Here is a 121,896-nt window from a genome sequence, read left to right on the forward strand (position 1 = left end):
AATGTGGTGCAATAAATAAGAAAGTGGTAAAATGGCGCAACTGCAATAAAATAAGGATATTGAGAGCGATGACGTAGTAAAATTGTAAAAAACGGTAGCAGCCGTACTGTATCAAAGGAGTTTTGTAGAATAATTTAATCTTTCGCGAGAACGATGCTTACTTTTGTAGCAACAAAACAACAAAAATAATTTGAAACTATTTACACAATGAAATAAAGAAATGAATTATAACTCGCTATTATTTTGTTCGCTAAAGTAATTAAAAGCCAGTTTTTTCAACTTATCTCATGATCTTCGCACAGAATGCCCTGGATCTGTCAGAGTACCCGCATGTTCGAAGGTCTGGCCCTTGTTACGTCTCAACACGGCCACAGGCTTTAATTAGACGTTTGCCACGAGGTAATCCTTGCCAATCCATCAGCGCCTACCAAGAAGTCAGCGCAGCGTTCACACCGACTACTGACGGGTCCACAAAAGGCACACACCCCCACCACTACCTGAAAGTCTGAACTAATGATGAAAAGGGCCAATGTAAAATGCTGCTGAATTCCGGCGCCCACCATATATTCCCAGGTTGCTATCCTGTCCCCTATTCTATACGTCGGGTGAGCGGAGGCTTCGGAGCGTCGCGATAGCATGGGCTTGGTATCGCAGCCGATTCGACGATAGTGACTGGCTGCGGTACAGTCCTCAGATTCCCCAGTCAACTCGCCTAAGGAAAACGACGGTATGAAAAGCGGAGGCTTTTCGTGCAATGGAGTCGAGGGTCCTGCTGGGAACTAAAACGTTTAACTTGCTCCTGCATGGAGTGGGTTTCCGTAACTGGAGCCGTGTAACTAAGCCAATAAACCCTCCTCCCTTCATTCCTACTTCTGGATGTATTCGTAGATGGGTTTGGTGGATTCATTTCCCTAACGCCAACCTCAAATCGCAACACCATATAGTCTCATTAGTGAACGGGCCTGCGGCTTCAAGCCCGAGCCCCGTCCAAGCCCGAAGGCATCGGGCCTAGGCCCGGTCCGGGCAACGCCTCCTAGATAGCACAAGAGCTGTGCACTTTGATCTATGGCGTCATGCTACCTTGCTAGACTGCTATACAATCTGATGGGGAGGAAACCGAGTAAGCCCAACGCCTCCTAAATAGCACAACGCCTGAGCACTCTGATCCATGAAGTCGCGCTGCCTTGCCAGACTGCCATAGAATATAATGGGGGTGCTCCCGAGTAAATCATGGTGAATCTGGCGTAACCCTATCGTCACGCCAGGCTTGACGGTGGAAATTTTGGTCCAAGTAGCATGACGTCATAAAGCAAAATGCACAGGCTTGCTATCTACAGGAGGCGTTGGCGAGCCGTGGTGATTTGGACGTCACCGCTTTCGTCACACTGATCTTGGCAGTGAAAATTTTGGTCCAAGTAGCATGACGTCATAAAGCAGAATGCACAGGCCTGCTATCTAGGAGGCGTTGCCCGGGCCCGCCAAAGATTTCTTTACCCGGCCCGGCCCCGCCCGGGTCTTCGAGTCAGCCCGGGCCCATGCTGTGCTCTGTTCTGGGCTGCATGAAATAAATTAATTCTTCTGGATATTACTGGTTGCTATATATTGTGAGTTGAGAGTTCCGCACGAAATAGCTTTGGCCCAGACAGTTAGAGAAAATCAATGTCTATACAAAGCACCCGAACATTCCTGTAGGTGTTTTTGTGCTCATGCAAGTCATAAATAGATAAGCATGCAGCCACCAATTGACATAATTTGCTACTGTTGTACACTTTTCGATATTTTGTCGACATACGTATATGACGTCTCCAAATAGCACCGCTTGCTCCATCTCTACATCTATACGATCTATACAGTTGAAGAACACAATACGAGTTAGAGTTACATATAAGACAGCACACATAAAACATAAGCCACTCCAGACAAAAGATCGAAAATTAGCATGCTGCACACACAACACAGGATTGTACCTGGTATACTTATAATTATGCGTAAAACACACAACGCATGATGTAATAAATGACAGTAGAATAACACACGAATAATATGACGTGACACAAAACACGAAGGATGATATACAAGCAGAGTGGCAACATTGCAACTGAAAGAATGACATAATATTTCAAATGCCTCCCGAGTGTACAGTACTTTGCTTCGGTCACAATTGCATTGAAGGATGGTAGAGAGAGAGAGAGAGAGAGCAAAGAGAGGAAAGGCAGGGAGGTTAACCAGACGAGCGTCCGGTTTGCTACCCTACAGTGGGGACAGGAAAACGGGGAACAGGAGAAGGAAATCGGGATAGAGACAACAGTGTATGTGCACGTAGCAAATCATCTTGAAATCAGTCAAGCGCAAATGCTGAGCGACATTCTTAATGCAAGAAGTACGCGACTTTCACGTTTAATTTGCGGAGGGTTTCCCAAAGATCCATTAGCTTCGGTAGGCTAGAGACCAGCACCTGCCCTAGAGCCTCACGTTCCGCACGCCGGAGTGCAGTGATCCAAAGCACTCCGCGTTAAAGCGTAAAAAGCTTGTCAGTATTTTGTTCCGGGGAAACGTCTAGCCAAAAGCAGCAAGCTCCGCAGAGGCAGCCATACGAAGCAAGGCACAGCGGCACGTTCCTCGTCGTGCATTTCCCAGCCATCTGCATGCAGCACGTGCTTATCGGACACGCATCTCGATTGTACTTTCTCGCGCTTTTAAAGTGTGCCGCAAGCGGCTTCCCACAGACGTGATGGTCGCGAATAAGCCGCGCCGTTCTGTCCTAAATGGAGTGTCGATTGTTCTTTAAGTGGCCAGCGTCATTAAGATGACGTCAAATGACGACAGAGAGCTCCGTCACGGCTGTGATAGCAAGGCAAGCAAACAGACCGGCGATAGCGGTGTCCTTTAGTCTGATCACGTATATTAGGCTTCTGTCCACACCCGTGCCCGTGTGAACGGCCCTTTGCGCGGGCGCTGAAACGCGAGGAACGTATGTAAACAGGCAAACACGAAAGTCACTGTGTACGCACGCGTGGCGGCTTTTAGTGCTACAGAAAGGGAGAAAAGAAAATGGAGAGAGAGACACAATGCGCCTTCACCAGACCACACACATTACGGAAGATCTCGAGACAACGCAAGCTATTCACCGCGGGCATCCTACGGTCTCGCGGTGCTGCCTACTGGCAGCGTTTTACGACCTATTCGACGTGAAATACTGGTTTATTGTTTTGTATACTGTGTAATATATGCGCGACGCGGCTTCTGGTTATGCATACTTCGCGGTGTGCCTGGTTGCCTATATCACGGCTCCTTGTGTGTGCGCACCTCCAGCTGAGTAGGGCAAGGTGGGACATTGTTTACCCGTGGCGGGCAACCAGCGCGTATGCAAATATGGAAATGAGGAAAACGAAATTAGACGTCTACGTCAGCGGGCAAGGAACAAATGTCGCAGGCACGATGACTAAGAGACAAAGCGAAGGTCACTCAGCAAGCCACTTCTGAAATAAACATGTGACTGAAACTAAATGACATAGCGGATAGAAGCGCTATACTCGTGTGCACTATAGCTGTTGTTTTTCTTTCTTGTTTCTGCGTCTTTTCGTTGTGAGTGGTCGTGCTAAATTAAGCAAGTTAAGCAACTGCATAACCGCAATAAATTCCGCCATCAACGTCCAAAAGAATACATCAAAGCACTTTTATTTCCAATACTCACCGATAATTGGAATATCCGTTAGTTGATCGTTTTCACTGTCGTAATACACGACGTTTTCACCAGTGAACACTGACCATACACCACAAATATAGATATTCACACACGCACACCGACGGAGGCACACAGCGGCGCTGTTTTCGCCACCTGCAAGAGAAAAGAAATAAGAACAAGAGCAAGTCAGTTAACAAGGGTTATAGGTCACATTTTCCCCATTATGTCTAACACCCTATATTATCCATCAAAAAGAGAAAAAAAGGAGGAAAGCTTGAGTGGCTGCGGTGTGAGCCAGTTTCTGTTTCGTTCCTCAGGAAGTGCAAGTGTCATGACGTCATGACGCAGAAGGTGGTCACGTGAGAGCGCGATATCGCAACCTTTTGGCACTCGCTCCTCTCTCTTGATACAGGCTGTTTGCTGCTACTTCTTGAGCGGCGCCATGTGGCAACCTATAACCGAGCGCCGAGCGAGCTGGAGCAAGTGCTAAAACGTCGTGATGTCCTGCTCCCACGTGACCACCTTCTGCGTCATGACGTCATGATGCATACACCTTCTGGGCAGCGAACCAAGCTGTATCTAGGAAAGCTACTACAGTAAATCATTTGGGACACTTTCAGGCTTGCTAGTATTCTTTTTTCTAGGGCCTGGTGGTCCAGAACCTGCATGTAGCGCAAACAATCAAAAGTCGAAATAGTCATGTCAGTACTCCGCTGAACTAAATTCACATGTGGCATATTTACATTGCAATGTTTGCTTAAAACACTTCGGAAGGATATTTTCAACAAATAACAGCGTACACACGCATTTATTATCACGATTGCAATAATTTTTATCCTCTAGCATTTATATGGTAGCAGTTTATCTTCAAGATAGATTCTATTGGACATATTGCATTATCATATTTTAAGACCCGGAGATCTTCGGTCTGATGTCGTTTGCTAACACTAGAGTAAATATTTTGTAGCAGCTCGCATGGGACACAATTGTCTGCCGTGCTATATTTCAAGTTTATTAGTGTTAATGTATAAGCAGTAAACAGGTCAAATAGGATACGTTTTCAGGAGGAGACGCGAAAGTAAATACTGTGAGGAGGCCTTCCCTATGAATTACAAAGAGGAAATTTGCAGTCAGTACAACAATGAACATGAGGTTCGAAAAATAATCTGGTATTACAAACAATACGATTTAGATATAGGTAGTGCTAGAAGCTAAGTTATACGTTGTAGAGTACTGCAAGAAATACTTTTTCAAGGAACATCTAAAACTGTTTAACCTCAACAGTTTAAATGAGACCCCGAGTTTTTCCAGTGACTTAGTTATTTCCCGTAAGTCTGTAGCAACTTCTCGGAATAGAAAGTTACTTGAAAAACCAATCCTTGGCATATTTTTGTGAGCCAATCGATAATTGTTTCGAAACATAAAGAAATATGGACAGTGAATATCGCCCTAAAGAATATCGAGGTCTCATTGCTGCTCATTCGAAATAGATTATTCTGCTCGCTCACTTATAGATTGCAATACGGAAGATATTCCATTTGTAGCTGGAACGTACAGTCTTCGTCAAAACTAAAAGGGCTACGTTGCCTGGGACGACCAGGCTGACTAAAAACAATTTAAAGGCAATGCTTTTGTATGCCAAAAGTTCCAGGGTGCTGGGGAATGAAAAAAAAAAAAAAGTACAGTACTCCTCATCCAGAGGTATGTAGCGTCAGGGTCGGCACGGGAACCGCACCGGAAAGCCGAACTACATATGTGGAAAAGGCACGTATACGTTTGACAAAGGCTTTATGCATTAGTGAGCACGTGGATCATAAAATAACGTACGACTTCTTACTGGTGATTCATTTTTATTGAACGGCAGCTACAGTTTCGTCGAATGCTGCTGTTCTACCGTGTATCATGAACTGTTGGCCATTCATGAGCTCGTAACAAATAGATCGACCTAAATAGTGAAAACCAGTTTTAAAATAAGAAGTAGCTTTCACGTTTAATGTTTCGCTAGGGAAAAGATGCAGAACTATATCTTAATGAACGCATTTATGAGTCTGGCAAACGTAGCTCAGGTGCTCGATCTGGGACAAAGGCAGTTTGGGAAAGTGTACTTATGGGTGTGAAGTTAAGGAGTGACTAGCCTGAAGACTAGAAACTATGGTTCGTAGACAATGCATTTCAAATGGTGGAATATTTTTCATATCTGCGTGAAACGGGCCTCATGCCTACGTGTAATTCCCTTCTGACAGTATGTCATGTGGCAATCCAGGCGAATAATAAAAAAGAGGCAGCGTAGCCACCGCCTATTATAATTAGCGTTTTTTAACGTGTTTTAAGGCGAAGCGTTCTTTGCTGTCTTATTTCTTTCCTACCTTATTTGAGCCACAGTCATATTCCGAATGTTAGACTCGTTTATAAAAATAGCATTGGTTAAATTAATGTATTCTAATTAAATCATAGTCTTTGGCACACTTTCTAGTAGAAAACAGGGCTCGAACCACGAGCAATGATTGACTATTCAGCTTTGAAGATTTCATTGTTGTCATCCTAAAACAAAAACTGCGACAAACAAGCGAAGTAAGAACAGCTTAAGTAGGTCGCCCTGACAAGATCAGCTTTGCAAAATCTTCGCTGCGAAGGTTGTACCCAATTTAATATTGCAAATCCGCCCTCAAATTTTTTACTACAGCTCGCTGCTGTTATTGTGCTCCATTTTTTGTAGTTCTTACAACTAGTAAAACATTCAGATTGAAATAAATCTAAATTCTTGAACGTATGGCCCCCTTTCCCCACACCCCGGCTAAATTGTTCTTAACGGCGCACAGCCGCTCCGTGTGGAGCTGCGTTCGAAGTTCAGGCCGCCTCCGCAAGTGGCGCGCCTGCATAACTTTCCTCTCGCTCGTTCTCCTTTCCCGTTGCAGTTCAGGAGTTCCCCGCTGCCACATCCAGCGCTGTTGCGGCGCCTCCCGCCGCAGAGTGCTGACATTACCGGCATGCGTGGACGCGGGAGATTCAACGCTGCCTTACCAGCGATTGGCGCCACCACTCGCACGATCGAGGATAAACCCCCTTGAGCAAGACAGAACGTCCATAGTTTACAGCTGTTGAAACATTGCGAGCAAGCATTAGATGGTAAGGTACGCATGCGAGCCCTACTTGTTTCTTCAATATGCATTATTTAATTCAGTGTACACCACCAAATGAGTTTATTTATTTCTTTCTTAAACTGCCACGCTCACTATGCGGCTTTCTTCGTTTGGAACGTGTGCATTTTCATAGCTCGAGACAGCTCACACAGCTTGAATCGCCCTGCACTGTTAAAGGGGCCCTGTAACAGTGAGTTCAAATTAAGATCGAGTTTATTTTCCTTGAAATTGTGCAAGGAGCGGGCAGTTTCAAAAAGCTGCACCAGGCAGTGGCTTGAGTAGGTTGATTGCCCCTATTTTGGGTGGCAGCATGTAAAAGCACCCGTGTGGAAGCTTTAAAAAATGTTAACATATGTGTGAATCTATTTACATAAATTCATGCCCTAATATGCATTCTCTTGAGAAAGTGCAGTTCTCTTCAGCTAGTAAAGAGGAATGTCTAAAAACGTGAGCATATGAAAAAAATATCTGTAAGTTTGCTCGAAGGCCATGCTTGCGCTAGCATGAGTCTGCGATAATTTATTAGCTGTAATTTATCTTCCGTATCTGATTGTTCTCGGTGCCAACAAGCGGTTCCCATAGTAAAATATGTACAATGTAAATTTCGCAAACATTTTTAAACACGAAAGCAAGTTCAAGGGAAGCTTCGCAAGCTTCGTTGTAACGATTAATTGAATTTTAATCAGGTGCATTTTGAATGAGTGGCTCAATCACTAGTCACGGCGTCAAATGTTGTGGTTAGAATGCATGCCATTGCATTTCCTGGTACGACTGAATAACGAACGGTACGTCCCATTCATCCGAATGACATCCCAACGCAGGAAGACTCATTGCGGCAAAAAAATAAAATAATAATAATTGTTGCCTAAGGGCATGTGTCTATGACACTGCAATAAACTATCATCAATATTTTGTTGTGCAGCTGCTGCTCTATGTCGCTGGAGAAAGTTATAGCTACTCGTCATTAAGTATGACTCCCAGTGTTGCAATCATTGACGACCATCCCGGGGTACTTCTGAGACCCATAGCTTACAGGGCCCGTCACCAGGCCACATAGAACATTTCTGTTATACGCTGGAAGTTTTTACGTACCCTCAAGGGAGCGTTCTACAGGAAGCACTTTTCAGATTGGTTCATTAATAGCCGAGATAGAAATATTTCAGTGCCGCGAACCAATGATTTCAAAAGGCGAGCTTCACCGCCCAACATTGACATGCCTTCCACCTGCCCCGTCTAGCCTCAGTAAGCAAAATTCCTTCCCGGCGTCCTCTCACACCGGAGCTTGAGAATCACATGACGCACACGTCATGGGCCCCACTTTCTTTCTTTTTCTTCCTTTTTCTATCTCTTTTTTTTTTCTTCTAGCGGCGCACTTTCGTTGACGGTGTCGCGCCCGAGCCGTTGCGTTTGTTTGTTTCGCGCAGCGCACGATTTTGCACGCTGTGCACGAGAGTACCCGACTGGTGGTATAAGTCACTGCTATACACGAACACCGAGGCAGACGCAAGCGGATCACAAAGCATGGTCGCGCGCTGAAACACGGTGGAAAATGACACATATGTAGTTTCGGTGTCCGCGCGCGCGATTTCACGACGTGGGAACAAGCAGACGAAACGGACGTTCATGTCTCCTGCTGCGGTGCGAAGTAAAACAAGAACACGCAGACATTCGGTTTGTGTGCTTTATTATTTATCTAAACTTTAATTCATCTATTGAAGTAGCAGATTACACAGATAACAGGTGCTGCCTTGAATAATTGTTGAGGTCACGCGTCACTATGAGCGACGTCACGGCACAGACGGGGTCGTATACGCGCACTTGCGCACATGCGTCAACCCTCCAGTTTGGAGCGCGGCACCCGCTAGGAGAAGGGCAAACGGCCTCCAGTTGGAAATTTCAGCTCTTTCCGCGGCGCTTGGCGATGTAATACTTAGGAGACACGATCGTTACACGCGTTGTATGCACTGCGCTTCTCCGCTCAACATGGCCAGACCTGGTGCGGGGCCCTTTAAGAGTACTTAGCTAGCACGTCTGCCTTCTATAGGCACGCCACTATTTGACATTTCTTATCAGTGTCTGATGAGATAGTCGATGCTTTAATGTGGGTCTAGCTTGTGGTTATATGTGCTACACCAAGCTATATTGTCTTGAACACGCAGGCCTTTCCCGTGATTCCTTTAACAACTTGACATGGCGTGAACCATTTCCACGAGGAGACTCCTTGCGATTAGAATTATGTGAATTGATTCCGCGGTATCTCACCTTATGACGGCTGCGCATTGCGTGAACATTTGGCAATGAAAAGTGTCAAACTTGTCTCAGGTGGCACGGTTGTTTGACTAACGCTAAAACCAGCGTCCTTCCGTATTGAGAATAGGAGCAGCTTGAGTGATGCTACACTACTCATGTAAATCCGACTGAAAATTTTAATCATTGTATCTTTTTGTGACAGGTAGGCTGCATCCTGCCAAGTTGTCTCGTCAAAAGCGCTGCATGTTTTGCCTGTCTACGCTTGTCACGTGGCCCATGTCGAGACTATGATCAGTGAGGGTAAGCTTTTCCCGATTGAGAGTTTCCTCTCGCTCTTCCTAATTCAGTCTTTACAGCATGTCTCTTGTTATCTCTGTCTTCGGTGCGAGCAGGAGGCCTAACCCTTCTCGTTGACTGTGGTTATTGCGTTTGTGTGTCTGGCACTACGGAGACGTTGACGCGTGTACAAGTTGCCGATCATTCGTGTCTTTTGGCCAAACGCAAAAAGAGGAGAAGTACAAACTAACGTTTCTCTCGTAAGTCCCGGGCTATCACTCCGTCAGCTCAGCATCCATCACCCATTGTCTCAGCACCTTACTCTAGCGTTACACATATCGTAGTAGGCCGAATTAGGTCCGCTGTAGCACCGATATTTCTGTCAGAGATGTTAATTTGCCCCCTCCCGTTTAACCAAGCCCTATCCAAGCACACAAATTATCTTATCCAATCACGCCATGCAACCACCCTCCGACCTTGACTGCGGTTGCCTTCTTTTGGTACTCAGTCTGTCACCTTAATAGACACCACAGATTGTGTACCCTACGCGATACGTCACCTTCGTAACTCCACTTACTGTAACTGAGAATACCATCCGCTTGCTTTTGATTTCTATATGTAGCATATATAATGCCATAGTCAGTGGGGGAATATGGCATAGGCTCTAGGAATAGCAGAGGAGAATTATTAGTAGAGTTTGCAGAACAGAATAATATGCGTATAATGAATACCTTTTTCCGCAAGCGGGTTAGCCGAAAGTGGACGTGGAGGAGCCCGAATGGTGAGACTAGAAATGAAATCGACTTCATACTCTGCGCGAACCCTGGCATCATTCAAGATGTAGACGTGCTCGGCAAGGTACGCTGCAGTGACCACAGGATGGTAAGAACTCGAATTAGCCTAGACTTGAGGAGGGAACGAAAGAAACTGGTACACAAGAAGTCAATCAATGAGTTAGCGGTAAGAGGGAAACTAGAGGAATTCCGGATCAAACTACAGAACAGGTATTCGGCTTTAACTCAGGAAGAGGACCTTAGTGTTGAAGCAATGAACGACAATCTCATGGGCATCATTAAGGAGTGCGCAATAGAAGTCGGTGGTAACGCCGTTAGACAGGAAACCAGTAAGCTATCGCAGGAGACGAAAGATCTGATCAAGAAACGCCAATGTATGAAAGCCTCTAATCCTACAGCTAGAATAGAACTGGCAGAACTTTCTAAGTTAATCAACAAGCGTAAGACAGCGGACATCAGGAACTATAATATGGATAGAATTGAACAGGCTCTCAGGAACGGAGGAAGCATAAAAACAGTGAAGAAGAAACTAGGAATAGGCAAGAATCAGATGTGTGCGTTAAGAGACAAAGCCGGCAATATCGTTACTAATATGGACGAGATAGTTCAAGTGGCTGAGGAGTTCTATAGAGATTTATACAGTACCAGTGGCACCCACGACGATAGTGGAAGAGAGAATAGCCTAGAGGAATTCGAAATCCCACAGGTAACGCCAGAAGAAGTAAAGAAAGCCTTAGGAGCTATGCAAAGGGGGAAGGCAGGTGGGGAGGATCAGGTAACAGCAGATTTGTTGAAGGATGGTGGTCAGATTGTTCTAGAGAAACTGGCCACCCTGTATACGCAATGCCTCATAACCTCGAGCGTACCGGAATCTTGGAAGAACGCTAACATAATCCTAATCCATAAGAAAGGGGACGCCAAAGACTTGAAAAATTATAGACCGATCAGCTTACTGTCCGTTGCCTACAAAGTATTTACTAAGGTAATCGCAAATAGAATCAGGAACACCTTAGACTTCTGTCAACCAAAGGACCAGGCAGGATTCCGTAAAGGCTACTCAACAATAGACCATATTCACACTATCAATCAAGTGATAGAGAAATGTGCAGAATATAACCAACCCTTATATATAGCTTTCATTGATTACGAGAAAGCGTTTGATTCAGTCGAAACCTCAGCAGTCATGGAGGCATTACGGAATCAGGGTGTAGATGAGCCATATGTAAAAATACTGGAAGATATCTATAGCGGCTCCACAGCCACCGTAGTCCTCCACAAAGAAAGCAACAAAATCCCTATAAAGAAAGGCGTCAGACAGGGAGATACGATATCTCCAGTGCTATTCACAGCATGTTTACAGGAGGTATTCAGAGGCCTGGAGTGGGAAGAATTGGGGATAAAAGTTGATGGAGAATACCTTAGCAACTTGCCATTCGCTGATGATATTGCCTTGCTTAGGAACTCAGGAGACCAATTGCAATGCATGCTCACTGACCTGGAGAGGCAAAGCAGAAGGGTGGGTCTGAAAATTAATCTGCAGAAAACTAAAGTACTGTTTAACAGTCTCGGAAGAGAACAGCAGTTTACGATAGGTAGCGAAACACTGGAAGTGGTAAGGGAATACATCTACTTAGGGCAGGTAGCGACCACGGATCCGGATCATGAGACTGAAATAACCAGAAGAATAAGAATGGGTTGGGGTGCGTTTGGCAGGCATTCTCAAATCATGAACAGTAGGTTGCCACTATCCCTCAAAAGGAAGGTGTACAACAGCTGTGTGTTACCAGTACTCACATATGGGGCAGAAACCTGGAGGCTTACGAAAAGGGTTCTGCTGAAATTGAGAACGACGCAACGAGCTATGGAAAGAAGAATGATGGGTGTAACGTTAAGGGATAAGAAAAGAGCAGATTGGGTGAGGCAACAAACGCGGGTAAACGACATCTTAGTTGAAATCAAGAAAAAGAAATGGGCATGGGCCGGACATGTAATGACGAGGGAACATAACCGATGGTCACTAAGAGCTACGGACTGGATTCCAAGAGAAGGGAAGCGTAGCAGGGGGCGGCAGAAAGTTAGGTGGGCAGATGACATTAAGACGTTTGCAGGGACAACATGGCCACAATTAGTACATGACCGGGGTAGTTGGAGAAGTATGGGGGAGGCCTTTGCCCTGCAGTGGGCGTAACTAGGCTGATGATGATGATGATGATGATGATGATTCTTTACCCTTTACCGTCACTTCTACCACTTTTCTTTGTAAAGCTCATTTGCTAGAGGAGCGTTTATTCCGTATGCGCTGCACCATACTTCCATATTATATGGAGGCAGTTTTAAGTCATGCGATCCAGAAAGAAAAATGCTGACAGATGCGAAATTGAATCGTCAATATAACGGAGTTGCATCACAAAGGATATTTTTAATCATGTGGCGTTAAGAGAAGAATAGGTGGAGTTCAAATCCAGGCTCGAACGACGGCTTCATATGACTAACAAAAGACGGATCTCGAAATATCTTTTTCTTGCTGGCTGCAGGAGCTATAAGCATTTGAAGTGGCAGGAAAACGTCCTATCCGCCATGTGTTGTACATCACCTATATGCGATATGCGTAGGGGTTTTACGGTTATGAGCGGTAGGTTTAGTGTTGAGACCAACCTAAAGCGTTGTTAGAGTACTAGACAAATTATTCCCCTCAATTTACAGGCTAAGGTCATGCAGCTTTCGTCGTGAAGAAGTGTTTATCGCTCGGATTCTGCAGACTAGCTTAAAGAAGTGACACCTTGGAGCTATGAGATGAAGCTTCCATGAAAACGATAGCGATGAAACTGAATCTTCTGAAAGGAGGTAGGACTCTAAATGAGAGAAGTTGAAGGCAGATTAAAGCGTCACAGTGCTACTGCCCACTTAAGGATAAAGTGCCTCCGTACGTCAATGTTATACGTCCCATCGCAGATGACGTGATGGAGTGCACCGTAATAACTTTTATGTGCTGCCTTAATTTGTGTATAAATCTTGGCAATGAGGCGCATGGAAATTCCTCTCCCATTAAAATGCAGTGTAGATTGTAGGGTATGTACGCGCAAGAGGCCGTCTGCAGTGATAGTTCCAAGCAGACCGCAGTTCCACGCGTGCCGACGACATGCAGTATATCAGCTGCCGGTTTTTCACTGCTTGTGCCACTTTTACATTTCATGCTATAGTTAGCCATTTGTGACTGCGGGAAAAAAGAAATCATTGAAGCCTAATATTTGCTTATCAGTAGCCCCGTTATTGTATGGTGTAGTGTGCACTGTTCATACAAGAAAAAAAAGAAAGGCACTTATATTTAAAAGTTAGCTCCACGGCTAACGATATATCTTTTAAAGCAGACCAATTGTAACCCAACCTGCCTCAGTGGATAGGCCATACGAATCATTTACTCTGCTTTGGGAACGTGATGCTGACCGTGGCGCTGACAACGACGTTATTGACGCAATATAACTTATTAGTACACGTCCTCCAAGCTTCGGCTCCTTGTTTCTAGCCGAGAATCTTGGAGGCCGCTTGTGGACAGGCTTGTGGACACGGATGCAGTCATGCTCAGCCACCTTCTCAACTCGATGTGCATAAAGTACCTGGTGATTCAACGGACCTCGCCCGAAATATTACTTACCAGAAACTAATGTTTTCATTGTAGAAACATACGCAGAACGGATCCAGACAGGCAACGCGTTTTAATTGTCCTGACAGGCGACAGTATCTGAACATGTAAGCATGAGGACTCTGCTTCAAATAGGCGTTGAGGAATTAAACAGTTGTTCAGCAGAGCAGACTAAGGCAATTCAGATAGTGCGATAATCAGGGCGTATGGGCATCAGTCGGGCATTTAGACCATATATGCACCCTTAAATTTTGCAGAGCAGCTGCACGTAATCCTGTGGCATGCACATTGGCTGCCTAACACTAGTTGCACAATTGGTGAAGTGCTTAAAACAAGTGGTATGAAAAGTCGCATGAAAAACAAAGAAAGAAAAAAAGGAGATGTGGACGCCTACGAAGTCATTATTTTTGTTATTACCAAAATCAACTGGTTGAGAAACAGGTGGCAAAAAAAAGAAGAACAGATCACCCAAAAAATTTTTAAAATAAGAATACATAGGCCGGGAGCAGATACACGCGCAGGTCGCTGGCATGTTTTTTTGTTCGGGTCTTTGTAATAAATTGCACTCTCATTTCGTGCATTGAAGAAAGACGATGCTTAACTGGCAGCATAATACTGAGGCAGCCGTGTATTAACCTGAAACTCCTTCAGCCTGAATAAATTTCTAAACAAGGCCATTCGTATTAGCGTAAATACCAGACAACAAAGAAACAAAAAGCCGTTTTGTTGAATTTATGTAACCATCAGGAAACTTCCGCTGGACGAAACCGGATGGTTTGTTGGTTGACGTCACGAGCGAGGGAAAGGTAGTGGCGTAGAATCACTTGGCTGTACATACCTTTATACACGTCGGCGGACGCGGCATTTCGGTCACGGTTATTATGCGGCTTTTCGTCACTGTCGAGGCCACTGCAAGGTGGCGGAACGAACGAGGTACGCCCTTTCGCCGGGAGGGCGGGGTAACCACGACGCGCGGGGAAGCAGCTTTTTTAATGCGCCTTCCTTATCGCGACGCACTCTCCTATGTCGCCATGATGTCTTCTGCGCGACACCCTGAAGCCGAATTACCGCCGGAAGGAGTATGCGTGAAAGCGTGCGTCCAAGAATTATGCGGCAGGAAAGACAAGCAAAAAGAAGGTCGTCGAGGTTTTTTTGGAAAAGGCAGCTTGGGGGCTTCTGGAGAAAACCTAGCCGCGTGTCTTCGCTACCAGGGTAACTGCTGACAGACTGTATAGTACTTCCAAGATTGCATGTTGAGACTTGCGGGGGCATCTCAGGGGCTGTGGTGTTCAGCGCGAAGTCGAGGGTTTGGTTTCCGCCATGGGCGGCTTAAATATGGTGAGAGTCGAATGAACATTTTTTTTTGTATATACATGAAATGTCAACGGATTTATGGTGGTTGAAAATTCGCACGCAGGCCTCACCTTGTGTTGTATGGTATTCCAGGAGTAACATTGTGGGAAAACTCGCCAATTAATCAAATAATTTTTGAAAATTGCCAGTAAAAACGGCCAAGGTCGAATAACTGATCAGCCGCTGCACTTCCCCCGACTAAGTGTGAATGCAGCTCGCGTAATGAAAAAAGAAATATGTTGCGTAGTGAATAAATACGCGGGCTGTGCCTATACGGAATATTTACAGAAATATTTAGGAATATTTAGGGGGCCGTCTGCATTCGTTTTCTTTTTCTGGTTTTGCTATAGAAGTGTTTGGTCGTGATGTGGCTCTAGTCTTGTCTATTATACGCTAATGAATGTGACACTTAATTTTGTCTTCGTTGTTTGAGAACGGCATCAGCTCCCTGTTATTATCGCATGGTCTTGGGAAACGAATGTGAAAATTTAAGGGGGCAGTTTAGGCAGAATTTTAGTAAATGACTTCCATTTTTTAAAAATATAACGCATATATCAACGTCTAGCCTTTATCGCTACATTTTATCCTCAACCCGAAAGAGCAACTGTGCCGACTAGTTTGGTTTTAAAGTCGAGAACCTTTAACGTTAACGTAAACTATGTACTTGTGGATTCCGAAACTATGCAGTATGCAGATACCGTATTCAGTGCTGCAGCAAAAGCGAGCGAATCCGCGCAGTAAGATCTCACTGAACCTGCATTGCAGTTTGTTTCAAGCTCATGTGGCTTCACAAGAAAATCGTAAATAGTGACACAATAGGATGGCACTTATTGTCATAAAAAGAGACTCTTGTTCTTGTCGCTATATATGGATAGATAATGGTTATGTAGATGATGTTGGTATATGCAAATAAGTAATGAAAGAAAGTTTTCCGAGGGTTATTTTAATTATATAATCTATAGCCAACCTTTCTTTCTTCGGAAGCGTGTGATCAGTTCGATAATGCGCTGCTCATAGAGCGCTACCGTCTTGCGAAAAACGCGAGGTCGACGATGTGGCAAGTTGCAGTTTAGCATTTGCACTCTTCCTTATATTGTGTCCACATTTGAAATTAGGAAATACTGCTGATTTCATTACAATTTTATTTGCTTCATTGCGTGTCGGCTTCAGATATTGTTGTTACAAACAAACGTGAAAAAAAAAATCGAGCCTCTGCAAATTGTGTCGTCTTGCATCAACGTGTGCCGTGCTCCGCTCGCTGTATTGTCGTTGCCGTGCGTTATACAAATTGGCGGTGGCATAGAAGCGACGAAGAGACGAGTGCGTTTCTTATTATTCCTCACAAACATTGACCGCAGCAAAGGCATTTTGATCATAATGCTTCCTTGTTTCATTGCAGAGGAATGTCAGCGAACGTGGCATCTGTCAGCCGGTCATGGAGGACTGCGAGATATGCTAGTCCTACACGACATATCCCGGTAAGCGTTCCCATCATTCACCCATGAAATCCAGCGTCGCGCCGTGTGTGTGTGATGTGAACACACAGACATGACACTGCAGTCGACTGTGTGCACACACGTGAACACTCACACGCGCCCATATAGAAACGCATTCATAAGCGAACGCCAAGCACGTATAGATCGATTGCGGCTCGATAAGACTCACATTCGCACACTCACATGACAGTGAGGCTATAGCTTCTACGTCACTCATAAGCGCCTGCAAAGGGCGTGAAAAATGCGCGCTTCGTCATTTCAGTTCAGGTTTACGTTGAACTTAAATGTTTCTTCTCGCTTTTCTACGCGCGCCTGCACTTCTTTCAAGTTGTATATATACTTCCAGGCAATCATGAGTGCCATATGCTGTCAAGGAAATTATAACCGCCTATGTACTTAAATTACTTTGAAAAGGCAAATAACAAGCGATGAAATCCTCTCTAGAGTGTCGTCTATGGTACGTTTTCTTGATCTCGTCATTCGTTTGCTTATTGCACTGGTATATTCTGTAATATGCGCTTTGAATATTGCATTTTGTTGTTTCGCTGCGACATGCACAGACCATAACATATCTACAAAAAGTATCTATCTGCGAAAGACCCGTACTGCACGCGCACGGCAACATAGAGCGCGCATGACAACATATACGTATACTCGCTTGATTAGGATCGTGAAGTGCTGCTTGTATAATGCAAATGATTTATGCACTCTCTGTGCATCTTCTAAATATATATATATATATATATATATATATATATATATATATATATATATATATATATATATATATATATATATATATATATATATATATATATATATATTGTGAAGTATTTCTTATAGTGACTCCTCGCGGTGAAAAGTAAGTTCTGCTGCAATTTGACAAAAAAACATATATGGTCATAGGTCGAGAAGGTATGCTGTGGATTGCGAAATTAGTTGCCTGCTTTCATGCATGAATCACTTCACACATGACTTGCCTGACTCTGTACGCGCCAGTAAAACGCATGAAACACGAAAGTGCTTTCTTAAAGAAAGAAAAACGAGGGAGGGCATATTGATAATCGTTATTCTTTTATGATCAATGATATAATATTTAAAGGACACAATTATAGGAATAATGACTTCAGCTGTGTTTAAGTCATGTAAGTAAAGTCATGCCGCTGGAACCCCGAATCTACCAGTCACTCCGCGACCCTGCTCTTGCCATGCGAGAGAGCGCGTAAAAAACAAAAGAGGGGTCGGTGAGGCTTTACCTTGAAGTTTGACCATCAGCTCTCACATACTATTTTATTTGGGTCAGGCATCAAGTGCTCTTGAGTGTTAATTAATAAATAATCGTATTATACAGCATCGCAAGATAGAAAAATTCTCAACCTGGCAAGTCTTGCGTTTTCTTTTCTGCGGTAAACGTTTACGTCTCTAAGACGTCGAGTGTTCTCGCTTTGAGCACAACATGCAAGGAGTTTGGCCTCAATTTTATCTCCTAATAAGCTGCCTATTTTCGCTGAAGACACGCGGGCACATGAAGTGTTGTAATAATACTGTATTAGTATAAAATGATGTAGTGTCTTCCTTCTCTGTCGCTTTCACGCGCTAGAAGTCAAACCAAGGCACGCATTTTTTTTATTTTTTTGTGTGTGAGAAGGTACCTTTGTTAGCCAATGTATTGTACATCGGCTTACGAGACGTTTGCAGTGACGCCAGATCAACATTTTATGTCTCGCAAACTCAGTCGCAAATAACGGATGTAGCGGAGTCGCATTGTGGTGGCATTTTTGATGGATGCCTGCAAATGGAACGTGAAAATGCTCCTACACAGGCTAGTGTACCTAGAGCCTACACTTGTAAGACCAGCTTAGGATAGCGTGCACAACAATGATGGACTAAAATTAGCCCAAGAGTGAGAAATAATTGCTGCGAATGTATTAAATACGAAGTGATTGGTACCGGTGCCAATTCCTCCAGATAGACTATGATGATAGTGACCTGCTTACTCGCGAAGGAATGCATCATATTTGACTTCATCTGCACTTCATTTTGTGGAAGCAAGCAAAGCGATGTTTAAATGTTAATTGTAAGAGCTGTAGTTACTGCTTTATTAGATAGTTTCTTGCATCAGTCGAAGGTCAACAAATTGAATCACTCAACTTGTTTACATATAGATGGGGAAAAGCAGACAAAGAAAGAAAACGATGAGCGCCACTTTTTTTTTTATGAACTTGCCGCTCGAATTGCTCTCTTTCTTTCTCTCTTCAAAGAGCGTCATAAAAAGAAAACTCATTTTCAATCGCATATGCGGCGAAGTATTCAAGCAAAGTTTTCAAGCAATTGCACCATGGTCTCTTATTGTCGCGTGCTATCTTTGACTACATTACAAAAATTATTTCATTGTCTTGAATTTCAGGCGTCATAACTATCTGTCAACGTTGAGACTTCAGAAGAGTGATAGAAATTTACAGGTAAAGGCCATTTCGTTCTTCTTGACCATTTCACCCAAAAGCCTAAGACCAAGTCCCCCATATATGAAACAGAAATTGTTACGACTACGCCAATGCACGCGTCAAGAGATGACTTCAAGGACATTTGGAGAAAGTAACGAGAACAACGTGTTGAAGAAATTGGCGATCGGCTGGCTCATGGCTTCACAAGGAGGAGGAACGAAAGATTGAGGTAGTACTAGGCTGCTCTTTTACTGAAATGCGGCATCAGTGCAAGGCATGCAAACTATGGCTATAAATTTCAAAAAGAGAAACGCCTGTTCCGTCTAATCACCATCATCATCGCCACTGACGCCACGACCACCACAACCATCATCATTATAGTTGATGTTTACTGCAGGACGAAGGCTCTTCCGAGGGATCTGCAATTACCTCTCTATCGCGCCTGCTGAGACCATCCTATGCCACATTCCTCGTAACGGATTGTCATTGTCAGTCAATTTACACTTTGCCATTAACTGCTTCATCGAGTACAATTATTACATTGCTTGGGGCTCTTTGGCCGTGATTAGCCCTTGCGCCATAAAACCCCTCACATCATCATCATCATAATCATCATTGCAGTCGTCATCGCCATCATCATCCACCTAACGGGCCATAGATGAACTTTGTTCTAAAAACAGCGCACCAGCGGACGGAGCAGGGCAAGAACTAACGAACACTAGTGCTAACTTCCAACTGGAGGTGTGTTAATAAGGGCATATATATATATATATATATATATAGACACATTCAACACGTCCTCCGTCCGCTGTTGCACTGTTCTTAGAATGGATTACCAACTGGCCCGGTATATTTTCAAAAGTACGTTTTTTTTTTTGTTAATCGCGCAGTCATATTTTCATTATTAGAATAGAAAATGAAGGACAAAGTACCATATTTTTTTTAAATTTCGCGCCCTAACCCCAGCGCCTTTTCACGTTAGTGTGACGTCACGGAATACAATTCCTTTTTCATTTTTTTTTTATTTGGGCTGTTGAGAGTTAATAAAGGTTTTCTAAGCTTGATAAGTTCAATCTTTGGCTCATTTAGCATAGAATATATTCCATCTTTACTGATAAAAAATTGAGCAGACGCCATCAAATTTCATTACGTCACGGCGAGCAGGAGTGGGAACTTGAAGATCCGGCGTCGCCGTCGGTCTTTTGTTCTTGCGTCTCTTCTGGCTCAACAAGCCGGTTCTCACTGTGAGTGTATCTTTGTTGTTGTTGTTGTTGTTGTAAAAAGACAATTTATTCATGCATCTCGAATTTTTTTTTTTTTTTGTGTCCACTTAGCTTACTATTCGCTTGTGTACTTTCGCGTGAAAGATAACTAAAATCGACACAAGAACCTGATTTCTTTACAAGACAACTTTCCTGCCTTACATCTACAGTAGTGCGGATGATAATGATGATTGTCATCCTAATCATAGGGAGGCGGTGGAGTTTACGAACGTCTACGTTCTCGTGCTGCGTTATAATATTTAAAGATTTCCGTTTCCCTCGCTGCATTTCCTGGCGCTGCTACTATATACGTCACGAATGGAATAACTGCATGTAATAACTAGCACCTCTACAAGCAGGCTTACCTTAGCTCGGAAACAAACCCTAAAATATCCCCCACAAATTTGCACAAAGTAAGCTGGCCTCATTTTCTTTTTTGTTTGGGTGACTTGTAAAATGTCTACCAACATACAAGAATCAAGTAAGAGTGAAACGTTAATCGGTCAGTTGGAAGAACAGTGATTCACTACAAACCGTCATAAATTTTCTAAATGTGTTAATGTGGCACAGAACCGGCCGCACTTTGTCAACGGGCACTGCTGAACACAATTTCGCAGGTTCGATTCCAAACAGTGGCGTATGTATTTGAATAGGGTAGTAATCTACAGACGTCCATGTCTTTATATTTATATGAGGGTCAAAGAACTCAAGGCTCTACAAACTTATTCCGGTTCACTTGCTTTAGCGCACCGGCCAACCCTTTGAGTCTTAATGCACGTGTAATTATTACATCTGAGAACATTCACGAAGATTTCATTCACGAAGGTTTCACTGACGTAGTATATTCTTAAGCCTTTACTCCAGGTTTCCGCTATTTGTACTTATATTTGTACTTGTATTTTTCTTGCATATCGTGTCTGGTTCGCCACACCTCATTGAATATGACGGAGGTTCTTGGGCCTATAGTCGAGTGTTGCTGTCAGCGCTGTCGGCTTTGACGAAGTACATACACATTACACGTGTCAACAAACTCATAAAAATTACAACGTCGACGCACCTATTCTCGTATTTTCTTTTTCAATTGTATATACGCACTTAATTCCCAGATTTCGCGTGGCAGTATGCAGTGACAAAAGGCGAGCGAGTTCTGCATTGCGACAATTCACTGTTGAATAAAATGCCATTAACACTTCCAATCTTTATAGTCAGTGTTTCGATAAATTTAATTCAGATTGTAATACGAATCATGACTTCCCCGCGTGGTTTTTTCATCCGAAATGACCGTACTTGTAGAAGAGAACTGCTATGTTTCGGAGTGCATCCGACTGTCTTGATGTATAGATAATGGCCCAACAGTGCCTGTAAAACGTTTAATGCTTTAGGATCGGCGGGACGCCTCCGGATAACTGACACGTTTTGGCCACTTCTATGTTTGAGGTGCCTAACCTTGAGCAAGGCAATGTGCTGTATTCGATATTGAAGTGGACAGTTGGGCGAGTTGGTATACATTCATAATGGGAACAGCGCGAACAAGGCAGGTGTGGGTCAGCGCTCGTCCTGTGACCTTTCATTCCGTCGTCGTCTTGTTCGCGCTGTTCCCATTATGAATGCTGTATTCGAGTTTAACCCCTGAAAACTATGACTAAGTATTTTTATTCAATGTAGATGTGTGTGTGTTTTATTGATCCAATGTAGATGGAGGCGATGAACAATCGTTGCCCTACGGTCAAGTTTAAGCGTACATCGGGCCTCCTTGATAAAATCACGCCTTATCTATATCTACATAAGCCCATAAATATTATAAACAAGATAGTGTTCACGATAAAAAAATCAACTGAAAACAACCAATAAACAGCTAGAACACAATAAAATAACCATGTTTGTTGTCAGGACACCTCACTTGCCATGTGCCTGGACTGAACACACTTATACAGCACGGATGGCGTCACTAAAGCCTAAACGTCGGCGCATCGTACAAAAATATTGCAGTAGCAGTTCCTTGTTGTAAGCTTTCCAATACTTTCTGTAAGTTTATTGCAGTGTCACGACGTGCTTGAAGAGTACAGGTTACTGTACTTTTGTTCCAGCTAGGCCTAGCATGCTTAAAATATGACAATTCTCGATGAAATTGACACTTAACAGCACCTTGCTATCATCACCATTCAATACTTTAATTATTGTATAGAGTATTGCAGTTGCGCACTTTTCTTCTTTTACCCCCTTTTTTTGTCATAATTATTTCGCTCTTAAGATAAATTGGCCCATGCAGATCAGTCAGCGACCGCGCATGGGTGCATAAGCAGTTTTGCAACGATAACGCGTAGTGTATCGTTTCCTGGCGCTATAACATGACGCATAGTAATCATACAGCAATGTCCTCGTTTCTTAATAGGGCCTGTGATTTTGTTTCTGCAAAAAAAAAAAAAGCTAGGGGGTGGAGCGGGGGGGGGGGGGGGGGGGGAATGTTGCTGCGTGCAGGAGTGAAGCATCTGGAAAGTTCATGCACGTTGCTTTTTAAAGGTAAATATATTTGCAATGCTGACAGTTCAATGACCTCTTATAATTGCCTGTCATATAGTGCTATACAAGCAATTTGAAACTATGTCAGGCAATTTGGATGTCTCTACTTCAAGGATTAAAGAACCAATTACAGTCAGTTCATGATAGAAAATAAGTGATCCATAGTAACGACGTTTAGCTAAAAGGGACTCAAACGCAGGGCGTACATCATAAAAACGATCTAGTTCCATGTACTGACACGCGAAACACTCCACGAATGTTACTGCTTTAATCTTTGCCATTGCTAGCTACGGTTATTCAACTCGTATTTTTCCCTTAGTGCAAAGAGCGAAAAGATAAGCTAGATTGAGGCAAACTTCTGCAACCTCATTTTCGCTGCACAGAATATGAGAGATGTGACGGGTTATGAAACATGGAAAATAAACGAAATGTATGCAAGCGAAAAGAATAAATCTAAGATAAAAATGCAGTTTAGCTGCCTTTTTCTGTCAAGGTTTTATGTGGACGTACACGTTTGCGAAATCCCTAAATTTTGACGGCAACGCCTTAGCACGTGATCTGACATATTGGTGCCTCAGTTTTGTTAACCATTCAGTGAACTGCATTGACACGCCCGGGACGAGCGTTCGACATGTGCAAGACAGGGGCAGTGACCAGTGCTGCTATATGTCATGTGCGCCGACTTAAAAGCACAAATATATTTCGCCATTAACTCGGAAGCGATAAGTTATCGGGTGAAATCACAGCGCCCACCAGCCATTGACTATACGTATAGCCATCAAACAAAATCACAGGTAGTTCGCAGGTGTGTCGTATTTCACGCAATGTTTTCCATCCCTCGCAGTGCGGCTCTGAAGCTCTGTGCTATTCCAGCTTTCAACTTTTTATTTTAAGCCTTGCAAAATTTTTTATACGAAGTCTATAGACAGTCTATAGACGTCTATAGACTGTCTATAGAATTTCTATAAAAACTTTTGTAAGGGAAGGTTCAACCTTTATTAGCAAGAGTTTTTTAAGCCATAAGCTCTCATAAGAAATTAGCGCTCGTTAGCGCTCATTTAGCCCAACGCTAATTTTAATCATTAAATTTTCAATGCCGTAATAGCCACGTGGCAATAATCGGACACATAGCTTCGCACTCGTACCCCAGGTCGGCAAGCAACAAGAGGCTACGTAGTTTAAACCAATTGTTTGTAATTTGAAGCGCCTCTTTCTGTCGTTTTGGACTTGTCCAGCAGGCATTAGAAGCGTGCAAAGATGCAGATGACATATAACTGCGAGCACCTTATTCGAATGCGAACTTCTCTTCAAAAAAAGAAAGAACAAACACCTTACTTCCGCGGCTGAATGCTCAAGAAAACACCAAGCCCTCTATTTAGCACGTATCTTTATGCATGTCTCAGAACCATATTGTAAGGACCTGAGGCGTAGCTGTTTATTGTTTTTCTTTTTGCGTAATACCATATTTCGATTTCACTGAAATAGTATCTTTTTCTCATTCTTTATTTTTTATTATGTTTAGTTTTTAATAAAGATACGTCATCGTGCTCACTCAGTCCCTATATATGTAAGTTAGTGCTCATGTACTCGTAGATAACACTGAGAAAGAATTAGCCTCTTATGTTTCTGTGTATTTGTAATAATGTGTCACAGGGGGGGGGGGGAATGATATATTTGGGACATTTATCATAGAACCGCATGAATACTTTTACTTCAAGCGCAAAGTACATGCGCTGAAGCATTTGTTCTGTAGCTGCCAGGAACATCTGAAGTATATGAGCAATTACGGAATGAAATTAGGATGTCGGACGTCTGGAAAGCGAGATGTATCGTCGTTCGTGAAGTGACCTTAGCGGAATCCTATCAGGGAAGAAGCAAGTGGATAGACGATTAAGAAGCGAAAAAAAAAATCCGATGGAAAAAAATCACGTGCTTCATTTCCAATAACCTCATATGAACATATCGGGATCCCATACAAAAATCCCTATGTTCGCATTTAATCATGAGACCTTCTCCGCATTATATGCGAGAGCATATAGGTTTTTTTATATAGAATGTTGATATACTGAATATGGGGATCATGTGAGACATTACCGCCGTGATAGTATATGGAAACACACGAGTCCCTAGCAATGTTCAACTAATTTATGTTTGAATAATGTGGCACGTGCCCCATATGAGTAAGGGAACATACGTTTCTTTTTAATATCGAATGTCCATATACTGCATATGGGACATTCCCCAAATGCTATATGGGAATGTACGGATTTATATACGGTGCTTCAGCAAACACTTAATTTTTTTTTTAATTGCCTGTAGCAGGTTGCACTATTCTAGTCCATGAGCTGGTCTTCTCGAAGAGGCGGACATTACTCGTACAAAAAAATGAAATACATAATCGACTAATTAACAATTCACTAATTAAATTGTTAACTAATTGCCTTATGGTACATATTGAAATTTGCTCACTCTAGCGGGTGAAACTGAAAGCCATATCCACTTTAAAAGTATTGTGTGGATTACGCCATTTACGAGATATGCGCCGTCAACCTTTCGGTAAATATGCGCTGTCGTTTCATTTACTATCTTAACAAAACATCGTTTTATGCATCGAAGAACAAAGTAACTGGAACGACAATGCGTTTTTCCGCAAAGTTCGGGAATTAATATCTCGAAACTGGTGTCATCCTGAGAATTGGTTGCAAGTGAATTCGCTATGTGAACTCCCCGGCTAGACTTTGTAAATTGCAATATGTGCCATAATGCAAATAGGTAAAAACTTAATTAATGAATTGTCGATTAATTGATTGTGCATTTCAATATTTTGTGCAGTAATGTCCGCCTCTTCGCGGAGACCAGCTCATAGACTAGAATTGGGATATCTGCTACAGGCACTTAAAAAACACTTTTTTTTTTGTGTTCACTGAAGCACCCGGTTTATGGGATCGTATATAAGGGGTGTCCTAACTATCACGCACCAAGATTTAAAAATATGCAAACGCCACGTAGCTGGACAGAACCAAGGTAATGTTGTTTGCTGTCGCTTGGAGTTACTGAGATTACTTTTTTTTTTGCATTCCGCCTAGATCATAATTAGGCTTAGCTAATTAATTAATGAACTTCTCGAATATTATAATTGCATAAAAAGTGTCAAAGAGAAAATTGCAGAGCAACATGAAAAATTCCTGATACAGCTTTCTGTTGCTCAATACGTGCTAGATAAATGTGTGTTATCAACCATGAAAGAAACTCGCGAATACACTCAAAATTGCCGCGCGACTGACCGTTGGTTTTCCTTGCGTGTATTCGCGGGTTTCTTTCACACTCAGAAAAACACATTTGTGTAACACGTATCAAGCAACAGAAAGTCGTATCAGGAGTTTCTCGTGTTGCTCTGCAATTTGCTCGCTGACACTTTTAATCTAATTATAATATTCGAGAAGTTTATTAATTAATTAAGGCTAATTATGTAATTCGGCGCAATGCAAAAAACATCTGAATATCTCCAAGCGACGACGAACAACATTACTTTGGTTCTGTCCAGCTACGTCGCATTTGCATATTTTCAAGTCGTCGTGCATGACAGTTGGGACAATCTGTATATGTTTATGTTCACATGAAATTGTTGGATATGAGGCACACGAGTTTTCTTTCTTTAATTTTTTTTTTGTCTTTTTTATAGGGAAGAAAGGGGACGAGGCAAGAGCAGGAATGAGGCATATGGAACCCTGTCTTTTGTGCTGTCCTTGTCTGTGTGCTGATTTGTTTTGTTTGCGATGTTGAATGATACGTTTCTAGTAGCCAGCCCAACAAATCGCGATACGGCAACGATAAATTTTAGAGTCCAGAAAAAGAAACAAAATACAGGTGGAATAGAACTAGAGAAGTTTTAGTCTGCTTCATCTCCTTCCCTTCATTCTAGCTGCCTTTTCCTGACTTGTAGATGAGAACAGTGGCTCCTGCAATCAATCTTTTGAACGTGTATTCAAGGCTTCCGTCATGAAACGTCTCGTTGCATGTAAACATTTAAGGTAGGCGCACTTAAAAATTTTTACATAGGATTATGTTTTTGTTCGTTCTTTCTTTCTGCAAAGCCTCCGTAGCCTCTTCAGTACTTTCACGTAAATAATTTTAGCTTCAATTGTGTGCTTTCGCTACAAGGCTCCGTTTTCAACATTCTCTTCTCTCTCTCTTTTTTTTTCTTTTTGTTGTTGCTGACGAGTATTTTGTGTCAATACCAACATAGCCAAAACCACTAATTTCAACCTTTCAAAATTCCTTGTTGCTCTCTACTCACTCGCTGGCGTACTATCAACCTATACATACTCGCCGTAAAAGAAAAGCTCTCATTCGCGACTTTTAATTTACTGTTATTTGGCCCATTTTGACTTTGTTCACATCGTACGCAGTCTTAAGGAAACAAAGTGTACAGGCAGAAAGAGCGCGAGCCATGTATTACGAAACTCGCCGTTGCGTTTGTGCAAAGTTGGAACAAGGCTTATAGATTTGCTGCTGCAAGTGTCCCCCTTCAATGTCTGCAAGTCCAGTGGTCATGCTCAGTGCAAGGAAGAACAAAACAAAGTTGGATATTTGCTTTTGTTACTCTATCAACCTAACCATCACTGCAGGCGTTAAACACAGTTTAAGATGAGAAAACCTTTGGAATGTTCCTGAGTTGTCATTCGCTTCACGTTTTGAAAGTTCCAGCAATCGATCTCCCTTTGTTCGTGTTGTGTGGGCTAAAGACATGCAACCCTGGGATCACAATGCAATGAAGCACTTCCATAGTCATTCAAGGGGGGAATAATACATTCAGAATAAGCCCGCTTATTGAATCTAGATAATACAGAGTTGGAAGATGTGAGAACGCATGAGGTTGATGAAAGGCACATAGGAACGACTTGCGTTGCATTGTAAGAGTCAAGTAAAGGAAACTGCATAGCATGCGACCCGTTTTAGACATTTGTTGTCTTGTAATGTAGCCTTTATCAATTCCACTTTTCTTATTCAATTAACATAAATATAATTAGTCGCACTCATATCGGCTTCCTACGGTAACTTGCAACCTTATCGCTTCAGTACACAGCTCGTCACGCTAAACGTATACAAGCCTTCGCGTTTTTGCGTTTTAGTGAACCATCGCTATCGACACTGTGGTTGGTGTAGAGAGAGATAAAAGCCACAAGGGAAAGGCAGGAAGGTTAACCAAGCTGCAGCCCGGTAGTCTACCCTGCACTGGGGAAGGGGGAAAGGGGATTGAAAGAGGAGAAGGAAGAAAGATGTTGTTTGTGTGAGAATACTGAGGTGTTTAGGGGGTACATTATTTACACCTTTCGTACGAATTACCTCACAGGCAAACTGCACGCGCTTATAGCTTGGCTGTAGGGCAGCAGATGGCGACCAACGATTGCAAGCTGTGCAGATTTGGTCCCCAAATGTTATGTGCGTTGGCGCGTACGTCGGCTGCACGGGAGAAGCATTTATTTACAAATAATATTTGAGCGGATGACCTACGCCACGAGTTCAACACAGATGTTCAACACACAATTCAACACAGATTCAACAGAGGTACGGTAGTTCGTGAGCTTCAGAAGCGGGCTGATTGTTTCCATGTTGAAGGAAACAAAAAAATATATGCTTGGCATTTATGAAATTCATTCCTAACTCGATCACTGTCAGGGGTGTTTGTCGTTTTTCTATTTCGACCGCGCATAATAGCCGTTATTTCCAGATGCGCATGGTACGAGAATATCGTTCTCTGGTCTATATATATATCTAACGCCATCATCATTTAAACAAGGATGCCGCGAACGTTCTTATCATGCTTTCAGACTTGACAAATGTGTTTCAGTCATATCACTGACTACAAGGGACCTAAAAAACTATATATATATACATATATATATATATATATATATATATATATATATATAGCACCCGCAGATGTTTTTTTCTTTAGGATAGCAAAAACAACGCCGAGTTGTTTGTTGAAGAACGCGAAAAACACTGCACTTTCGAGTAAATACACATACTTGAATACACACGCGTGCACATGCGCACGTACGCACATACACATGCATTTACAACACAAACGCGCGGCGCTATATATACAGGGCGTTCTTTTTTCTGCTTTAACATATTTGCTACATGCGCTAAGTTGCTCAGCTTAGTTATTTTGCAAATCGTGGTAAATACATTTTATGTCATTTTCACATTGCAGACTGAAGATAACACTGTTGCAACATTACGATGTTATTGTTCTTTATACAATTAACGACGACATTTACTGTCACGCGGTAAGTGGGAATAGAATTTCTCACTGCGAGAACGGTTGCGCTTCAGTTGTCCGCAATATGTGTTGCGTACCTGGTAATGTTCGCATTTTTATACTAAAGTGCGATTTTCAGACCTTGTTTACAGCTGGAGCAATCACACCAATAATTTTAGATTTTTCTGTTTGTCCACAACTGACTTCTAAAGAATACAAATACAGTCGGAGAGCAATTTTTCGGAGCCTTAGTTCTTGGGGGCCAGCTCGGTTTGTTTTGTTTGTTATTTGTTTCAGGTGGGCCTAAAATGAAGTTGTGCTGTAACTTGGACTTGTGTCGCGGGCTACAGCACTACGTAGTTGAGGATCTGGCAGATTAACAAAATGTCGCTCTGCTGAACCTGAGGCGCAGACACCATGCAACAGCCTCGACCAAGCACCAGTAATCACTCGGTTATTCGGACCTACATAACCGCAGTACCGCCGCCCAACCAGAGGTATACAGTATATGACGTCAACCGAAATTTCGGCCGTACTTATTATTATTGTTCGATAGACTTCTAGAATATTTACATTTGTGGCGCTGACAATTTTTATCTAGTGTACAACAGAGAACTTGTTGACAATGGTGATTCAGCTGAAAGCTTGTAATGTTTTAAATAAACAGTTGGCATATGCCTAATAGGTTCTTTGAGTATATTTCGCTTTTTAGTTGTCTTTCCTTGTGTGTGTGTTTGTGTTGCTATTACTAATATCTTTTCCACATTGACGTGGACAGTTCTGCTGTTGACTGTATACCCCAATTCTTAGGCAGGCCACAAACCAGAACTGTAAATGCAATAACACGTCAAAACCTTCGTAATTTCGTATACCCAAAAGAAAAAGTGAATTGAATTTATTTTATTGAAAAGAAAGAGCATTTTGCATTTCTTTTCTCGTGTGACGAAATCAAAATGGCGAACGAAACAAACAGGTATAAAACGGATCTAGGCTCATATATTTCTGCGGTACTATCCCGACGTTCCTAAATTCACGAAAAAGAAAGCCCCGATTGTTCCCTGCGAGTGTTCTCAGCATGAGCCCTCCGCGGTTGAATTTCACTGTTCGTCCCCCTATAGGCTTTATTGCTTGCCAAGGCTCCGGGAAAGAAAAACAAGCAGCTAGAACAGCGTGTGCAACCAGGGACTTCAAAGCTTGGAACCAAATCAGGCTTGCTTGTTATAAGGATCGGTGCGCCATAGAATTCCATTCCCCGCTTAAACGACTTCTGAAGGGCACACAATAACCCGCGCTTTCACGTGCGTATAGGAGAAGACCGAAAAACAAAAAAAAACGTCCGGTATTTTTCACTTCGCCTGCATATAGAAGAGAAATAATGCCCGCTCGAATCCTTTCCCGATGCGAAATGCTAATTCCGTTCATTTGTGCACACGCTTTCTCTCTTCATCGTGACGTAAGCGTCAGCGCAAGCAAAATAAAAGAAGCGGAGAGAAAGGAGAGAGAGTACGAACGAGTTGTAACAAGTGCAGTGAAACACGAGCAAATCTGCGAAAAGGTTAACCCGGAAAAGGAGAAAGCTCCTCGCCGCCACAACTCAAGTGGCAGCCAGGCGCGCCAGTAAAGAACGGTGACGGACAGTTGTTTGGTCTCCCGGTTAAGCGGCCGTATCGACTTAGGCCTGCGACGCGAAACAAGGCTGCGAACGGGATCGACAGCAGGTACTGCGTGCGTGCGTAAATCAGGCGCCGCTTCAAGGCGATCAATTTGCGCGCGTACGCGCGTCAACCGACACAGATTGGCGGAGGAGAAGGGGCGGAGAGAGGGGGGGGGGGGGGCTGTTGGTTACTCGAAAGGAAACTCGAGCGCTGAGCCCTGTTTCGGCTAGCAGCTGCTAAAGCGCGATCGGTGGCGCCGATGGCAACGCGCCGATCATTTCTCGCGCATTAGGCGCGTCAGAATAAAGACTAATGAGGCATTCAGCGAGGTGTTGGCTCTCTCTCGCCACCCTGCCTTCCTTCCTCTTCCTCATTTTGCGTATATGCATACTTTGTTGGATCCTTTCGGGGCTGCGCGGTATCCTAGGCGGCGAAGGGTGGGTGAGAGATCGAGAGGCGAGAAGGCGTTGGATCTAGACCCCGAGCAGAAGGCACATATATACACGCGGCTGGCATGACGAAGAGCGCGTAATTAACGACCGACGCGCGCGGAAGGCAGCAAGCAGAGCGGCAGCCGAGCGACGGAACGGGCATCACCGTCACGTGATTCCCTAAGCCGCGGGGGCGCCCGACGGAACGAGCGCCGAGCGCTCGCTCGCGCGCGCGCGTGTGTGTGTCGCACTTGTTTCACGTCCGGCGTGAATGGGCGGCCCATTGGCTGCCGTGGAAAGCGGGACCTGGCCGGTTTCTGCCATTGGCGTGCCTTGTTTACCCTCGCAGCACAGCTGATGTCTGCGAGGAGGCGGCGAGGGTAACCGTCGCCGCGAGGGGGGGCTCCTCTCTGCGAGCACGCCGGAGGCAGCGACGGCGGCAAGCGACGGGGGCTGTTGCAGGCGGCTGGCTTTTTTTTCTAGCGTGCGCGCGTGTGCGTGCGTGCGTGGTGTGGGGCTGCCGGTCGCCGAGAAACGACGAGGACCAAGACGAGTGCACGAGGAGACGCTGCGAGGAAGAAAGGTGTCCGACAATACTGCGCGCTGCCCAACATAATGAGAGATGAGCGTCAATTTTATGGACGGTCTTCTGGGGAGTAGCGTCGCCAAGCCGCCGGACGCCGCGACAGTGGCCGCGACGGTCGCTTCCGCCGTGACGGCCGCCCCGGTGCCGTTCCGTCCGTACCAGACGACGACTGTGACGCGCGCCTCCTCGGACATGTACCCGTTCGTGCACGCGGCAGCGCCGCCGGCGACGTCGACGGCGTCGCCGCTGGGCTACTTCACGTCCGTGGATCTGGCCAAGTCCGACGCGATGGCAGCGGCGGCGGCGGGATACGCGGCCGCGGCTCTGGGGCTGGGGCCGCACGCCGCCGCAGCGGCGGCCGCCAGCGGAGCGGCGACGTCGCCGGCCGCGACGGCGTCGTTGATGGCCTCCCAACAGTTCCTGGCCGCGGCCGAGCTCGCCTACCCGCTGCCCCGGCTCGGCATGATGAGGCCGGAGGACGCCCTGAACGACGTGCCCCGCTACCCGTGGATGGCGCTTGCAGGTGAGGCGTGTTGAAGGAGAAGTCCCGGCTGTCACACGGGACACCCTCTGGTGACTCGCCGCGCGCGGTGCGTGCGCTGCCGAGATTCAAGGGTGCTTGCTTCTGCGTCGAATGCACATGAGTGACAGCGAAAAGGGGCGACAAGGCAGTGCCGTCGAAGCACACAGACGCGTTATGCTTGACTCGAAGGAGCGCACATGTTCCGAAACCAAAGCACGGCCTTTTTCGTCTCGCACGTTCTATGGCTCTAATTGAAGGGATGAAAACACACCAGTAACAGGAAGCTACGTGCCTTTGCAGATGTCACTGGCAGATGTTCAATTGTAACTCGTAAATGAAGAGTCCGGTAGCGGCCTTGGCTTCAGCATAAGTAACGTACCAGCGATATAATATAACAACATAGGTCATCAAGAGGAAATCGTCATGTAGACTTCTGCGGGCGTGACGACCCATGCCTCTTACGTATACTTACAAATGTGTCATGGCAATGTTGAATTGCAGCGACCAGTTCATGTCACCACAGATGGACGTCTATCGCGACAACTGCTTAGTACCTGGATATATCTCTGCACAATTAGCAATTAGCAATGTGTGCGGTTCTGTATAGCGCTTTTAGCCTCAAGGAGTTCGTCTCGCATGTTATTTCGATCCCAACGGGCGCATCCTTAACACACACACACACAAAAAAAATGTACTTTTCTGCCAATAGCGCGCACATGAAGTTCCGCGATCGCAGATGAAGCAAGTTCAACGTCAGTACAAGCGTGTCGATCTTATTGACGTCAGTGACATATACAGTTCTGACAAAGACGTCTCGCAGATTTTCTCGAAAAACAACCGTATCCATGTTTCCGGCTGGTATAGTTTCAGATATTGGCGTACCAAGGTATGAGCCATTTAAAGCTCTAACCCGCCTGTGAAACACATAAAAAGGTCCTGTTATTCATTGTTTAACGGAGTGAGCACGCTTTGACAAACGCTGTCTGTTTATATTATTGGTGCATAGTGTGGCAAAAGCGTTGTTGCCATTTCTCATTCACCCACTGCGTGAGCATCGGATCCGTCACCAACGTTCATCGCATGCATTCGTCGCCTCCGCAATCGACAGCACGTGAACTGGCGCCCATCATTATGTGAGTCTCTATCTTTGGAGGTATACCTACATATAGAGAGGCTGCTTCACAGTGTGACTGCCGCGTCTTTGTGAGGTGTCTAGCGCGTTATGTGGGTTCAGGGACACAGGTGCGACCTTATTGCAATTTAGGAAACGGCCTGAAATGCGCAAAGACGAGTGAAGGACGCGAAAAGCATTCTGTGTTCACCGTTTCATGAACGTACAGCTTCGTTTCGTAAGTTTGAAAGCTACTTCCCAAGTGAGAGCTATCGTCTGGCCCACTCTTGAAGCCATCCCCAGCAGCACTGTGTTTGCGACATTGAAGGCATAGAGGAATATTATCTATATAAAGCTCATAAGCAGAGCTAGTCTATTTATGTCAGCAGTGGAATGGCAATTCCTAGAAATGGGTGTGCAAAAAAAGGTTTTGGATGTAGTTATAGAAACTGAATTGAGGCCTCCTGTGCATGATAACAAGAATAACTTGATTATTTAACAATGACAACGCGCCAAACTTCCAAACTTATGAATACAAAATCCCTTTATATATTATCAATAAACGAATGATCGAAATAAAACGTATGACTGTTAAGTCACTGTGTACGTGTTTCCGGTTGGAGCAGCAGCGCCGCCTGAGTCTGAAATGGGTGCGCCAGTGCCTGGATATGTCGCACCGAGAAAAAAAAAAAAAAAAACGTCGAGTTTACGTGTGCGTGGTTGCCTTCTAAGGCTTCGATGAGTCCTGCTCTGTGGCTATGGCGGTATCGCAAAATTGAATACGAACTTTTCGATGGTGGCGCAGAGTCAGATATATATATATATGTAGCTAGGTATCAAAACTTCACAAGCACCAAAAGTGCCTGAATATGTGCTCCAGCATGTATCCTGGCGACAGGTGCATGTGATGCGGCTGTGGTTTCGAAAGAGTTGGAAAATGCTGCCCCTAGAAGGCCTGGCGACCAATTGCAGTAAGCTACTTGCATTTGCTTATGTTCTTCCCGCATTTATATATATATATATATATATATATATATATATATATATATATATATGTGTGTGTGTGTGTGTGTGTGTGTGTGTGTGTGTGTGTGTGTGTGTGTGTGTGTGTGTGTGTGTGTAGATGGTATTATGGAAGTTTGTTTACACACTGACCTAAGCTGAACATTACCACCCCAGGGACCTTTTTTGTTGTTGTTGACATTATGTATCAGAAGAGATTGGCGCCTTTAGGTGGCGCCAGCGACTACTCGTATCTTGGCAAAGAAAAGATATTGTCAGATTGTCAGATAGTTTGTTACAATATTAGGCGCAAAAAGTATCACAACAACAGTTGAGTCAGTAATATCACAAGGTTGTGTACATGGGTCCAGGGACCCACAGAAGGTGATCATGCTACGGTTACATACGTAAACACATGTGTTTCGTATTGCCCGAGAACACATAAAGAAGTTCAGTTTCACTGACGAGTGTGCAAACGGTAAATACGCCCGTACATAACATACTACATAAACTTTTTTACAAACTATGTATCGCGTGATGCCTTTCACGTATACGATCTCCAATCGGTGGAATGAACCTCACTTGTCACGCCCGTGTGAATGCGACCTGAAATTTTTGGCCATGTCAAACGTTTAATTGCAGTCGTTATTGTGAATCTGTAACGAAGCAAATTCCCCCTTATGCCTGTCGCGAAGCCCGTTTTGTTTATTTTTTCTGTAGCAACTGCAACACGTATCCATATAAAATTTCGTGCGTTTATTCATACTTGAGATACCAGTATATAGTGGCTAGTGGACGTTAATAAATTGCCTCGATTTTATAAAATGGTTTAAAACTAGCTATTTCGCCTTATGACAACAGGAGCGATTAATGCGTGACAAACAAAAATTAAAACACGTCAAAGGCTTAGTTAGTGGAAAGCCAGGTCACCGTTGGCTTTCACAGCCGAAGCTAGAATACTCCAGAATCTCGCTATCATTAACATTAACTTACTATAACTGTAGTTTTTTTTCCTTTAATGTGCGAACATTTATTATTTACCACTCCTTCCTGTAATGTACTCGGGCCTTGGAAGTATGCTAAATAAATGAATAGATACATTTTTTTAATGCACTCTTTTCTTTTCATCTTCTTTTTCTCTTTTGTTGTTGTTGTTCTTGCTCTCAACAAAATAGTTGCAATATCTCACTCGTATAACATAAGGACAACAAATATCATGATAACCTGGGGCAGTAACCATCTATAGCTCGATGTTGTGTTGCAGTGTGATAGCTAAGCTTCAAGGGCAAAAATAAGATAAGGTCCGTGAAAAGTGCTTCGCACAACGCGTTTTCTCAAACTATATATACATAGCGACTATGCAGAAGGATTTGCGAGTCCAGCTCGGATTCGTGCGTTGACAAATTGTCTCGGTGACGTCATACGTAGAGGTTATGATCGGTGCGCACTGAAGTCAAATACAATTTCCTCAGAGTGTAGCGGTGACTTCAACTGTTTCTTCTTTAGAAATTCCAACGCGCTGATGACGCACCCGTAAGTGCGTTTAAGTGTTCTACCAGTGACGTTTAAATGAAACCCTAAAATGCAAATTGGCCCCATATCTGCGTACTTCACTGCAAATGACGTGGAAGCACGTAAATGTGGTGCTGCTACGTCAGTGCATGGCGGGCAAGAAAAAAAAAGTATTTTTACATTGCCATCGGTGCAGGGGCCACATGTGCACTGTTTTGGAACATTTGCATTCGAATACGGTTCTGTGCCGATGAAAATTCTTGACTCGACATCGACATATCTGACTTGAACCAAAGGTGCTTACACGCACTGCAGACTGAACCGATGTCATCATTTAGGAAAGGTTTTTTTGAAAATACTTATCAACCGACGCGAACGAACGGATATATGTTGACCTGGAGCCGAATTAACAAAGCTTTACGTTCGTAAGCGCTCTTAGACACTGGTAGACCGCCTTCGCTAATAATGTGTCCAGCATCAGGATTGGTCGGATTTTCTTCTTACGAATGATTATGGCTCTTGTTTATTTTGTAAATACTGGCCCTGATTGTTGTTGTGGTGCGTGCAGCGCGTATAAGCTTCCCTTGTTCGATCTACGTTGATTACTCCATGTGTGTTTATTCCACTAAAACCGTGGTTGCTTCAGCGCCTATTAAGTGCTTGTGTGTACGCGTCTCTGCTTCCTTGCTGATGATGTGTTAGTATGGCTTACGCCAAGAACCATACTGTATACAGGCCATCATATATGCTGTAAAGGGTTGCTTTGGATTGATTTTCGCCATCCTGCTTCCTTTAGCGTTCACAAAATATCTACGGACGCCGATGCCCGGTTGAAGTTGAAACTTGAAGTGTGTTTGCCCTTAATTTAATTAGGAGGAGAGGGGGGGAGGCGAGGACAATGGAAAGAAAAGCGGTATAAACAGCTTGACGAGCGCATAGGCCTCCACATGCTCGAATCCTCAGCCGCTTGCTAAGCGCACAGAACGCCACACAAAAGGTGACCCACCTCGATGTCTCGCTTCATGTCCACACCTGACGTCATCGGCGGTTGTCGCACGTTGGCTGGCCAGTTCGCTCCAAGATAAGCGCTCGAAGCTTCCTCACAGAAACGTAAACTCCCTGCAGTAATGCGTTGCGTAATTAGATGCGCGCGCATAACAGCTCGAAATGCGCAATAAAAGTGCCGGTAGCGTGGCCTGACATGCGCGGCGATCTGCACATGCGCACAACCGGCCAGCAATTGTTTTCGTGCGCGTGAGCCAACAGCGCAAGCCGCTTACTAAAGCTTCTCGTTTCGTTCGTAATTTACAGCCCTTTGTTCCGCCTGTAGTTACGTGCCTGGGCGCGCACAGAGAAGCGTAAAAAAAAGTTTCTTTGTCTTAGATCGCTTTAAGTTAGATGCTTGTACGTAATTCCAGACACATAAAATGTGTCGGCCGTATCGCTTGGTGAGCGCCATACAAGTCTTAAAGGTTTATAGCAGGCTCCTTCCCCTGTGCAGGTTCGCTTGGCGCGAACCGAAAAAAAGTGTGGCTTTAAGCTCTGCATCGCAGACCACGTTACTTTTTATAAGCACGGCTCCTTATCTAGAAATCAGCCGCAAGGTTGCCGAATTTCCGTTGCAAGGATATTGGTGGGTAATTAAAGGAAAGCGGCGTAATGTATTCGGTTTTCTAATTTGTCTTTCGTTCCCGTGACAGACAGTTTTGGGAAGAAAAAAGAATTGCACTGCCTTTGCTGGCTATACTGACAGCGCTGCCTGCTTCTAACGACGGTGGCGGCCCCTATATGCATATTTTAGCACTCCGGAGTGACAAAGCGAGAAAGAAATGGGCGGCAGCTGACAGCGAGACAAAAATAGTGACTCGAGCGTGCATAGCAGCATTTCATCCTTATCAGATCATAACGATGCTCGGAGTATGCAGAACACACGTGAGCTTTTTATAACTTTTATTTTATTTAATTTCATTTTCCCACCTGCTGCGAAGCTGACCGCTTTGTTTTCGGCTAGAGAAATTCTCACAGCTCGTGCGGAGGTTGGTGACCTTTCGTGACTTATCGTTGCTGCCATGTCACCACGGCACCGCCGGCTAACATCGCGGAGAACGATCAATGAACTCCGGTGATGACTTTGCGCGTATCAAATAACCCGAGTGTCGTGTGACGCAGAAGTGCTGTAGGTAAAAAAAAAAAAAAAAAACGAGAAAGAAACTTTCAAACAGAACGTCCGTTAATTTGCTGCAAATGTATGAGCATGGGGATAAAGGTTTAATGAAACGCACTGGTTTGACACCCGTTGTTATGGCCGTTGACTCGGCATTTCTATTGCTTACCTCCCAGAGTTGCCATTTAAATGTCGCTACATCGTGAACCGCTTGTTTTCCTTTCGGTCGCAGTAACATATAATCTTTGGCCGGGAAACTCGAAATAGGAAACATTTCTTTTGTTTTCTTTTTTGCCTCAGCTTAGTGAACTAATTGTGTTGGATGAGTATAACGGTGTAAAACCAACCAAGATATAACTCGTACAACGCAGTGGACGCAACTTCACCTGCCTTCTGTAACATGTCAATTTTGCATTTGTGCACTTTATCAATAATAACATCGATAACACTGAAACTTGTATGTCACTCCGTGTGCGCGTGCGTGCGTTTTTTCGTGTGGATTTTGTTCTAACAAAGCCTAATAAAAAAATTTTCTCTTATCATTACTTGCACGTCGTAGATTTTCTCAACTCTATATGAAGCTCCCACATCAGATGTGAGGTTAAAACACGTAATTGCCGTACGATGTACAACATATCTTTAAAACAACTTCTCTCATTCACTTAACTTCTTGGCTGTCTTGCCCACAGTGCTTCGTGAACAGCGATGTTATATAAAAAAAATATTATACATTAAGTAGTATCTCTCACCACCTATGTAAGCGTAGCCAGACCATACCAATAATATATCTAGGGCATCTTAGTCCTCCGTTATCACGTTTTTAAATGCTGCGGAACAGCAATGAAAAATGAAAAAAAAGGGGGGGAGGGTCGTCGGTGTAGAGTTCAAGGCTGGTTAATTATTAATTACCAGCCAGAGTAGCCCAGTGGCTATGACGTTGCTCTGCAGAACTCGAGGTCGCGAGATCGAATCGCTGCCGCGGCAGCCGCTTTTCGATGAGGGCGAAAGGAAATAACGCTCGCACTTAGATTTAGGTGCACGTTAAGGAACCGCAGGGGGTCAAAGTTAATTTGGAGTGCCCCACTGCGGCGTGCCTGGCAATCAGGGCGTAGTTCCAGTGCGCAAAAACCCAGAACTATATTTTTTTTCATTTAAGGGTGGATAATTGGACATTGCTTTTAATGCATGTAGAGATTAAGCTTTCCCTCAGATAGTATTACATAGTTCCGCTCTTCTTTAACTTATTTTTCTTTAACTACTGTACGTGGTAAAGCATGCCGTCATATTTGTTATCTTGAAGAAAAAAACGTGCCATTACGGAAAATAGCGCAAACATATTATTCGTTTTTTTTTTTGCTTGCTTATCACTTGAACCTGGACCACATATGCAGCCTCGTAGGATAAGTCATATATTACGAAAATGATCAATTTATTGAATATCTTCACCGCGCTTGAGTCGTATGGTGCAGAGTGCGGTCTATACACTACTTGCAGCATCTGTCATGTTAATCCAGACCATGCTGTATTTGATGACGTAATCTGAACATTTGGCATCAAGCAGACTGCACAGCATTCAAGGGTTATGGAACAAACAACGTTCGAAGCGCTACTAAATTGCACTTTTAGTTGACAGCATTGAAGTATATGTACAAGCAAAACATTAAAAAAATGTGACGAATGTAAGAAGTTTCGCTGTCAGTCGCACCCAAGTTTGCGTTCGGGGCGACGTCACAACGGCTGCATGTATACACAAGGTTCCCTCTTGAGATGGCAGCCGAAGGCGTGCTGACGCACATGTTATTGAGAAACATGCGAATGTAAACAAACTGCGTCATCGTATTTCGCGTTGACGATATTTTTATGCTTTACTTGCGCAGCGGTCGGCTTTTTTAATTGCATTTTTCGGTCTGCATAGAGAGAGAGAGAGAGAGAGAGAAAGAGAGATGCGAAAGAAATGAGAAAAACAGGGTAGTTATCCAGAACGGCAAATCCTGTTCACTACCCTACACTGGAAAATGGAGTGTGAGAAGTAGAAACAAGATTAGAAGAAAGCAGAGAGAAACAGGGAGCACAGACACGCGATCAGAGCCGGTGACGACCACCGCACACTGTGACACCAACGAATCACGGGAAGAACAATGAACACCAGTGCAGGATACGACCGTTTCTACAAGTCCGTTGTCCTTGAAATGTGCACAGCTGTGTCTTCGTCGCCCTTATGCACGCTACGCGATGGCTTGTGAGGTCGGCATTCAAAAGTCGATTGCTCCGACAGCGGTCTTTGCTCAACGCGAGATAGCGCGATCGTCTCTGTAAGCGAGGATGCATAGTTCGGTAAAGCACTTGGCATCGTTGCTTGTTTGGTCAGTCCGAACATATATTTGCGAACCAGGAGCGAAGTATACTTGTAGTGGTGGTGTTGGCGGTGAGTTGTAGCAACAAGCGGGTTTAATCTGGCGATCAAGGATTGCTCCTCTCGAGCACCTCTTATAGAATCACTGTGGTGTCTCACCACGTGTATATGCTTCACGTGTCTGCATAACGTCGCTTTTCCTTTGGTGAGGCGCGCATGCGACAGCAGATAATAGTTTACCAGCAAGCGTGCAGTCAAATTTGCCGTTTGCTTTATAGAACGATGCGCACTCACCCGTCGCAGTGGGTTAGAGGATGTATGATGTATAGCGCTGCTAAGCTAAGCACGAGGTCGCCGCATTTCGATGGGGGCGAAATACAAAAAGCCCGTGTCCCGTACATCGGGGGCACCTTAAAGATCACTCGGTGGTCAAACTCAATCCGGATGCCCTCTTCTACAACGTGCCTCATAATCGAATCGTGGCTTTGGCGCGTCCTACCCCAGAATTTAATTCAATTCAGTTCAATTCAACGATGCGGACTGAAGAATGTGATAACGTTTCGACAGTTTACTATAAAAAAAAAGGTGGGCGTAAGCGCAACATGTTATATTGATGTAGTTTGAATAAAAACCCAGCTTGCTTTGTCTCTACCTGTATATATGGAGGGCGGTGTGTGTCAATAAAGCATTTGAAAGTTGGCGCTATGTATGGCTGTGTAGGTCTGGCTTGTAACCCGCCTTTTCCGCGCTGTTCTTACAGTTGTAATGGATCAGTAACCTGTTCGAGTTCGTTTTTTTTTTTTTTTACCCGTGAACGGCTCAGTCCTGTAATCGTGTCCTTAGACCGTACGCGGCACAATCTGAGCATTGCTATATGCGAACAGGCGCGTCACTCGACTTCGCATGTGCGTAGCTGTCGCAGGCTCACGACACCTACTGAAATGAGAGCAGCATCCAATCTGGCTCTATTGCCCTCGATATAATCGACTGTTTGGCACGTGCGCACATGTCATGAGAGGTTGAAATGGTGATGGATTAGTTGTCGGATGGAAATGTGGGAATGCTTTCTTGTTTTCATTTTGATGTGATGGACCGTGCCATTCGAACATTCTGGAGTAAACGTTTAAACGAATATATCCACGCTTCATTTTTCTGGCTGACGTGCTATCACTATTTCATGTTGACAAGTGGAACGTCTCGACATTCATCAGCTGGAGGCGCAACAGCTTGCAGCTGAACTGGATGGGTTTCGTAGATTTTAATGGGGCACTGAAGGAAAATATTAGGCGAGTTATATAGATACATTATGCGTATTATTGTTTTCTGTGGGCCCATGTACGACAGTACATGGGCCCACAATAGCCACCGAACGTCCCGCTACCGCGCCTCATTTTGAATCGCCCGCGCAAAAACGAGGAAGCAGACGTGCCCCACGTGACCTCACTCTCTGTCCCGCCCTGTAAATCGGCCAGTGCTGACGTCGTGTGAGGGGTACACTGTCCAAAACAGGTGACGCCACACCATTTTTTTCTTTGGTTCCCCTTGTTTTCTCGCTACGAATGACGAATTCCTTATTCAAGAAGCTTCGTCTCTCAATTTATCTTTACGCAAAATATTTCAGCACCCCTTTCACCACACACAGACGAAAGAAAGTAGTTTTGTCTTTGATGAACGGGGCCGACGAATGGCACCACGACACTGATGATACGACAGATTGCGATCATTTCAAGTCTGAAGAATGCAGGTGCACACCGCGCCATCTATCGCTCTAAACTGAACGTCACACATTGAACTTCGTGAGGCATGCGGAACGCGTGCGCGTTTTCCGGCACAGCAGAAAACATATTTCGAACATTTGACAATACGTGTCACCCGAGTGCTGGAACTTGAAAGAGCCAGAAATACAAGTCTTCTGACGCGCTTGTTTTAAGGGTTTCCTCCATCATACCTAAATATGTGGCTACGTGCCTCAGCCTGCCTGTTTGACGACGTCAAAAAAGAAATGACTGACGTAACAAGGTAATCTGCATGGGCGTCATCGCTCCTTCCATGAGCGTTCGTTCAACTCTTTTCTAATATATGAGGCGCCGAAGTGCATTCGATCATCCCGTTCGTAATGTGAGAGGCGTTGTTTAGTGGTCGGCACTTCACATTTCAAGCTGCGCATTACCGAGGACAAGTGCGTGTGATGAGCTCCTTAGAGATTACTCTTCTACTCCATTTAGTTTCCTCTTCAAAAAAAAAAAGAAGAAAAAGAAAACCTCATACACATAATGAGGAAATTCGCAGTTTAGAGCGCACCTGGATCGCGTATACGTGACACCTGCGGGGGACGGAAAACAAAACGCCTCCGCGCTACAGCTTCACATTTAATTGCGGGTTTCCCATTAGGGAGCTTTTAAAATTGCCTATACATCCACTACGACTTACAGACAGACATCGAGCGTCCGATGCGTGGCGATATATATCGCCGGCTCAGCGTGCTTATAGTGAGTGGGGTTCTTTGGCAAGGACGTATATACGCCCTGAACACAGACTGTAATCGAAAGGCGCAAATGGATCTCTGAAAGGCTGGGCGTCGTATCTTTTTTACTTCGAGGACTCTCTCTCTCTCTCTCGCTCGTCATTAACTGTTTTTCAACACCGCCTTGAGTTTTTTTTTTACGAACGTGGGTGGAGCGGAACGCGATCCTTATCAGTATTTCTATCTCCCCCCCCCCCCGCCCTCTTTTTTTTGAGAGCAAGTAGAGCGCTAAATAAAAGCTGTGGCGTTGTTGCGGAGAACCACGAGAACGCACCGCCTTACGCGCATAAATGCTTGCGCAAGAAAGGAGGTTGGCATTAATGGCGTTCGTTAAGGATAAAACCAGCGTGTGTGAGAGTTATACGATGGCGTGTCAATCTATCGACGATTAAAAAAAAGTCTGTTCAGTCACTACGTCTCGAGGAAAAATGACGTACATGTGTCGGACGTCGCGATTTGAATCAGTAAGATTTGAGATTTAGGCTGCGAGAACTGGTTTTTTTTTTTTAAAGCAAATTTCAGGGCACAGTGGTGATTGGTAGTGCCGTTGAGGAAGTGCGAACAGTTGCCCAGTTGAGACGAAAAATGAAGTGGCCACTTTCAAATGTGAATTTAGTACAAGATAGTTTCCGATGGCAGAAAAGCTTGTAAAATGCACGCATTATACATTCTTTTGTCTTGAAATGGGGGAAATCGCTGCAATAGTTAATGCGTTTATTATTCGTTGTGACTTAACGCACAGCTGTTCCATAAATGTAACTGTATTTAGGGATAATTAAAATGCTGGCGCGTCGAGTTTGTTGGCATATTGTTTGCAAGCGTTAACGGATGTTGTGGTATGCAAAACACGCTTGTTTTCCGTTGATTTATTTGTAATTTTATCTAGCACTTTGGTTTCTCTGTGTTTCACTGGTATTTGCACATTGCTAGTGAATGCAGATCAAATTCATTGTCGCAAATAAAGTATAGTTTTCATGAGCATGATTTCTTGTTGCGAAGAAGCATTATCAAAAAAACTTTCTTGCACTTGCCGTAAAGCTGCTTGATGTTCTCTTTTAACTAAGGGTTTCATTGAGGCTCCCCTACTTATACATTCAAATTTTTGTCATGCTCGCGTTACGTTAGCAAATGTTTTGTTGCGCGTTTGATTAAGACGATGACCTAAGACATTGCAACCGCATCGTGTGGCCCAACTTCGGGGAGTATAAAATGGATCTACACAGAACTCTTTTTGGCTCATTATATTAGCGACGCACTCCAGTGAACTTATTAGGCATGAAATCATAATTAGCGCCGATATATGAGATGCGTTGAAGACAAGGCTCTGCAAACTCAAATAAGTCAGCCCCTTGATTTGACTGTCAGTTCCTCAGAAGTCAGTCAGTTAGTCTTGTTCTTCATAGGTCAGGTATATTATGAATTCATCGCCGAAATTTTTCTCTTCTAAATGACGAATGTGATCGGGCATGTTCTGATGCTTTCACTGCAGCAGGAGAAAACGTTTATTTACAGCGCTTTTACGCTTGAATCTGCGTACGTCAGCGATGCTCAGTTGGAGAACGTCAGAGAGAGAGAGAGAGAGAGAGAGAGAGAGAGAGGCCTATGTGGTGTCTGACAATGGGGACAGGAAGGGGCATGCAAATTAACGAACACTTGAGCTATACAGGCATATTTCCTATGTGCCTTCGCATCCAAGCCTGTGTTAGGTGAAATGCAAAGTGAGATTCGGGTAACCTACAAATAATCCAAATACCGGTTAGGTTTTCTTAAGGCGAACGTCTGTATACCGCTAAGAAAGAGCAAAAGAAGCATTTTTTCAGAGAAAGACGAAAAAAATAAGAACATTAAGGTGGCACGTTTTGTCCTTCATTTTCAGATATTCCTCGATAAGAGAACACAACGCCAGCAAACGTGTTATCTGCGGTATATACGTACTTACATACGCAGTCTGCGAGAACCTAAAGTTGAAGAAATCTTCAAGCAATATCGAAGAGACAAGCGGGGGAAGAAACACAGTGTAGGATCACGGTTGTGAATCTCCTCCGCCGCTGCATGGATGCAGAAGTTAATATTTCGCCACTGATATGACACAGACCTCCCGTCGACTACTTATCCGTTGGACCGTTTTTCGCGAACGTTTGGCGTATATTTCTCTTCTTTTTTGTCCCTTTTCTATGTTCTCTCTTAACTTTCTCTTTCTCTTTTGCATTGAACGCTAGCCGCCCATAGTCTCCGGCAAGAGTCGCGTCGGAAACCTCGGCTCACAGCGTCACAAGCCGACGAAGCGGCGCGCCTTCTCACTCCCCTTTTTCGCACGGCACTCATACCCCTTTCCCACCCACCACCTCCAGCCACGGCACCCGCGCTGCACGCAGAAACGGGCTGGGCGTTTTCAAGTGACTCATTACGGGCGCTCTATACTAATACGCAGAAAGACAAACGCCTATATCGCCTGCTCCCACCTCCCCGCGCCGTGCAAAGAACTTCGCTGCCGCCACTACCGCAGCCACTTGAGAAACACCTTCGCTCTTTATTGGGCGGCGATTTATATGCCCCCGCTCGGCGCGGCGCGCTAGCTGGGGAACTGGGAACGCGTTAGGAGCTCCGATGCCGTAAATCAGGAGCTTTGACTTAAACCCTCTCGCCCGCCCACCCTCCCCCACCTCAAACGTCCCTTCGAGCAGCTTCTCTGAGCTCTGTTTTCACGGTGACCTTGAAATTCCTGGGCCCGGCTCGATCTCCCCGAGCGTTCTGTGCTCTACACTACGTAAATACACAGACATCGCGCACTATGCGCTCCGCGGGCCACCACATGCCGAGAAACAACCCCGAACGCCTTTGTCCCGTGACGCCGTTTCTTTCTTTTCTTTTCCTTTTTTTTTTTTTTTGTAGGGGAACGACGAGCTGCTTGTGGTGCGTACGCGTACGCACTTACGTTCGAGTTCGTGCATACGTGCGTGCGTATCGTGCGTGCGTGCGGAGGAGCTACGCTCCGAGCGCAGCGGTCTCACTGCACGCTTCAGGGACTCGCGTCTACGACCACCGAAAATCCATTGTCCCTTAGCTCGTACAGTTGCGTCGCTAATGTCCTCTCCATTTGCGGCGATCTCAATTGCGGCGCGTTGGCACACAGCCGAAGCCAAGTGCTACGCAGACGCGACGCGGTATGGCTTCTCCGCCCCAAAGTGTGTACAGTCGACATGAAAAAAAAAAAAAAAAAGTGCAAGCAAGGGATTGAGTTATTCCTCTTTTTTTTCTTTTCCTTTTTTTTTTTTTTTTGGTAACTGTGAAGTACAGGCATTTTGTTGGATGCACGAACGGCTAGCTTAATGCGTCGTGCCACATCGCGTTCCTGTTGGATCGAGGTGCGGCAAACAGAACCCTGCACACTGCTTGTTATACTTGTACATGCGCGCGCCGTTCGGCGCACTTTTTCTTGGCAGATAAATCTCTTTCGGCTTCCCTCGCCTGGCTGCGATGTTGTTTTATGTGCAAGCTACGACAAGTGGCAAGTGTGATTTAAGTTTGATATGCGATTCGAATTCTACGTCTAAACTGTGTCCCCCCCGGGCCGCGACCCCCTCGAGCTACTGCTCTCCTATTGTGGCTTCACGTATCGCGCGACGCGTCATACCTCGCGGCGCTGATTGTGCGGCGTGTTTCTATTTTTGGCCGCATGCTTCGATTGCGCCCCCGCAGCAGTCTCGTTTAATTTGTCCCCATTCGAGGTTTTAAAAATGCTCCATTGTTGTGTCGAACGTATCCGGCGTCGTCGCGGGCTGTATTTATGACTCGAGATAAGCCCGACTGCGGCGTACGCAGTTGGAGTCGAAGCGATCCTAAATTTTGCATCCACGCTTCGTGGCGCTCGTACCGTATATGGGTACGAGCACGTGCTGAATAATAATAATAAAAAAAAACAAGGAAACTATGTTGAAGGCAAGTTCTTGTAGCGTTCTCTTCTTTTCTCATATTTGTTTCTATTCAGTCGACCCTCGAGCAGGAATGCTACCTTCTTGTTAACACACCAATATATATATATATATATATATATATATATATATATATATATATATATATATATTGGTGTGTTAACAAGACGGAAGTATTCCTGCTTCCTGTTAAAAAAGCAAAATAAGAAAAAAGAAAGTCGCGCCACAGCTGATGCAAGTCTGTACTGTTGACTTACTAACGAGTACTTCAGAGGTCAGTTGCCTCCCGGGTGACAAAATAATCGCGTCCATAATTTCGAACAAGCTGCTGGACGCTCACAGTTATAGCCAGCGCAGTAAATCGCTCGTTATGGTTATGTACATTTCACTGGAGTGTTCAGCCGCACTAAACATTCCCAACGATGCGCAGCAGTGACGAGAGTCAGGAATGTCTTTTCTTTCTTTTTCGGGTTATAGCCAGAGCTCGGGCGCATGGCTTACGCAATGCATGCACTAAGGAGAATCGAGCGTGTTATTATAGTTCTCGTGTAGCTCTGCCTCTCACTTCATCTCAAGCAGAGCAGCTCACATGCATGTAACCGTCTTGTTTTGTGCACCTGTGTGTGCGTGTGTGTGTGTGTGCGTGCGTGTGCGTGCGTGTGTGTGTGTGCGTGTGTGTGTGTGTGTGTGTGTGTGTGTGTTTGTAACCTCGGTGATGCCTTGTGTCTATCTCCCGCATAGCAGCTGTTATAGCACCGTAATGGCCGCCTCGTGAGGAATTTCAGCTCTCAGCGCTCGCACGTCGTCTTTTACCTGAAGCTTCTTAACCCTTCATTCTTGCAGTTATTCATGAGAATTATTTGTTAACCTATGGCATGGTGTCTACTAAAAGCCGTATTTATCACTAGAGAGACGAACAAAGAGAGAGAGAGAGATAACACAATACACAAGCAAGGACAAGGGCGATAACTTCCAACGTTTTTTTATTCAGGACACAACGCAATCACGAAGGTTTTCCACCGGGACGTGAGGACATGTCCTTAGTAGAACGTGTTGCGAGTGAGCATAAAGTACACACATGCAACCGCTATTCCTGTAGTGCCTTTGAGCAGGCGCCCACGTTGACTCACGACATTCCAGGATATTGAGGCCACGTTGGCTGGCGCATCTATACAGTTTTCCTCTTATTTGGACACCGGTGTAGATGCTACTGTGTTCTTAAGTTGTCGCCGACCATATAGAGGTTCCTTTCTCGTCGTGATGTCCATTATCGCCATGAGCTTTAATCGAAATGTATTTTTTTTTCTGTTATTGTAAGAGCGCGTTTCTCTCTGCGCTTACCTTTATCGTCGTAATCACCCTCTATTGATATTGTGTCACATATATATATACACAAAATGACGAAAAGATATCTCTGTGGCGCAGTTCGTGCCAGCGTAACTTTTTACTAAGAAACAAACCGGGTTAGATGCTTTCCCAGATCGAAATTATTTTCCAAAATATTTCGCGTACGAATTTAATTTTGTTGTCAAAGCAATGATGACGATAAAGATGGTGACCTGAATTATATAGGAAAAGTACTACGGCGATGGCTTCGACTTGCGAGCTTACGCGTACACTCCCGTATCGAACAGCTTCGAGTTCGGTCATTTTAATATGCAGTGGTGTGCCTCCATTGGACTAGAGGAAGGCGCGTCAGAGGTCATACAGCTCACGTAACAGTTGTGTAGAACGCTTGAATGGTGTGCTCCGAATATTTCAGTGGCACATTTCAGTCAATGAAAGCTTTCTTTTTTTTCCTCCTCCTGTCTTGTTGCTTTGCTAAACACGTCTCGTATTTGCGCGGAAAGTGAAACGCATCAAACCATGCAGTAAAGATGGATCGCCAACGCCGTGCCCGTGAAGCTTCTCAAACGCTCTTGACAAGTGTGAGAAGAGCTGTAGTGTCGTGCCAAGTCTGCGACACAGCTACCGGGTTTCGTAAACGTATTTTTAGCGACCCCGTGAGACTGGCTGCATGCATCTAAGGGCTTTAGCATCTCTTTTCCCGCCATTACTTGTACATACCACGAAACGCACCGCGAAGCGTACAACGAAGCGTGAACAGTCATGCGAGTAAGACTGTACCGCACCGTATGCGCACTTTTTATTGTTCGTTGAGTCACGAGTGTGTATGCCTCGATAGTAACGGCCTCTGTTGAGAATCAATATGCGGTCGCAACATTCGCGTATATAGTTCGAACTCGCGAACCTTATCCGGCTTGGTCGTTAATCCGAACGAAAGCAGGACGCGAGTGCGTCTGTGATGCCACGACTTCGAAGCCGTGTGCACTATACACGCGCACGTACGCTCGCACAATGCTGCGCATGACTGCGCGTCCGACACCGGGCGCGTTTACGCTATGCCGAAGCGACACATACGAAAACACTTAATCCTCCATCCCCACCTCCTCCTCCTCCTTCTCACCCTCTTTCATCCCACTGCCGTTTTGCTCTCGAGGCACCAACGTTCACACCAGCAACATTTGCAGGGAGGCACGGAGCATCGAACCTGTCTTTCGCCCCTCGCCCCCCGCGCGAGGAATTATTCTGCGTGGCCCGAGATTGCAGCGGAAGATTAACTGCAAAACATAAGAGAGGCAAGCCGAGATTTCCTAAGCCCACCCCATTTCAATTGCGCGGTAAATACGCGCCTAATTCCTTTCTTTAATGAAAAAAAGAAGGAAAAAAAGCAAAAGGTCCTCCTCTCCCTCGTTTATCTTTTTTATGAACCTGCCCGCGCGTGTATATTCAGACCCCATCCAACTTCGGTGGCTAATCTCGTCTATCGATTGCGAACCGCAGATCTATATACAAACACACATGCCGATCTCTATACTTCTTTACGACTCCTCTTATTGCCGCTACCTTGAGGCTGTGTATACGCTCTATATAAGTCCCGCTCTCTCTCTCTCTCTCTCTCTCTCCTCGTACTCGAGGTTTTTCCAAAGCCTCTTCTTTCTCTCTCTCTCTCTCTTCGCAGCCTGGAGCGGTTTCCAGGAGCCGCTTTCCCGCTTTCCTTTTACCCTCTCACCCCGCTTTCAAGAGCCGTATAAACTCGAGCGATACAGCTAGCGTACGACGGTATCGGCTACGCTGATCGCGGGCGCAGTCGACGTCGTCGTTGTGTAACCCGCGTGCTGCTGCCGCGGCCCGACGATAGCGCGACGACGGGAAAGGAGGAAGGATGGCATGCCCTCGCATAAAAAAAAAAGGATAAATGGCCACCGGGAAAGCTAATGTGACTCTTTGTAAGGTAATCACGGACCCCGACACGTTAAGGGCGCCGAGATCGGCCCGCGTGGCGCGGCAGCAGGACTATACCTTACGGGCCGGTATGTGTTCGTATATAATACTGCACAGGCTGTCGTCCTATGCGCCCTCGCGAAAAGCGCGCGGATCTTGTACAGCGGTGAAGACGCGATACGCACGCAGTCACACGCGCGGCCACTTTGTCGATGCCGTGTCGATGGCGCTCCAGGTGTGTGCACGCTGCTCTTTTATATCGTCCGCAAACGAGCGATAGAGCACGCATTACAATCGTTATGCGGTCGAGTGCGAGGATAACTGGAACGGCGTCGTTTCTTCTTCCCCCCCCCCCACCTTTTTTTTTTTTTTTTGCGGTTTCCTCGGTTCGTTATTGTTGCTACTCTTTTCTCGGTCGCCCGTGCGTGCGCGTCGACGTTGGAGAGTCGTTGGCGCGTCGTTGGCGCGAGTGCCGTGAGATACGCAGCACCACTGGGTGACCTCGCAATTTTTTTTTTTTTATTTCTCTCTCATGCGCGGCGGCGTCTTCTTTAGCAGCTCGGTCACGTGCCCTGTACGGCGACGCGCGTATTGTACGAATAAACTGGCCTCCTGTGCGCCCCGGCAGGCGGAAATGGAAAACCTTATTTTACGTCCTTAATGGGTGTCTTGGCTCTCCTGCGCGGCACTTTAATTGCCGGTGACGATGGCGGCATAAAAAGACTGGTTTCATTATATTTTTTTTTCATCAACGCGAAGAAATGCGTCCGCCTTCGTTTGTTTCACTGTGGCGACAAAACGTGAGAGACCACGCTTGCTAATAATTATATTCTCGGGTTTCGCGTGCCGAAACCATGCAGTCTGATTATGAGGCACGCCGTAATGGGGGAATTCTGGGTTAATTTTCACCACCTGGGGGCTCTTTATGAAGTGCCGCCCATATCTGAGTACTCGGGCGTTTTTCGCATTTCGCCCCGCATCGAAATGCTGCCGCTGTGGTCGGGATCGAACCCGCGACCTTGAGCTGCAGAAGCACAACGCCATAGCCACTGCATAAGCTTCCGCTGCGGGTGATTATGCATTCTTGCCTGATCTGCTTGATCTTGGTTGTCTTGCGGCTTCTTTCACGCATACGCATATACGTTAAGACGATGCGCGTATACGGCTTAACGCTGAGGGCTACGCGGAATCTTCTCGTAAGCGCTTAAGGCGATTTCTATTCTTGTGGTCGATGCAGCTATTTCTGCGCTTCTATCTGCGTTTACATCCTACACCCGTATTATACACGAGGTTTCTACGGTGTGCCGTCCGCGAACGTGTCCGGAATACAGCTTTCCCACGCTGCGGGCGATCTTATACGGCATACGTTAAGTTGAGTTAAATGTCGTTGCTTACTGTGATTTTATTTCTCTCTCGCTCACTCTTTACTTTTTGTTAGTATGATACAGAGCGGTGTCGGTGTGTACCAGAACCAATGAAGCCATGTGATCCACCATGGTGATTCCTGGTGCGCTCGTGCACCGAGATTTGTATACACACTTTAACATAAACACACGCAGATAACATTAATTTGGAGCTCTGCATGCGTGAAGGCATCTTTCATGGCTTCTGTGTTATTTCATGATGTTTAACTCTCTTCCATCAATCAATCAATCAATCAATCAATCAATCAATCAATCAATCAATCAATCAATCAATCAATCAATCAATCAATCAGTCAATCAATCAATCAATCAATCAATCAATCAATCAATCAATCAATCAATCAATCAATCGTGCAAGCAAGCAGAAGGCATGTGGAGTTTATAGATGTATGAAGTAAGCTGACTTAACCACTGTGATACCTTTTTTCTCTCGGTGACAAAATAGACGGCTTCGAGCAAAACTTCAAAATTTTGCATGCGCAGACATATGATTGGCGGTGAAATCGTATACAGACTATTAAGGTTTCTTCACCCTATGCATGTTTTCACTCTTATGTTACAGGATATCCTTAGCTGCGTCCTTGCAGCAGCATTAAACACCGATGACACACAGAGGAACAACGCTATCTGTGCAATAGCGACGTCTTCCAGCTCACAAAGCCGTCGCCAAGCTGTTAACTGTAGTGTGGGCAAACTGACATATGTGTGGCTGCTTGTGTTTTTCGCTTGCGATGTGCCTACTTGGCGTTACGACAATGAAAACAAGTTTTTCGTGAGCATGCATGCAATGCCAGTCGCTGGTGAAATCCGATGCGGCGAATCCGTGAAGTTTTCAAGAAATGCTAGGATGAATGCAAAACTGTTTATAACAGTGGCTCGTAATTTAAGATCACCGCAGAATACATCACGTTGATTGTTATTTTGGCCGTGATCACTCATACGCGCTTCCAGTGTTGCTATTCGGAAATAGTTCATATCGTAGATGTGGATGCAGTATCAGCAAAGCCTTACACAACCCAGGCTTCCAGGCACTAAGAACATTACTGGTGCAGCGATATTGTTTTCCACAAATACGTATGCTAGCGCTGTAGTTGCTTGACTGGATTGTGTCACCTATTTGCAGCCGCTAAAGATAAAAACCTTTGTGTTTCGACTTACCTGGCTGTGGTCATTTACATCAAAAAGAGCTCAGTAATGGTTTGCTCACAAAACGCACTCTATAAGAAAGATCCGCCGGTGTGTCATCGTAAAGGGGTAGGCGCCGTGAGATTCCGTTGTTCTGTCACGTCTCGTGTGACCTGTATGCGTGGCGCCTCACCGCGTTTCTCTGTAAAGCCGGCTCTTTTACTGAATAACCTCCACATGTATCAGTTTTCTTCCGCATCCCTCGAATTTCGCTTTGATGGCGATAGAGATAGCTCGCGAAGTGACGGTAAAGAGTGGCACTATATCATCTCTAACATGGTGAAGTATTCTCGCCAAACGATATTTTCGTTCAGTCAGCGAACGAGGCTGTTTTATTTGGGGAAAAAGAGGGTTGTCAACTTTATTTGCGACACGAAGGGCAAATATTCTTCTTGCTTGGTTGTCGCGCTGAAATCTCGGCGCCGATATGTCGAAATATCTTCTTGTATGTTGGACGTCTTGGCGCAGGCAAAGCCGTCGAAACTCGCCAGGTTGGCCCTTCATTTCATTTGGAAATGTTTTGTAGTCCTTGCTTACCGGCCAACGATACTAGACCCGAGACGTCTGGTATCCAATCCATGACGTCAGAGCGAATTGGCGCTGGAACTAATTCGCGGCCGGGTAGCCGCTTGTCTTTCGCTGTTGCGTCTTTCCCAGCTTGCCAAGCCTTCCACCACGTCGAGAACGGCTGTTTCGTTATTGTAGAATAGTAACTTAGTCGTAAAGCCTACGTTATTCTTTCTTTTTTCTTTAGTGTTCGTCAAAGGGCAATTTCTCCAGTATTCGTTGTGTCTGTCATAGGCATCACCAACATTTCTTATCGCCAGTAGCCAACTTAAAAAGAAAACCCTGTTTCTTCTCACTCCGAGTTAGTTACTGCCTTTGAAGTCGTCGTCGTCTACGTCGTCGTCGTCTACGTCGTCGTCGTCATTATCACAATCATTACTGTCATCAAAATGATCACCACCACCACTATCATCATCATCATCATCATAAGCATAAGTATATGCGCAACATTCTTCACGCCTCTCTCGATGCGAGCACGCTTGCAGGCGCGCCCGAAACAGAGCGTCTACGAAGCTCCACTATACGATAACGAACATTGCACTCACTGTGTTAACAAAAGCTGCGGTTCATGCAGGAAGCTGGAGTGTTGTATATGGTGACGACGCTGTCGGATAAAGCACGTGATTAGCTTCAGCCGCAATCCAGCAATCAGTGCGAGTCGCAGGCAGTAATAATGCAGTGGTCATGTCAGTAATGCACTCGAGCTGGCGCAGCATGCAAATCAAATCAAATCATTTATTTCTGTCTCACTTTTTTTTTTACAGGCGCGCTTTCTACTTTATTTGGTCACGTTAATTAAGATCGCCGAGACGTAGGTAGGGTTAACGAAGGCGTAAGAAAATCCATCATATTCCGCCTACCCGCGAGCATACTGAACGCGTAACGGTGCTCTGAGCGATTTCCAATTATAAAGTTGGGACGTCGGGAGGAGTTGGTGGGCTGGTGTATTATGCCTTTAACAACTCCGTGATTTGCATATCAGTGTTAATGGACATTCTCATCAAAGTACCTATGTAACGTGTAGCGAAAAGAATATCAAAGCTTAAGCGTTGTTAGTTAAGTCGATGATGTTAACTTGAAGTTCGCATCGTCCCATCTCATCGCATCTCTTTTTTTTTTTTTTGCGTTATCACTTTCACGCTGTATTCCCAATAACAGCGATACAAAAATAAAATGAAAACGTTGCGCAATTATATATGCTATAGATACTTTTGATGCACTGTTATCGCTGAAGCTTCTAGCACGTGGTGCATTTTCACGTTTTTGTTCCGTAACTTCTGCTTCTGAATATACAGTACAATGCAGCGATTTTAATGTTGCAATTTTCTTTTCATTATATTTTTTTGTATTTTGAGAAGGTTGGTTGTTCCGACGCAGATGTTTCTTGCCGCTCTTAATTTGTGCGCTAAAGAAGAAAAAGAAACTTGATAGTGCCCGCACGTTTAATATACGGGATGTTTCATTTTATACAGCGTTAACAGAATTTTTTGAAATCACCCGTGGCATATAGGAGGTCCCGATACAGTCTTTGACTATGGAACCTCCTTATGTATACTACGCACATGTCATTTTCTGTATTTTTATCAATAAATAAAATTGTCATTAAAAAAAATTCTACTTCTTGAGCTAGAATACTCTCAGAGGCAGAGCATAGTTGCACGAAAAGCCAAAATGAATATTCGACAAGTGAAAGAGTTCTCGTTCCTCAACTTTCAGATAAATTACATTACGGCGTATATTGCGATTTACGAATTAGAGCCGGTGAATTATAAAGCCATGTCCACTTAGAACCATTTCTGACAAGGACACCAGATTCGAGATATGTGTTGTCAAAGTTGGCGAAGAAATCCATTGGTGTCCCAGTAAATTTTTGAGTTTCAAGGCAAAAAACGGCGTTTCGCTAAAAAAAAATGTAAATAGGAGAACAGCGTGTTTTTACCCCAAGCTTGACTTCGCCTATCTTAAAACTGGTGCTACTTTTATAATTTCCTCTAAATTGATGTGCCTCGCAAAATCATCGGCTTCAAGTCGTGTATTGCAATATGAGCGCTGACGTAATTAAATAAAAAGTTTACTAGCGGAATTTTGTTAAATGAAAATTATGCATACTGATTTACAGTGTAAGTACTGTCGGCGTCTTCGAGTATGTTTGAAAAAGCAGATTTCTGCTATAGGCGAAAGGCAATTAAGTAAAAACAATCTGTTAGCGTTAACGTAACACACCCGATATATATAATATATATACTGGCAACAGTGATATGAGTAACGTGATGAAGTAAACTGATTGCTTGAATTGCGCACGGCATGCCGCTTGCTTTCCCGCAATTGAAATATTCGGGGGCTATAGTTGCGTCTACTTCCCTGGAAGACACTCGTCACGGGCCTGGCTTTGTATATTCTTGAGCCAGAATAATTGAAAGAATAGACTGTATATGCTGTCGGCGTCGCCATAAGGGATGACACCGAGCGGAGTACATAATGGCGCGATATTTTACGGTGCTTTAATAAGTGCTTCTTTGACCTCTAGTCACGAGAGCGTTCCCTTCCGTGAGGGATGCTTTCAGAGCAACGTATTTTTCACGTCATATATATATAGCACATGATGCGCGAAACTTACCTTGAAAAGCCGCATCAACACTTTGCGTGGTGATATACAGCCTGCTCACGCAGATGGCGACGACTGTTTGCAGTTTTCTTCTTTCTTCTTTTTCTCGCTCTTATTTATTTTTTTTTTATTCGCAAGACCGAGTGCGCCATATGGTTTCGCGCACCTGCGTTTGGCTGTTCTTCGCGCGTATGCGCCTATATTCATTGTGCGGATGTCACACGTTCGTGAGCTCCTCTGCGCACAACTCTGTCGGCAATTCTGCCTCGCACGTCTGAACTCGCCAATTTCCCGGTGTCAATGAAGATTTCCGCGCGCGCGCGCGCGCGCTCGCTTAAAGCGTCAACCACATGAGGCGTATTCCGGGCGTATTTCTCGCGTGTCGCCACCCGGGCGCGTACGTCAGCGCGCCTCTTTTCGGCGCTGTACGGGCGCGCAAACTTCGCTGGCATCGCGGTCTATAAGCGTATACGTCATGAGGTTTACGCGATTGGAGCTGCAACGCCGTATTGGGCTGAGGTGGACCCGCCTGTGCCTGGATGGGCCGCACCGAAGTTACGTCGAACGTGCGTGTGTGTGGTTGCCTTCTTCGACGAGTCCTGTTCTGCGGCTATGGCGGTATCGCAAAAAGAGTGCGAGCTATGCCACAGAAGCGTTTCGGTGGTGGCGTAGCTTGATATATATATGACCCGCCGTGGTTGCTCAGTGGCTATGGTGTTGGGCTGCTGATCACGAGGTCGCGGTATCGAATCCCGGCCACGGCGGCCGCATTTTGATGGGGGCGAAATGCGAAAACACCCGTGTACTTAGATTTAGGTGCACGTTAAAGAACCCAAGGTGGTCGAAGTTTCCGGAGTCCTCCACTACGGCGTGCCTCATAATCAGAAAGTGGTTTTGGCACGTAAAACACCATAATTTTCTTTTCATATATATATATATATATATATATATATATATATATATATATATATATATATATATATATATATATATATATATATATATATATATATATATATATGCCACTCAATAAATAATTCACTTCCAATTCTGTGCGTGGTGATAAAGCACTGTGAAAGGATTGAAAGAAGCAGGCTATGAATGTTTTGTATATAGGAATTAATAATAAGCTACTAAATGTAAAAGAAATCTGGAGGCGGAAGGTGTTGTTCTACCCACTTTCATTTTCTAAGTGGCCGGTTGGCTCAATTATTGTGCAGCATTTCTACCGTACTGCAAGTGCAGTGGTCGAAACTTTAATAATAGTAATCATAATAGGGAAATAATAATAATAATAATAAACTTCAACTGAAACTCAATACTGCGCAATTGAATATATTAGACGCAGTGCCCGCAAGCGATAACAGTAGTGATAGCGTCTATAGTGCATATTAACGGTAAAAAAGTGGTGTCGGGACGGCCATTTAGCTAGTAAAACCGAGGACCGAAGATGTTTTGGATTTAGAATACCTGCAGGCTCGAAGGGAAGAAAAACGGATTCGAAAATGGCAAAGGGCAACATATATTATAAAAGCATGAAATTAGGAAATCGGCACGCACAATATTTATTCGGTTGACGGAGGACACGCGTCATATAACTCTGGTATTCGTCCCACATGTGGATCTATATTTCATGATGACGACTACGGTTGCTTGCACTGACCTTTAGCGCGCGCTCCCTCGGAAGCCATTCTCCTAAAGGAACAAACACCACGTTGGCACATTGTATGCCGCACTGTATATTGTACCGGCGTTATCGGCAGGAAAACTTTTATTGGATATCGCCCAACAGCGCGTGCAGCCCATGCTCGAAACCCAGCCGCTGCCGTCGGCAGCTAGATGCCTGAATGGCGCAAGGAACGAAGTTGCAGGGCGTAAGACCCACGTTGAGACACACGTTGAGAATGCGTATACACGCATTCGCCACGGGGTGGTGGCGGCGGCGGCTCGCCTTGAAGGGTGCGCGCACTTCACCTCACGGTGCTGCTGTCATCGGAACCGTTTTGTGCTCCTCGCGGCCCTCCGAGGCACCACACATGGTCTCCAGAAAGTATCCGCGGAGACGATGGACCCCGGAATATGGGGAAGGACGCCCTTCCGGTGTTTATGGAAGGCGGCAACCCCGCGCCGACGCACGGATGCAGCTCCCTTAACGAACGGCACCGCAAAAGGCCGCTCGCCCGAAGAGATGCGCGCTCGGGGTGCGCGCTTGCTCTTGCCAAAACTGGAAGAGGAAAACCTGACGAGCGCCATTCATTACAGACGCCCTTCGACCGCGGCGTATATATACTGAAGCCTGCTGCTCCTTGCGGGTCCGATGCCTCTTCCCATCTTTTCTCCCTCGTTATTTGTTTATTTACTCTCGTCTCCTTTATGTGTGCGGGGTGGGTGGAGTGAGGAAACATATAAAGTTCGTCGATGCATCGCTCCATCCGCGGAAGGCTTTCCGTAACGAAGCCGGCTGGTTGGATGACGTCCGCCGCGGTGTTGGAGCCGGTGTACTTTGCTTCGCGAAGGAACTCTCTTCGGGATTCTGGTATAAGCGGCGGGAACGTCGCGGGGGCCTGCAGGGAGGGTCCGGCACTGGGCGAAGGGGAAGGGAGTGGTGGGTTGGCGTTCGTGGGCGAGAAGCAATCTGAGACTCCGCGATGCCAGGAGTGAGAGCCTTGCAGCGCACCAGAGTCGCACACGGGGCTCGTCCGGAGCCGTCCGTGACTGCGCGTCGCCGTCATTTGATACCGCGATGAGGCTTCGCAGCTGTCTTTCTTCCCTTGCCCCCCACCCCCTGTCGCCGCCGCTGTCCCGTCTTTCAGTCACGTCGTTCTCGCGCTGGCGTCCGCGGAGGGAAGGCCTCCTTCGGCGATGGCCTCCAGAGTGCAGTTATGTGCGCGGCCACGGTCGTTCGTCCTTCCCACTGCCACAGAGCCGAAGGGGCAAGGGAGGGGTGGAGGGGGAGGGTAGGGCGAGCCCAGGGCTATAAGAATGTCTTTTTCGGCACGCCTGTGCCTTCTCTGCCCATTTCTGTCTCGGCAGCAGACTGCCATCCTCGTGCGTTCGTCCTTTGCGACGGGCCAGAAGCGGCACCAGCAGAGCGGTACTGATGACGGAGCGAGCAGCCAGCTCTCAGCCGCAGCTGCCTCGTTCGATGTACGTGCCCAGCCATCGAGGTGCGCGGCACGCCTATGGAGAGAGAGAGAGATAGATGGCGAAGCGGGGAAGGGAGGGAGGCATTCGCGCGGAGCTGCCTTCGTGAGCTGTTTATGAGCGGCGAAATGCCTCGTGAGTCTTTCCGCTGGCCGGCTCGAACATGGCTTCCGCGTGCGTGGGATCGCGCGAGCGGCGCGGCTGCCAGAGCTTCTAGCTGCATTCGGAGGCGAACCGGTGGATGCGCCCCCTCTTCCTGCTAGTTATCTTAAAATTTATAACGAGGTGAAAAAGAAAACGCTTGCCGTCTGAAGGAAGAGTTTCTCTTGCCCGCCGCATAAACTGTCTGAGAAATGCGATGGCAAGTTATATATAGTTATACGTTTCTTCTTCTTCTTCGTCGTCTTCACTTTTTTGTTTACCCGCTGCTCATCACTAACTCAAACCGTTAGTGCAGGTGTGCCCTTGCTTTTTTTACATGCTACAGTTTTGTTTGTCTGTCTTTTCAGTCGCTTTTGGTATCGCGACGTTCTGTTAGACACCGAGCATCAATTTCTGGGAGCCATATCTGCTCCTTGAAGGAAGTAGTCGCTGCTTTTCAGGAGTGCTCCTCAGTGACTATATAGAGCAATTATCTTGTAATGAAGCGTTGGTCGATGTCGTTCCAAGTCGACGGGGTAGACGTGTGGTTCTCAAAGAACTTCTCCTCGCAGCACTCACTTAAGAACGTTATTCTAATGCACCGCTAAGCCAAGTGCGGGAGGTGGGGGGGGGGGGGGGGGGGGGGGGGTGGAGGCAGGCCGTCAGCTCTGCGAAATCCTGCGGTGCCTGAAGCGAAGGGACATTTAAGCCGTAGAGTTCCCTTTAAAAATCACTAAAGATAATTGCGACGCTAGTATCTGTGTGAACTGCAAGTGCTAGTTGAGCCCGCATGGGAATGATGGGCAGTAGATGGATTCGATGAACTGACTATACATTATTACATTACTTATATTATTATGTTATTAATTTAGTCACATGACAGTACATGGCTTAACTTCATCCTTATGACTTCAAACGACCTTGTGATTTTCAAATTTATCACACTAAGCAAGATATTGCGTTATCAGTGCAATAATTCGCAACAATTCCGCAAACGTGCACAGCGCTTAATTGCCCTGCTGGCTTTAGAAAACTATGAGGGCTTGGAAATATTAGAAAGATAAAGCGTAATAAATTACGTCACAAGAACGCGTGAGCATAAAGGTTAGGCAAATGCCCATAATTGATGTGTTAGCGGAACAACGACTATAACTCATTCTAGTAATCTTTTTTGGGACACTCTTTTGTTTAACAATATATAGGTAATGTATAGGTTAGGCATAAAAAAGCGAAATCACATGCACTGTCGTGGTTTTATAAATAGTGCGCCACGCTGAAGCGTATGTGCTAGTGTCGCGTACTGCAAAAAAAAGAAAGAAAGAAAGGACAGTGCTCGCTTTACGTTAAAAAATTTTCTCCAGGAATGGCGTAAAAAAGCAACGAGCTAGCTAACCATTTCTTTTCCCGTTTCACTGAGGGACGCAAAGTGGTCTTTCTGCAAACTGAGCAAAATAAAATTGCCAGCTTCGCCTTCCGATTCTCGGCTCTCGCGGACGCAAGGAAGAACTTCAACTTGAGTGGTTTTGTTATTTTTCTTTCGTCTCTCTCTCTCACTCTCTCTCTCTCTCTCTCTCTCTCTCTTTTTTTTGTTTTTAGTTGTGCCCAACTCGTTCGTTGCGCACCCTCAAACACGCAACAAATATTTGCCTGAGCAGGTGCGCAGGTGGCGCATTATCGCGAGTGCTAAAAGGCGTACGCATTATCCACATTTGTCTGTATGCAGGTATACATCAACGGCACAGATTGTACAGCCTGTGCGTGTGCGTGCGTGTGCGCCTCAGCCGTGAGAGCTTCATTTCTTCCTCGTTCGGCTCGCTATCAAAAACGCTGTTTGCATATACATCTGACGTCAGATAATGGTAGCTGGAGCGAGGGGAGCGAGGGGGTGGGGTTCCGGTTGGTATCAAATGTAGGACACCGCGGATGGCCGCGGTACATACAGCTATACTCGCCGACGACGAAGACCAACAGCCTCGCCACTTCTTCGCCCGTTCTAGAAGGCGGTGTCGAAGGGCCAGGACGACGCAGTTTGCGGCGCAATAACAGCCTCGTCGAACATAGCTGATCGCTGTTCGACAAGGCATACACGACGACGCTATTACCATCGCGCACGCTCGTTGGATTGCCCGACGCCGTCCGCACGAGAGCCGCGGCGGTGGCGCGTGCGCCGAATCAATAACGTATACCGGCCGAGGTAAAAACGGGAATTCGCTTCGAGCCATGCGCGGAGGAGGGGTATGTAGGGCCGCGCGCATAGCCACCCCCCCCCCCCCACCCCCGCGACTGGTGAATGTGCGTGGGAGCGAAGAAGGAGCATGCACTGAAGAAGAATTAAGGAGGAGAAGCCTCGTTACAAATCAGCCAGCCCTTCGTCGGCCTTTCTCGTTTTATACCAGATCGCGCGAGACGAGTTGTGTGGAGCGGTGAGGAGAAGTTACACCTGGGAGACGGTGAGGCATGGCCCCTACAAAGAACCTTGAGGACCTGTCCAGACCGTCGCTTCACGTCGCCACGCCGCTGCGACCGACGACGAAACGGCGCGGAGTGTGAGAGTGCGTGTACTTGTGAAGTTTATTACTCGCCCGCGCCAACTGGCCTGCCTCTCTCTCTCCCTCTCTCTCTCTCTCTCTCTACCTAGCCTTTCAGTGCGAAGAAGGAGAGCGGGAAAATGGAGAGAAACGGTTGAAAAGCCAGACTGGCCGAGGACGAGGCGGAAGCGTCGCACAGGACGAGAGACATTCGAATAAAAGAGAGTGGAGGGCGCCTTAGGCCAACGTATCAATGGGGACGCCATCTGCATATAGCACGTGAGGAGCTACCGCGCGCTCACCGCGGCCGCACAGCTGAGACGTTTTCCTCGCCGTCAGGATGGTAAAGTGCGAGAGCGATAACGTTTCTTTATGTCCCCCTCTACCCCCCCCCCCTCCCACCCCCACCCACCGGGGCTGCTGCGTCTCCGCAAACGTCTCCGTTTACGCGCGCCGCCGTCGTTCGTCATGACGTAGTGCGCGCGCGCTCGTGTTGCCAGGCCTGCGCTTCGTTCGTTAACCGTGTCTCCGCGAAGTCGCTGCATTTGGCGGAGCGTTGGAAACCGGAGGTCGATCGATTAGTTCGCCTACACATATTCCGCTGCAGCCCCTCTGTTCGTGCCGTTGAGCAAATTGGTTCTTTTCCACGCGAAAAAAAAAAAAGAAGAAAAGCAAAAGAAAGCACGAGCAACGGTCAACCGTTGGTTTCGTATGCGGACATATTGGGGAGAGATCTCTTACGCCTGTCTGCGTGCATGTGTAAAGACGAAAAGGTGGTCGTACGGAACGAATATGTGTTGTATACGCGCATTCGATCTCGGTGTATATTTGCGCCCATAAAGGGCCATTCACGGCGCGATAGACCGATGAAGGCTTTTCAAAGTGAAATGAACGCGCAGATTTATACAGACCGCGGAGAGGGCGCTTCGTCGATTGATCTTCTCCCTCGTGACCGAATTTCGTCGAAATATCTCTGAAAAGGCGTGCCAGGTTCTTGGAATTCTGTTCGCGGTTGCAAAGCGCTGTCTTCGATTCGCAGCTGCTCTGAATATCGTAGCGCGTTATAATGTATGCATACAGCGGCACCAACTGGAGGTTTTATATCAACGAGCTCAATTTTCGCGCTCCCCATTAATGCGTATATACGCTATTTTGTCGGGGCCGCTCAACGGCAAATATGGAGCACGTTTGAACGGCTGTCGTGCTTTCGAAGTGCGTGTCTCTCGCCGGGTAATAAAAAAGCCCGGCATGTGTAGGTCTTTTCAGCTCGCTCGCTCTAGGTTGAGTTTCTTCGCCATAAAGAATATCGGGCGAATCTCGTCTCTGTGGTGGGAAGGTGCTATATTGAACGTCGTGGTTCGGGAACGCATGCAAAAAGGTGTGATGAAGAAAGACTTCAAGCGATCATTGGAGCAGTATAATGACTGCCGTATAATACCGCAATAATTGCTGCGGAAGACACTCACTCGAAAATTGAATACCTCAATGTAGTACACATAATGAACTGTTCATTTCCTTTTATGTGATATCGATTATATATGGACTCAATTTACAAGCTATTGTTGACGAAGAGACAAATTAGAAGCGCGCCTGCATGTGTCGACTTTGCTGTCTATACAAGCGACGACGGTTCGGAGAATGCTCCCCGTTTGTGAAGTAGCCTTTCTTTCTTTCTTTCTTTCTTTCTTTCTTTCTTTCTTGGACAGTACGGTGAAGCGGCAAAACGACGCCTCAGTGCGAGTATAAAGTGCAGACACAACTGCCATAAAGATGAAACATGCGATGTCTCTTTAATAACACAAGTAGATTAGGCACTTTCCTATGTATTGAAAGCACGAGAGATTGAAATCAGGTGCGCGCAGCATCGATCAATATGCATATGGCGTTACTCTGGATTCTTGTTCTCTTCTAGTGGCTACGTGTACTGCATTGCCTGTACATCTCAGCGCATAGTCTGTAGCTGATACCAATTCGTTCCGTTGTCGCGCTAGTTTCGTCCCCGTATCCGTCCACATAACCGACACGGGTTGGGCCTCTCTTGAAGTTAGAGAAGCGGAATGCGAAATTAGGTTTGAAATAAAAGACTCAGAAACATGGATGAAAGGAAATAGACGGCTAAGCACAAATATGGGCACCTCAGAAGTGTGAAGACGGAATCGAGGAAGAGGTCAAGAAAGTTGGCAACCAGGTGTAGGTTGGTTTCCAACCGTGTTAGCCTGACAGACTTGGCCGTCAGTATAGCTTCACTTGGGCGTCTCTTTCCGGGTCCTAAATACCTGTCACGGCGAGTCAGTCTATCTGGTCTCTCGCAAAGATATGAAATACGAATGGGGCATAAAATTCATATATATATATATCTGTGTTTTTACGTATTTACCCTGAAAACCCATTCCCGCATTACATACTCGTGGCAGGAGAGAGAGATGGGGGGGGGCAGGAATTGATATGAAGAAGCGTGAACAAGGAGACTACAAGGAAGCCTGATTCACACTCTAACTGATTACGCGTGCCATAATCATGACCAGCTTTCGAGCACTTTAGAAAACCAACACAGTTTGGGTCTAGACCGTAATGTCGTCCCAGACGACCAAAATGGACCCGTAAGGTACATTTTAAGTACACCGAGATGACATGAAAATTCTGGACGCCGTACCAACATGGCAACCGATCACATGATGTTACACCTTCATCGGCTTGTTCAAAAAAATTAAAAGCTGCTTTCCCCATTGTTTTCGGCATCTAACCGTGATATCCAAACAAATAAATACAACGGTTTTCTTCTTTAGTATATCATACACGCCAGATAGGAAATAAAAACCGACTTAAAAAGCAATTATATTTCTTAGCTGACTCTGGGTCTTCATGGAGAAAGAGAAGTCAAAAAGAAAAAGCAGGGAGGTTGACAAAGCCGAGCCCCGTTGGCTACCCTGCACTGGGGAAGGGAGAAACGGGGTCTTCATAATATACTGTGATGCTTTTGGACACGGTACACACATCGGAAGATGAAAGAGGTGCAATTGTGAAGCGCTTTAAACGCCCATTTACTGCCTGAAGTTATGTAGTTTGCAAAAAAAAAAAAAGAAAAGTCCCCACGTAGACGTTTTTACATAGTTTCCATGTATAGTTCTATTGCTTTAGAAAGTGGGTTGGGTGACCGAGACCTCAAGCTCACTAGCGAAGCAACGTCGCGTCTCCGAAGCCGCAGACACGGGGCACGAGTTCTCGTGCCATCCGATCTAAACGAGCAGTCGTACTATGAGATTGCATCCGACAAGTTTTCAACCGGTTCCAACGCGCTTCCAACAGCTCGACATGGGCCGTCTTTGCCACGCACCGCACGTCGTATCGGATGCCACGTTATAGCGGGTCTCCTTTTCGAGCTTTAAGACTGGAGAACTAACCCCCCCCCCACGGAGGGAGGAATTCTGAAACGCTGGTCCAAACCGTTATCGGGACAGAGGGCTTTGAAAGCGTTCTGGCAACATCGAGACACTAAAGGAAAACATTATCGTTATCTGTTATCTTATGGTCATTTTGTTTACACGCATTGCTGTGTTTCTGTGTTTCATTATTCTCAATGAAAATTCTCTTCATAGACACTGTATAAATTTTAAAAACTTTTTTCTGGTATGCTATACTCGAGTTCGCTGCTTATAAATAATCTATTAATGTACCGTGTATGGTTCTGCTGTCTGCCAGGCTCTGTCGCTCAAGCCTTCAAAGGCTTTAAAAATTATGGGGTTTTACGTGCCAAAACCACTTTCTGATTATGAGGCACACCCTAGGGGAGGACTCCGGAAATTTCGACCACCTGGGGTTCTTTAACGTGCGCCTAAAGCTAAGTACACGGGTGTTTTTGCATTTTGCCTCCATCGAAATGCGGCCGCCGTGGCCAGGATTCGATCCCGCGACATCGTGCTCAGTAGCCCAACACCATAGCCACTGAGCAACCACGGCGGGAGATCAAAGGCTTTGGTAGGCCTGTGTGAATGCACTGATTTCATTATTCGCAATAAAGGTATTATTATTATTATTATTATTATTATTATTATTATTATTATTATTATTATTATTATTATTATTATTTCGAGCTATAGATTGATAGATTAGGAATTCTGTAATAACGAATCGGCAATTAGTAGCGAGAAACAGAGCTTTTCTAAGCGAAATAATGACGAAAATGGAAAATCTGAGTGGCGTCACCTGTTATGGATTGTGGGAGCTCTCATGTGACGTCAGCACTGGCTGATTCTCAGAGAGCGGCGGAGAGGGAAGTCGCGTGGTGATTAGCTCAACTCGTCCACATTGGCGCGGGCAATTCAGATTCAGCAGCAGCGCGACCTTCAGTGGCAATTATCTGCGCAACAAAGCCGCATATTAGCACAGAAAACTATGACAGACTTCTAGACGAACAGTCTGTCGATCTAACTCAGCTCAACATCTTCTTTCTGTGGCCATTTAAAGACCTATGAACTAGGCTGCAAAGGTCGTTTCGCGTGTGCTCGCATTATCAAAGTTCTTTTTTTTTAATATTTACTTTGCTTCTCTCAGCTCTCAGTCACTTTACTCCCTCATCAGGACAGGTTAGCCAGTCGGGCTTTATACCGGCTAATCACCTGTATTTATCTCAATCTCCTCTCTCTCTTCTTGAGCCCCGATAGCTATCACTCTATAGATTAACGATTGGATTTTGGTGCCGAACAACGCTTTTAGGGTAAGCAGGAATTTTATCGAGGCTTCGTGCCCTCAATAAAGCGAGACATGGTAAGGAGTCAGATCGTGCTGAAGTGTTCAGAGCAAAAATTAAGGAAAGATTATCTGCTTCGTGAAAACCCGCACGTGTCTGTGTCGGTGTCTCATATTGAAAGGGTGCATGCGAGGTTTCGGAAAGGCTTGATATTAATCGCATGTTTCTTGCGCATTTTTCCCGCCAGCGCGCAAGGATGTTATCGCGTTTCGCTTATACGGTTCGAGACAAGTTTGTCGCGTTGCCGGCATTCTATAGAGTGTTATGTAGGTTATGGCCCCGTCGCGATGACCTTCGGTTCATTACGAAAGTGAAACGGCGCCCTATAAGTAGGGCTGATACATGAACCTCACTATTTGATACGACGACCACCGAGCACATTCGTCGCTGTCACCGACGCCGACTCGTTTCATCGTCCCAACTTGGGCCACATCGTTCACTGGATTTGCATATTCACGTTTGCCATGTCCCTCCTTTGCCAGCGTGCCCAGCAGCCGTCCCAGTTAGTTCACAATAGGCGCAAAGTGTCTGGAGCCGCTTGATATTCATTGATAATGCCTTGGAGCACTGTCCATCGTCTGCCTAAGCGTGCAGTGCTTTTTCGCCCAATACTGTATGTAGTTTCAGATAAGCAACTCACCAAAATCGAACGGAAACCACTCAAAAGCCAGAAGACGGCATATTACGCAATTCAATGGAAGTCCTGCGTTCAAGGTGAAAATTCTGGGAATCGGTACTAGTGGGATGCGAGCATGGGCTTCTGCATGCGACGAGATGGTTGACGGCCAGATTTGCTACACACGAGTCGATAATGTTCGAACGAGTAAGCGTTCCATGCTTACGCCTCTCTATCAGAAATACACCAACACTTTCGCTTTTTTCTTGTTAACGGAATCTATAGTTGAACGCAACCTTAATTGGAATAATCAAAAGGGGAAAAGGCCATCAGTGTGGAGGAAGGATCAATTCACCGTTGACCGGGAGGCGTATATATACCAAGAGCTTCCACGTGAGCAGTGTGGGGCTGTACGGTACAGCCATTATCCAGTTCCCAATTTCCCGCCCCTTTTCACCTATTTCTTGGGTACTTACGGTTGCTTGTCGTCTTGTTTGAAACCCACGAAAGCGTTGTTGCAGTACCTCAAGTCGACAGGTGTTGGCGACTGTGTGTAGACTCGATACGAACCTCTAAAGGTGCGCGAAACTGTGCTCCCTCTATGTCCTCTCTCTCTTTTCATCCCTGTACCCCTTCCCCCAGTGCAGGGTAGTAAACCGGACGCGCCTCTGTTTAACCTCCCTGCTCTTCCTCTCTTCCATTTCTGTCTCTCTCTCTCTTTCTCTTTCCTCAATGCTTTTCGGCAGTGGGCGAACAAGAGAAGCTTCAGCCTGTAGCCAACGTTTCGAAAGGGGGCGAAGGGGGTTAGGTTATCTTTGTCGTGGCAGGTCTTATCGCAACATTGGCTCGTAGCTGGCGCTTCGCTCGTTCTCCCGCTGCTGATCAATTCGTCGCAGTGTTCTTGCCACCCCTCCCTTTTGTTTACATTTGCTTGTGTGTGTTAGATAGCGCTGCTCGTGGCAACGGCGGCGTATATATCTGCAACATCCGTTTTTTTTTCAAAGGCGCGTGGAACTTGTTCTTAAAGAGGAAGTAGGTCGCCAAGCAAAACCATATGCTGCAGACGATTGTGATGAGACCATCGCAGTCGAAGTCCCCGCAGTGCAATGTGCAAGGAGGAAAGGAGGAAAACGGGAGGGGTTCGATATTTAGAGCCAAGCGGGGACCAAGAATTGCCGTAGTAAACAAGAAAAGGAAGCATTGTAGTCCCACTACTTCCCCGGCGTCGCAATGCCACCGCAGCACGCCGCGTCCCGCCTTGTCAGCTATCTCGTCCTTCTTTATAATGGGCGCAGCAGCGTTGGTTCTGTTATTTTTTCCCCCCGGATGCACCCTATACTTTAGCTTCTCCTTTTGGAGTACAGCGACCTTGTCTTAGCGGTAAATGCACGCATTAGGGCTCTCGTTTCTCATACGGGTGGTCCGTGTCCCGACTTCAACCGAGCCCTTCCTGCCGTATGATATACCACCACTATCTTCGCCCTTTCTACCGCGGTTCATTTAGCGCCAGCAAAGCGGCCGCGGTATACGAGATAATCGGGGCCGCGCTCGAAACAGACGCAGCGGCGTGTATGGCAAAAGGGAGGGAAGCACGGAAAGAGGTGGCGCGAACGAGAGGAAGCGGCGAGATTAACGTGAAACGTGCCTGATGCACGACGCGGCTCGGCGAGGCACAACGGCAACAAGGCAGGCGGAGAGATTAAAAACGCTTTTATTGTTTGCCTAATGTGTCTGTATCTCTCAGCGGCCGTCTGGAACAAACCGCGAGAGAAGCGCAGAGACCCGGGAATGGGGAGACTGATACAAGTATAGGGCCCCTGCCGCTGCAGCATGCCGTGTAAACGCGCACGTTAATGGGACCTCGATGTAGTATCAGACGATACGATACGAGAGTATGCAGGTGAGCGTGCGAAAAAAACAAAAGCGTTTATTTGCTTGCATCGCACGAAACGGCTGCTTAGCGTAACGTTTATTCACGTGGGATCGATCGCATCGGCACCGAAGTTTTCGCAGACAGCGGTTGATCCCTGGCAAACGTTTAGACATCTGAAGAAACTACTGTACGGGCGTTTTTTCTGTAATGTTTACAGGTGATATATGACATGTGGTGCTTCATGCCGTAACTCTCCTTCTACTGAAGTCTAGAGAATTTCGGCGAGATTGCGCCAACGTTCCTGGAGGTGGATTAAAGGAAAGATGCTCGATAATGATTTTTCTTTTTAAATCTTTGGTCAATGCATGGAAGTTGCATAGCCAACAGCACAAGTATATAAGATTGCACAATGATACATCGGAAGTGTTGAGAGAACCTATAGGTGGTTATTCAATGTTACTTCGAACGCCGTACAACGTAAAATTAGTTATTATAAGGCTTGAATTGTTCCTGACACATGCATCACATTATCAGCAGCCTCCCGAAAGAAAAAAAGCTAATAAATGTTCTGGCTCTCGTAAGCGTAAACGTGTTTGTCCCTCTTGACATTAATCGCGAACGCGATCTGCGGCAACTTCATTGAATTATGAGATATTACAAAACGTTTCGCAGACAAAATCACGGCATTCCGCGCGATAGCCATAATACATCCAACTTCCTTCCTTTCTTTCTTGCTTGCGTTTGCCACTTGCATACACCGTTTCACGAGAACAGCGAGAAAAACAAAGTCGTTTGCAGTGTAGATACACAGGGTGTCCCAGCTAACTTTCGCCAGAGATTACAAATATGCCGATGCACTCTAAGACGACGCGGCCAAATGCCTGTTGCCGACTATTGTATGGTGTAAGTCACACTGTTTTTGTATTCTTCTTAATTGCATAATTAGGCAAGATTAAGTAACCAACTTCAGAAGCAACGAAGTTAGGCAAAAAGTTCAATTAGAAAGTTACAGAGTGGTTTGCGAAACGTCCGATTAAAGTTCTTTCTGTCTATTAGGTATTAGTGTTTGTCCGCTCACTGCAGATGCCCGCGTAAAAAGAAAAAATACCACGTGACATGTCCGCTTGCGCACCATGATCGCAGCGCTCTCAAACGTTCCGCGTATAAAACGAACATAGCATTTAGGGCCATGGGTGTTCTGCCGCTGCGTCTGCGTGTCGCTATCATGAACCGTCGCCAGGGAATCTATTCGCTGGCGTAAACAGCGCAGCCAACGCCTGCGTCACTGCCCTGTCGTCTTTTGAGCGACAGCACGCCCTGCTAGAGGCTATGCTTGCTCGTACGCAGAACGTTTGGGAGCACTGCAATCACGGCGCGCAAGCGGGCACGTCACGAGGTATTTTTTTTTTTCTTTTCGCGGGCATCTGCAGTAAGCGCGAAAACACTAATACCTAATAGATAGAAAGTTCGAAACTGTTTAATCGGACGTTTTGCAAGCCGTAACTTTCGAGTTGGATTTTTTTCCCTAACTTATTTGCCTCAGAAGTTGGATAACTAATATCGACTAATTACGCAATTAAGCAGACTATAAAGAAATTGTGACTTACTCCATACTACACTTTGCAACATGCATTTGGTCGCGTCGTCTTATAGTGCATCGGCGTATTTTTAATCCCTGGCTAAAGTTAGCTGGGATAACCCTGCACACGCAGGGCGCAACTGAACGTGCAAAATATATCGAATGTACATGTCCTCGCATTGCTGCCAAGAGCTTGCGGTACATCGCCGAACGGCTGTCTCTCGTTCACGCACCGCGGCACCACGTGGTGTGATGTAGGAGTACGCGAGAGAGACGCACGGCGAACTTGTCTCGCGAGAGCTAGGGAGAGAAAAAGAAGAACTGGTTGGCAGTCACGTCGTACAGCGGAAGTTGTCTCTCTCTCCACCACGCCGGTAGGGGGTCCGCGCGGCAATTGAAATCGCCATTGTCGCCCGAGGACCAGCGACGGCGGCAACGCTGGCTCAACTCGCGCCGTATCGCACATACATTGTTTCGGTGGCGACAACCTTGCGTGTGGTCGTCCATAGAAACCAGCGGGGGAGCGCCCGCGCTGCGTCCGCCCGTCTGTATGTCTGTCTGTGCGTGCGTACGTGTATACGGGTTGCGCGGACAACCGCTCGTATACAGCGTCACGCTGGGCGTTTGTGCGTCGTCCTCGCCGACGCTGGCGTCGCCGCGGTCGAAGCGTGGTGTACCTATGCTGCGCCCACCGTACAAAAGCGTGCAGCTCTTCGGAAGCTGTGGTCGCTAGTGCGCGCTATAAAGTAGTTCTTCGCATCGACGTTGCCTACGTTTCCGGGATGGAGGGCCAAGAATGGAACGAGGTTAACTTTGGTGCGGAGTGCCCCACTAGGGATTCGAGGTACTCGCGCACACGCCTAGACGATCGTAAACTGTGTACAACGCACGAAGTCGGTCGGTCTAGTCATCGACCCTGCACAAGTAACGCTGGAACAGACACCGCAGATTCGCTAGCACTTCATTTTGGGCTGACTGTGTACTATATAAGGAAGTATCTCTATAGCTTTCGATTGGCGGTGCACACGTGAACGTTTTCCTATAGCCGAAGATTTCGCTCCCGCGTTGCACATTTCTCGACTCGCTGTTCCCGACAGCAGACGACGTTATACCGGCGTCGCGGAGGAACACGAATGTGACGCTGCGTTCGCTATTCTGATTGGGCGACGCCAGCTGTAAGTTTAATCGCGCTGCACGGATTTAGGGAGACAAGAGCGCGTGGGCGCATGTTCCGCGAGGCTGCAGCTGAACCGGCGTCGCGGAGATACGCAGCGGCGCGTGGTCTGCGTGACCGTTTTCGACAATTTGCGCGGTGTTTAATCTCGCGCTCCGCGCCGTTTTGTGCCGCTCGTTAAGGCGGCTCGAAAAAGGCCTGTTAACGAGCGCCCGCCGTCTCCGTATACCGACGTGTGTTTTTATTGGCAGGCAGGTTTTTGTGCCGGCAGGAAGGAATCCAACGTCCGTTTCTGCAGCGGCGTACATTGTTCGTAGGGCAACACACGTCGCAGCGAACCCCTTCGGGAGCGAGCAAAGTGTGTGTGTTGGGCGTTGGAGCTCATATAGGAGTAACATACAAGAGCACGCTATGTTGTTCTCGTTATGTATTTGTAACCCGGTTTGTAGAAGGCGGAAGAGAAGAATTCAACAAACAGTTTTTGTTCCCCATTTTTGCGGTCAGATGTTACGAACACTCCAGCAACATGGAGGCAAGTAGTAGTCAGCAGTTAACGTAAATCAGACGTGATTGCAGAAACATTGCAGATTATTTGAGCGTTGGTCCAGTTGGTGTTTAAGGACTGCAGCCAGCGAAAGGAAGCCGTATGAGACAACAGATGTGCCGACACCAAACATGCACTTGTCAGCACTTCTGTCCTGGGCACTTCGGCTTTCACGTCTTGTTTTGGCATGGTTCCCTTCCACCAACACACAGCGCGCACACTTCGTTTGTTGCAGATTCGGTCTTATTACAAGAAGAACTGCAGAAGTTCTCCAGTTAGCGGAGCTCCGACTAAAACTCTAGCGTTCCCTGGGCTTTCTCATGGCAGACATGTTTGCTATATATGCTTATCTGAGTATGTTTTCTCTCCCTGTGTGGCGGTAATTACGCCTCCGTTCAGCCGATCCAGTGTATGTTCTCGGTAAGCAAGCGGAAGCGTTGCGTCATTCATCCCGTCAGCAATTCCCTCTTGCGGTCAAACGGAGGTGTGTATCGTAGTTAATTAACCCAGCTCCTAATTATTTGTCTCCGTAGTAGTGAATCAAGCACGCGTGGGCTGCCTGGGATGAAAGGCTTATCGAAAAGAGTGCAGCCTATTTAGCTGTGTGATGAGCCACGCTTAGGAAAAAGAAAAAAAGAAAAAGAAAAACATGATAAAAAAATTAGGCGCCTTTACCCATGCACAAGGGGGAGTAAGGCACGCAGGTCACGAGGATAGACATAAATTTGGCAAACTAAAAGGCGCATTAGGTTTATTCACGCGGAGATGCTCGGTTTTATCTTGCGATCTGCTGAGACCCCAAAGGTATGGTGCCAAGCGGGCACTCTAGTATAGAGTCCAAATAAGGTCTTTGTCTCGATGTTTTACGTCGTCACACACACGCATTTACCGAGGAACGTGATGCATCGTGCTTTTACATTGCTTCGCTGCCGATGAATTCACTCAGACGTTAAGCGCACGCTGCATAATTGACCGAAAAAGTTGGAAGCGCACACTTGCACTCTGGCGGCGTATTGCAACGTTAATATGTTCAAGTTCAACTATCTATTCTGGATAGACAACAATAATAAAAAAATACAGTTATAAGCTGCTCGTGCATGATTATCTGGGCTAAAAACAGTTATCGTTCGAAAGAAGCCCTGCAAGGGGATTCGCGACATTGCTCTAGGAAGCCCTGCAACCTAACATAAGGATCATCTATATCCTTAAGGCTTGGATGGTGCCATGAAGTTGTGTCTGGAACAACACACCTTTCTTATGTGCTTCGAAGTGCACATGTCAGTCGACACCTTTAATTGCAAGTTGAATTTAATTCTGGCGTTTTACACGCCCAAACTATGAATTGATTATGAGGCACGCCGTAGTGGGGGACTCCGGATTAATTTTGAAGGGGAGTTTAGTTCTAAGTTATGAGCGCCGTGATAGGCCGGCCCACAAGATGAGTTGCTCAACAATTTTTTTAGATGGCCGCAGCGGCCTCTAAATCTCAGCTCGTGACATATTTCCTCATTTCGTTGAATCGCTTCGGTACCACGTCAAACACACAGGCATACAACCTTCTTACAGGTTAAACACCGTATAATAATATATTTTGGTATGTTGCCTATAGACGTACGGTGCTCGAATTTAGAACTAATTTGGTGATCCTACATTCGCCACTTGGCTGCGCCATAGGTGACCGCGGTTTGTCGAATTATCTCGTTTACGTCGTTGCTGCCGACGACGACGACGATGATGATCATCATCAGCGGCTTTGATCCCGACCGCGGCGGCGTCATTCCGATGGGGGTGTGGAATGCGAAAACTCTGGTGTACCGTGCATTGGAGGCGCGTTAAAGAACCCCAGGTGGACAAAACTAATCCGGAGGCCCCTACTACGGCGTGCTCCGTAATACTATTGCGGTTTTGATATGTAAAACCCCTGAACTAATTTTTGTTAGTGATGATGATCATCATAATCGCGAGAATTAGTTTGCTGGCGTTCGAAGCTGGCCTGGTGAAGCAACCGAAGGCGAGATTTACTGCACCCCGAGCACCTTTTACGACACAAGATATATAGCTCTGTGCGGGACTTGTCAAGAGCCCCCCCCCCCCCCCCCCCCCCATTTATCGCTATCCCCTACCGCTGGGAGACATATTCATCATGCAGTACATCGCGGATATTATAATCACACTATGATGCTAGGCTGCTAAGCACGAGGTCGCAGGATCTCATCCCGGCCAGAGCAGCCGCATTTCGATGGGGGCAAAATGCGAAAACACCCGTGTATTTAGATTTAGGTGCACGTTAAAGAACCCCAGGTGCTCCAAATTTCCGGAGACTCTCACTACGGCGTACCTCATAATCAGATCGTGGTTTCGGCACGTAAAACCCCATAATTTAATTTAATTATAATCATAGCTATTCAGTCACATTAATCGAAGAAAAGGCGAGGTCGGCTCTGCAGCGCGGAAGTGGCTGCCGTAAAGGTGCGTTCACACAAGCGGCAAAAACGCGTGCGGCATGCCGCAGCGGCAGTAAGCGTGCGGCGAAAACGCGCGCGGCATGCCGCAGTGGCAGTAAGCGTGCGGCGAAAACGGGCGAACGGCAACTGTTTTACTGCCGCGGAGCGAGTGGATCTCGGGGCTATTCTTTGTATTATTATGTCATATTCTAGTTGTTTTTCCTAGCTAAGGTTCTGGTTGTAGCTGGCCGTTTCTGTGGCAAACTACCCTTATTTCACGTCCAATAATGACGCGGGAGGATCCTATAGTATTGCTAGAAGAACAAAACAGGCGAGCCTAAGACTCGGAAGTATATAAATAAATAGGCGTTATAGAACCTTGGCCTATGGCGCAATTTCGAAAGTTTGAGAGTGTCGCTTTGAACCCTGTAATGCCAAACGCAGTTTCAGAGGAAAATTGGAACAAATTGTTAACTTTTATTTATGGTCATGGAGAGTACATTCGTACAAAAGTCTATGACATTTCATTTGAACGATAACCTAATTATTGCAGTAATCTGCGATTAAGAGTACAAACACCAGCAGCAGCAGCAGCATCGCCAGCGCTTCACGCGAGACGACGCTGCAGTTAGTATTAAATGCGCTGCCCAAGCACACTGCTCTAGCCGCCTCTTACGTTTAAATAAACCTTGTTTAAAATTAATTAGTAATTAGCTTTGCCGAACTATCCACAGTTTAAACATCACTCCATCGTTGCAATAATGCAATTACGGGCTTTTCATTAAGCTCCCGGCACTAAAATCAGCATTTTGAGGCGTCAAACTCGCTGCAGCACATGTCATGATATGTTGGACATTGCATGGTTAACTAATGATGTAGGAGCATATGACTAGGTCACACCAGTCTGCAAGAACGATCAATATACGTCATATACGAAAAAGTGAGAGGTGAATGCGTTTTCAAAATGAAATTGTTGCTCCGGAGGCCATTGTTGCGCGTATACGTTCTCCAACGGACGGTCAGGTGTTCCAAATCAGTGGAAACACATCGCGGTAACATCGCACGCAGTAAGTTGCGCCCGAAAAGTCATTAGCGGCGGATCCAGGTTGCATACAGCGAAATTCACATGTCTCCCGTGTCAGGTATTAATTACGATGCCTAAAGCTTTGCCGCCGCTATGAGCAGCAGGTCATTCGCGTGATTGCTCGGCCGTAATATGCCATTAAAGCAGCCTGTCACTCAGTTTTCTACGGTCCGACGCGACAGATCTCGAACATGTGTCTCATTGCAATTCTCTTCTCTTCATTATTTTTTTTAAGCGATAAGGATAGGTAGTTGCTTTTCGGTGGGAAAATGTCATGGTATTCACAGACGTGTCTCTGCTCAACACCCCTGTTTCAACTCCACCGAGTGCAGGACAGCACTGCTTCTCGATTGCAGTACTCAATCGGTATAGATGCATTGATTCGTTGATTGACTCACTCGTGGCTCGGAATCAAACCTGTAATCTCGTTCCAAGCGACTGCACGCCATGTATATACTGAGCCATCGCTGTTGGCGATGATTGGTTAAGGTGTCGCCAGCGGGGTTAGTCTTACAGTCTGGGTCGGAAATTCCTCCGCCTGTGCGTCTCTTTCGCTGTTCAGGAACTTGTTACCACATGTGTTGCGTATATATGCCATAATATTCGATAAGAAGGCGTGGGGCCTGCTTGAGTACAATGCTCCGACCTTCGGGGAACATTATCTGTTTCACACTCGCGTGTTGAAAGCCTTTCGTTTGCAGATTGTCAAGCAGAGTCTTCTTTCAATGAATTGATGGAGCTTGAGTTGCGGTCATTGGCAGTTTCTTCGATGAGGTGGGCAACAGTTCAATTAAGTGACTTCGGGTAGGTGATGAAAGCGCCCCACAACAGAATTGCACGTCAGCACGAATTGCCGAAGGGCGTTATTTTAGGCGCAGTTTTACCTCCTTAGTAGGGATGAGGTCGAGAAAAAAAATTGAGCAGATCCCACGCACTGTGGGAGTCTACGTTATGCGAAGCCACTGGGCAGGTGTATAAATACCAGGCCATCCAGCATTGTTTGGGGTTCGGCAAAATGTTACCAGATGGACGTATACGTGTTTCCGCATATTGAATAGTCGCCTGTGAATTTCGAGAGCGTACGTGTGGGACGAGAGCGGCACGACGACGACCGCGTTGAAGACGATCGTATGCGGCGGCAATGGCACAACGCCTGCACGCCGGCCGTTCGACCCGAACTTATGACATGGCGATGGTTCGGTTCTACGCGGGCAGTGGACGAGGGCGTAAGCGAAGGAAACGCGGATTGTGAGGTCATCAGTGACTACGTGTTGCAGAATCTTACGCACCCATGGCTATGTCATGCTGTGTGTGCCGATATGACGACGCCATTCGTACTCCGGCAAAGACACGTTAAAACAAGACTAAATTAGCGATCGCGAAGTCGGCACAGCGTCGCAAAGCGTCGCACAGCCTCACACATTTTCTACATAAGTACAGTGTTAGCTGCTGTGAGGAAAGTACTGGGAAAAATGGGCCGGTCCTGGAGGTTGCGCGCTCTAACAGAGGCGCATCTAAGTACAAGCTGCCACGACGAAAGAAGACGAGAAAGGCGCACGAGGCGCTGGCGCCAACTGTTTCAAAGAGTCAGCTAGCATTCGAACGCGTGAAGAATGCGTGCGATCGTGGTTCAGTTGCTTGCAGGCGCGGCTATGAATGTTTTGGCCGCTTTGTAAATACCTTACGCAAGTACGTATTGTATTCGTAATAAATACCATGAAAAAAAAAAGAGAAAGCGATCGCGGCTTAATAGTAAGAGCACCGGGCAGCTGTGCCCGACACCAGAGCTTCGACTCCGGCTTCGGTCACACATTAATTTCTTTTTACTAAAGCAAGGCGAGACAGGTATCTATACCTACCGTAAAGTGCCAATAATGAGGCAAAAACTGCTATGCATTAAATATCTATGTGGTTTAGAAATACTGCAAACAAGAAATCAGTAATAAAAATTTGTTCGGTATCCTTGCAATCTTGAGTTCTTACCTGGCCGCCTGAGGACAAAATCATACATGAGGAAATTTTCGCAACATGTTGAGGTATGTGTCTGTTGCAGCAAACTCTGGGCACGGCTCAGTACATGCATTTTAATGGAATGCGAACACACTCGCCGGACCAGAACCGTGGGAAACGATCACTTTCAAAAAGCGCTGGGGTTCAATATTCATGAGGGTATTAACTTGTCGATGGTGGAGACAAGCAAGATATGTTTATCAAAAAAGCAGGCGAGAGACTTGGGCGGGGTCGTATCAGGCACATATAACGTTGCGAGATAAGGCAGAGATACGGTGAATGCTGGGCTACGATACAGTACCACCACATAAGTAGCTTACACGAGCCAGGCGACTAATTGTCACCTTCCCAATTCTAAGCGGATGTCATCATCGTCATTGGCATCAGCCACCGCCCCGTTTCTTCAAAGGGGATGCTATGAAATTCCCCCATCCACATAATCGATAAGAAATATTGAGTCGTCGAGGCATGTCTGCTTTTGAAATGGTGCTGCGGCTTCGGGAGTTTAGGAGCTGTATTTAGAAAAGGCGGGATGTGTACATCGGTGTATGACGGACTCTTTCTTACCAGCTCTTAGCTCTGGATACCACAATCATCACACCGACACTCTGCATTGCTATAAACAGTTGCGAGAACTCTGTCCACGTGAAACGTCGCCATGAAGTATGTCGCTTCATTGCGCATACACTCCACAAATATCAGAATTCTGTAGCCAGCCTGTTACCTTAAAGCGACTGGATTCGTCTGTCACCAATCACTTATCTTCCTTTGACTGTCGCCAAGCGCCGACAGCCTTTTCAGTCACCTTCTCGTGTAATATGCCGTCTTACATTTACTGAATTGCAGTAAAGAAATAAGATAGAGAATAGGAAGTGGCGAGACTGAACAGAGGACAAAGTGCGAACTGACGTCCTCGTACATAATGAGCAGCACAGCCCGAAGCCTCGGTCCGTCTGGCAGATCGCAGCGAACGAACCCGATTAATGATCGCGGTAATTCATTACACCGGGCAAACAAATACGCGCGCTGTTCTTTTACGCTTACAGTACAGCTTCGTAATGAGGCGTGCGTAACACGAAAGACCGGGTAGCATATGGATCAATGTACATGCAGAACGTAAACAAATATCGCGTGAGGAAATGGGGACGGGCGAGGAGGACACAGGTCCACACTTTCGCCGTGGCTCGTATCCGGCTCCGTTCTGCTCGAATCGAAAGCCAATCAGGCACCGGCGCCCACGGCGTGTACAATCCATAAAACATGGCGCGATTCTCGGGCTTTCCAACGGCGGCAGCTTCTGTGAAGCGTGTCTGTACACAGCCAGATGAGACCAGTTCCTGAGGCGCGACCTAAATGCTTGCATCTCTCGACTTTCGCACCTCGTTCGGCGCGCCTGAGCGGCTTGTCTCGGCTTCCTACGCCTACGTTCACTCTTGTGTGATGATTGCTGGTGCTAGTCTTCTGTCTTATCTCCCTGCTGTTTCTCTACGGATCACTTATGTTCTGTCCACATCAGGTTTTGTTTTCGTGAGTTGTGCACTCATTTAGCCCAGTCGCTATGGCGTGGCGCTGCTAAGCTCGAGGTCGCAGGTGCGGTCACGACTGCGGCGGCCGCATTCCGATCTGGACTGAATGCAAAAAGCTATCGGGTACCGGCCGTTCATGGGATCCGCGTTATAGAACTCCCCAGGTGTTCGAAACGAACCCCGAGTCCTCCACTGCGGCATGCCTCATAATCAGATCGTGGTTCCCGCGCGTAAAACCCCGGAATTTAGCGTGTAAGGTTTCAAGATTGGGCGGTATTTTTCACGTTCAAGATGGGGAAAACGCATTGAAGATGTCCAGAATTTAATTTAATTTTTTTAGTTCTTACTTCAGTTATATACTTCAACTATACGCCAGAATTGTTTGGTTGGCTGATCATATCATTTCGCTAAACTTCAAATTTCATCTTTCTCTTATGATCCATTGCTGGAGAAAGTCGAGGCGACGTATCTTTCTTCTTTTAGAGTCTTGACTCGCGTTCACTTTTCTCGTGCGCACACCCGTCGCCTATATACCGGAGGCGGCTGTTTATACAAGCTCTTTACAGTAGTTTCCTCCGAAACTTCCATCATCTTTCAGTCCCCTTTCCCCCTTCCTAGGAGTAGGGTAGACAACCGAGCTCTGCCTGGGTAACTTCCAAACCTTTCCCTTATCACTTTTCTCTCTCTCTCTCTCTGCTATCGTCTTCAGCTCAAAAAAGAGGACTAGTTTTCTGCACTCGAAACTTGCACATCTACAGATTGGCATGCCGACTGTGATAAAGAAGGCGTCAGGAAGTCCATTTATTGCCCATGAGGAGTGAATCGCTGGCGACCTAGCAGTACGTAAAAAAAGAAAAAAAAAGAAAGGAAAAGAAAGAAAGGAAAAGAAAGAAAAAAGAATTTCGAATACGAGCTTGGTTATCTAGCCATACTAATAATGTACGTAGTTTCTCAACATAGGTCTAACTGGAGCTCATAGGAACAATAATGTGCGCCATTGATTGCTCTCTTTTGGCTGAATATATTTTATTGCAGCTCCAGGAATACGACAGTACCGTTGCTGCAAATGTAGAAAAGACCCTGATTGCTTGCACAATGATCTGAAATCAATTTTTAATTGGTGAGGCTTTGGCTCCCGAAGCTTGCAACTCGGTTATGAGGAATGCCGCAGTGAAGAGCCGCTGTGGAATACATCGCTCCAAGTGGCGCACTCTCGAAGACCGGAATCCCGGCTGTTTGGCGTTCCCAACTTATCGGAACGTGGCCCCCGAGACCGGGCACCGTAGTCGCAACATCGCGCTCGACAGAGAGGTGTCAAAAAGCCGCGGAGCCGCCACGGCAGCTGCTGTTTGCTCTTCTACAATAGCTGCGTATGATTCATAACTTCTTCTTGCATCTTTACGGACGGGCGAGGGGGTGGGGGAGTTTAAGCCTCGGCAACGGAGATTTTGTGGAAGTCATGGACATCAGTAGACCACACGCTGAATTTAGTCGTACCTTCAACACCAACATTAAATAGTTGCTGCAAACACGCAGAAGATAAGGTTCTTCTCCGCTCCGCGAACTCCTAGGCGGTGGTTATATCTCCTTGGAAAGTCGAAGAGAGAACGTATGCAGGAAAATCAATCAATGATAGCGACTATGATAAGTAGACGATGCATTAATTGCACACTAGAACCTACAGTCACAGAAAAACTCACACACAAGCACATCGCTTAACCGTCTGCAGCTACTAACGTGGTTAAGTAACTGCACGAGTAGTCTGCATTATGGAGTGAGAAATACATACTGAAGCGTGTAATCTTTTAGTCGCGTATTCGCCGGTGCGGGTACTCTATTACGATGAGAACGAAGACTGCAGCCTTAAGTGGCGTAATCGATGAAGCAGCCATGCATAGTCAGATATCGACCAAGAGAGCCTAATCCCAACGCCATTATGATTGTTGCTAGAGACTCTCGGACAAAAAAAAGAAAAAAGGAAAGAAAGAAAGAAAAACGAGCACAGCTGCTTTGCGCCCTGTGAAACCGAGGAGCTCGCGACCGGCCCCGCCCATTGCCTGTAGCTTCGCTTCGCTTGACCGATTCCCAGTGCGCAGGCACGCAAACATTTGGAGCGCGCTCGGTGGCGTGATCGGTGAAGTCGATGTTCATTGGTCGCCGCTCCAGGATGTTCCTTGATGCGCGGTAGCATATTTGGTTGACAATCAAGGAAGAAAAGGCTTACACCCACCCCGATATCCGTTTGACTGCGGGTACGTTCTCATCAACTGTTTGTCAGCTGGGCAGACGGGTATCCTGTCTCGGTTGCTTGGCGAAGTGGTTGCTATTCGCGCGTTTCATTATTACATGAACCCAGATTTCTTACTGTAGGCAGTATCGAGTGGGAGCGGTTGTTGGTGAGCTTACCATCATTACGTGAGAGCACTGGGTGTTGAGGGCAGGTGGATCAAAAAAAAAAGAAAGAAAAGAAAACGATGCGCCTGCACTTTCAACGCGTGTTCCCTCCGTTCAAACCAGTCTCGACGCTGTGCGTGTCTCGATCAAGTGGTGGTGCGTAATCCTGGTTTATCCGCTGGTTATACTTAAAGGGTGGATCATTATAATTCAAAAGCAGACAAGGGGAGATCAAGGTACACATGCTGTACGCATAAGTAAAGAGAGTTATGGTGTTGTATAGGAAGGGCCGGAAAGATCCGTTTAGGCTGCGGAGAAATGTGCGTTACCTGCGTTTTCTGCAAGGTGACAGTTGCCGCCGCGCCAATAGAAAAAGGAAACCTCTACATGTCAATCTCTCTAGGTATCTATATATTAACTTTGATCTCGGCGTAGTCATTTATGCACTATCACTTACATTTTTCCTATCTGCACCTGCGTCGGGTCGGTGGCTTGCAGACTGCATGGTGATAAAGAAGAAAAATATATGAATTTCCTCGCCCCATCTGCCAGGGAACCATTCGTACGAAGCTCTTTCTCCCTCTGTACAAGGAACCATTCTTAGCGACGCATTATTGCTCCGAGACAAGGCATTAAATTCCGTATAGACACGACGCCTATGGGAAGCCTCTGTCCTTGCTACAGCGACAGCAGCGTGTAATAGTGCCGTCATAGCGCTTAATATCCGAAGAGGCATCAAGAGTGCATGGCTGCACACTCGTATACTTAACTGCGAAAAGGAATTTGACTACTTTTAAGAGGTATCCAAAGAAGCTTTTGTTACTGTCTATCTAGCAATCTGATAAAACTTGTAACCTCTCCGGCGCGGGAAATACAGCACAATAACACGGCCTCTATAGACAGAGCACTTCATAGAGCCTGCGTTATTCAAGCTCCAGGTTCGCTGGCGTAGCCCTATTGGAGAGTATACGCAGGAAGTTCACAAGTTGTCGAGATTATGACGCTCACATAAGTCACCTTGAAAGGATATCTCTTTGTCTTTTCGCCCTCTCCCGTGACGTTCAGTTAAGACGTTTCAGCACAGTTTTAACACCTCATTGTTGGTACCCCACCAGCTCTCAGTGCGCATGCGTGTGACAGCGCGTCACGTGCGGTAACGCTAACATAGCATCTTAGCACGACGCATACCCGTTCTTTACCAATAGCCTTCACGCATCACGCATGCGCGATGGAGCCCGCGCATTCACAGTCGGCAGCGAGTGCTATCGGCAGTGAAAGGACGGTAATGCTGTATGATAAAATAACGAAAGAAGGTGGTATAGCACTACTGTAAAATAATATTTTGCCTAAAGAAAATAATAGAACACCCTCATGAACCGGCAGCCTCCGATGCGGACAAGCGCAGCCAAAAACGCGCACGCCCAATTTCGGGATGCTCAGCACGCAACTCCTGGCTGCGCGCTTGAAAACCCTTTGTTCTCTCTTTCTCCGCCGATCGGAGCCTATTAAAAGTGCCCGGCCTCGCACCGATCTCTTCGCGCCTGAATGGCTCCGGCGAATCCTTGCGCCGGTTTTTCGGCCGTCCCGAGCGAGGACCGCCGCGAAACGCGCTTTAGAAATAATAATCCGCCGCGGCGTTCGCCTTTGAACTGGCCGCAGCAGCCCGCTGAGACAACGGAGCCTCGGCAAAGGAAGGCTGCTGCTGCTGCCGCCGCCGCCGCTTTGGACGACGACGCACCCAAGAGGGTGCCGACCACAATAGGGGTGCCCTGTGCGTCGTCACGTATCGTGTCCGCACTTCTCCTGCGGCCGCCGAAATGTCCGCGCGCTCGAGGCGTTTATTTTGGCCTGGCCCCGATTTCGGTCGGCGCGCTGCATCACCGCTGGGCTCCGCCCGCGGCGCGGTGAACGGCGAGCCGGCGGCATAGAGCACACGCCGGTATACGGCGCACCGAGTGCGGGAGTTTTTTTCGTTTCCGGGAACGTATTAGTGAGTCGGGGTTCAAATAAAACGGGGAGGGGGGGGGGGATAAGGGGTAGCGGGGGCTCGGACAGCACGTCAGGTCTGCTTTCGATACGCCGGCGCCACCCTGAACCAGTTCACGAGGTGCTGCGCCCTGCCATTTGTTTCAGCGGTGCAGCAGTGGCGCCCTTTGAACCACGCTGTTTCGTTTCAAAAGGTGCAGGGCTGGTTCACGATTATGATTTTTTTTCTGCCTCTGTACTATCGGCACCGACTTAGTGCAGACGTGCAGGCGTGAAGCCGCAGCGCAGCAGACGACACAGCACACGGGCTCAAGTGCCGTTCGAATCCTGCATGTTTACGCGCATCGTTGTGTCTACCCAAACGCGGGCTGTATTTACGTTTCGGAAGAAGATCGTACCTACAGTTCAAGGACCCCAGGCTTACGCACTCGGTGCGCATTAGTTTGACAAAATACAAAGCCTGCACCGCGTCTGCACCTGGCATTCGTTTCCAGTGTCGCGCCGTGCCTGCATCGAAGAAATTGGGCTGCACAATTTCCTAACTTCTCGAGCACCGCTGTGAACTGGTTCAGACTGGTGCAGGCGAATCGAACGGACGTATTGTTGATCTTTATAGGAGAATGAACTAACAGCTCATTGTTGTAAGGGTTGTAAGATCATCATTATCCTGTACTTATGTTCACTGCAGGACAAAGACCTCTTCTAGTGATCTCCAAGTACCCCTGTCTTGCGCTGGATGTTTCCAACTTGAGCCTGCAAATTTGCTAATTTCATTGAAATCTGGGGTTTCATGTGTCAAAACTGCGATTCGATCACGAAGCCCGCCGTACCGGAGGATTGCGGATTAATTTTGACCACCAGGGGATCTTATAACCTGCCCCCATGCAATGCACGGGGCACGGGCGTTTTCGCATTTTGCCCCATCGAAATGCGGCCGCGGCGGCCGGGATTTGATCAAGCGACCTCGTGCTAGGCAGCGCAACACCATAGCCGCTAAGCCACCGCAGTGGGTTAAATCACCCTACCTAATTTTCTGCTGTCCTCGACAGTGGTGCCGCTCTTCCGTTGACACCCATACTATAAATTTAATGGTTCACCGGTTATATATACCCTGCGCATTGCATGGCCGGCCGAGCTCCATTTATTTTTCTTAGTGTCAACAAGAATATCGGCTATGCCCGTTTGCTCTCTGATTCCCACCGCTCTCTTCCTGTCTCTTAAATTTGCGCTTAACATATTTAGTTCTATCGCTCTTTTCTCCGTCCTTAACTTGTTCTGGGGCTTTGTTAACCTCCAAGGTGCTGCCCCATATGTTAGTACCGGTAGAATGCAATGATTGTACAAATTTAGTTTAAACGAACATTGTAAGCGCCCAGTCAGGATTCGGTAATGCCTGCCGTATGCACTCCAACCCACCTTCATTCTTCTGTACATTTGCTTTTCATTATCAGGGTCCCTTGTGAGTAATAAACATAGGTGAACGTACTCCTACACAGACTTTAGACGCTGGCTGGCGGTCATGAACCCTTGTTTCCTTGCCAGGCTATTGAACATAACATTTGTCTTCTGCACATAATTTTCAACCCTTTCCTGGTGAGGGCCCTCAATCATTTTTTGCAATTCATCCCCAGTGTTGATGAACAGGACAATGTCATCTGAGAACCGATGCTTGTTGAGATATTCGCCATTAATCCTCACTCCTAAGTTTTCCCAGTCTAGTGGCTTGAATACTTCTTCTAAAGGTGTAGCGAATACCATTGGAGAGATTGTGTCTCCTTGGTTGACCCTTGTAAAGCAGCGGACACTATAAGTTGGCTGGAAAGCGTAGTCCGAAGACGTGTTCTGTACAAAGGAGAGCCAGGTGGGGAAAGGGTGAGAATATGGTATTGAGCTGGTATATGGCAGCCGCGATGGTAAACTTTGTCCAGCGCCAACTGCGAAGCATTAATTAATGAGAAAGAGAGATTGATATTGATTGGCAGAGACCTTGGACCGTATCTGTCTAGCACGCGGCTGACACTTGAAGATCAGAGAGCAGGGCGAAGAAGGGGTGGTAAATTTCAAAATGATTTTTGTTTGTCTCTACTAAGGAGGTTTGAAATAAAATGTTCTATATTAGAAGCTCCCGCAACTTCTTACCAGCCGAGGTGAAGCCAGCACTTGGCCCTACACTTCACTTATGAATATAAAGCTTGTCGGCGGGAGTCCGCTCGCAGCTAAAGTGATTCTGTTTCTTAATGTAAATGCTACGCTAATTACAAAAATATAGAACGTTGTTGTTCCCTGCGAAAGTATAACATTTCGACAGAGTTCTGACAACACGATGTTCAATCGGCGAGAGATTATTTGAAAGAAGGTAGAGAGGTCGGCCTGAGATCAATGTCCAATAAAATTTGTCGCTATGTTCAGGCTTCATACAGTAACACTAACATACACGTTGGCCAGGATCATTGCTGCAAAATTAGTTGAGGAAGCCTTAGGAAAGTGCTTCCTTCTTTTAGTTACATTACAAGTTTAAAACCTTCTTGCTATGTACTGCATCTCTTTAATCATTTATTATTGTCCGTGTCACCAGGAGTAGTCGGCATCTTTCTCTGGTTCCAGTGATACCTCTTCATGTAACCATCTAGGGGTGGAAACCTTCGGACGTTATCGGTCTCGTAGCATCTCTTACATAAGCCTGCTTGACGATCAGCCCTTCACGGCGGGTATATGTTAGCGTTTACATCTTATCGCGGCTGCTCATCTCTGTAGGCTCAAATACGGTGTCTCGTATATGTAGCTGTCGCAGTGTATACCGTCTCTCGCTTTTCTCACACTCCGTAGGCGAATAAAAGGAGCAAGCTTACTGCGACGCGAGTAATTTCGATGCTCTCTATAGTCGTCTAAATTGGTGGCTATAGTATCTCCTCCTCCGATTACTCTAATCAACCGACTTTCGGATACGCGGATTTGAAGGCGAGGACAGCGAAGTGGCGCGGTTCATAGAACCAAGCGTGAGGCGGAATTTCAGTTATTAAACCGCGTCAGCCAGTAGCTGACCTTACATTCATAATAGTATCAAGGTAGTTCAGAAACGTGGTTTTCATGTGACTTGGCTGCATCCGTATATATATGAAAGTCGTTAGGTGGGCTCTATAAAACTCGAAGTTGGGGTTCACAGCTTCTCATGGTCCGTTACGTGGCCGCACTCGTCGAATCCCTGCGTTCGAAACCTGTAGCAGATGCACGGATATGCGGTGTGCGGAAGGGGTGAGAAGGATCGGAAACATGACCCTTAAGGGAGTTGTATTAGTTTGAAACTTAAATTGTGCCGTGCAAAGCTTCACCTGCCCCGCAGATTGCGCACGCAACCATCAAGGCAGCCAGAAAACGTACGCTGAAATAATCAGAATGAGGGCCGAAATGTAAGGCAGTCTCAAAATGGCAGATTAATTAGGAATGCCGAGGAACATACCAATTGAATGCACCGATTGAAGCGGAAATTGCATAAATTGCAGCGTGCGCAATCTGAGGAACACCGAGGAACATACCGATAACCGCTTGCTGTAGCGGAAATAGCATAGATTTCAGTGTACCTCATAATTACCTCTATATATCAGTAGAACCATGATCACGGGACAATGCGGTTGCTGCATTTTTACAGAGAGAGAGGGGGAAGTGAAGGAAAGGCAGAAATGTTAACCAAACGCCCGTCCGGTTTTGTACCCTACGCAGGGGACAAAGTGTTAGGGATCAAAAGAAAGAAAAAAAAGGCAGGGCGGGATGGAAAACAATGAGGCAGTTGCTTCGTCTAGAGGTGCACATTGAAGCCACAGAGTCGCTCACGGTATGTAGTATGTTCACTTCAAGAGCTTAAATAATGCACGTATGGCTATCTGGGCTTGTGAGGCACTATAGACCCCGGTACAAGTGCTTTTGTCACCGGGAAATGTCTCGAATGCAAGGGATCTAACGTGGCGATGTGTAGGAGGCGCTGGTAGCATAATGGGGACAGATGTAGAGTTGTTATATAGACGCCTCCCACCCACAAGTGTCGCACTAATTTCACTCACCGCAATCAGAAAGGAATTGCACTTTGTGAATTGGATATTTAGAAACCGCAGGCTGCATCATCTGCTTGAACATTTGTGAAAAAAAAAAAAAGAAAGAGAAAGTGACATCATCTGAGCGAAAACGAATAAAAGAGGAAACAAACTTCGCTGCAAATGGCAGAATAAAGACAGATTCCAATGATTTTGAAAAAAAAAGTCTGTTGTAACGAATCCTTCGCACGTACGCTGGCATGCTGAAATCTGTCAATGACTGATTAACCGTTTAAGTCAAAACCGCACCTCGAACGCATGTCAGAGGAGCTGCAGTGTGTACCATCCCAGCTCTGCATGTAACGCTCTGCTTTACGACGGTTGGAACAACGTCAGGGTGGGCTTTATGCATGCGCACTGGAGTATCACATGGGGCTGCTCGCACGAACATCTAATAATAACGAAAATAATAACAAATTTAGGAACGCGTTCTTAAATGTTCCGTAGACAAGGCCTAGTCCGCACAAGAACGCGTTCTTAAGTTTGTTATTATTTTCGTTATTAAATGTTCGTGCAAGTCGCCCTGGTCTCTATCGCCACCCGCTGTCTATAGCAAGAGAAAGAAACGCCTTTCACGAGCGTGGCTTATCGTAACGTGTATACTTGTAACCTCGTTCAATGCGTGCACCATTTCAGCGACGCGCCTTGCTTATCTCTCGTCCTTTGTGACGGGAATGGCACGGGTTTGAAAAATTTTAATAATAAATTTGTCCCGAGTGCGTGTCCACAGCAAATACGAATGGGAAAGGGAACAAGCAGAGCAAGTAACTAGAGCACCTACTGCAAGTACCTTATCTATACGTGAGCTAAACGTTCATGTTCACATGCCAAATGGTTGACGCGTTTGCTGCTACTTTCGTTTCATTATTTACTTTCTTTATGCGCGGTTATATTAGGTATGCGAAATGTGCGTATGTTTTTTTATCGCTGTTCCATTGTTCATTCTCTAGTGGGCACGTTGACGAGGCCGCATATATATATATATATATATATATATATATATAGACTGTTTTGATGATCCCTGCGTGCGGTTTTATGACGCCGACAAATTGTTTCTTTCGCTTCGCGCTGTCTGTCCGTCACGGCGAGCGCAGGTCGAGTGATATTCGTGATTAATATAAATGCCGATCCCTTGCGCTGTCTTCTCCGTAATGCAGGCATGGTTATTATTTGCACGTGTGCGCCGACTGATGTTCTTGCGACAGCGGGCCGAAAGTGAACTATACAGTGAGATACATTGCCTGCAACGTATTTCACGTAACTAATTTACTTTCAGTTTTATGTCCTTGGGTACTACGCGCGCGATACATAAAAAAGGGCTCGAGCCAGCCATCATTCAGAGGAACGGTATGTCGAGCCAAATGTGTACGCGTACCCTTTTGTCAGCCGAGAAGAGGACTCTGGTTATAGTTATTCTGAGAATCTGACACGACGTTCTGCACAACTACATTTTCAATTAACCCGCGTCCCGACACTGCGAAATAGCGCTGTTTTTGGTCGTTGAACGCTGCATTCCTGTTACCTTTTGCTATGTTTTTTTCTGTCTCCTCCGCATCTCGTACCACCTGTGAAATTACAATTTATATTTCAACCTAGGTTGCGTAGCTGACGTTGCAAAACGGCCTTATCTGAACATAAGTGGCGAACATTAAGTTCCACTGTCCTTCGAGCCGGTCTAAATGTGATACTATGTGGTATCTCGTGCTTGCATGTAAGCTGTAATTTATGCGTTCCTATACTACGTAATATGAGGCAGGTACACACTATCTGTCGTTACAGCGTGTACGTGTGGCGGGCACTCGCACATATTTGACTCACAAAGCGCGATAGTGTACGTGGCGTGCCGATTGCGTCAGAGTTGGGTCTTGTTTCGGTTTCAGTTTATTATTTTGCGCATAACACGTTTACAAAGTGTGAGCTGTACATGAAAGTAAATGTCCAAGAGTCGACAGGCTAAGATTCGGCTAAGACGGGCTAAGACAGGCTGAGACGTACAGGCTAAGAGTCGACAGGCTAAGCGCAGACGACAGGCTAAGGCCTGTCGTCTCTAAGGCCTGTCGTCTGCACTATAATTAGAAGAAATAATGTACAACGCGCGGCTATAGACATGATTACACATTATCTCGTTAATTCAGGGCTATTATTATCACGGAGCTAACCGGCGCAATGATTACACCGAACGAAAAAAGCGAACGAAGGTTTGATAGGTGAAATAATAATGAATTCTGTGTAACGGTACCTAAAAGTTGGTCGTGAATTTGCCATACTCATAGGTACAGGGTTTGGTAATAAGCAGTAGTTGTTGTAGAAGCGAAACGTACGGAAATGCAATTTAGAGAATTGGCCAATAGGAAGTATTAGGAATGCGTGTTTACCTGTTACACTTTTTTCGTCCTTTCTTTATCAGTGTATATACTTAAACTGTTCTACTCTTGCAGCTTTATAGATAAAGCCATACCATGCGCGAAAGAAATAGCCTCTTCACGGTCTTATTTGTCTTCTCATTGATGCCAATATTATCGCAAACATCACTTCCGTGTATTCTTTGCATATTCGCATTTAAACCGCACACTGTACACTTATTACAGTGTCAGCTGCTGTGCAACAAACATTAGCGCTATTTTATCTTGCCAGTTAAAATTCTTTAAGCATCATGATACGAATACTCTCGGAATATTCAAAATCAGTATGTATTGTATGGTGCAGCTCTTGTGAAGATAAATGCAAAATGCTGCCGGGGCATCCATCCCTTGGAGATGACTGGTGACTGTAATGTCATGAGAAACTTTTGATGGGTGCATAATCGGTCATGACGTGTGTTATATTATTACTATTACGAAGAGCGTCACATGTGACGCATGACCAGTGAACCATTCATACCCAGTGACCCAAATTGGACCAGTGAGGTCTGCCGAAAAGCTGCACACGCCCCAGTGGCACATATCCTGCGATCACATTTGGCGCCGAAGAGGTTCGTTGAAGAGCGGCGTAAGCGCCACATTCCCAATGACCCAAGTTGGCATCAAATAGGTTCGTCGATGAAGGAGTACATGCTGTAGTCTCACATACCCGGTAAGCCAAGCTAGTCTTGAAGGTTGGTTTTGAACCAAGTTCCCTCAGCACAGCAGCCCGAATGCTCTACCCACTTTACCATCGACAACCCGGAGAACTAAGTTGGCGGGAAAGAAGTTAGGCACGGACAAATATACGCAGCGACATACCGCAAAGCTGAGTAAAAATTCCCCAAGAATGCCAATCGCATTAATATATTCCATAAGCAACCAAGGCCCGTATTCACACATACATATACACAAAAAAAATCTCTCGTTCTAAAATTGTTCGTAAAAGCAAATTCCAGGCAATTGCTGGCGCTACAGACGAAAGCTGCCAGTCAATGGCAAAGAGCACGTAGAAACGAAAAGCTCTGTGAATTCGGTGCCATGGACATGCGCTGCCTTTGCGTTAACCTTAAATATACGATGAGTATGATATGCCGGACTGCACATAACTGGAGCTATAGCAAACAATCAAAAAGAAGCGAAAGCTTCTTGAATGACTTGGATCAGTTGTGATCAGTTACTTATTGACTTGTAAAGCCAAGTGAACGAGCAACGTTGATCAAACTATGTTTTACTGGGGAAAAAATTGCTTTAACCACAGTAGACAACCCGTTATTAATTGTGACTGGGTTGCTCATTCTTTGCCTCTATTTTACTAGTCCTGCGTCTGTCCAAGTCTTGACTCAGTCGACTCCGCCACTTGTCGCTACTTTACACTGTAGGCCTCGACTACACCTGCCTAGGACCAATGCTGTACTGAGACACTAGTTGTCTGTTTCGTTAATTAGGCAGCTTTCCCAACTCCGGTTTTTCTTCTTTTTTTTAGAACATTATATATAATATGAGCTACCCTCGTTTTTATGGGGGCTGTGGGAATCCAGGTGTTTAATTACACTTCCGCATTTCTATGTAATTAGCTTAGGCGTGTCGCTTACGACCGGTCGTTGGTTTTGCTATAATGGAAACTTTTCCGGCAATGTATGGCGTGATTCAACCTCCGCATTAATCAGTCGCTGGCGGCACATGCTGCAGTGGGGTGTGGCGAGAGCGCTATCTCTGATATACATGCTTAGTGCGTGCCAGCACCGCGGTTAAGATGATTACATTCACATTAACTTTGCGTCACTGTTTTACATCGGTTCATAGCTTCGCTTCAACATTTTTGGTCAGGCTTCGTTGGAAAACATCATTTCAGTGCTGAAACATAAAAGCAAAAAGGAGCATCATTTTTTTTTTCCCTTGAGCTTCAAGAGCTGGGAAAACGTCGCAAAATAATATTTGTTTACGAAACGCTGCTTTATCTCGTTGTAGACACTTGCGCTTCGTGATTTCGCGTTTTGTCTGGCTGATTAACGTTTCGGTGGGCGAGCTCGTATAGTCTCCTGCTGCGGATTGGTGCACTTGTTCGGCTCCGCAGCGTTAACCTCGATTATTTCCTTTATGTGAGCAATGTAGGGCTCATAGCTGGAAATAGATTACACGAGACAGGAATACAGGTTTTGTAAGCGCACAATTCGTTTGTAGACTGATTTCAATTAGCAAGCGATTATTTGCCAGATGCAGTTTGCGTTATAAAGAAGGCTTCAACTTGTTTGAGTCGGACATTCGAACCGTCATCTAAGCCTTTAATACCCGACATATGCGTTAGCTAAGACCTCTCTCGGTGAGACTTCTCTCTCTCTCTCTCTCTATCTGCAGTTACAGAATGAGCAAAGGTGCATTGAAGCAAGTACTCAAATGAGCCATAATACGAGTTAACTAGCACACGTGCGCTGTAACTAGAATAAGAGAAAAAAACGTGAGGCTAGCAGAACATTTTTGGAGACTATATGTAAAAGAAAAACAACTTGGAGCCCAGATTTCTGAAAGTAATCTATTCGTAGAAGTTGTTACTTTTAAATTCTCGTTGTGATAGGTATTTCAAATAACAAAAGAAGAAAACACGTTCCGCGCATTCCGCAGTCAGAAATGCCCACTCGCCGTGTGTGCCTAACAATCATCAAAGCCGAGTCATACTATCTGTAACTATGTACGCAGCTACGAATAATTAAGGGCTCGCGACCGCGACCATTACACGGAACCTCATATTCACGTGTATGCGGCCTTCCGCGAGACACTTGTCATTCGATGTTGCCATGTGCTGTTCCGCGCGGGCGAAATAAAAAATAAAGAATTGGCTTCAAATGGACTCGTTAGGGGCCGTCATTTGCGAAACCTGTCGCGCGTCAAGCGGCCATAAAACGTCGCCGGGAGAACAAGAACGCGCATCCCTCGCAACCTGTTGTGCCCACGCGCGCCCCGGAATGGGCACGTCGTCATTTTCGTCGTGACAGACGCGTTTGATTAGTTCCCGCAGCAATCCACCTCCCTCCCTCACCCCCTCCCCTTTTATTTCCACCGTTTCAAAATCGGCCGGGCCGGAAATACTCAGACGACTGCGTAGTATTGCCTGACTCACTCCGCTTCCGACTATACATCGAAAGTGAGTTAGCGCGAATGAAGTCGCCTGCGGTAGCTAAAGGCAACGAGATCGAGAAAAAAAAAAGATATCGCGTTGCCTTGTTTGCGGGCATGCTAACTGCAGTTAAGCTGAACCTCAGTTACGACCGCCCGTGTAGTTATGCTCATACTTAAAGTGAGAAACCGAACTGTTGTTGTTCCACTGACTGTATATTAAAGACCCATATGCATATACAGGCAAATACGGATTGAAGGTTGACGCTGTAGGCTGAGCGTACATACGACAAACCGTAAGTGAGTTTAAGCTTAATCGCAGAAATATGCATTTGTAGGTAGTGTACTTGTAAGTTTCAAGAAGCCACATGAGTTAACTTTCTCGTTAAATTTGGTTTTCTGTTACTGCAAGTTTGCTTCGTTGTTTGTGCCTTTTAAGTAGCACTAGTTGCACAAGTTTGTTTCACGTACAGTGTAGAAAATGATGAATGAAAAAAAAAAGGAATCCCTCTTGGCAGCATGGCGAAGCTCTCTTATCCCCTGTCACTTGGACAGGGTCCAGCATTAGGTCACAGATTTATCGGTCAATAAATACTTCACGCTGCAAAACTTCACCCAAAATGTGAAAGAAAAAAAGCTTTTTGGACAAAGAAAGAGACAATAATTAGTATAGGAGCAGCAAGTCATGGCCACAGCAGCGGCAGGACATAGAACAATGACAAAGTTGTGCAGAAGCCATCAACGGCGATCGTCAATGTAACGAAAAGCGGAAAGGTTCATAGGAAGGTATTCGCCTTATTAAAGGAATGACGCGCATGGGGGCCTGCCTACACATGTTGCAGTTAGAACACTTAGGTATAGCGCTTGTCGTTTCACCAATTTGTGTGCTTCCCTAGAGAGCCTTTAACCAGTGCATCTGAAGCGCTGCCGGAACCCTCTCTTACTGGTTCCACGGGCTGCTCTTCCTATTCCCGAGCATTCAATGCACGGCAGCATCTGAGCTTTCAGACACCCACTCGCGCGAGATCACGTGTTGGCAGGCCGGACTATTCGCTTGCACGCGCAGCTCTGCCACATATGATACCACTACCATAGGGTTTCCTACAATTACTTAGAGGGCTTATACTTATTCGTATAGATTGCTCGCTTGCGACTGAATTCTAGGGTGAAATGTCGCAATTCGGTGCTGCTCCCAAATAGCTAAAGTGTCAACATGAAGGAACGTCGTCCTTAGGAACGTTTTTTTCTTCATTTACTGCTGCACTTAAGAAAGCTGTATGATCTTCACTTGTTGCCGGGCTACTTGGTTCATACTAATACATGAATGCCGGTAAGCTCAGTTTCAAGACGGCACAAAAGAAAGGCTCTTTTTTCTCTTGTCCCGTCTTGAAACTGCGCTGACAAGTATTCATTTATTAGCTATATGATCAAATGGAGAAAGTTGTGAAGCGTATCTCTGGTATATATGTTATACACTGCTGTGTAAGTGCGCCTCTTGCGGCGTCACTGTAAAAAAAAATTTCGAGTCTGTGCAGAGTGTCGGGGGCTAACGTTTCACTTTCCCTACGATGCATAATCGTGGGGCAAGTTGTTTTCGGCGCAACCGAAGTCAGCGTGTAGTCAAATGTACGTACGTCGTAGGCATGCATAACGTCCTCGTTAAGATTGCTTGTTGCATGTTGGTTTGCGAAATAAAAATATTTGAGGAGCGCTTTTCAGTTTCAACGCCGGAGTACCAATACGCATGAACACGGAAAATGCTTAGCGTGAACAATGTACTTAAAGCTAACTCTTATATTGTGCCACATTATCTTGAAACTTACACAGTTTTGCGTTTATTTTGTAGTGATTGGAGTACTGAAGCTATATACGTTGCGGTCGCATTCCAAGCACATGAGGCATATGCGTGTGAGATATACAGACAGTTCTTGCAAGGTATTGAATCGTACCTCGCAGTCCCACGTTGTGGAGGTGCACCTCAGAGCGTAGTCAATCTATGCAAGGTATCGCAGGGATACGTCGCAGTCGCAATCCAGAATCGCGAAGCAGGCCGGCTTGACGCATACTTTGTCTATTAATGGCACCGGCGCATACGTAACAATCTCGTGTCATAAGCCTGCCGCCTGTGGTTGGCAGTGTAGTTATGTTATGCACGGTATCGCGGCATACATTGCAATGCTCCGCTGTATACTCGGCGGCACATGGTAATAGTGTTGCATGTCATAAGCATATGGAAAAGCGTAGCCATATTTACTTCTGACAGTCGTATTGCAATCGTACGGCAATGCGTAGGCGCTGGCTGTATAGGTGTGGAACCCGCAGTCAGTGTAGCTACGGCTTGTGAGCGAGTACGCGTCTCACCAAGCCGTCGTCGTGATCATCATCCTATGTCATGTACACTGCAGTACGAAGGATTCTCACCTGCTTATCTCCAATCGGCCCTGTTTTGCGACAGCCTATTGCAGTCTATATATGCCTGAAAACTTTCTAATGTGATCGCACCAGGTGAACCTGTGCCCTCCACTACTGTGTTTCCCTTCTCTTCACAACCATTACGTTGGTCTTCTAATAGACTACCCATGATCTCCTCCGAACATTACACGACCTATCCAGCTCCATGACGTCCTCCTAATGTCAACGGGAATACCAACTACGTCTGTTGGCTGTGTAATAGATACCACTGGTAGTCTTGGTCTTTATTAATTGCTAAATGTGGAAATTTGGGCCACAGAAAGGTCGGCTATTCTAATATCTTACACTTAGAAAAACACAAAAACATAAATAAAAAGAAATACTGTAATGCAAAAACAGTTGTAAGTCTATAACAAAATGACAAGACACCAACAACGCCAGTTCATGTATCACATAGAAATAAATAAAAATAAAACAAAACGCTATGATAGCACAAGAGTAACACAGGCATGAACAGATCGTGGGAACTTAGAGATTATTATAGGTTCACATGCTACTAATCCAAATGAGTGTATCATGTCACTGTACACGAGAAAACCCCTCAAAGCCCTGAGGGCTAATCTCTGTTGTTAAACGACCGGGGTCGAGTAACCTCTGCAGATAAAGGGTGCCCACCTAAATTTTCTGCATAACTGCGGAACATATCAGTCTCCTAACGTTACCTCTATCGTTTCGCTCGGTCTTCAGTCTACAGTTTCTACTGGCGTTTCTTCGTTATCCTTCGAATTTCCGCATCGCAGATTAGTACCGGTCGAATTCGCGCCGTAACGACAAGTAAATCGGGTGTCACGAGGGCAGCCGAAAACACTCGGCGGGTAAATGAACCTAAAAGCTCTGCTTGGGGATCGCGTTTGCCGTTTGTGAATTCGTGCAAACATGGCACGTGCACAACGGCTGCCGCCGATGATGCTGTCGTTGCGGTTGCTATGGCCGCGGGTGTTAACGGCGTCACAGGCCATTAGCGCGCCTTCAGGGCACGCATTTATGCAAGCCTTTTTCTCCGCGCTGCCGCGTCATGATAACTAACAAGGGCATTCGCTGTCGATGTCGCAATCGCGGAATTGCTGCTGCGCGCTTGTCCCGCTGGGACTTCCCTCACCCCCCCCCCCCCCTCCTTCGCTAAAAGCGGAAAATTCCGCGCTGTCATTCGAACCATTATATGGTGGTTTTCATTGTATGCGGCATTCAATCGACGGGTTAGATTGATTAGAATTGTTTAACCACTTAATTCTAGCATTTTGCATAGGACAGGGTAATACAGTCTCTGTCTCTGGAACTCATTACCGGCACAGTTGACAAAAAATAAAAAAGATTAAGGCAGTAATCTTTCAGCAGAACTTTGATACCTCACCAGTTATTTACGTCCTTATTTATTTACGTGCCTTAATTACAATAAGGAGCGATTGCTTCTAATCTGTTACGCATTTGTTCTTAACCGAAGTTCCACCTATTTAGCCTATCAATCGAAATTTCCTGCACGGCCTCATGTTGCTGTGGCTGTCTATACAGATTATGCGTAAATTTTCTATTCGGATTGGGTTGTTCTTTTTTCTCGACGAATATCTAATTTGGTGAACTTAGTCCCGGGCCTTTTTTTTCTCGTTTTTGCCTTTTGAATCCCGGAAAAGATGATAAATTTTTCTCTTTTTCTCTGAGACTCATTACCGACGGCTTATTTTAGGCCTTGAAAGGATGCTATTTAGAAATAACAAATTGAGGTGGTAATATTTTCAATGGACATTTTAGTAACACTTGTCGAACTAATAAACATCCCGCTACTCTTTCAGAAAGACCACACTCGAATTGCAGACGAATTTGAAGGGAGACAATCATTACGTGAGACATTACTTGCGAAACAGATTTCATGATAAAGTGACTACAACTGAGAAATGGCAAACAAAACAAAAACAGAAGAAGAAATGCAACGCAAATGGTGGTGATGACATTAGCAGTGCGGAGATGAGGGGGTCGTCAGCGCGAACAAAGTGACACTGCGTATTTGTGGAGGTTATTTTTCAAAAAGTTGCTTCTAGGCCGCGCGTACGGTAAGCACGCATGTCGAAGGATATTTTCTTCGTCGAACCCTTCCTGCCTGACAGAGATATTGCGAAGCCGAAAGTGAGCGAACATACCTCTTCGATCACGGGGCCGTCCGTCCGTCTTCCGTGGGTTCCGTTCGACTTGCGTAACCGCGACAGCCGTCGTCCCTACGGATGCTATAACTCCACTGCGCGCAAAATTGCAGGCTTGAAGTAAGAGCGAACATAACCACGCATCTCGTTTTGCCGTGCAGTGAATCGCGAACTGGGGATTCAGCGTACAACTTCCTCCGGCACGCGTCTACGGCCTGACTCGTATACGTGAATGTGTATCTGGCCTTCGCAGCCTCGGAAGGGCATTGCAGTAATGGCTGACCTCTGAACTCATTGGCTTTTTCGACGGCGAACGAAGGAAGAGACCGCCATTATTGGGCTGACTTGTGAACAGAGTGTAAATCTTTCCGTCTCTGGCGTTCTCTGCGTACCCTCTCCACTTCTGGCTTTTCTTAGCAAAGCAGCTTATAGACGCCTGTATACGTGCGCCGGCTTGGAGAAACCGACCAGAGAATGGGTAGCTGTAAATGGATAGAGCGAGGGGCATTCCGACATGCACTCTCGCTCTTACCCGGCCTATTCGTCGTCTCTCACTATCTCGTTTTCCTGCTCGCTTCAAGAGCGTGGCGTGCATGCCTCAGAAGCGAACAGGAGGTCGCTTGCAGAAAAAAGAAAGCATTTTCACTTTCTGCTTTTGACGACCAATGGGACTTTCTGAGCCATGCCTTTGACAGCGACACTGCGTGACGCTGTTGGCGAGGCATGTCATTGTAGCCTAGAAGCTTCGCTTGACCCCCTCCCCCCTCTCTCTCTCTCTCTCTCTCTCTCTCTCTCTGTAGCTTATAGTCACTTTGCAGTTACTTTAGTAGGGCTCGCTGGCATCATCCTCCGACTTGTAAATCGAGCCGAAAGAATCTCCGAGGATTCGAAGAACTGGCCATGAAGTACACCTCGTCCCTCGGTATCGCAGGATACCGATATCGATGCTGCTTCCTCCAGTATACCTTATCGCGCCGCGAGAGGGCTGTAATGCATAAAGGTATTTTTGTTACGACTCCAGATCGCTGAGATTACGTGCTGTCATTCTACGTCGCGTCTTACGGTATTCCGATAGAACGAAATCGTCGCGCTGCCGCCAGTGTCTGGCAGCGTCCCAAATCATTCCATTCCAAACAGAAACATGAAATATGAGTAATTACTGGATTACGTGTACCGTGTATGTATACTATGTAATATGTCTCTTCGTTTTCCCTCATGGTGTAATATTAAATATTTCGCTGTAACGTTGAAACCATCTGACAATTGCCCGTACGTGTATATTCCCCGTTTCGCGTTATGTTTTTCGGTGTTCGCTAATTTCACTCGTAACCATAAGAAGAAAGAGAGTAAAACGAATTCGCACTGCGGAATTGTGGCTAGTGTATCGCAGATCACGGTCTATCGTTTCCCGTGCGAGAGATGGGTTAAATTTCGTTAGAACATGTTTGTGTTTTGCTGCTTCCAGCGGACATTTTGGAAGCAGTAATGTTCCCAGCTGCTTAATTGACGATGCAGGATAAGAATGGTCTTTGTCAACCTGAAAAGAAAGACAATGAACACGCATTAGTGCATTATGGAGACAAATCAGACTATAAGACAATTCTTCCAACGAAGAGACAGTAAACTCTTTGCTTTCCGAGTGGCGTGAAATGCCGTTTACATTTCTTTTCAAAGAGTGGAAGGGCAGCAATTTGGAACTTTTTACATACAATCACCGAACATGAGTTTGGTGCGATTAATTAGTTCCACTCAGCATGCAAGGTTCACATATTAATTTGCTTTTCTCTCTCTCTCTCTCTCTCTCTCTTTAACATATACTATTTTTAGCCACGGCCCACCCAGGGTTGGGCCTCCATGTGAAACAGACAAGTGCAGGTGGTTGAATTAAAAAAAGAGGTTCTCTCTTACTTACTCGGCAAATTAGCAAACAAGTGTTCCCAAATGTGAGTCTCGTTTGAGGTATAAAGGTTATTATTACGTATTCATGCAAATCCCTGCAGCCCCCTCATCGGCATTAGTATACCGGGAGGAAGTAAAGCAAAACATGCACTTTCGTTGCAAAAATAATGAGAGATACACTAAGGATGCCGGACACATAATGCACAAACAAGTACAACTATGAATTACGGCAATGAAGGCAGCAACATTTATGCGCGCGCCATGCCTTCTCTGTTGTGCCCGCGGCCTGTGCGAACGAGCGAGCGATACGCGCAAGACCCAGTCAGGCTTTGCCTATCTCTAGTACGCAACTGTACGCGTAGTATATATGTTCGGCAGGAATGCCAACCGCTTTAGTGTCCCGCGTTGCGGCTCAGGGCGCTATGCTGCTCGCCTTCGAAGCCTCGCCGCAGTGGCTGCTTCAATTAGGCTCTCAGCAGCTGCACGACGTGCGTTAAGCGGCCGCGCTGCTTTACGTTCCTGGCGGACATAACGAGGCCCATATCGGCGCCATCCCAGTTGGCGCTCTCTTTTTCTTTTTTTCCGGCCGATCTCTGCAAGTCACCGACGACAATGAGCATCACGCTGAGTTTCCCGTGGCCCACCAGCTGAGATATGTCGGGAATACGGAGTACATAACGTACACGCGGATAATAAGGCTGGCCCCCTGGGGGAGGCGGGGGGGTGCTGTGGACCTCTTGCGGCACTGCGCGCTGCCAAGGCAAAAAGTGGAGGCAATTAAGGCACCTGTGCGATCCTAACAATGCGCGCCGCTAACTTTGCATGTACCCGCTCTGAGGCCGTGCAGATAATGCGAATGGGGAGGGGGGGGCTTGACGTCGTTCTTATAACCCATTTCATTGTTTGTCGGCCCTCCCCTGTGATAGCTTTGTTTGCTATTTTCGCTCCCATAGTGAGGCTATGAACAAGAGGAAGAGCAGATAAAAAACTGATAAGGGCCATCCTTGCGGCTGTTTTCTCCGGGTGCATTTAAACGCGTTGCACTTGCTACTGCTTCTCCAAATTGATAAGGTTCTGAACTGTCCCCGGTAAAGTAGCGCCATACGCGTATCTCCCAAGTCGCGTCGCTTAACGTCGCCGTAACGGAAAATAAAGTGTTTGCCGCTCACTCGGACCACACTGTGTTGTCATAAGAGAAACGCGTTGTTAACAAAGTAGTCCAGAACTTTTTTACATAACGAAACGCATTGTACGGTCTCAAACCAGGAAGACATGACTACGAAGGAAAATAACACACATGACGTTGAATGAGGAGGTGCATGTTGTTTTGAACGATCGTTATACGTTATCGGTTGTCATAGTTATTAGAGCTTCTATACGCAATATCTACTTGGCTGTGACGAAGTGGGCTGCTTCGTTAGTTTTTTTTTTAAAGTATCATAGGAACAAGGCAGTGGTTATTTCGAGATAGGTGGCGCGAAATTTTCAGTCTTTGATTTGGATCGCTAATGGGCAGCTAATACTGGGCAGCTGTTCGGTGACCGCACTGCTGGATGTAATAAAGATTAGTGGGCCAAGAATGATGAGTATTTCAACATTTGTCCGCTGTTTTCAGATTTTGGTCACGCGCCGCCGAGGACCCTTCGTGCCACCTAAACATTACTATGCGAGAAGAGGCTGTTTGTACCAACCGCCAACAATATCGAAACTACTGGCCTCAAGACCGTCACCGTTCTTCCCTCCCCAAGCTCACCTACGCTCCGAATAAGCCCCGTCATGCCATGCCATCATTCATCGCTAATGCACTTCATTGATCGCCGCGTGTATACAATTATACGACGTCAGGTATTTTCGTGCATTGGAATGATGCCTTGATGATGGCCATTTCGGTTTGGTCCGTCTCTGTGTTAGCCGGGACTCAATCTCCAAAGTTGAAACAATACGCCATTTGACAGTTTTTTCGTCATTCGAGGCGTCGTAGGTGCCTGTCTGCAAGCCCGAACAACTTGCGGTATATAATGTACAGAGTACACGATTGAATGGGAGCTCGAATCGCAATCTTGGTTTCCTCTTGTGTAGTCTGTGAAGCGATAATTTCGCAAAAGGCGTTCTTCTTGCGAAAGTTGGCGGGGTCCACGAAACATTTCACGCTCTTGTATCACTTTCTCTAGGTCCACTCGCAACTGAAACGTCGTCTTATGTCCGACACACATGTATGCCTCAGCAACGTTTGCACCTTATATATGTTTCGAATTTATTCATAATTTACAATATCCGGCCCTTTGTATGACAATTCTTAAGCAGTTCTTTCTTATCTTCTCTGCCCTTCACGGTTCCGCTCCAGCCTTAACGCGAAGGAAAAAGGGCACGTAGTTCCATTTCGTTCGAATCGCTTCCTCGCCTAATGAACCTGAACGTGGCTTCGAGTCCGTGATTTGGCGAGTGAACTCAGAGAGTTCTTTGAAGCATCCCTTGATGAGAAGCGCGGGAAAAGAAGGAGAAGTTATAAAGAAAGAAAAAGAACAACCGTCGCCGTCGTCGACGTATCGCGAGCGCCGAGACCTCCTTAGGCACGATGACGAAACCGGGGTTTGTGGCGAAGGGGGGGGGGGGGGGGGGGGCGCCCATACATGGGCGCGCATTTACAAACGCCTCCACGACACCTGGAAAAGAAACGAGAAACAGCGAGTTACTCGAGCGTTTGCGCGCACTCCCCTTGTTCTGTGTGCGCAGCGAGCAAACAGAAATATGCATATGGAGCCAGAGCAGCGCGCACACAAGCAGTGAGTGATTCCGGTAATCGCTCGTGCCCGGAGAACAATAATCCCTTAAGCGCCCCGAGGCTAAAAAGCCCTGCGCGTGAGCCCGACCTCCTTCGAAGACTTGAGAAAGCGCTCGCGCCGCGTTGTGTACGCATCTATATGGGCGTCGTGAATGCTTATTAGATTGACAGGCGCCACATACTATATAGGCGCAACCGCGCGCTGGCGCGTTGCGTTGCGTTGCGTTGTGTGTGTGTGTGGGTACACACCGGAAAGCGTATGCTCGCGCATGCACGGATTGCGTACACATTACGGCCGCTGTCAGCCTCATTAGGAGTAGCTTCAGTGCAAGCGTGATTCACAGGCAGTTGTTTCTCATGCGCGCGCACCGACGACGCTCGTGCAAATAACGAGGCAGAGAGAAAACAAACAAAAAGACGCCACACCGAAACGGGTAACAGGCGCAGACGCACGCGTTGACTGCGCGCGATATCGCTCGAAGTGGCTGAGTGGGGCGTTCGAGAAAAAGAGCTTCTTGATAGCAAGCGGCGCGGGGTGTGTCGCTTGTCTGTGTCAGCGGATATAAGGCGCGCCAGAGAGTCGCCAAGTTGCATGCGACAAGCGCGAGATGCGTGGCGACGCGTGCGTGTCGGCGAAGCGTGCCCGCAGTTGCGCGAAGAGTGGTGCATGCGCGTGTGATTTGGTTGTTCGCTACAATATATACGTCGGCCTATATAGCCGCCACAGCCGCCGTCGTCTGCTGTGTGCTCTTGACTTACACGTGGTTGCCCAGCTGGAAATGGCTGCGATGAATTTCCGGGCAGTCGTGTGTACGTGGGCTCGTGACACGGGCCTCCGCCGCAGGTCTTCGGCCTTCTGTTTTCGGAGCCTCGATGGCACTGTTTTTGGGGAAACGGGAAAAAGAGTGTGAACGGAGCCAAAGGCGTTCGTGAAGCGGGGGCTCATTCACGTCGTACAGACACGTTTGCAGGCAGGCACCGTCCCCTTGTACTACATGTACCTGTTCTTGATTTCCTTTTTTTCGATTACATCTGTATTGGGACAGAAGTACGGGAAAAGACAAGGTGGATATCTTGCCAACTAAGCTAATCCTTTAGATAATTTCTTTAACCATGCGCAGTCCAAGACAAGTGACCACCCAAACGTAGTGTAAGGTGGCGCGGCTTATGATGTTGAGCACGGGTCTCAAGTTATGAAGTTAAGGTTGTTTGGACAAATTTTCAGTTCATAGGGCTGGTACTGTTGTTTCGTTGTGCGTTACTTGAGCGTTTCTTTCTCTTGCTACTCTTTTTTTTAGGAGGTACCGTTCAGCAATGAATCCGTACCAACTTGCTCAGTTAAGCGTTCCTTCTTTTACATGTATTAATGACAATGCTGCTAAAGGAGCATGCCCAGAACGGGGACGAGTTTCCGTGTTGTAATTTTAGTATAACCTCAAAGTACATGGATTAAACATATCCCGTCATCGTAGTTACTATTTCGTCTTGTGTAATAAGACTATTGTTCCCTTGGATTGTTTCAGCAGAGCCATCTATTCTTCGCTGAAGCGATGGCTTCAGCATTCCCGTGATTTAGGAAGAACATCGAGAAAATTTAAGATAATATATACAGCATTTAAAGAATGCACTTGAGCAATTCCTGCGTGCGCAAGCGAGCGTTTAAACAAAAAACGCACGCGCGCAAAGACATACATAGAGAGAGAGAGAGAGAGAGAGAGAGAGAGAGAGAGAGAGAAGCAGTTGGAAAAGCAATCATCTCATAAGCCAAACAATGATCAAGTTGCTGCAACATAAATACTTTATGGCAGCAATGGAACAAACACCAAAATTTAACTGATGATGTGCGTCTTCCTGAAACATTAGAACACAGCTAAACACAGCACACCGAGCTAAATGCTATGTTCGTTTTGTACGCGGAACGTCTGGGAGAGCTGCAATCACGGCGCGCAAGCGGGCATGTCACGTGGTTTGTGCGTGTTTTTTTTTTCGCGGGCATCTGGAAAACACTAATAGTTAATAGATAGAAAGTTAGAAACTGTCTATTCGGACGTTTTGCAAACCGTTCTGCAACTTTCCAATTGGATTCTTTTTCCTATCTTTGTTGCTTCAGAAGTTGGTTACCTAACTTTGACTAATTATCCAGTTAAGCAAAATACAAAACGTAGCGTGACACACTAGATACAAAAGTGAGCAACATGCATATGGTCGCGTCATTTTAGAGTGCATCGGCATATTTTTAAACTCTGGCTAAATTTAGCTAAAACACCCTGTATATTAGTGCAAAAAATGCGTCCGCATCTGTGACCGTGCAAGGAAAGAAATCAAACCGGGTATTATCTGCCGGCCATGAACTGCCGATAAATAAAATGGCCAAAACACAGAAACTTCAAGCGTTATCTCGAACGAGGATGCTGAGATCGCGGATTGACAAACACACACACACACGCGCATAAACGATAAGAAACGTCGGCCAGCTACAATTTTAAGCGTAACACTGAGTGCCGAAGTTTACAGCGTGTTTATATCAGCGTCACAGATGCGTGCGAAACGCGGTATCCACGGGATATAGTGAAGTCCATTATTTTTAACTCGCTGTCATGCCTTCTTGCTCTCTTTTGTTTCAGTTTTCTATCCGCTATAAGAACACCTGCACGAGAAAATTTCTTTCAGCGTAGATACACATATGCAGCAGGTTAACGGCACCACTCCTGCGCATGCCTCCTTCTCAATTTTGTTTTGGTTGTTTCCTTGTCTTCGCTTCTTTTGCGCAGCTTTTTTCATTTTTTCATCTCGCACCTCACGCCGTTCCTGTTTTTGATGCCAGTCTGATAGCCATCTTCACGCTGCGCTAATTTCCGGTCTCTGCAGGAGGCCTCCGCAAAATAACCATAACGAAAAAAATAAAAATGAGAATGCAGACTTGTTCCCCAATTTATGCTTGAGTTGAGGAGTCCAGATTGAATAACAACAACAGCGAAAGAGGTTACACGCGTGGTACTTCGTCGTGTCGTATAGAACCTCCGTTGGCTGCGGCAGCTTAAAACGTCCGTGGCTCTTGCAGCCGCTTTTTTTTTATATTCTGTACCTTTGAATATAGCGCAACTTCGAGCTCATGTTTCTTCAAAGCTTGCCGCTTCCCTATACACCGACGCTGCATGCAACCTGCCGAGTCTTATGCATATGTTGCGACGAAAGCTAAGAAGCAGCAGTGCTGATTTCTAAGTTAAAGTGTTACTTTTGTTGTTTTGTCTTTGCTGCGTCAATGTGTCACCATTGACGTAATAAATCCTGGAGATTCCGTTCGACGTGTGGGACTGGGCTGCCTGGTAACGTTTCCGCCGAAGCGAGTCGAGCAGTTTCTTTTCTCTTTTTTTTCTTTTCAAGCAGTATACATTGAGAATTTGGGAATTAATTATTAGCGTAAAAGTAACGGCGCAGATCATGTAAAAATAATCTTCCAGACTAGGGTCCCATAGTTAGAAGACTGTAGGGGGGACCCATGATGAAAAATACATGAGTAAGTGACAAAAAAAAAAGTAAACACTTATGAAGCAGTACGCAGCTACAACTAAATACAAAAAAAATATTGCTATAAAGAAACCCAGCGATGAATGTACGAAGCGAAAAAATCGACATAATTATACAAGTTAATGAGCGCTGGACATAATAAAAAGATTAAAATGCCAGAAGGAGACATTTCAGAGCGTTTTTTTAATGTATAAATGCCAGACAACCAGTTTAAGTTCGATGGGAAAGAGTTCCAGAATGAGATGGCTGTAAACGACAAGGTTTTTATTCCGCAATTAGCGCAAACTCGTGGCAATAATAAACTTCCTTCCGACGCGAAACGCGTGCAGTTAGCGTTTTCTAACAAGGCGTTGTTGGTAAGTTCGAAAGGTTGTTGGTGATTTATTATTTTGTAAGACAAGCACTTACAATTAGGGTGACATAGCTTCCTAAAATGCAAAATGTTGTATTGCCTAAGTAAAGCAAGAGCATTAGAAAGGTGAGGACTGAAAAAAACGATACGGATTGCCCAGTTCTGGATGTGTCGCGCCGATGAAATCTAAGATTGATATGTGCTCTCCCAGGTGGCTGTACCGTAGATTAAATGACTGTGGATGAAGGAAATATAGAGAAATAACAGTACATTAGTCGAAAATTATGGCCTAGCTTTAGTTAACGCACAAATACCAAAAGCAATGTTTTTTACTTGACGTTATTCATATGAAAAGCAAAATTAAGAGTCACATCAAAACGCACTCCAAGAAATGAAATCGAGTCACACGCAGACATAATATTAAGACCTAGCCCCAGAATTGCCGGCATAAATATCGGCTTGAGATAGTATCTGGAAATCATGAATTTAGTTTTAGAAGGGTTTATAGCTAGATCATTATTATTGCACCAGTTAACACCTGCAACGTTTAGTACAGAGCTTAGTGTTTACGTTATAGAGGGAACCGTTTTGTCTCTGCATGATACCGCATCTATTGTTGGCATATAACACTCAATATCCAAAACTTAAAACATCAGGGAGGTCATGTATATAAATGATGAATAGTTGGGGGCCAAGAATGAACCCATGAGGAACACCTTCGTTAGTAATAGTGTTTGAGCAAGTGCCACCCGTGAAAACCACGTATTGTGAGTTAAGCAGGTAAATATTCAAGAAGTTTACGGCGGGACCGATGATACTTTAAGAATCAAGCTTGCTGAATAGAATAGAGTGATTGCGCGTGTCAAAGGCTTTAGTTAAATTCAAAACTACTGAACCTGAGAAATCACCACTATTCATTGAATGTTTGATAAAGTCAGTCAAAGAAAGTAAAGCATGGTGAGTAGAGCTTCCTTTGCTAACTCCAAACTGGCAAGGCTTTATAATATTAAATTTTGTTAGGTAAGTATTTAGGCTATTAGCAAACGAATGTTCAATGAGTTTGTTTAATGAAGACAAAATAGATGTAGGCCTGTAGTTTATAATTGCTTGTTTGTCACCTTCCTTAAATATTGATATGACTTTAGCATGGTTTAGTGAGTAAAAAAAAACAACCTTCAGCAAAAATGACGTTGATTCAGAAATCAGGGATCATTCAGAAATCTAGGGATCAGAAATCAAATAAGCAAACATCTTTAAATGCGCAAATGCATTTAAGTGCACAAATGCACTCCAGGCCACAGAAGTGTTTTTAAGATTACAAATAGACTGAAGAAGCAGAAAAGAGGGGAAAAATTAATGAGGTAAACGGCGGCAAACCAGATGAAGAAACGTCTTTGTGACTACAGGATGGTAAACAGAAATACTCCGCAAACGCGTTTTAAATATTGGCAGAGTAATGATAAATGATGTCATTGTAACTTCTTTTCATTATAGACATGCTCAGAGCAGGCATACTTAATAATTCATTGAACAGTTTCTACTATTTTGGGGGTTATTCTTATTCATTGTTATAATAGCGTTTCTTGGCGTGTTTTAGTAAAGAGTTGAAAGTTGCAATGAAATTTATAGCGAAGCACCAAGGCGCTATTGAATGGTTTCTTCTTCACTCTTTTGCAGAGATTATCCTTTTTTCTGAGACTGGTTAAAAGAGCAGCTGATACCCAAGGTTTCTTAGGCTTTTGGTATTTATTGTTGCATGCAGCAGTAGAAGTGCTAGAAGAAACAACTCCCAAAAGTAAATTGCGGATGACATCAACCGCCTGTTGTGTCTAAGTTAGAGATTACACTTACAGTTAGAGATATAGCGTTATAGAAATTTTCTCGATCAAAGTCTGTCATATGAAATGTTGTGTTAATGCTAGCTACATGACTATCAAACGCGACAAATATGGGATAATGATCGGTAATATCTACATTAACTACGCCAAACGCCTGCAGGCTGAAGTTAGAAAAGGCACGATCCAGAAGAGTGCGAGTTCAATATGTATACGGCCCGTGTACTGTATATATATATGATGACAGAAAACGTGTTATATGTATTCTAGTTGCCGTCAGCTACAAGCGCAATGGTCTGCTTTCCTGTCCGTGTCGACTGGCAGACAACATTGTTGAGCTCTGTCTTTCGTGACTGATATTACGTATTAAGCACAGGATTACGTGTGTACATGATATATATATATATATATATATATATATATATATATATATATATATATATATATATATATATATATATATATATATATATATATATATATATATATATATATATGCGCGCATCTTTGCCCTGGTAATTTCGCTTTTGTCGCGTTCTTAATGCGTCGTTCGCCTACGCATTAAGATGGCTTTGCGAATGAAAGTATTTTAAAAAGTGCGACTTTGCGTCGAAAGTATCTCCAAACGTTCAATAATCAAGTTTGCGAGTAAATTTCGCTTTTCTTCTCTTTTTCACACGACTTCATCTAAGCAGCTGGTTGTCGCTATAGTCGCTATAGTAGCTATTTTTCTCCCACGTTGTGTGTCCCCTCAATGACACCAGAGCGTTGGTCTCTCGCCTCTGTATATGTGATTGCGGCCTTGATTTTCTATTCTCTCTTTTCTTTATTTTTGCTTTATTACGAGCCTGTGATTGCCGATATATCTAAACTTGATTATTCATGAAACGCACGTTTCTTTACCAGTCGAAATACTTGTGTAGTACGCTTTAAGAAAACGTAGAACAGTCTAAGACGGCAAACTTCTTAAAACGCCAGTCATATCCTGATGCATCTGACGCGTTCGACGATGTCAGCTAAAGAAAGGCAATACATCAAATTAACCTAAACAGCAGTGATCGATGCAAAGTGTTCGCCACCAGTAATTTAATCTCGCTGTTGTCAATATGTTCGTTAGATTGATGGCTGTCTGTGGAAGAGGCCTCACTTAAATCTATAACATATAAAGCACCCTCTGTGCATCCCAGCTAACTTGACTGATGCACGATTGATCGAAAAAATGCCGAGCGAAATAGAGCGTGCGGTATGATAAGTTCTATTGGGAGCGTCAGAAAACTTGCCCTTTGCTGAAAAATTAAACTATATAAAACTAAAGAAACTAAATAAATCTGACCTGTGATTACAGGCTAGTTCATCTAAATTCACTGCGTGAATCGAAGTCCAGGATTAAACATTTTTTAAAAGTGTGTTCGCCACTCTCGTTTTTCTAAGTTAGCTAAGACGCTAAGTCAGTCAAAATTCTTGAGACGACTTTCGCGTTTTCTGCCTCCCACTCTGCTTTTTCTTCCTTGTATTAAGCTTTCACTTCGTGCAAGTTGCTGTTTTGCCTCTGGACAGTTTCGCGAGATCGCAGGACCCAGGCTTTATCCCGACCAGGGATATTCGTGCCTGTATAGAGTAACAATCTGCGGACAGTGATAGTCTCAGCATATAGTGCAAGTCACGTGTAACAGTGCACGTAGAAACGAAGAAATTCTGCCGTTGGGACCGAATATTGTTGCAACTGGACAGACGTCAAAACATGTACGCAGACGCGCCGTTCTGAAATTACACGTCGGTAAATTCCCATCTCCAGTGCACGGCATAGCGTCAAAAAAAGTGAGCTTTCAAAGAGATTCTTCAATTATGCGGCTGCATTCCACTGAGACAGAAGCAATGCACAAAAATTAAGAAGTGAAACATCCAGCCTCAACTGTATACCTCTTTGCAACTATTCAAGTTAGGTGTAATTTGCCAAAAATGTTTGAAAAGCCTGCGGCGTACAGAACCTGCTTCACGCACGCCGAGTGCATAATTGCATGACATTCCGCTCTTGACAGACCGGACTGAGTACATGAAACGGTGGGCCCAATTGCTGGACGAGCTTATTTTAGGTCGTCTACAAATACTGCGTCCCCCATAAACATTGTCTGTTTTCCGAAATGTCACTCATTTATTCTATTTGTCGACATGTTTTGACGAACAAACGAAATTTTTTTGGGTGACATCGTGGTTACAGTACCTGCTTTTCGGTGATAATGACATGTGTATTGCGAATATTTAGTCTTTGATCGAGTTATAAAGTTGTAAACGCGAAGGTGACTTATCGCTGAAAGCGATATATCGTTATTTTTACAGCGTATTAATTACCGAGTTCGTCATCGACCTTTTTACGCTCAAATTTGGGTACCTCATATCGTCATTGTTACGCATATGGACAGGCATCTGAATATAGTACTTTTGCTGAGCGGGATCGCTATTGGACTTGCAGTTGGAGTGCCTAGCCTCCTCTATAGTTCTTAGAAAATGACACTACAATGTTGCCGTTCGCAAGTAATGGTATTTCGAAGTGTCCGCTTCGTGTTCAAGCCAAGGATTGTTACAGCACCATACTTTTAAAGGCAAAATGTGCAACAAGGCAGCATATATTTCGCACGGATTTGGTGCTTACTCGTCTGGAAGTGTATGGTCGCTTTCTGTGGGCCAATATGTGACTTTGTGGGGTGAGAAATTGCCGTCGAACGTGCCGCTGCTGCTCCTTAATGCGAATCGCCCGCACCGAAATGAACGTGTTGGCGTAATGCTCACGTGACCTCCCTCTCTGCTGCTCGCAGTGGATCAGACAGCGCTGAGGTCGCATGAGCGGTACCGTATAGTCCAATATAGGTGGCATCGCCCCTGTTTTTCATCTTATTCGTTTTCTCGTTTACGAGACCTCTGTTCTCGCTAAGAATTGCGAATTCGTTATTGCGGAATTCGTTGTCTTTCAACGCAGCTTGACTTAATCATTTCCTTTATTGTCGCCGTAAGCTCCTGTTTTCCTGTACGTATCGGCTTAGTGCAACATCCGCCAATAAGCAGACGACGCCTCATCGAGTCATCTATGTCTACGTATTCTTGGGATGAAAACATTTTATTAGGCTCAGTGTCTCCCGAGCGGGGGTAGCGACATGTGTCATACGACCGTTGCTATTTACACGTCGGGTAAATTTTGAGAGGCCCCCTAACTCCAAGTGCGATCATTGTATCTCTTCCGCTGGCTCCCCCTCAACCCCTTCCTCCCTCATCTCTTTTCTGTCTCTGACACGCCTGATCTTCTCACCTCGACATGTGGCGATAATTGAACAGTGATTATAAGTGAAGTCACCCAAGATTGCATCAACTCAATCGGGCTTGTTCACTGTTTTTCTCTCGCAGGTTCTGCGTTCCGTGCTGCCGCTCACAAGCTCCATCATCGGGTCGAGGAGTATCCGCACTCGTTCCACCTGTTTTCAGGTTTGTGTACGCTGCGTTTTCGTTTCTCTCTGTCAGGCTCCCCAGTTCATTCCCAGTCACTCTCGATCAAGAGGTGCTGCGCAGCTGGACAAAGGCCCACAAAACACGCCGATGGGCTGTAAACATGTGCGAACGAATGAGTCACGCTGCGTTTAGAGGCCGGGCATAATACTGCGGCTCCCAATTTAACGCCGCACACGAATGACGACGGCTCGTTCGCAAGTTTCTAAAGACCGCGCAGGGTGAATGCTCGTAATACCCGTGCAATGACTAGTTTTTTTTCATTCGCCGGTAATTTTCCGCTTCACAAAAAAGCGCGCAAACGTCCGACCCGTGAACCGGCGTGTTCGTGGCTATATTTCGTGTTTGAGCAGTATCGCTGTATTGAACGGTCGAACTTTCATATAGTAGAGCTCTTAGACCCCCCCCCTCCCCCCCCCCGGGGGGGGGGGGGGGGCAAGTGAGTAAGCTCGCGATGACGAGATCGATGCTGTACCCTCCCTTTGGCGAAAAAATTACGAACCATAGCTCTGGTTTGCGGTCCTTGTCGAATGGGCACCGCCGATTGCTTCGCGGAACCGAAGATTGCCTCGTTCAATACGGAATTCTTCTTGCTGACGCGGCGAACTGCTTAGTTTAATTGTGCGCGAGGCGGAATGCCCCGACATAAAGGCGTGCGACGCATTCACTTCAACAGCCTTATCGCGCGTATGGAGGAGAGAATGATTGGCCTCTTTGTGCGTGTATGATATATTGCTTCTATGAGTCACCCTCGCTTAGGTGCGGTGTAAAAAACGCGCTCCGAAAAGAGGTCGCGTGAAAAAAAAAGTACCAGTTCACGACGGGAATGGCCTGAACGATTTTGGAAATAGACTTGCCAATCGAGGAGGCTATAGGTTCTTATTTGTTGCGTCTCTAAACTGAACGTGGCCTATCCGGCAATGAATAAGTTCTTTTCAAGTTCAAGAACAAATGTGAGTTGTTCTTGATTTCACGTTTTTAGGACACCCCACAAAAGTGCGGAATTAACAAAAAAGAAGTCATTCTACGAAATACAATGGCGTCGTTGATGAAAATGAAGCATTTCTTTTCTTCTTGTAGGATATAGCTTCACACAACATGACTTCAGGTTAGTTGGTAGCCTTTATAATTAAACATAGGTCATGCTAACAGGACCACACAAAGAAAGGCAGAGACCCAACAGTGCCCTATAGGTAGAACTAGATGGAAGCACAGTCCTGTCATGTCTGTCTGTCTTCATGACTCCGAAACAATGATATCGCAGTCTTGGAAACTACAGAGAGCACAGAAGTGTATTACGGCAGCTGAATTCAAAATGCTTTTCCTTCGGAAGTGCCATTAGCAGTCCGACATCACATTTATCTGGAATCTTGGCCCGTATTCCAAGAAACCTCTTGCGCATAGAATCGCTCCTATAGAAAAAAAATCAGCTAATCCCGGTAATGGACACATCATCATGGCTAGAGACGGCAGTCGGCCAATTGCAAAGAGTAATCACGAACTCAAAGCTGTGTCAGTTAGGTGCCTGCTCTCTAGAACAATTTTAGCCTAATAACATTTTTTTGTGATCACGGGGCCCTATTTACGAGACCCCTGCTTCGCGAAAGTTCTGGTGCAAGTTTTCCGCGCGATTTTTTATTCCTTTAAAACAACACACACACACACAATTACCACGAACGTTTCCGCGCAGGTCCCAACGGTTGTCCGAGGCGGCGCGGCAGGCAGACGTACACGCGCTACCAGACGCTGGAACTCGAGAAGGAGTTCCACTTCAACCACTACCTGACGCGGCGGCGGCGCATCGAGATCGCGCACGCCCTGTGCCTCACCGAGCGCCAGATCAAGATCTGGTTCCAGAATCGGCGCATGAAGCTCAAGAAGGAGCTGCGCGCCGTCAAGGAGATCAACGAGCAGGCGCGCCTGGAGGCCAAGCACTCCGGCAGGCCGCCTTCCAGCGGCGCGGACGCGGGGACCGCGTTGCAGCAGTCTTCGTCCTCTTCGTCTTCCTCCGCGACTTCGGCGCGCGCCGGCGGAGCCGGGAGGTCCACCTCGGAGGTCGCGCCGGGGGTCGAACCCGCCGACAGCGACGACAGCGAGGACAAGGACGACGTCATCCTGAACCCCGACGAGCCTTACGACGACGACAACGACCTCGAGGCGCCCGAGGCGCGAGCGACGCCGCAGCGGCCGGTGCCGCTCGCGCTGGGCGTCGTCGATGTCAAGGGAGCGTCCTCGGCGTGCGGAGCGCTCCCTCGCGCGTGACGTTGTCTCTGCACGAACACCTCCCGCGCTTCTGCGACCAAACCCTACGCGAGATCGTGCGTCTTGGAGTGCCGGCTAGCCAGCCTCGTATACGTGGACCTGCGAAAGTGTGCGTGAATATTTTGCTGACTTGCGTGGGTTTCTTCGCCTTCGAGTCAAGTACCTTCGTATTTTGTTTTTTTTTGTAGTAAAAAAAAAAAAGGAAAGTTTCATTCTGGACAAAGAAAGGTCGCGAAGTCCGTCCAGTGATCACCTCATTCGTACACCATCGTCAGATCTCCCTTCCCCTCATGTAGAGCTCGGGATAATGAGTCCTGAGGTGCCTTTGCCTTTTTCTGTAGTAGTGAGGCTATTTAAGATGTTGTAGCGTGTGACTGCGACGTGTGTGCGAAAGCCTTCTGAGGCGTGCACGGCGGGTCAGCGTGCTTTCTGCGGGACCCATCGTGACCCCCTTGCAGTACAACTTATAATCAAAAAGAAAAGGATAGCATTGTAAAGCTATAACTCTCGTTGTTTTTCTGCGTTTGTTTTCTAGCCAATCATTCGTGCAATCTATTCTTGTTGAAGACTTTGCCCGCCTCCTCATTTCGTTATTCCGTTTTTTTTTCCCCTTTTATTCTGTCTCCTACGGCTGAGTGCTCCAAGCATTCAAGGAGCAGTGTTCACGGCATCACCAAAGTGGCGCAATGTATAATCATTTGCTTTCACATAGTGTCGTGTGTTTCCGTGTCATGCGTAGAGAGCATACCCACAGAAATCGCTTGTGCATTGCTGGATTTGAGAGAGCCAACAGATAGAGAAAACAGGAACATTTGCAACGGGCATTTATTTTCATAAGCTTCTCTCACATTTTATTGAAATGCTGAAACTGATTATGTAGTTCAGTCGTGTTGATTTTACGCAGTAGAATGGCAGATAGATTTATTTTAAAAAAGTTGTCAGCTATTTAGAATGTGTATTCGCTATACCTTGCAGCCTCTTCGGCACATATACGTATCCTACTGAAAAAAAAAGCGACTGCTGTGAATGTCCGCGGTGCAAATGTATACGTAGAGTGCGTACTTCCGCTGAATCCCATATGTCGTTCGTTTTGTGTTTTTGTTGTTCGTTCGTTGCCTTCTGATTAGCTGAAATAATCAAAGCCCACGTGGAGTCCAGTCGGTTTCAACAAGCTGAAAGAAAACCGTTGCGTTCGTCTGCAGTTCACCGAAATTTACGTCGGTACCTCAGTGGGCCGAATGCTGTTGCGCTGGCGCTTCTCAACTTGACACTTGATAATGCCGCCACAGAAATGTATAAAATCTCGCATCGTGACACTACACCAGGCTTATTTTTTTCTTGTAATAACATCTTCTAATCACTTATCTGTCTTCACACGAGCGTACGTGCGCGAGAACAAAGTCATCCTCGTCAATGTGTGTTTGGTTAAAACACTCGCTCTCGTTACCTTCGGCGAATGAGCTCGGGATAAATCGCACAAGACCGCTTCTTCCGTTATGCTTCTAGCGCTGTACAGCATAAGTGTAGCGTAAAGCCACGCGAACTTGCAGTAGAAAAGACGGTTCACTGACATTCGACCTCTTCGGTATCGTTACACTGGTATACCATGTACCGCAAACGTGTCGCAGTGCCTCAAACGACGCAACGCTTCAGGCCGTATCATAGCCTCGCGCGGCATCCGATTTCTTATCTCCGCCTGCGAACCATTTTCTACGCATGCGCTGCGCCTCGGAGTCGGCGAGGTTGTACAGAATGTATACGTTTTCGGGAGGCGAAGAAGGTGCTTTTAAGTACCGCGCGACCAGCGCGCGAGTCGAACAGTCAGAGGCGCCTCGGCGAGGCTCGTTAGGCTATTCAAATGAGCCCACCCTAGTGCCACTTCCGGCTAAATGCATCTCCTCACACGGCGCACAAAGCCGCAGCAGCAGCGCCGCGCCGGGAGGCCCGCGCGCCGGCCGATAAGCGTGCCACTGAGCAGGGGCCGCACGTAGGCCCTGCTCTCAGTCGCCGGGCCGCCGACGAGCAAACAGCACGGGGTCATTGGGATCGCGGGCACGCTTGGATGCGCGGAAGGCGCATTACCATAACTGCGCCCTGTTCATCCGCCGCCGCTGCTCTCTCCTCGGTTTTCCGCTGCCCTCTTATTACGGTTATCGCCAGCCAAACATAGCGAGAATGCCCAAACAGAAGCAGCAGCGGCACTGCAGCACTGCCGGGAACGTGTAGTGGAGCAAAAGTACGCACGCGTATATGCGCGCCCTCTAACTGCGAGAGTGCGAGATAGGTCGCCTGATTCGCGTAAATGAGGCGTCCGTCCGTCCGTCCGCGTGTGTGCTTCGCTTGTCAAGCCCTTTCATTCTTTCGCTGTCGCGGCGCGAGCAACGGGCGGCGTCTAAACGCGCCAGAAACAAAACAAAACAGAAGAAAAAGAAAAAAAAAGAAAGACCGCGCACGCCAGCGCGAAGGTTGAAAAATCCGTCGTCCACCTCGCGTCCTCCCACATAGACACTGCTGTTGAGCCGTGCCGAGAACGAGCAGAGCGCGCAACGGGCTATAGCAGAGCGATAAAGGCTTCGGAGCGCAGCGGCGCACCACACGCACACTCAAAAAAAAAAAAAGGAAGAAGAAGAAGAAGAAAGGAAATTGTGCATCTCTGGCTGTTGGGTTCCCCTTTGGCGCACGGGCATATAGGAGCGCAGTCAGGAAAGCAGTCCGTCATAACAAACGCGCTTCTCGGTGCGATGCGGTCCTTTGTGGAGCGCGACGTGCGGATGCGTCTCGTTCGGGCGCCGCCGCCGCCGCTGGCACCGCGGCTACACGGCGGCTGCCCGCCTTCGAGCGCCCTGAATAACGGCTCCGACGGCGCCACCGAGTCTGGGTCCCGCTGGTGCCGCCAGCGCTCGGTCCGCTGCCCGCGTCTCGGCGGCAGCAGAAGAAACAGAGCTGGCTTGCAAATCGGTCGACCCTGGGTTTTGGGTCCTGTAAACAAATCGCCTCCCGCAACGACGCCAGTGGGCGTTCTAGATGGGCAATCGCATAGGTGCCGGAGATAGCGGTAGGGAGGAGGGGGGGGGGGGGGAGGTGAGCTCTGTCTTCCGCCTGCTGCTCCCTTCACGCGGACACAAAGGCAGAGACTGTGCTCCTTTTCCTATATAGACGCGCCGTCGGTTTGTGACACGGGCGGTGGATGCTCTGCTGCGCAGAAGGGAGAACCAGAAGGAAGCCTTGTGACACGCGCTTATACCAGAGACGACTCAACCTTCGAACGCCATTCAACCTGTACTCGTGCCAGGCGAGTTTGTGTCGCCTGTCGAATCGTAGCGACGCGAGCGTGCCACTGTCTTTCGATCCGCTTCGCGAGCGTGCGCAGCCGAACCTAAACCATAATCGGACTCTGCAATTTTCGGTATAGTTGCAACTGCTAAAACGAACGGTGTAAAAGTAGGCGCGTTTGATTAGTTATTCTACTCCTTTACAAAGGGCCTGTCACTCAACATCGACCGGTATAAAGGAGAAAGTTTAAGCATAACGACAAACGGTTACAGCAACGCAGAGGTGTACGTGCACGATAGGTTTGTAGTCATAGCGGCTACTATAGCACTCTTGGTATAGCGTTGCAGGTGTGGAGACGCAGTACCACATCACAAAGCGCCAGGTCTGCCTTTCAGCAGGACGTACATGCACAGCACCTCTTTTATATTTATGTGTACATCTATCCAAGATGACAGCGTACATAATATATAGGCTGGGCTAAAGCATGTCCCTAGATCAAGTCTGTATTCGCGCTCGCGCAAACACAATCACAGCAGCAGGTTTCCCTGTACATCGTGCAAACAGCAGCGTGCATGCTCCTTGTGTGGCGTAGGACGAACTGCGATGTTCAACGTTCCGATGCTTGTTGAAACGACCAATCTTTGCGCCCTCTCGTGCAGTTCCCCAGCTCGTGCCTTATTGAGGGGCCCCAGCAAGGGGTGACGCGTGGCCGTACGTCAGTTAGCTTCGCCGCTGTCTTATATCATGTGCTTCTATTGTGAGTTGGCCTCTTTTATACGTGAGCTTAGTCTGCCGTTTAGTGTACGTACAATGTCGTGGTAGTCTCCGCCGAGATGCGTTGAATATTTATGAAGAAAGCTATATGAAACGCCGGTCTCATATTTCGCGACGTAATCTGTATGAGTGCACTGTTTTGTGTCCTTTTGTTGTGCTCAGGAAGATGCGCTGTGCAATACAACCGTTCAGAGTGCCTTGTTCCCCTTCTTTCTTCCTCACAACATGTCCTTATTTACGCGCTCTTCAGATGTCGTAGCAAATTCGAGCCTTGACGGCTCGTGAAGTGTTGTTGCTAGCTGTGGCAAAAAGCCTTCCCAGGGATGGCACGAACAAGCCAGTAGAGAGTTTTAGTGCGGCGTTCGTTGCGCACGCACTGGGGTTGCATGTAAGCGCAAGCGCCATGTCTCGCGGAGCGCGCATGCGCATAACGCAACAAGACCAAACGTGCGAGCGTACCGTTGGAGGCATCGCGTCCCGATGTCGTCGTTCTCGTAATGTTCGGGACAGCGCGAGACTGCTCGCTTTTGCAGTATGGCGGCGTCAGAAAGCAACCAGCAACAAGCTGCTTACTTTAATGTGGCCTTTAATTTGGTTCACGTAACAGCGTACTCCCGTGTGTACTAAAGGTTGGGTCGCGACAAATGCCGTGGCGTTCCGCGAAAAGATTGCGCACAGCATACGCGGCGTCATGAACGGAGTACTAAAACTCTCGAATGGTTTTACTTTTGCAATTGAGTGCTGCGCGAAGTGCCAGCGGGAATTTCTAAACCGCTGCAACCGACTTCGAAAATAATTTCGCTGGGATGCACTCTGTCCATTTTGTTAAAGGAAGAGAGCAATGGCAGTGGGAAACAAAGTTATTTTATTTCAAGGGTGTCAATAATTCTACGTGGCGTCTTATTGGACAGAAGCCAGACCAGCACAGGCCAGTATGTGCAACTGGTTTGAGGAAGACAGCCAGGTTTGGTAGATGTGATAAGAAGCATACATTTTTTTAGGTGCGTAAGTACTCTGTAGGAAAACACGCTTGTTGCGTTCGCATGAACGAGCGTGTGGGTGCCTTCGCGTAGCATGCTGAAAGAAATGAAGGTGGCAGATGCAAACGTCTTTTGATGATAGTGAAAACATTGCCTCCCTCATCTGGCATAAGCGAAATCTCGAACCGAAACACTATTTGGTGCCGAATAGGGATTATTCCTAAAAAGATATGTACTATGTATAACTTCGACTTCAGCAATAAAACAGTGAAGAAGTTTACAGTTTTAGCCTTTTATACGATCCTATCCTCAAATGCGATTATCGAAACAACTAAAAACATCCGGATCTCTTTATTTGGTGGAGCATGTCAGCTGATATAAGCGAGCCTAACTTTATACTCAGTTTGCTTTAAAAATTATCTGGAAGTGTTTACTGCGTTTAACGCTACTGCAGTACTTGACCTGAATCTCAGGCTATAGTAATTTGTTTAAATTAATATCTATCGCAGTTCTTGACAATTGTCGGCTAACAACACCTAGAATGGATTTGTACACATCCACGGCGTCTTGGTTACTTTTTCTTCTGTGTGTGTGTTTTTTTTTTACTTCCAGAAGAGTACTCAGAATGAAGATAAGGAAACTTGACTTTACGTGACACGAGAAGGGTAATGTTGTTTTGCTCTAAACGTGGCTGTACAGTAGAGTATTTCGCGAACAATGGCGCTGTGTTCTTCGCTTGTTAATGAACCTAAACAAAAGATCGGCATTTAGGTAGTCACGCCTGTGTTTTTGTTCGAAAGCGAGATAATTATTGATTTTTCACAAGTTTATATTTTTGTGACTCATTGTCAGCACCCTGCGTGGAACGAGAGCTGGCCGAACATCTTTGATAGCAAGTTGGCTGATGTTTTATTGTTCATTTTTTTTTTTTTACTGCGATAGTGAACCTTTGCTTCGAGCCGTGTTCTACGTTTTCGTTGCATGGGCAGAGAGAAAATGACCTGTGCCCGTTCCGAGTGCATAGAGTGTGTTCTAAACGGTGCAAGGTACGAATTTCTGAAGCTGTTAATGCTTGAATGTGCTCGTTTGTTCGTTTCAAGGATCACTGATTTCTTTCAGGAATAAAGTGCCTACATGAGACTCTTTTCTATCGTAGTTATTTTGTAAATCTACAATGGCCACTCACGTGGTGGCGGTCGGGTCCGATGGTACCGTCGAAAATGTCCCGAGATTTATGATCGCGCTAACGAGCTTATTGTGCTCGTCATCGCGATAATGTGCGATAAGAGCCTTGCGAATACTGTTTCTGAGGGCACCGCTGTAAGGGCCGCTCGCTCGAAAGTACAACTGTAACCCGCCAGCCGTGCAATTAGTGGCTCACTGATAACAATGTTTTAGCATTACGCTATATACCTTGTAGGCTCAGCAACAGTATCGTCCCGCGTCATCCCAAACAATCCTACACTCGCGAATGTCTAATTTGATGACAGACAGTCTGCATCTATGTCATCTTCGAATGCAGTGCCATTTCTTTTGGTGCCTGTTTTGTCGCAGCGGTGCTACCCAGTCTGTTACACCGATTTGGAGCAGAACGCGAAAGCGCCTGTGGTGAGATTCTAGGCCGCGTTGCATGCGGATCCCCGTGTGAGATCAAAACGTTCCCGGGGCTTCCAGCTATAGCATCTCTCATAAGTTTGGCTCAAAGTGAGATCAAGAAGAGCGAGAGAGAATGGGAAGGAGAGGAAAGAAAGGAGAAAGGCAGGTAGGTTAACCAAAGAAGGAAAGTCCTGTTTGTTGCAATACACTGGGAGATGGGGAAGGGGGAGGTAGAGGCATGAGAAGGAAATGGAGAGAGGCACAAAGCACATTCACCCGATCATATGCAGCACTTTACAATCACATGACACAATCGTAATTAACATCAGTTTAAGTAATTTGTGTGGGCTTGTCGTCCTTAGAGGAAGCTTTAGCTCGGGAGATCCGATCCAGGTACATTGGAACGAATAAGTATTTTTTCTGGGCAACCGCTGCGCTCACCTTGATCAGGTTATTTGTATATAAAATATAAAAAGAGTTACAATCTAGTGGCTGTAGCTAACACATTTTTTTATTAGGCCGCCGTTTTTTCTTGTTTTGGAAAAAATCTGAAAATTAAAAATAAATTGAAAAAGAGAAAGATTGAGTACAATGTTTTCAACTTTCTGATTCAGTAATAAATAACGATATCACAAATTTTGTAAACTGCACTTATTAAAGCTTATGAAGCCGGAAAAATTTATCTGTTTCCACTGCTCTGAATTGTACCACTACTTCGTGAGTAGTTGCATATATTTTGGAAACACTGCAACAATTGCACGTAAGTCGTAAGCTTATAAATAAACTTTGTCCGCTTTAGATGCCCTAACAGATGCAGTTTACACGACTGCAATCTCTTTGCTGGGTACAAAGCTACAGATTCGTAAACTTCGTGCTTCTTGTTTTTGAAACTTGCCGATTTTCAGCGACCTTTGTAAAAAAAAAGTTGAGGAGCAAACTTAGAAGCCTGCTTCCTAAAGTCACAATAAATTTACTTTCTCTCTCAAATTCAATAAAATTTACTCAGAGAGGTCCCGCGGTTGTCTCATAAAAGCATTCCTGTGCATTACATGTATTCGAATAGGGAACTCTGAGTTAACTGGCACCAAGATGAGGCTTCCTCTTAAGAATAAAATCGTCAAACATTAGCCATTCACGATCC

General features: G+C 46.1%; 1 protein-coding gene across 1 annotated transcript; it reads left to right on the forward strand.

Moving 5' to 3' along the window:
- Positions 1-31,572: 31,572 nt before the first annotated feature.
- Positions 31,573-120,304, forward strand: LOC126530783 (uncharacterized). Its single transcript, XM_050178066.2, has 3 exons — positions 31,573-32,323; positions 111,772-111,849; positions 113,561-120,304. The coding sequence occupies exons 1-3, from the start codon at positions 31,837-31,839 to the stop codon at positions 114,130-114,132; spliced, it is 1,137 nt and encodes a 378-aa protein (XP_050034023.1). The 5' UTR covers positions 31,573-31,836; the 3' UTR covers positions 114,133-120,304.
- The last annotated feature ends 1,592 nt before the right edge of the window (positions 120,305-121,896 follow it).

This window comes from Dermacentor andersoni, chromosome 5, assembly GCF_023375885.2.
Source record: "Dermacentor andersoni chromosome 5, qqDerAnde1_hic_scaffold, whole genome shotgun sequence".
Classification (NCBI taxonomy): Eukaryota; Metazoa; Arthropoda; class Arachnida; order Ixodida; family Ixodidae; genus Dermacentor; species Dermacentor andersoni.

Bases quoted from the DNA above. Each gene is read 5' to 3' on its own strand.
- LOC126530783 (XM_050178066.2), top strand. From the start codon at position 31,837: ATGAGCGTCAATTTTATGGACGGTCTTCTGGGGAGTAGCGTCGCCAAG. The intron at 32,324-111,771 runs GTGAGGCGTGTT...TTTCTCTCGCAG, and splicing joins CCCGTGGATGGCGCTTGCAG to GTTCTGCGTTCCGTGCTGCC. The intron at 111,850-113,560 runs GTTTGTGTACGC...GTTTCCGCGCAG, and splicing joins CTCGTTCCACCTGTTTTCAG to GTCCCAACGGTTGTCCGAGG.